At 41.1% G+C, this 144179-nt stretch overlaps 2 protein-coding genes and 2 long non-coding RNA genes across 8 annotated transcripts in view; 1 reads left to right on the top strand and 3 right to left on the bottom strand.

Annotated features, from left to right (window-relative positions):
* The window catches only part of DBX2 (developing brain homeobox 2), a 15587-nt gene extending 2414 nt beyond the window's left edge, over positions 1–13173 (bottom strand). The window contains exons 1-3 of the mRNA XM_015854907.3: positions 12482–13173; positions 5441–5536; positions 583–770 (exon numbers count right to left, since the gene is read on the bottom strand). Of these exons, the coding sequence (XP_015710393.1) occupies positions 583–770; positions 5441–5536; positions 12482–12980 (783 nt within the window). The 5' untranslated portion in view covers positions 12981–13173. The remainder of the gene's footprint in view (positions 1–582; positions 771–5440; positions 5537–12481) is intronic.
* A 27460-nt stretch (positions 13174–40633) lies between these two features.
* LOC107309806 (uncharacterized) lies at positions 40634–41193 on the bottom strand. Its single transcript, XR_001553337.3, has 2 exons — positions 41100–41193; positions 40634–40999 (listed from the first exon to the last, which is right to left on the bottom strand). It is a non-coding gene; the product is annotated as an uncharacterized LOC107309806 (long non-coding RNA).
* An 8496-nt stretch (positions 41194–49689) lies between these two features.
* ANO6 (anoctamin 6) lies at positions 49690–113098 on the top strand. Of its 3 annotated transcripts, XM_015854917.3 has the most exons (20): positions 49690–49876; positions 71653–71729; positions 79425–79550; positions 85852–85917; positions 86032–86310; positions 86687–86797; positions 88273–88388; positions 88629–88763; positions 89437–89542; positions 90897–90957; positions 94726–94871; positions 96014–96091; positions 97536–97761; positions 98655–98824; positions 99958–100055; positions 101414–101544; positions 102255–102460; positions 107424–107623; positions 108020–108125; positions 109046–113098. In XM_015854917.3, the coding sequence occupies exons 1-20, from the start codon at positions 49777–49779 to the stop codon at positions 109250–109252; spliced, it is 2745 nt and encodes a 914-aa protein (XP_015710403.1). In that variant the 5' UTR covers positions 49690–49776; the 3' UTR covers positions 109253–113098. The 3 variants fall into 3 exon arrangements, with proteins under 3 accessions (XP_015710403.1, XP_085392561.1, XP_085392566.1); XM_085536435.1 differs by lacking the exon at positions 71653–71729 and having other exon boundaries at positions 49696–49876; XM_085536440.1 differs by lacking the exons at positions 49690–49876; positions 71653–71729 and having other exon boundaries at positions 79424–79550; positions 85822–85917.
* Positions 56422–115230, bottom strand: LOC107309827 (uncharacterized). Of its 3 annotated transcripts, XR_014942233.1 has the most exons (4): positions 115131–115230; positions 104406–104515; positions 91881–92036; positions 91105–91791 (listed from the first exon to the last, which is right to left on the bottom strand). It is a non-coding gene; the product is annotated as an uncharacterized LOC107309827 (long non-coding RNA). The 3 variants fall into 3 exon arrangements; XR_014942235.1 differs by lacking the exons at positions 91105–91791; positions 91881–92036 and adding an exon at positions 56422–56512; XR_014942231.1 differs by lacking the exons at positions 91105–91791; positions 91881–92036 and adding an exon at positions 59100–59238.
* Positions 115231–144179: the final 28949 nt, after the last annotated feature.

Below are 144179 nucleotides of genomic sequence, written 5' to 3' on the forward strand. Positions count from 1 at the left end.
AATCTGAGTATACTGTCAACTCTCACTCTCTTGCAGCTACACTCCAGAAATTGGTGTCTACTCAAACACTTTCAGAATCCACTGGATGGGCTCTGATACCAACCCCTGAGGAACACCACTTGTGACCAGTAGCTATCTGGATTTAAGTCCATTCACCACTAATCTCTGAATCTGGCCATCAGGCCAGTTTTTTAACCAGTGAAGAGTGTATCTATCCAGGCCAAGGGCTGCCAGCTTCTCCAGAGTACAGTGACAGACAGCATCAAAGGCTTTGCCGAAGTCCAGGTAGATAACATCAACAATCCTTCTCGCATCCACCAAGGAGACCACTCAAGGAGATGAGGCTGGTCAGGCAGGAGCTGCCTTTCATAAACACACGCTGCCTGGGCTTGATCCCTCAGTTGTTCTGCACCTACCATGTGACTGCACTCAAGATGATCTGTTCTATTTTGTTCCCTAGTACTGAGGTCAGGTTGAAGCAGCTCAGGGCTCACTCTATGCTGTACAATTTCCATTCTTCAAGACCACTTTAAAGATTTTTCTTCAAAAGGATGGAGCTACAGATTTTCTGTGATTCCTTACCTGAGACTCCTTTAGGCCCAGGTTAATGGCCAGTTTCTTCCTGTCTGTTTTACTGATATACTTCTGCTTCTGAAACATTTTCTCCAAAGCCTTCCTCTGGTCTTCAGAAAAGACAGCTCTTCTTAATATACCTCTCCGGGCTTTGGAGTTAGATTCCTGGGTCAGAAGAGGCAGGACACTTTCCTCTCCTAGTAGAAATAAATGAGAGTTTCACATAATAACTAACATATATTAGAGAAATATTAAGTGCTGTTCATTATAATGCTAGCAGACCACTGTCCCACTTTTGATTTGTTGCTGTTAGAAGTGTGTCGTAATGCTTCAGTCATGTTCATTAAGGGCTAAACCCTCACTTGGATCTAGAGGTGTTGTCAGTGGCAATGAGTCTCTCCTTGACATGGTAAAGAGTAAATCAGATGAGTTCATAGAGGAACATTAACACTGGACCCATACTACTGTAAAATTCAAATACAGTCAGGGAGAAACTACTCTGCTTTCTTTTGCACGTTACTATCGAGTAAACCACAGTAAGATTTCCTAGTAGTTTATTTTCTTGTGTGAGATGCAGAACCAGATAAAAAGTGGTCTCTAACACTGATTCAGAGAATCTAAATAGGCTTCCTTTAGTTTTGTTTACTAATGAAAGGCTTTCAGAGTGAACTATGTCTCAGAAAATCCATGTCCATTCACTTACTTATTCTGGAAACCATAGCAATTTCTTTATTACAGGATTTGGGGAGTACTTGAGCTTATTTCTTTCACTCTAGTTTCTAATCCTTTGACATCCCATAGCAAGTCCTTAGTAAGGCACATTTCAATGAATTCAATCATACCTACTTGATCTACACCTAGAGGGGAGCCTATCATGGAATACAGCCTTAAATGTGTGTGACAGAACTGAAGTGGAAAAGTGGGAAGTACTCACATTGTCTCTTCATTGGGCTCACAAAGAGCATACAATAAATACATCTGGATAAATGTTTTGCCTTCCTCATGCCCAGTAAAGCCCAAAGATCTAGTGCTTTCCTGTGCTCCCTCTCCTACAGACATGGTGTAATGGGAGTGGTCCTAGTAAAGCCTGGTATGCCTCCAGCAGTCCCAGGTTTCCCCATATGCTCACTTAGGGAGCAATACCTGAGATTAGTTGAACAGGGCTTGTCACTAAGGATCAGAGGTAAAATTGAATGGAACACTTACAAAGAGCAGTCCTTTGATTCATGCCATGCCATATGGTCGGACACCTACGACCTTCCTGTGAGAGGGCAGCCACAAAGGTGGCTTTGGTTTGCGTCACTTGTAATTTGGACTTTAAAGGTGTGAGCTGTCCTGTTGATGACACCTTTCCACATGCGCATTGCAAGACTGATGTCCTAGTTTAGAATTACAGCAGCTGCAAAGGTGTGCTGCTGTTCAATTTCTGCCAAGGATTTAATCATTCCCATATCAAAGCCAATGGCAAAACTCTTATCTAAACCAGATTTTTGAAAACACTGTGTATGTCTTTCATGAAAAGGTCTATTCTAGTCAACTGTGAAAGTAGTGAGGAGGAATTAAATACATTCGTTAAATAAATACAGTGCTCTTGAAAACACTAATCAAATCCAGATGCAGCTTTCACAAACTGTTCCTTGCGGCTACACCACATTTCAAATTCTGTATACTATACATAAATACACAGGAGTACAAGTATCTTTAAACACCAGTAGAGGAAAAAAACCACACATACACAGAGTGTACTGTAGAACTGTGTACGTACAACAATGAAAAATTAAAGTGTGTATATGTATGTCTTGCAGAGTTGACTTGTGGTGCTTCCATAGCACACATTCTACTTGTTTGATATTACATACATTACACACATATACTGCCTTGAAGTGAGACCAGTACAGGATAAATATTAATAGCTGAGCAAGTATACAGTAATCTTTCCCTAAAGATCACTGTCAAACACTAGTGTTTAGGAACATCTGCTTTTAGAAGCTTCTACTAGACATGCCTTTTACAATCTTTTCCACATCTTAAGAAACCTTCTTTATATTTGTCCCTTATAACAGTATCTGGCCAAAAGTAATTATTTTGATTTAAAATGTTACACAGTAGAGAGAAGTCTAAATTTATATGGATGTTTTTCAGTTTTCAAAATGATATCTGGAACCAGATATAAAAAAATCATAACCTACTGGTTACTGTCCTGATATTTATCACACAGTGACTCTCCATCCAAATGAAAACAAACTATCTGCAGAACAAAAGTCAAAATATCACAGCAGAGGTTTCTGTAAAGGGCAACTGGGTTCGTATTTCTCTGAGGAGCACACAGTTCCCTCAAGCCCCCCCCCCCACACACCTCGATCTGATCCTGCTTACAAAGCCGGTTGCAAACACCAGCCCTTCTTCCTTACTTGTTTGGGGAATTTAGGTTCCTTTTTCCAGAGAGCCTCCAAGTCATTTCTGATGAATCATCATCAGTTCTCAAGTGTGCTGGAAGGTACAGTATGACAGTGGAAGAGCTGATACTTTCTCTCATAGAATGAGAGATACCAGTGAGCTTCACAGGGCTAGCCCTTGACACCCAGGATGAATTCCACAATGGAGCTGTCAACTCAGAACACAGAATGCCAGGTTACGTGACCCCTTAAAATTTGTCTTGCCTGGATGGTTGTTCACAGTCAATCAGCAAAGAAACAACCTCCTGCCTGCCTCCTGAGGTGCCAATTAATCCCTTTAGAGGCAGCATGCAGGGTACAGCTTAATGCTTGCATTAGAGTAATGTAGTAGTGAAGCATCTACAAACTCTAAGGCACAATACGTGACTGATTCTAAAAGCCTAACTGAACAAAATTTACTCAGAAACAGAACAATCACAAGCAGCAGTAAGCAACCATTGGGTCACTCATTACTGAGTCAAAAAATTTAAGACTCCTGTTTGAGATAACAAATACTCATCCCCAGTTGAGTAGCCCAGATTTCTTTTAAGAGCACCCCATATTCCAGGATGTATTCTGACTCTGCACTCAAAAACTGCATTTCAGTTGGTGGGGTAAAGGATTTTTCAGTAAGCCAAGAAACGCAGTCATTCATTCACTACAACTCTATCAAAATGAAGTAAGTTAGCTTGAGGGCTGTCAGCGTGAACGTGCATCAAAAGACTTCATGTTCTACTGATATAAATGTGAATCTATTACCAACATTTCCCTATGTTACCAGTTTAATTTCTGTGGGCTTTTTTTGTTGTTGTTGTTGTTGTTGTTTGTTTGTTTGTTTTAAGACTTTTGTTTGTATCCTAGTATATAGTGATAAATGTCCCCCCTAATCTGTGCAACTAGTCTTCATTTGCCTTGATGACAGAGACCACCTTGAAGGAGCAAGTAAAAGCTTTAGTCATGGTTTCCATTTTTTCATTTGAACTCAATACATTCTAGTTAAATGGACAATTAATAGGTCACTTCCAAAATAGTAGTGTATCAGTCCTGGTTAATAAACAATCCCCACAGTTGATAATAGGCCTATGTATTCAGCAAGTCCCTGTATACACTCAGCTCATCCACTAAATCCCTTTTCAGGTAGACAGGGTTATATGGGAAGATGAGCTAGAATGAGTCTATAAAAGTCAGTTTCATTCACTGCTTTATTTTTCAGTCAAGTGCTTTAAATGGTGTCCCGAAAATCTCTTGGAATGTGAGACAGGAGAAAAGACTGGCACATAGAGTATTGCTTTATGGCCATACAAAAGGGCAACTGACCCCTGCCCAGGCCTTTTCAATGTGAAATGGTTCCTAAAGTTCATCTGCACAGTGAAAAATTGTGGTGAGGTCGCGTGTGGATGAGTAAAGTGAAAGTGGTGATTGGTCATGGTGCTGTCAGCCATTGTGGGAGAGCCAGGGCCATGTAAAATGCTCTGTGGGAAAGTGTCAGCCCCCTAAAGAGGTGCTCAGAAACTTGCAGCTCATTAAACTGCCAGCATTTGCTGCCTCACTTGTCAAGAATCATTCAACTTAGCAACTGCTCTTCTGAAACATTCATAAAACACATGCACGTAGTCAGGAAGGGTCTGAATGCAACTGTGATAAAACAGTATATGCTACAGCACGCACGAACTCCAGTTTCCATTTGGATTTGAAAAAGGATTTGAGCTTTTCCTTCTTTCCTCCTGAAAGATGATGAGCAGATGAGTCTTCTGTATGTTTCTGAGCCACAAATGTGTAAAATCAAGAATATATGTTCTTACAACAGGATATGCAAACTTCGCAATCAAGGTTAAATTCAGATTTGAATGGAAACGCATTCCAGCTTTTAATCCTGGGTGCAAAGGGTATGTGGGCAAAAATTCTCAACATATGTCTTCACATTTTTACATTATAATTAAAAAACAAAAAAAAAACAAAAAAAAAAAAACAAAACAACAAATTAAATACATGCATTTGACTGCTCCAAAAAGAATGACTACTTTATTTAAATAATGCTAGAGCTTCCTGAATCATAATGTATCCTTGACAGACATTAAAACGCAGCATCCACTTTAAGATCTTTCAGCTCTTTTCTTATTTGCAAACATTTATTGACAGATATTAAAGAGTTACTGATTTTTAATAGAATCCTTTCTAGTAAACTGCAAACAAGGAGATTTCCTAGGTTAGCTCTGTCTGGGTGTCTCAATGTCATTAGAAATCTCTCACAATTGCCCAGTGTACTTAAGTTTGATAAATCTTTGGAAACCTTCTGAATAGGATTGCTGTGATTTTACTAAGGAATTAGCTGCTGCCATTGCATCACCAATTAGCTTTCCAGAACACATTAAATCCTGCTGCTTTGGTTTACAGAATAACTCAAGCATTACTGATGAAGCATAAAAACTTACTTGGAAAAGCAGTGGGGGATGCAGGGTGCTGACAGGACCCACCGCAGCATGCTGAGTAGAATGGCGGGGCTCGGAGAAAAAAGTGTTTGGAAAGAGCTGCAAAGAAAGCATAGATCTAATTGATTACCCATTGAGCATGGGCGATATTCATAACAACAGTCGTCCAAAAAGTCAGTGTGTAAAGTCCTGCCCCACAAGTTCTTTTTCCTTTTTTTTTTCAAGGTGGTGATATTTTTTAAGGCAAACAGTGATAAACCAAGTAATCGCTCTTTAATTTTAACAAGGTTAGTTTATATCTATTGCTTAAATATAACATGCAAAACTCTCACAATATATCTCTTACAAGAACAAAACTCTACTCTAAGTGAAATTTACTTTTCTAATTGCTGTAATGCTAAATATTAGGATTGAACATGTTGTTTCAATAATGCAGTCAAAATAATTAGTATAATGCATCTCATATAGTTACATTAAATAACTCTAGAAGGTGTAACATCCCAGGGGGAAAAAAAAAAAAAAAAAAGAAGAAGAAGAAAAAGAAGATGGATTCTCAAAATGAATCCCCAGCTCTCCTGCTTATACTGTATTTAAACCAATAAAGACTTTGATAACTAAGGAAAATGAGACAACCCAGGTGAAAACAACAGCGCCTGATTCTGTCTTCCTAATATTGAGCTCAATCTTTCTGGAGAGTGTTCTAAATCTAAATAAGCCACCTGCTGAAGGCAGCTCTGCTTAATACAATAAAAACTGCAAAACTATCCCACAGAATTAGGTAAAACTTGGTAATGTTTCTATAGAATTTTTCAAAACAACGAACCACAGAAACCTTATGTTTAAAAAGTAGCTCCAAATCCAGATAAAAAATTAAGAAATCAGAAGCAAGGAAGGAAGAAAGATGAATATATATAAGCAGCATTCTTTATTGTTGAAAGTTTCTCAACCAAATTTAAAAGGAAAGATCACTGAGAATTAGGTTTTTGAGTACATCTGCTATCTTCCAAAGCAAAGAAAGATTTTTGTAGAAGCCCAGTTCCAAACATTTTGAAAATACTTACTTCTTTTCTTTTGTTTTCATCTAAATTCATACAAGCTTAGATGAAAATGTCTTTATAATGATTAAGTATTTTCTTACTGCAGCTTTTCATCAACACTGCTGCTTCTAATGAACTAAAACTATATTCCACGATGAACTAATTGCCTATAGTTTAGGTGCATGCTTGCACACGAAGTAACAGTTTATGCCAAGTGCTAGCAGTCTAAAGTTTCTCTTTTACATGAGACCATCAAATATGGAACAGTGTCCCACAGAGCTTTAAAGAGTGTTTAAAGAATGTGCAGCCATATTTTATCTGTCTATGTATCTAAGGGGCTTCAGTGCAGCCGGAGAGGTACATAAGGTGAACTGTAACTGAAGAAGCAAGAAGATGGGGAAGGAAAAGACCTACCAGATAATCTCAGCCTTCCTTCTGAACATGAGAGTTTGCTCTTAGGAACACTTTCTATCTGCTGCTAACGCTTTATCTGCAATAGTTTTGAAACTCCCACATGTATCAAATATTCCTTAACTGCTATACTGTCTTATTCATTAATCAAAGCTTAAGCATCTTATTCATGTCATATGATTTTTGTCATGTCAGCCTGTCCTTGATTTTCCCTTTTATGGGCCCTTAATTCTCTCCAGTTCCTTGCTCTTTTTTGATAATGTGGTATCACAATATAGATGAGTACCAGGAGAAAGCTGGATAAATAAGGATTAAATGATCTACTGCTTCAGAAAGATACCTGCAAATAAAGATAGAGAAATACGAAAAGGTATGTTTTCTCCATTCAGTAAATTTCTCAACAAATGAGCTACAAGCATAAGGGCAGGAGATGGATCACTATCAAAACTTAAGATGTGCAACTTGCTTAACAAAACCTCAAACCAGCCACACACTTCTACTATGTTGTGGCACAGTAAGCAGCAAAGAGCTCTAAGCAGAGATCTGCTCAAGATTATGGAAATCATTCTTTTGTCTTACTTGGTCATTTTACTTTATCTCCTCAGCCAAGTCCTGGCACATATTCCTCCAAGGGAAGATGTTTGACTAAGTAGTAAGATGAAAATGAAATCCTCATACAACACTGAACCAAGTGGTTACTGAGACTGTTTCTCCAGGTTGATTCATTCTAGATCCTGTGGAATAGCCAATGACATTCTATCTCCTAAACCTGTAGCCGATAGGTTTTTTAATTGATAAACTTCTTTAATGTGCCTCAACCACAGTGTTCCATGAGTAAATTATAAGTTAGGTCTATCTAACCACATTTCCAGGTCATGTCTTCTGAAGCAGCTGCACTCAGAGCAAAGTCGAGGAGTTACAAAGTTACATCAGTAAAGAATGCGGCACAGTACGATGATACTCAACTTTACTTCAGGAGCTCTATGTGGAGAGAAACATTAATGCATCACCTTAATACATATGGAAAGCATTGCCTATGTTTTCATTTTGTGGTCACATGTATCGTATCATGGCCACTTTACCAATACTTGTGGATCAAGCAACTTGAAGCAAACATTATTTGGCTGAAAATTGCTGAAACGTCAGAATATTAATTCTGTATTTACTGGCCAGATTGAAGCATACAGTAACAAAACTGTAGCTTTTGCTTCAAGTCACATCAATTAAACATGAGCCATGGGCTAAATCCTAACAATTCATTTGCAAGATACCCAATTCCTGGTATTACCTGCACAGGTCTCCCTCACTACACGTTTTTTTTTCCCTCACATTTAGCTGGTAAAAACACAGTATAATCTTGTGACAAGGGTAGAACCATCTCGGAAGGGTGATTCACAGAGCAGCACAGAGCCAGCCACAAGTAGTGCTGAGAACAAGAATGAAATCAGAGCTCAAACTGTGTGAACCCAGCCCTGTCACTCTCCAACTTCTACTAAGCCATCTCCAATTACTGCTAAGCCATCATGGACTGCTTTCCCTTGTGGATCTAGTCCTGGCAGGAAAATTTAATATGTAAGCATTAAAATGATTCTATTTCACCTGAGAAACCTGGAGAGTTTCTGCCTATTAAGTGGGTAAAAGTAAACTGCAGTTTCCCTCATACATTTATTCCTGGCAATGACTAAAGTAGGCTCTGCAGAGCAGCAAGAAGCTGTATGTCCTGAGAAGCTCCATGTAGCCAGTACAGCAGTGACTGGGCAGGTCAGAGGTCCAGCTGAGCCACACAGCACCACCTGCTCTATAACACAAGCAACATCCACAGCCCACACCAAAGCCTGCACGGACCTCTCAGAGTAAGCAATAAAGGCTCCTTCTTTCTTCTCTATGCTTTGTACATGCCTTTGCTGTTGAGAAAATGCGAATCTGGTGGAAGGCTTCATCTCCTGCTTTGCTCAGCTCCTGTCAGGCACTCAAAGGCTTGCACAGCCCTGGCACTGTTAGCTTACCTGTTCTCTTTTCTCAGTTAAACATTTTTAAGGGCATTATTGTCACTACTCTGTCTAAAAATTTGGCGTGCTAAGCTCCTTGCCTAGGCCTCCTGTACAATCAATGAGAAAAGCTGCTCCATACAAAGACTTGGCACCTCAAAATAAATGTCTAAGAAGATATATTGTGTCATTCTGAGGAGGTGTCTCTCTGTATCAACTATGGACTAGACACCATATATGGACAACTAGATTAGACAAGACCCCTTGATTTTTAAGCAGTTGAAATAAGATGGCATTCTTAGCTTGTCAAAATAATACCATCCTCTCTACAGACTGGAAAAAATGATAAACTTCAGCCATAAAGAATTATTATCTTTGATCATCAACACATTTAGGAAATAATTTCCTCAAACAAGGTAAAATTAGGCTCACATGCTGCAAAAGGGCAGTTCACTCATTTTCATCATTGCAGCCCCAACTCAAAATCTTACCACTGTAAAATGCATCATTGACTCCAGCAGTATGCACTGAAGAGCTGCAATTCTTACCTGAGCCTCCTCCTGCTTTACACACTTGAACTCATTTTCATTCTGAAAAGACTTCATTCCCAGCTCCGTTATAGGTTTGACTGATCACAAAGATAGAAATATTAAAGTACAAATTGGTTTGCAAAACCGAATTAAACAAGAATGACGCTCTGTGAAACACTTTCAGTGGTAAATGGAAAGAGAAGATTTCCATTCCAACACTGCCCCACCACAGCTGTCACTGTGCCCAGACTGCCCAGCTGTGCAGGGCGGGAGTAAGGCTGGCAACCTTACACAAAGGGAAGAGGCAGCTTTAAGAGCCACAGTGCAGCCATTCTTTTAAGGCACGCTGGGCACCTCAAACCAATTCTATCAAATGGATCAAGAAGTTTTTTGGAAGCAGGAAAAGATGCTATGATTTAAATTATCTCCCGGTTTTCATAAAGAAACAGGAGATTTTACTAAAAGCAGGAAATAAAGCAAAATTATTATTATAGGACAGATTTACTGTCATCACATCAAGGAGAAAAAACTGACACTGGCCCAAAGAGCCAGTCTGCAGATGATGACTCAGTTTAACTTCCCTGCACTGTTACCAGTTTCCTGTATTACCTTAGGCAAGTTACTTCCTTTGCCCCAGCTGCTCCTCTAAGCAGTAGAGGTCTCTCCTATCTCACTGGCACCTCTTTAAAGTCTAGGGTACATTATCTGTATCTCATCGCACTCCAGATAATTTCCCTATGCCAGAAAATGCTGAGAGAAACCCTCAAGTCTTCCATTTTATCCAGAAGGTGACAATAGCACTGGACCACAAGGAGAAGGGCCAAATCAAAGATTAGCTAGCAAAAAACTGCAGACTTCCTTCCTACTCAGAGTGCACTAGACTGCTCAGAATTTCTACTTTAGTCTTCCCTCATCTCTTCACGGTTGAAGTATAAGCTGCACAGCCGTAATACATTTCAATGGGAAAAGCTGGTTTACAACAGTGTAATTTTAAATGTTTCTACCTAGGAAGAACACTTTTCTGGTTCCAGGGCTTAAAAGCAGAACCAGGTTCTGCGCTGTGTGTACAGCTGTGGTTACAGAGCATGCAAAGTTCTCACAAAGCTCAAAGTAGGATTGAATTTCTATTTTATTAAGGCAAAAGGTCCTAAACAAGAAGAACCAGGCCCACAGGAAGAACCTCTCCCACTGACACTGGGAGAAATTCAGTCCTGTTAGGCAGGAATGGTGCTTCATGTGCGCTGAAACTGGTGGGCCCAGTTCAACATTCTATCACCAACACTGGCCTGAGAGTAAGGCACGAAGCAGCGTGCAGGAATTCAGAATAACTATTAGCCAAAAACCTGAATTTGGAACTACAAAAGCAATACAAATTATTGATCCCAATAATTTTGATACTTTTCAGGGTGTTTTTTTCCCCCCTTCACTTTAAACCTTGAATTGTGCAAATCTAATTTGTTAGAGCACTTTCAATCCCCCTGTAACGTGTAAATACTACTAGCTCAGAAAGACTGTTTTAAAGCTATTTGCTTTATTCTGTTCTGTAGTCTTTACTAAGAGCTCAGACTAAACTACATTTGGAAGTCCAAACTGAAAAGTGTTTACTCCTCCAAACAAGTATTTAGTACACATAAAAATCCCTACATTAAAAAACCCCCTTGCCTGCTGTCAGGAAGTTGCTTTAGCAAGACTCAATGATGTCTAAAGTTCCCTTCCAACTCCTACAGTTCTGTGATTTACCTAATAAAAACTCCTTAGTTAATACACCCTCTGTAAACCCTGAATATCCATGCTCTGACAGAAGAGCCTTTTCCCCTACCAGAATACAAGCAAGGAACTACAGCCTGACCATGCGAGCGTTACTCAGAATTACCATTGACCAGTGTGTGAACAGTTCCTGTAGAGCACGCCAACGCTAGAGAGAAGAGACTCCTTAGAAACTACAAAATCTGGCTCAGTAGAGCTGTTCTGATTTAAGCTACATTTACAAGAACTCAGAATCCTAAGATTGCTCATCACCCTAAAAGATGTCAGTCAGACCAGTACCTATTACCCTTACCAGACCCTATGCATTCCTGTTGTACATCTACATTAGCAAATTTTCTTAATGAGTGCATAATGCATGAGGAAATCTAGTATTTCTCACTGCTCAAATGTAAGGTTTTTTACCCCAAAGTTCCCTATGAAACCAGTTGTGGGCTAGAAAGAAATGTAGGGTCATTACTAGAAAGGCTTGACCATGCAGCGCTTCACAGGTACCCAAGTAGGTCAGTGAAAGAAAACTAACTCTGGAAGAAAGCAATTGAAACATTCAACATTAAGTAACGTGTGAGAGTTAGAAAAAGGCTACTGATAGCTGTGAGTGCTGGAGGATCTGCTGTCCTGCTTCTACGTGTGCTTTGTGCATAGAAAAGAAGCGTCGGCTCTACAACTTAAAAAAACAAACAAATAAAAATAGAAATGAAGAGAAGAATGTGCAGCTAATTGCAGAAAGATGGTGTTTGTCCTCTATCCTGCCTTGGGAAACATCAACATGTGTTTAAATAGAGGAAACACGTTTAAGACACGCTGACATCACCGAGGTCTGGAAATACTGAAGGCACGAAAAATGTTTCGGATTTTGCAGAACAGTTCGTAGGATTTAATTAAAATAAAAGTATATTCGGAAAGAAAATAACTATTAACAGTTCCGGTTCCACAGGGAACCACTCGTTAAACACCCGAAAGCCTCAGCTCAATATATTGTCAGGCTTCTGTCTTATTTTAAGCGCATGAAAGACTGAATGATCACATAGAAAGATTCTGAACACCCCACAGAATGCTGAAATAAACTGATCCATTAGAACATAAAGGGAAAATACAACATCCATAGCTGAATTTTAGAGACTTTGTAATCCAGCCTCAACCAGCTTAACGACTGACAGAAACGCTTGTTCCTAAATACGCTTTATAGTAGTTCTGTTCAGGCAAAACACACGTGGCACATTAAGAAATAAACTTCGCTTCGTAAAATCGAGCCTCCAGCGGCCCGGCCGCCCCGCCCGCTCCCCGTCCCCGTTCCCCGCGGCCGGCGCTCACCTGTGGCCGCCGTCGGGAAGACGCCGCATCTATCCGCAGCCGGAGCCCGTGCTGCCAGGCGGCCGCCGTCCGCCGCCGAGGGGTTAAGCACTTGGAAAGCCCATCTGGTCGGATAGGGACCCCCCGAGGGGCTGATTTGTTCCGCCGCGGGGCACAGCTTGAGGGGGACGGGGCTGGCGGGGAGGGGACGGAGCTGGGCAGGGCTCTGCGGAGCGCCGGCTCGCAGCAAGTTCTCGATGAGGAAACTTTTGCCCAGGCTGCCGAAGCCCGGCGCCGCCGGCAGGTTGAGCAGCGCCGAGGAGCCCACCAGGTCCCAGTACAGAGCGCTGGGCAGCATAGCGAGGGCAGCCCGCCCCGGCCCGCCCCGGCCCGGCCGCGGCCCCTCACTGGGCTGGGACGGGGCGCCGGGCAGTGGGGCCGGGAGGGCTGCGGGGAGCGGAGCGCTCGGGGGAGGCACGCCGCGCCTCTCCGCCGGGCTGGAAGGTGTGTCCAAGCGCATTCATTATGTCAGCCGGGCCGGGGAGTGATGGACGCGGCCAACAATGCCGCCTGGCCCGGCAGCCCCTCGGGAAGGGGGGGTAGGGCGGGGAGCGAGGAGCGGGGCGGCCGCGTCCTCCTGCGGGGGTGGCTGCCCCCTGCTACCCGCCGCCATGTCACCCCTGAGGGCGACCCCGGCGTCCCGACATGGCGGCGGGTCCGCGGCTGCCGGCCAACCTGTGCCGAGGGGACGGGAGGGAGCGGAGCCCCGGGCTCGAGCCGCGGTGGCCGCGGTGCTGACCGCAGCGCTGCGGCCCATCGGCCGACCTTCTGATCTCATGAGGTAATAGGAAGATGGTCATTAGCTCAATCCCTCTGGGCATTTCGATTTGCTTTTTCAATATATTTTTAATGCCCCCCCTCCCCCCCCCCAGCCCCCCAGCCCTGCTGGATTTTTAACATTTGGCTCAATAAATCTAATTGAGATCAACACAGCGCTGTTAATCATATTTTCCTGAAGATGTGGGAAGATGGTATCTGTAGGCATAAACATCCTTTGGCAGGAGCAACTCTGTTTCTACTTGTGTATCATCTTCCTTTTATTTATTTACCTAAAAAAACATGTAACGTGGAAGAGATGTATCATTTTCCAGTGAAAACACGCATGTGGGAAGTTAAAATTGGATGCTATTCCCAAAGGCTTGGAGGTGTCTTCCTGTTTTGCAGAGAAATCCTTTTATTTCAAGCAGGTGCTAACTGGCTTCATCTCGGATATTCCCTGTAGAGCCTTCTGGAGCAGGTCCGTCCCTTATTACTGTATAGCAGTAGCCTTGGACATTGTAACTGGGTGGTTATCATGGCTACAGCCAACTGAAGAAGTGAAACTGTTTTTAGACAGCAGATGGGAAGGATGGTTCAACTCTGTTGAGACTTCACCTACAGTGCTGCATCCAGGTGTGGCATTCTCAGTGTGGGAGAGATGTGAACCCTTTGCACAGAAGAAGGCCATAGAAGAAGGCCTGATAGCAGGTCTGTATGGAAGTTGGGGACAGACTCTTTAACAGGGTCTGTTGTGATAGGACAAGGGTTTCAAACTAAAAGAGGGGAGACTTAGATTGGATATGAGGAAGAAGTTTTTTTACAATAACAGTGGTGTGGCACTGGAACAGGTTGTCCAGAGAGGTGGTGGATGCCCCATCCTTGGAGACATTCAAGGTCAGGCTGGATGTGGCTCTGAGCAACCTGGTCGAGCTGTGAGTGTCCCTGTTCATTGTAGTGGAGTTGGATTAGATGACCTGTAAGAGTCCCAACTCAAACAGTTATTCTATGATTCACAGATTCAATCACAGATTGAACTATTGTGATGCCAGGCGATAACTTCGGAGCTGTGAATTAATCACTCAGCCCAGGCCTTCCCTCATGTCCTCAGGTAGCTTGGTCCACCATGGTGGTAATATCTGTGGAGTTGCTTCATGCCAGAGGTTCATGGAGTGCAATCTTCTTTTTTTAGCAGTAGCTGTAAGTACAAGGAAAAATAAGAACAAAATGAACATATCTGTTAGTTTCCCTATAATATACTCCCTTTCTGTGAATGTTCACAGCTCAAGTTTAAGCACTTACATTTGCAGATCTGAAGGTCGTCATCTTTGTGAGGTCCGGATGTTAATGCAAGTACTTTACCTGTGTGTACTTTGAGACTGGAGTTGCCTCTTGCTATGGAAAAGGACAGAATCTAGCCTAGTGCAAGCAACAGCATATTCAAAGCAAATATGTGACATTGTAATACTAAGATACAGGAATATGTATTTACCATGTTACTAAGGGAAAGAATCGAGTCCTTGCAGGAGAGCACCTGTTTTAGAACTTTGCAAGTAGCTGCATTTTTAATTACATCTCATAAATTTATTCACAGTTAAGGATTTTTTCTGTCTTTCCTTTCACTGACCAAATTCTCACAGAGTTCCCAAGGGCCTGAGTTACTGAGAACCATAATTCAGCACTTGGGAAAGTGCAGTTAGTCCATCCAGCTGTGCTGCATGAATAAAAGGTATTCACCAAGCAAAAGATGGTTGTTAATGACAGAAGCCTTCAATGACAGGCTCAGGGTTTGGTTTCCTCCAAAGCCATTTCTCATGCCAGAGTGACTACTGTTGTGTTAATCTCAGCTGCGTAGTTTGGCATGATTAACAAGTTGCACATTTCTGTGAAATAGAAGGACAACACTTGTAGGATTTGACAACTGCTCTGCTTGGTGGAAGAGAGCGATCAATTGCTACACAATCAGTTAATAATTCATGTCAGGTTCTGGCTGACTTCAAGGTGCAACTGAGTCATTGTGATGAGTTTAAGCAGTTCCCTTCTTCACTCCCATCTCTTATTCTGGCTCCACAACTGTTGTACAACAGAACACTGTGAAATAGCCCTTGCATGTTGTAAATAAGATAGTGAAATAAAAATGATTTTTTCAAGAGATTTATAAGGGAAAGCTAAAGCCACCTGAGACAGTTAAGTAAGAGTGGTAGCATAGAACTGGCTGAATGAACTCTTTAAACAACAGTAGCCTCTCAGCAGTTTGTCCTGGGGCACAGCTCTGTAGCCCTGCTGAGCAGCACTCCTGAATTCTCTATCCTCCAGGTATGTGAGAACAAGATACAGTCAGGCCCAAGAGCTATTATCTGTCCAAAGCTGGAGAGAACAGTGCAAAAAAAAAAAAAAAAAAAGTATGGATTACTCATTCAAACCTGAAGTATGAACTAATTTGAGTGTAAAAAAACAGGTGGTATCCTTAAACCGAGGTCCTTTTCAGTGAACACAGCCTGGTTATGTGTGACATAGAGATCCTTTGCCAGGGAGCTGGAAAGTGGATGCTTTTTGCCTGGATACATTTAACAAGTAGAGGTGGTGTTCCCATTTCTTTTCAGTTGGTTCAGCAAATTTGGAAGGTATTTAGGCTATTTGAATTTTGCCAATCTATTAAATTACTTTGGCTTTAACCAGATTGAATCAGAAGAAAGTTTTCCTTAACTGGATAGCCTGGCTTGTTCTGAGGTGGCTGGAAAACATTAAGATATACTTCTCAGGTTGCAGAGCTTAAGGAATGAGGTATACGAACATGGGTGAAATGCCCAGCACTCTGTTATGCCTTTCCCACTGCAAGTCCAGGGTACAGCCAAACCATAGTATTTAATGCATTGAGCACAAAGTCCATGCAACCGAATCAAAGTTTCCCCCATGACAGTTTTTCTGCCCCTTCTCAGGTGACATGTCCAGCCTTGAGCTGGACGTTGCGTCTCCTTCTCAGCCCCAATTCATGTTAAGCTGAGCTCTGCCTTTAGTTCATACTGTTCTTAAAGATTTTCCCATTGCTTAACTGGATGCATGTATATTAGCGATCAGATGCTCCTTTTAACTTTCTTTCCAGTAATTTCTTACTGGTTTGCTGGCATGTTTGACTTGCTTCTAAAACTGCCACATATATGACTAGTCAATAAGCTGCAGCAATCAACCTCAAAATCCAAAGAAACAATTCTTTATTCATTTTCTTATTTTACACTCTACCAGATTCAGTCAACATTTACTATTTTTTCTTTTTTTTTTCTTTTTTTTTTCATATTTACATACATTTAATTTTCTTGCAAGCCCTATTTAACAAGGAGAATGTTCTTGGCTAAGACAACTGCTGAAGGCTTAAGCTGCTGAGGCGTAGGTCTCAGTGCCAGTGACTTACTCCAAGGTACTCAAAGGATAATGGGATGCTCTTTTATTTTACTACTTAAACTACATCGTAAACATGCAGCGTGGTTATCACAGGAGAAGATGCACTTTCCAGGACCTTGTAGCAGTAGCAGCTGAGAAGCCTTGGAATTCAAAAGAATCATGCAAATAGGGAAAATCCTACCTACTCTAAGACAAACACAGGCAGAGCACTTAAAATATCTGAGGTTGACTTAAGAAGAGAAATAAGTCACTCAAGTGTTCTTTACATTCTGTTAAATTCAGATAAACTTTAGCACACCTGCTACTTGTAGGTTTGAAGACTTCATGTGGTGTGAGCCGTCTGCCTCTATGCTTCCAATGTTCCTCTTTGGCAGCCTGAGATGCTCCAATTGTATTAGTGCCATTTCATTCCATGTAGCCAAGAACAGGGATCTTGATACAGAAACAGACACACGCTTGCAGGAGACAGAGATGAGGTAATTCTAATGCTCTGTTTGCTTGAGCGTGCCAAAGGCAGCTCTACACAGTCATAATTTTACTGGATTCTTTATATGCCACTTTAGAGACATCTATTTTAAACCAGTTGTTAACAATTTCCAACTTAGCTTTTCCAGTAAAAATACTGTCATATGCTCTCTACTTTTCTGCTTGTAAGCTTTGGAGTGACATATTCCAGCCAGAGGAAAAATGTGTGAATCCTACAAGAGAATACACAGGCTTCTTGGGATTGATTCTGAGATTCTTACTAAATGCCTTGGGCTTAAGGATCAGAATTCATTTCTCGTAACATAATTATCTGCTGTTTTCTAAGTGAGATGTATTTTCCACACTTAGAAATAGATGTCCCATATTGTTTTGTCTAACCTAAGCATGGTAGACATCAACATGGAAAAGAACATTTTGCAAAACAGTACCAAGCTTTCCAAGCACGGGCTAGTGTGCACTGTGACATCAGTGCAGAGCTGCTATCAGCTCTTAGACATTATGGCTTGAAATTTCCCCTCCCTGCTCAAAAATCACTCCATTGACATTCCAGTGATAACGGTATTTGGGTAGGCTGAATGTCCTGGACTGGGACGGACTCTCAGTGTCTTGTTATGCTAACCTGGGTGCAAATCACTCTGAGGACCTCCAGCCTGGAGACACCACAGAAGAGCTGGGACAGAAGTAGAGCAGACATAGGTGCTGCTCTGCAGGAGGAGTTTAAGTTCGGACCCTGAGTTTATTTCTACATAGACTAAACTGTCTAGTTTGCACCTGCTGCTTTTTGTAGAATGAAGCTGAGGACATATTTCAAATGCAGAGTTTGGCAGCTACATGGTTTGAAGCATTAACCTGGCAGAAGCTGACCTCTTCAGCACATCTCACATCAAAAAATGCTACTGTGACTTGAACTGTGCAGGCTTTGCTGGAGGAGTCTCACCTGCATTGCATGCTGATGTGCTGTCCCACAGACAGCCTTCAGAATCTCTTCCCAGAAAATTCAGGGTGTAGAAGGAGAGGATAATTCTGTTTGCACGCTCCGGTCCTATCACAGGCCACTGTTTCCTCCATTTGTCATAGAATATTTTCAGTACATTTGGAGGCACAGACAGTGCTCAGAAAAGAGTAAGAAATTCCACTGCCGTCTTGCTGTGTGAGCAGCAGCGAGGGGCAGCCTACAAGAGAGCCTGGGTGGGCTGGTATTCTGCACGGTTTCCTCTTTAGCTGCCCACACACACCACTTGTGAGGCTCCCAGAGCTTGCCAGCCAGTGCTGCTTTTCAAGGGAGGAGCAGAATTGGCATCCAGCCCACAACATTACAAGATTTGGGGCACCCTGTTGCTGCTGTTTTAATTTCTGAGGAGGCAGTTCTCCTTGACACTTGCTTCTCTTCCTACCTCCTGCTGTGATTTTTTTTTACAGCCCTGATATCCTGAAAGCAATATAAACTTTGCCAGGTTAGTCAGGCCTTTGAGAAGTCTAGATTTAGCTAAAGCGTTTCACAGCAATCCCAGCTGAACTTAACTGTTCACCAGGAAACTCTGCTGTTCTCAGGAATCACCGTCGTTCTTTACAAACACAGATGGAATTAGCATTCTTTCAATCCAGTTCCATAAAAAGCTTCAAGAGCTCAGTTTCAAATGACTGAAGTCATTTCCGTCAAATCTGCCTTGCCATTAGATCTCAGCAAGCTGCAAAAAAACACATAGAAGTGAAATACTGAAGTGTGAAAAGGAACTGAATCCCTGTCAAGCTATGTTGCAGATGTGCACCAATTCTTACTGCAGCATGCACCCTGACTTCCATGCATGATTTTAGCACATGCTGAGAACTAGTTATAAGGATGGGATCAAAACTTTATAGCTATGCTTCTTCTTGCAGAATCCACACATGGAAAACTGCAGTCCTAAAGGATTTTAATTGGAAATTTTATTTTCACAGTTTGGATTTATTTAATTTTTTTTTTAGCTTTGTGACATACCAGGAGTAAGTTGGAGTGTGTGAAAGATAGCTTATGTAGTAAAATGTATGTAATTCACATTAAATTAGACATTAGCAGGACCTACTGCTCACAGTCTGACCCAAAGGATCCAAAAGAAGGTGTATAAAATACACGTTGAGTTCTTGAAAGATAAGTTATATTCCTGAGAATAAATTGTATTTACAACTCTGCTGATGTGAAATACAGAGCTTATCCAGTTATCTGTCCAGCATCATCTTCTGTACCTAGGTGTGATTTAATCTCCACACAGCTGTGTTGGTACTTCACGCATCTGGTGATACGAAAAGCAGAGTGTTTCTGAATGTCTTACGTATTCCATACAACTTCTGTTGTGTACCTTTGTCATCTTAGGAAAGTGGTGCAGTTAGAGACTCGTGTAATCATTTCAGGGAATGGTTTCCAATATTGGATTTACCATAAGAAGGATACAGAATGCTACTGAAAAAGAAATCAGATACCATAATGTTAAGAAGTGTCGTAATGTAAGATAACGTAAGAAGTGTGCACCCTCTTTGTGCTTGGTTTGAACAGAACAAATTCAGTATTTTTTTAAATATTAGAAGTGATTGTTAACACAGAAATGGCAGATAATTAGTGTGCTTATGTACATTTACCATTTAGTTTCATTGACATCATCAGTTTCTTTTAAAGTTTGTAACAACGCAGAGGAGTGTATGAACACAAGCTACCGCATTCTGAAGTGTTTTACCCTCAGAAGTGAGGGTTCATGGTTTGGTGAGGTCCCATGTGGCTGACTTGAATGATTCTGGCACTTTCTAACAGAAGTGTTAGGTCACATAATGATGTTTCAAGGCAAAGAAAAGCACCACATCGTTTCTGCAGTTGTGAATGAAGGAAAATGTTGACAGCAAGGTTTCGATCAAACATTTGCAAAGCAATTTTGCTGTCAGTCAAGCAAAAATTTCATTCAGGTACCACTGCATAATAACTGCTGGGCTGTTTCTCTTTACCATTCTCCTTTTTACTTGTTACCAGAATAATATAGAAAAGATACCTAACCTCACAGCAAAGTGAAGACTATGAATCATAGAATCATAGTCTATATCCCAAGTTGGAAGGGACCCATAAGCATCACTGAGTCCAACTGGTCTGAGCTGGACATGCTTTGTAAAGGATGTACAAGAAACAAAGGGTTACCTCCATTTTGCTAAGTAACAAGAAATTCAATAAAACCGTATTTGTTGTTTAATCATTTACCCATGGGCAAACTCTCTACATAGCTATCAGAATTTTGCTGTGTTGTGGCATTTCTTCTCCTCACTTCATTATCAAGGAAAACAACAGCAGACTGAAGCAACTCACCCCAACATCATCCTTTTTCAGAAACAAGCATAAGTGCTTCATGAACAATTTGGGGATGGGGGGAAAAGAGAAGGACTGTGAGGCTGCCTGGGGGTTCTGGTCCAGCAGGAGAGCAGGTGGGAGTCTTGTAGAACTGCTGGACAAAGTGTGTATTGCTATGAGCAGCTTAGGGACTAGGCAGCCTGACCAAGACACTAACCCAAAGGAAAAGAAGACTTCTTCAGACAGAGATAACAGAGCTCAAATCTAGCCACTGTAATTTTTTCCCTTTTCTTCAGTAGGGCAAATTGACAGAGAGAGGCAAGGGCCCTACTAAATAATCTCTAGAATGATATTTTGCATTTCAGTAGTAGCTCCTGGGACAGATTTTGTCTTAGAAACCCATTTTGTTGTTCTGTTTTACCTTTTCTTGTTTCCTCAGCCATAACTCTTTGATACGCACAGGGCAGCATTCCATCTTTGCTGTTATAATCTATGAGCCTCTAAAATTCCCCTGTTTTTCACTTGAAATAATCCAGTAAAAGCAGCATTGGAAAAATCTGTAAGACTAAATGCTCTTTTATTTAAAATCAAGTAGCTTTATTTCTGGATTTTTTAAATGATTGAGAGCTACCACAGAACACTCTCAGTTTATTGAATTTCCTCTAAAAATGTTATATTTACCAGACTATGGAAAAATATATACATATATTTGATTGCTATCAAAACAAAGAACAGCAAAGATACATTTCTTTGTGTATACCAACCTCTCACCCACAACGCTCTCTCTGCCATTCCCAGTGCCTCGGATACCTGAATGTTGAAGCACTTATCTATATGAATTCAGTCTTGTCTCATGTGAACGTCTGCCAGGCAGGAACTGGGCTGTCAGCTTCATCCCATCAAAAAGACTTTCAGTGCCATGAGCTGAAGGCAGGTTCCAATTGTTAAGTCATTCTGGCCTGGGCTGAATTTAAAGGCAGGCTCCTGGAGCTAACGGAAGTTGCTGGAGGCAACGGCTCAGCAAAAGGCACTAAAATCATATGTCTAATACCGATTCTTTTGACTCAATTACCCACTGACTCTTTATTTTTATATCCAGTGGAACCTAAGGGCGGCAAATGCTGTGTGAGGGGAACAAATCCGGTGTAATAGTTCTTGTTTTGGTACATTCAGTTGGTAGTGATTTATTAAGGGCTGCTGAATAAGCCTGATTAAAATGCATAAACAGTTCTGAACAGTAAACAACCATGTCTAAGGATGAAAAAATGGGACCCACATGCTGTGCATGGAAATTGCCCTTAACAACATGGCCTATTGTTGAACAGATAGGAAGCCAAAGGTTGCTTGTAATCAAATTTGAAGTTTCCCATCACTTATAAAAGCAACACTTCCTTGTGTAAACGTTTCAATTTGTTGTTGTTAAAAACTGCTTCCTGACTTAATCCCTACAGGAACACAGCATTCCTTTGATTGCCAGGTAGGAAGACAATTTCAGATAAAGTAATTTAGGGAGTTAAACAAAGTAAAATAAATATTCAGAGCCCAATCATGCCTGCAGCAGTAAAATCTATGTGGTCTGTTAAGATTAGTTAGAAAAAATGACCAGTTGCATCAATTTTAAGTTAATCTCTCCCTAGAATTTAATCTGCTCTTGCAGTTAAGTAATGCAAAATATCAGAGATAAAAAGCAAACACAGTTAGAGCAGCACTGGCCCTCATAAAGGGAGGGCAGATGGAAGCTGCCTGCAGATTATGGGTTTTTCCCTCCAATAACATGGCTAATTAATTACAGACATTTGCATATTAAATATCTGATCTAAAAAACTGTAGTCTTTCCATGAATGCCAGGGGGCTTTGAGTTGCACTTAGAGCAAACACAGCTACATTTCCAAATAATAAAGGCTGCTTTTGACTGCTTTGACAAATACAGCTTCATTTTACCGAGACACTTCAAAGCAAGGAAACCTCAATTCCTAACAGAACTATTAATGCTGTTACGTTTCTCTCCACACACAGAATGGCCATTGGCTTCCAGAGCCACAGTTTCACCCTCTGCATTTGAGGTGTCTGAACAAAGTGATGTCTTTCTAACATTGTTATAACTTTTTTCTTTTTCCCCTATAGCAAATAGGAACAAATTGTGTTTAACTGTGTCCTCATGTATAAAACATGATTCTCTATTATCTATCCCCTTTGAAAGATCCTACAGACTTAGAAGCCCCTAACAACTAGAAAAAGGCAAATGTCGCATCCATCCTCAGGAAAGGCCAAAAGGACAAGCTAGGGAATGACAGGAACTAAAGGAACCACATGAGATTCAGAGAGGACAAGTGCCCAGTGCTGAACCAGAGCACCAGCCCCCTGCAGTAGCCCAGATGTGGGGTCAATTGGGAATAGTTTCGTGTTGATGGCTCAGTGGGCAGCCAGGTATGGGCCAACCATGTGCCCTGGCAGCAGGGACAGTCAGCATCAGGAACACAGCCTTTAGACTGAGGGAAGGAATTATTCTTCATTTCTCGACTCTTGGTACTGCATTCAACTTTGGGCACAGCAGTGCAAGAAGGAGTGACAACCTGGAGTGAGTTCAGCAGAACTGGGAGGAGAGGCACTTCACAGTGAGAGAGCAGGAGATAAAAGGCTTAAATTGACATGAGGCATTCTGACTACTTATAAGGGTGAATTTTTTGCCTATGAAGACAGTTAGTCAGTGGAAGAGACTACCCAGAGAAGCTGTGCTCCATCCTTGCAGATGTTGAAGACCCAGCTGGTTAAAGCACTGAACAACCTGATCTTTGCCCAGAGGTGACCCAGCTCTGCAAGATCAAACTAGCTTTTTGTAATGCAATTGGGACTATTTCATGTAACAGGCTTTAGAGTGTGGAAAGAATGTGGTGAAGAAAGGCTATTCCTAGATCTTTCTGGAGAACATCTAGAGCCCTAACTTAGGGATCCTTGGACTGGGGTAAGACTGGGATCCACAGTCCTTCTGTATTTAAGCATCTTCTGGTTAAAAACTTCTGGAACCTGTATCTGCAGATAACAAAATACAGCAAACACACCAAAATACAGTTTTTTGATCTAATGTTTCACAGTCCACATCTCTTATACTGAGCTCAATGAAAAAATAGGTGGTATTTGAGAAGGAAAGATGGCATTGGAAGAGCTTTATTTTGAGACCTGGGGGTGGGTCTGCACATTCTCCTGCAGGGTCACTTCTAAATTTTGCACCAGCCTAAGGCTACCAATCTATATTCTTGACTGAAGCATAAAAAAAAAGGGGGGGGGGGGGGGGGGGGGGGGTAATCTTTGCTATTTCATGTATTTTGGCTCAGAGTGGCTTCTTTAGTGATTGTATTTTAAACTCAAGGTTGTCCATCCATTGTACGCTCAGATTCAGGTTTGGTAGTTGCCCAAAAGTTGACAAGAAGTTTAGTGGATGACTTCTGTAGACAATGGGGGCCTTCTCTACATTTTGAAGGTTAGGTTTGATAAGGATCTGGCTGAAAGCATAGGGTTAAAATTCTTTTGGAACGAATCACAGCTAGAATGACTGCAGTCAGCATGAGGGTACTCTCTTTGGAAATGAACTATTTTATAAGCACCATGAACCAATGTCAGTATTCTTCATCCTAACCACACAGCTCTACACAGGTGTTATGAAGTCAAATCTAAAAAAAATAAAGTTCTGTCTCATCTTTGCCTTGGATCCTACCCGGTTTGGGTATTTTTCTGGGAAAATTCATAGCCAAAACTAGTTCAAAGATCATAATTTATTTTGAGACTGTTTCTTTTATAATTGGAACAGAGTCTTTGTTTTGATGTATAGATGACTTTCTCCTGACATGAAACATTATTTCAAGCGCGTGTCAGTACTGTTAAGGCATCATTAAAGATTATTGTTATACCTTATTTATCTTTAGACTGATGGGACTCATAGCATCACAGTGTGCAAGGCTCTGAGGTGCACTCTGTTATTTCCTGCACTCAATGACTTTAGCATTCAAGTGTCTGCTTTTAATGTGATGCCAAATCAACATTTAAAGCTGTAGATATTTGGTTACATCTTCCTCTGCACATAAACAGCAAAAAAAAAAGCTATTTACTTTCCTAATTTTCACAAGTGACATTCAGCACTGAGCTTCTGCTGTTACTCAAAAAAATATATATATATTTTTCTGTTTATTTTTGCAGAAATAGGAGAGTAAATTCTGACAGTTACTTTAAACTAACTTTCTTTTCCAACACATTCAACCATTCATTTTCTTTCTCTTCAATCAATCAAGCCTTATCAGTTTTCCCTACTTTGCACAAATGCATGTCTGTTACGGAGTGCTTATAACTTACAGCAAATGTTCTGTATCTAATTATAATTCCTATAATGTCCTTCAATTTATATCCACTTAATACTGCTCTCTTATTTCATTTAAGGAACCATTTTTCCCCAGTGTAAAATGTCACCATCGATACCATATTTGATGATGTTACATATCAATCTTTTATGTGATGCTAAATTAAAAAACCTCTTTGTAGTCAACTTAGGATGTCTCCTACTTCACACCTGTCAGTTTTCATTGACTTTCCCATGAAGAAGCTAATTACATTAGTTAAACACCATTTTCCTGTTATATATCCGTGCTGTCTAGTGTATACCTTTCATACATTTCCCAATTATCTTCCCAAATAATTACTGAAAGAATTTAAGTTTCTGGGTTTATGTTGGTTTTATTTTTGGCTGGTTTATTTTTTAAAATATAACAATTTATACCTGGATTGCATGTAATAGAGTAGAGATAAGTCAACCGAGACTTGGGATTCAACAGGGAGAAATTACTTTGGACGCACCCTTATGTTAGGAAGCAAACAGCCTTCTATCATGTCTACTGTGTGTTACATAAGTTGTCTCTCTTTGTAAGTCTATCCTGTGCATACTAACTGATTCTGCTTTGCCTATCTAAAGCACATCACTGTGCCCAGTAACCCCTATTTAACCCCTGTTTCCAGCTGATTAAAATAGAAGTCAGAAGGATGTGATCAATTACTTAATTAAGGTAGACTGAAATCTATCCAGGTGTTTGCATAGCACCTACCCCTGTATACAATTACTTCATCTATTCTTTCTTCCACACACGCTCACGTGATTCAATAATTTATTTATTTTACTCTGCAGAAGAATGAGCATCTCAGTGGTGCCATGTAAGAAGCATTCAGTTTTTCAGTATTAAAGTACAGCTGGATAAACACTTCCTAACAAAATGGTTAGGGTTGGAAAATACTCATTTGATAATACTAAAATAATAAGTTAATTAGCAAAACTGAAAACATGCTTTGCTAGTAAAGGCAATTGGTTCCAAAAGGCACTCACGTGCTAACTTGTATGATGTAATCACTGTCATCAAAATGAAACATTTCAGTAAAATCATCTCCTTGTTCCAGGGGCAACATTTGCCTGAATTTCACTTTGGGGTAAATGAGAATTTCCTATTATTGTTCCAGTTGGGAATGTGAAAGGCCAGAACTGCTCATCAGATAGATTTTTTGCGGGGTATATAGATATGTTGTTTGCTGACTGTCCTCATGCCATCCTTAGTAGAAGGGCCATTTTTCACTCTTTCAAGCAACTTGAAATAGAATATTGATGATTATATGACAGGATCTTCTCTTTCACAGTTGCAGGCAATAGCTCAGCAGCTGTTGACAGTGTGGAGCTTTTCCTGCTTTTATCTCAGTATCTTACAAAAATGGTTTTCTGCTTTTATTCAAAGTCCAGTCACCTCTTTGGTATTTTTGTAGAAAGCAGATCCATGCCCATGCTTCAGAATACTTTCTTATCTCTGCTTGAAGAGACATTCTTAATATCCTAGCATCATCTGCCCTTATTAGCGCCTCTGCCCAACCTCTTGTGCCTCATGCAGTAAATCTCTCCTTCTTTTCAGATGTGATGCTGTCATCCTTTCCTTGGGCATTAGTTAAACATGCCTTTATGATTTTTTGCTATTTGGTACTGCTTTTTTTCTTTAAGTGGCCTACTACTCTTGCAATGCTCATCTCGTGTCTTTGATTACCAAATGTTTTTCTACCATTGTATGGAATTTCATTCATTTTCACATATGGTCCTTCTTTGGTTCTCTGCATACTGTTTATTTTTTTATCAGGGTAACACTGAAACCTCCTTATTTATATTACACCTATTCTAGTTGCTCCATTCATTTTCATAATCACTATTACACTATGACACTTAATATATTGTTTACATTATTAGCCATAATATAATTAAAGTTTATATTATATAATTAACTTCTATAATATGAAGTCTATATTAATATAATTATAATCTATAATTAATATAATTAAAGTCTAGAGATCACCTACACGGTGTCCGTTGTGCCATGAGCTGCATATACAGGTAGGAAAATCAGTATGAGTTTTATTTAGCGCTGGGTATATTCTGTCTGTAGAGTGGTAGCACTTAGAAACTTTGATTTCTATTTCAAGTAAGTTTGAAGAAATCTTCGAAGTTCAGCAGTATTCTCAGAGCATGGACCCTGGAAACACAGCAGTGAAGGTCCTGTCCTCTATGATTTTAATATATTCTTACTATTATTGTTTTACCAGGTACCCGTTTTTAGCTTCTGACTCACAAAAGGTTCATCTATGGTTATCTCAGAGGGAATTCTGATGATCACCACAGAACTTGGGGTAAAGATGTGGCTTATTGTGAATAACAATTAAATCAAATGTAAAAATGCTACTCTGAAATGTGTTAATAGAATAATGCTCAGGCTCTGTGTGTCCAAGAGTGCCAAAAAAAATCCATACAGGAAACATTAAAATTGTCAATGACCTACTAGTAGTGATTTTTATGCTATATTTTATACAGTGAGCCTTCAAGCCGTATAATTTTGTTACTGAAAAGCATTGAGTTAAATTAGATTCAGTTCAATTAACTGCTGACCTAGCTTTATTTCTGCATTGTAATTAAAACAACAGCTGAAAGAACAGTTTCTGCATTTGTTGTTCGCACCACTTCTGAGAGAACAAAGTAAAAATCTGATGTTACTGATGTGAAAGCTCGAGGAGCCTTTGTGGTTACAGTGGTGTGACCATATTTTTGATTAAATAGATTTGGAAGCCAAAGGCCAAATCCTACACCACAACCTGGCATTCGCTGCAGAAGTAGCAGTGCTTGCTAAAAGTGCTTCTTTTCACTCTGCCCTCTTCCTCTGCAACCTCAAAGTAGAGATGCCAAAGTAGATTGTGTACATGCTCTGCGTCTTTCCCAATCCAACTGTCAGCAATACCAGGTTAACATCATCTGCCGTGAAAAGCTCTGCCACATAAACCCCATGACATCACATGATAAAACAAGTCCTCAAGGGGGAAATTTTGGACCTGCTGCTGTTTGGGGCTGCTTTGAAATTGCTGTAGCAAATCTTATTTGGCTTCTTGGCCCTCCTCCTTGCGTTAGATGCCATGAAGCTGTAGGTGGCTGTTGTCTTCAGAACTTCCCATTCATCCTGACTGTGGCCCAGTCAACCAGTGGTTTATTCCCTCTTCTATCAACTCACTTCACTGTACCTTTCTTAGCACTTCTCTTCACTCTTCTAATTGCCTCTGGGTGAAGCATGTAATTTTTCCTTTAGCCTATAATTTTCTTCCCCCCGTAATTCCTTTCAAAGTTATCTTAAATACTTTGGCTTAGCAAACATAAGCTGAGATTAAACAATTGGGATTGGTTCTGGGAATTCTGAGAGTTGCTGTCTGTGAGAGGAGGCAGTTATATGCAAGTGGTGATTAAATGGAGATGGCACAGTAGCTAGAAAATTACCAATCAGTAGCTATGGAGGCCCCAGGATTTTGGTTTTCAGTGATTCTCAGACAGCTTTTTGTATGTTTTACAATGACCATCAAGAAATCATACCTGGATTTCCAGGCAGGGTTCACTGACCAATAGCTGATTATGAATGTATATGTCAGCAAACATGCAACATCCCTGTTTTCTGCTAGTGACCCCAAACTCACTTTGAAGGACCTGGAGAGAAATGTCATTTTCTCCACATACTTCTTTGTTTGTATTTATTTTACATGCTTTACTGGGACCAAATTAACTCACATACTGTCACTTTAGAGAAGGAACCTTCCAACTGACCAACAGAACTGGTTTTGCTCACTGTGAAGATCCACAGCTGTAGTGCAGGGCTGTTTGTGTGTCACAGATATATTAAAACAGAGTAATAAATGTGTTTCTCTACTGATTTCATAGTATAATGTACTCAGCATCAGGGAATGGGAGGAATACTCCACCCAGATGCCATCTCTGTACAATTCCCTTACTTTGGTTTCCCACATCTGGCCAGCAGCAAATTTGTAAGCTATCTTAGTGCCAACTGTCCTTTTCTTACACCCTGAATATGGGCAGTCACCAGGAATCCAAAGTTCTCCTGATGGAAAGATGCCTTATGACAAAGTATTAAAACCAATATATGCCAGGCAAAATTACCTACAGAACTTTCCCATTTCCATGAAATATAAAAATCCCATTGGATTTGATGCAGAGTGAGTCTCTGGCTTTTTATAACTCTCTTTAAAAAAGTATCTACATTCTAAATATGATGCTAAAGGCTGCCACCCACTGAGCTGCCTGCTACTGCCCAAGGCCATGAGCACTGGCTTTCAAAGAAAACACCATGATTCAAAAATCATTTCAAAATATGATTGAATCACTACATATATTGTTATGCTCAGAGGCTGAGTACTGCAAAAGCCTTAGCAACCCAGTGTCTTATAGAGGGAGATGTTTTATTCTGAACTCGAACCCATGATGAGCTGTTATTGTCCTGTAAGGATTCCTGGGGCCTTTTCCAGGATGCTGAAACTTTGTAGAGACAGGTAGAGTAACAGATGGACTGTGGCCCAAGCAGAGAAAATTTCTTGATCAATGGTGGGAGCGCAGTTTATTCTTACAGTAGTTAGGGTTGGATTCCGACAGCCTTACACATCTTTTGTAGTATCCTGTTCCTTCAGCAACTCAGCTGAAATTCAGGAAGCAGTATTCAAGGCAGGTATGCAGCGCAAAGCCTGGCCCTTAGTCAATAAGGGATTTGCAGAGAAGCCTTTTAAGAGCATCCTCTGAATTACTGTTTACTTGCCTTGAAATAGCAACGACAAACAATGACAGCCTCCGAATGTTGCTATAGTGTTTTGTAAGTGCCATCCTACCCGATGGATTTCAGTGCTTTCAAAAGTACCATTCTGAGTGGAAATGGAATTTCAAGGAAGCAAAGTTAAAAGATGCTGGCAAATGAATCTCTCCTACAAAGACTGAAATGCTGGATTACAAATGAGCGATCCCTTTAGCTAGCTTGCTAAATTGGTGTGCAGGCCTGGAAAAAGAGAACAATGAGCTCCTCCTGACACCAGGCTGTTTGTCTGGTGAGTATCCCTCAGTGCAAATGTTGGTACTGTGTGAGTATTTTTTGTGTTTCTATAAAGTCCTAATGAGCTCCTTGGGTGAGAGTGAAACCTTTTGCTTTTTCACACTGTGCTCAAGACCCTTAAACTTCATGGGGTCAGGCCTAAAGAAAGGGTAATGGACCATGAGGTCCAGCTTAATAGACCCGATATTAACACAGCAGCAAGAATGTCACCAAATGCAAAGTTTAGGGCAGGCAATGAATGAAGTATTTGTTACACTTAAATAATATACAAAGATTATAACAGAGTAGTAGCACTATATCAATGTCATCATGTGGGACTTTGAAAATCCCCCATGTATGAAATAACTTTGCAATGCGTCCTTGTGTTATAATCACCATAATTTACCTACATGCCCTAAATGATCAATTACATTAATGTGTGTTAAATGTCATAGCTAGCCAATAATATTAATCAGAATTTCTCATTAATCTTGGACCTTGAAAAACCTACATGTAGAGAGCCTCTCTTAATCTCTCAGATCAAGCAAGAGAATATTTGCATATGAGAAGCAAACAGTTTATGCATTCAGTGGCTGTGATTCCAGCACTGGCAGATCAGTTCATGACAGTCTTATTGGAAGGTGAATGAGATTTCTCACTTCCAGTTTTGCCCTGAGATGCTTGTTTTTGCAAATGATGTTACATCTGATTCCTGAAGCTAAGTGATAACACATGCTAAACCATGAACCGGTGTGAGACTGAGCCTTCTTGACTCCAACATTCCTTTTAATATGAAAGCTCTAAGGAAAGTAAGTGCATAAATATTGTTTAGGAGCAACAGAGATCAGCAGCTCAATAGCTTATTTAATATTTATTCAACTTCTTTTTGTGGTTATACAAGTGTAAGCCCAGAAGTGCTTAACACTCTATTTGAAATTGCCCTGTATTGGATTCTATTTCTGGATAAGGATCTTATGTTATCATCTCCATTTTGTATTGTTAGGAGAAGTAAAACGTAGATGCACATAGTGATTTGGTGAGCTTTCTGAAAGAAGCAAAGGGACACTCCTAAAATAAAACTTTTTTTTGAGCAGTAATAATGTGCAACAGGACAAAGATTAAAAAAAAAACCTTTGGCTATGGAGCAAAAGCCTATGCCCCATGTCTGGCTGCCTGCCCTAGCCCTAAGCTGACCACCATCACCACTCACTGCTGCTGCTGCTTATGGTGAGGGAGACTGCCCCAGCATGCACAAGGGCTGCAGAGGGACAGGAGGGGTAAGGTGGAGACCTCCCTGTCCAGCACAAAAAGCAACATTGCACGGAGCTCATGGCAGTTGTGTTTCTAAGGATGAGCAGTGAACTTGTCCACATTTCATGGCCTGCCAGGCCTGGACAACTGGTAACCGCTATAGAATGAAAAAGGGTGAACGTTCCTGACTTTCTTATTTTCTGCCTATGAAAGAAGACTTCTGTGATCGTTCTCCATTTTTTAAAGTTAGAAATAGAACATTTCATTTAATCATTAATCATTAAAATATCATAAAATATAATAACATTTTAAATATAAACTATTAATGTTAAATGATTTTTTTCTTTTCTTTTTGGTTCTCTGTGTTTTAAATCTTCAGTGTTCATTAGTAGAGAAGGAAAGCTCATAAAACTCAAATACTCTGATTTCCCAGTCTGGTGTTGCTCACAGCTTTGCACAGAGAATCCCTGCATGTCTGAACCTGGCATGTTCCAGTACCAGTGCACCAGCAGGCTGCCTCAACACATCCACCAGGGCTATGAAGCTAGCAAGGAGAGGCTCTGCTAAACCACCTTCTTGGGCAGAAATGTAGATCTATTGCAGGAACAAAATCTGGGGAAATATATGCCTGACTTCAGAGAGTTTATTTTGTCAGCACTGAGTGAAAGGAATGTAATATTTTCAGAACAGATTCCCTGACTTAGGAATGTGTTCCACTTTTTAATTTGACTCAGGTGCTTGGAAGACCAACTTCCTTCATCTGTGAAAGAGGACAATGCTCTGACAGCCAGGACAGGTGCCTGTTTCCCACCACAGTGTGAGCCAAGTGCCCAGCAACAACCAGATCTGAAGAAAAACAGGACTTTCAAGTTCATCATCAGAGATTCTTTCAGGTCATCCATAGCTGGTGAACGAATGTTGTAACCATGAAAGGAAACAATACTGTAGGATTTGAGTCTTTTTATTGAACATTATTAAGCCAGCAGTTCAAAATCATTTAAAATCTGAATGAAATAAATCCAACTTTAGGCAAACTAACTACAATGAAACAGTCCATCCATGAATCAAGCTTAATGAAAATCAAAGCAATTATTGTATAAATAAAATGCTTAGAAGTCACAAGTAATTTTGATCAACAAGTGAAATAATCAAGGAAACACTGTGCATTAAATCATGAATTGGTTTAACATAAACTAAAAGGAAGACCTGAAACCTTCTCTCAGTTCTTAAATGAGTGGTATATGAGATTATGAGATACTGAACAAAATATGTATGCCTTATTTCAAGAGGCAAGTAAAGGGCTGTCTTTTCCATGTTTTTCACCAATTAGTCTTAGACTGCTTTATGCTTCATCACTGAACTTTTCTAGATCACTTTTCAGGTGTGATTTCAGGTAACAGATTTGAGATACATCAATTCAATAGGAATCTGTGCTCTCATTTTTGGCCGTCTGGATCAGACTGCATATCTCCTGATGCTTAGTGCAAATCATGCAGTAGTTATAGGAAAAGATAACATCTTCAGGTTATTCTGAAAATGATGAATCTTTGGATCCTCTGAATATGATGGATAGAGCTCTGATCAGCCAACTTCATTTCTTATTGTGTGTTTTCTCTCTCTGGAAATGAATAACTCCTGGATGTGTTTATACTGCTACTACTGCTAATAAAACTCACCTAGCTGGATGTTATTCTATCTTGCTTTACTGTAAATCCCAAAAACATAGCTTACCTGGATTTACACTGATGCAAATAAGTGAGAGAGATCTAGCAAAGTGTGCAACCAGAGCACACTCTGGAGAACATACATTACTGTATATCTTGGATCTTGAAGCTTTTACTCTGTGAATATTAATACCAAGAATGTATTACTTCATGTATCACTCAGCTTTTAGCTGAAATGTTTCTCAGTCGCTGCAGTCAAAGCAGTACTGTCACTGCTCTCAAAGTCCAAAACAGATCTGATCAGAGGTGGCGTGTCTCACTTCTGGTGATATAGAGAACTGAAAAGGGATGCAAAAGCCAGAAGCACACAAAAGCCCGGCTCTGTAGGAAGCCTTCTTTGTGAATGATGTAGTGTCTAATGTACATTTTCATAGTACTATACTTAGATTAATAACACATGCCATTTTACAATAGTTCAACAGCAGACATGGTACTATCTTCTACCTGACAAAGATGACAGAAGAAAAATAGACTGATAACCCATTATCCTGTTACATACTTTTGCAATGACAGAGCACAGTAAATGTGTTTCCAGCAATAGCCTTCGCACAAGGCTGCAAACTGGTGCCAACAGACAAGTCAGCTGGCAAGGAACCATTCGAGGTTGCAGCCAGGTTTGTCTCCCAGCTGCCACCGAAATCCTGGGCTGCATTCGTTGATTGGTGAAGAGTGGGTACTGCAAGGCTGTCTCAACTTAAACTTGACTCTTAATAATCAAAGATACAAGTGTGACCCAAACCTTGCATCCGCCAAAGGATACAAGTGTAACCCAAACCTTGTGTCTGCAGAAGGTTACAGTGTAATTGATGAAATCACCAATGCCCTCCTTGTCTTCTAATAGCTTGATTTGTTACAGGAAGAAGGTGATTTCTCAAAAATAGTGCATGGGCATCCTTACTAACAGCAGTTTTTCAATACAGCAGTGTTAGCAAGAGCTCTGCCCACAAATGTTACCAAGAATAGAGGCGACCAAGAGTTATTTGTTTGGATAGAACTGAAGTAAAAGCAATGGAAAGGTGAAGAATAAATACTCCAGCATCAGGCCTGTAAAGATCCTCAGAACTTTACTCTAGAATGATTGGAAATTGATCTTCTATTCCTAGTGTGAAATATGTAACAATAGATACCTTCCCATCTGGTTAAGTGCAAGGAGGGTGCCTTACTTCCACACTCTAAGCAAAATCATGCCAATATCTAATCTGTTTTTTACTGTGTTCAAGGGAAGCCTTACTTGGGTTCTGAAGGACAACATGAGAAAGTGGAACATCACTAACTCTTCTTTTATAGCTCTTGAAACATAATTTCCCCTGTAGACATAAACAAAGATCTGAATTGCTCCTGCATAATGCTTGCATGCTGTCTGAATTCATTTTATTTACAAACGGATTTGCAGACAAGTGAGTCAGATTAAGTGCCAGTCTGTCCCAGTGAAGACAGAGATAACATTTCTTCGTGTAGCTGAGGAGGAAGACTGTGAAATATAAAACACTGAATATGGTTACTTCACTTCAGCACTCAGGACTCTTGGAGATTATTTCCAAAGTGCTATGATCGGCAACATGGACCCTATATCTTCTCCTAATTAAGGTAACTGCTTGTACTGAGGTGTTTGGTAAGCACAAAGAACATCAACCTAGACACTGGATTCATGGTCAAAACTCAGCTTTTGCATTTGGAAGCAAACAAATGAGTAAAGTCTCCAAATGCTATTGCTTAGACCTACTTCCCTTGCCTCTGCTGAGGGTAAGTTTCTACAGCGGTTCATCTCATTACATCAACTTGGTGACTATGCTCTGGAAGTTCCCTGTGGCTCTGTGAAATCCACCTACACTGCCTACCTACCTACCTACCTACCTACCTACCTACCTACCTACCTACCAGCACTGCAAGCAGCCACTTTTCTGTCTGAACCTGAGGTCTCACAGAATCACAGAATGACCTGGATTGGGAGGGTCCTCAAGTATCATGAAGCTCCAACCCCTCCTTCCTAAAGGGGCAAAAACTGGCGTGGCAGAGAACAGGAGGGAGACTTCCAGGGACTGGTGGTGGTGGGTATGGCAAACTGAGGCTTCATGGCTTCTGTTTTTCTGCCCAGAGGAATGCAGAAAGACTTTGCTTCAGCAGGATGCCTGTGTCGGAATGGGGGTTTCTAACAGTGAATGAAACTCAAGAAATTACCATACGCTCCCTGGCAGCCTCTTCTTTACCCACCTGTTCCTCCTCAGCTGTACTGAAATTCACAGTGGCCCAACAGTCCACAGCACCAGGCCAGCTTCTCCTTGTGGTAAGTCTGCTTCCAGCACACATGTCAGGAGAGGATTCCCCATGTCCTATTTAGGGACAATTCTCCACGAATCTGTTTGTCAGATACTCAGGAGGTGGACAACACTATTGCTGAGTGTGTCACCCCACCAGCTGGCTCAGCAAACCTGTATTTTCTGTACTGTAAGATCATTTGTGCCAGTGAATGCTTTCCTTTCCTTTGAAAATCACGTACGAAGCACTGGAATAATATTTGGGAGCCAAAATGTGACTGGCACTTTTGTGTTCCATTCTTGTTCTTCACGGGGGAAAAAATATCATTTTTCATTCTGAGTTCAATGTTATTTCCAGAAAAAAGACTTACATACAAGAGATCTAAATCAGTATGTTCCAGTACAGCATGCATGCATGAGGTTGTAAACCATATAAGATGTTTGATGCTGTGTGGTCAAATTTACATCAGTGCCAACAGATGTGTGATGTTGCTGAACTGTCAAAAAGCCCCCGGAGTTTTAAAACGGAGATTAAATATATATTTTCCTAGAGAAAGACCGCACGGCCGGCTGCGTTCCGTAGCGTTTCCAAGAGCAGCCCGTTAGTATCACAAGCTCTCGGTGCTTTCGCCTGCCTGCTTTATCAGCCCGAGCCCGTGCTGCCACCCGCCGGCTGAGCCCTTCGTTCTGCCTTGCTCGAACTCTACTTCCAGGTAGCTGGAAACAATCCCCAGATCTTTCACTGAGCTGCTGTGTGTATAAATAGCAGTGAGAGAGAACTAATGAGCTACCCTAGGGCTACCTATAAATTACGGCTAAAAGTGACTTTAGTTAAGTGGCTATTAGTGCCTGTGCTGGGCACGCATGAGTGACTGTGTGTTTAATGGAACTAGCATGACAGCCACGTATTGCTAAATACAGCAGTGAAAATCAGGCCCTGCTAGCCTGGCTCCTGCACAACAGAACCAGGAAACTAAGAAGTGCCAGACAAAATAACAGCGCACTCTTTCTTGTATTGTGTTCAAGTCAACTTGGTACTATTAATTTTATTGCTAAAACGTTATATTTGTATTAGGTTGGTCTTTTTAGTTACTCACAGTAGCAATTTAAGTTTATTCCTAGATTACAGATACATGTGTACATACTGAGCAGCTGTAACTTTCCCAACAAATCCAGAGATAGGGCAGCTACCTCCATGTATGTCAGGTGAGCAGGGGTAGGGAGGTGAATGTCCCTCTCTACTCGGCTCTTGTGAGGCCCCATCTGGAGTGCTGTGTCCAGGTATGGAGCCCTCAGTACAAGAAAGACAAAGAGCTGTTGGAAAGGGTACAGAGGAGGGCCACGAAGATGGTCAGGGGGCTGGAGCACCTGCCCTACGAGGACAGGCTGAGGGAGCTGGGCTTGTTCAGCCTGGAGAAAAGAAGACTGTGGGGTGACCTCATTGCAGCCTTTCAGTACCTGAAGGGTACCAATAATCAGGAGGGGAGTAAACACTTTGAAAGGGCTGATAATAGCAGGACAAGGGGAAATGGTTTTAAGTTGAAAGAGGGAAGATTTAGGTCGGATGTTAGGGGGAAGTTCTTTACTAGGAGAGTGGTTAGGCCCTGGAACAGGCTGCCCAGGGAAGTTGTGGGTGCCCCGTCCCTGGAGGTGTTCAAGGCCAGGTTGGATGGGGCCCTGGGCAACCTGATCTAGTAAACGTGGAAGTTCGGTGGCCCTACCGGGCAGGGGGCTTGGAGCTTTGTGATCCTTGAGGTCCCTTCCAACCTGGGTCATTATGTGATCTGTGATTTACTAAGCTCTTATCTTTCTATTCACAAGAAGTAGGATCTCTCCTCTGAATTTCTGAGGGTGTCCTACCACTGGCCCGAACTAAAGCAGCCAGAACCATCTGGTAATTCATTCTTAATGAAAACATATGTTTAGAAAATTATCTTTTTGCTTTGCTTTCCATCTGTACCCTGCGGTGTCAGCATCTTCTTTCCATTTTCTGTACTCCAGATACAACAAATACATTTAAAATACTAAGTCCAGCCTGAATTTCCAGGCATGGATGCAACTACAGAATATTTCAAAGAGCTCTAGGAAATGGAAATTCACTGAAGAACTAACCAGTCCCACAACGATCAGGCTAATGAATGCACAAACAAACTTCACAGGAGCTGCTGGTCTCTGCTTCCAGGCTTAAGCTTCCTACCTTCTTTTACTTTAATATACACTTTCCCCTGGTGACTCATTTTATCTGCACAAATGGCTGAAGGCCTTCTGCTGCAATTGCTGTTTCCTTTCTTATTCATTGCAGTGTGCAGAATCTCTGTAAACTTTGACCAGTGCAGCCAAAAGGCTGCTCCACAGATGCTGGCCCCTTGACCTCTCAGGAAAAGAAGATTTTTCTCATCTAGGGAAAACAGAAGGAAGCTTTGCAGAATATACAGGAAGATGCTTTCCTCAGGGGAGCTTGAGATGCTGTACAGGAATGAAATCTAGCAGTCTAAAAGGAGAATCTAACCTTGGACTGACTGGCCTACCATGATGCTTCCATGGCCCACCCAACCCACCGGGGTTACAACAGGCTTCTGCCAAGAGCAGTGTTTTCTTTTGGGATACAAACTGTTATTCAGTGTTTGGGGCCTTATTGGAATTTTCAATTCCAATAATTGCTTCCAACCAAGCAGAAAAATCGATGCTGAAGTCATCTTTGTTTTCTGACTTCCATACTATTAGCATTCAAGGACTAAATAAAGAAGCCATCAGATAAATGCAAACACTTTCGGTTTCAAAATTGTTTCACCAGAGATTACACAGAAAGACATCTCTATCTGTGGGCTTCCTATAAGACCACATGCCTCATGCTTAGTCTGGTTATCCCTTTGCTTTCTCTGTTAACCAGTGATGGTTTCACTGCTTTTCTTCCAGCCTGGGCTCACCACACTGCCCACGCCTTTGTAATCAGCCCAAATAAAGCATTCTCTTTTATCTTGGAGTGTTATAATGGTGTCTATTACTATGTTCCTGGCAATGGCTGGTTCTGTTTCAGCTATCTAATTCCATGAAGGAGCTTTTCTGTTTCTTACATTTAACTTCAAATGAAAGACAGCTGTTATGGCCAGCAGCTACAAGGATATTTTGTACAAGCCCTGGGCTAATGCAACCTAACCCCTGCTGAATCCTTCTTTTACAGAATGAAATTCTGACTTCAAGATTTGATCTTTACAAAGGTCTGAGGTTCCTAGAGAAAACTTCTTGTACTGACTGAATATATCAAAGTTGAAAGGTCAAACGACAAAGCCAGAAATATTCTCCTTCAACAAAAAGAAATGTAAAACCAGAACAAAATATTATATCATGTTACTGAAAGGCAGAAATTACAGCCAGCTTGGGAATGCCAGGCGTGGAGCTGGACGTGGCTCTGCAAGTCAGTTAGTTCCCTTTCTGACCAGAGGAGACCTTTATCTGATACGAGGCTCTTCCCCATTTACCAGATAGGACTGTTCCCAAGTGGGAAGTGGAGCAAGACATCAGTTTTCAGTGGCTGAGAATAGAAGTGGTTACAGTGTATTCTGTGGTATTCCAGCAAGTGAGATCCATCACTCACAGAAACAGGGAAATTCTTTTGTAGAATCACAGAACATTCTGAGTTAGAAGGGACTCATAACTATCATCAAGTCTAACTCCTTATAGAAGTCTCCTTCTGTATTGTAAATGATGTGAATGCTGTATGGATAATCAAAACTGGTTTGTATAATAGACACAAAAGGGTAACTGTTGAAAAAAAGACTTATAAATGGTAAGGTCAGGGATCTCAAGATTGAAAAGTCCTTTGCAGCTCATTATGGCCCAACCTACTGTCATGTTATAAAATCCCATTTTCTCCAAGGGTCTCTCCCTTCCTTCACCAAACAGAATGAAAGAGTTACTCAGATAAGAAACTTCTCAGTGCTCTGCTGTAGCTCTGCTGTCCTGCGTGTACCATGACTGTTGTGCAGGAATGGTTTTACCCAAGGTTCTTTTGGGTTCAACTCTAACACTCCTCCAAAGAAGCTCTGTCACAAGCACTTATTCATAAGGTTTCCTTTATGGAGATTTAGAGTTCTCTTGTAGCTAGCTAAGGCTTGATTCCTGACCAAATGTGGATTGGATACAATCAATGGGGAAAAAAAGTAATGTAATGCTGTTCCATGTGAAACTAAGGTATCTGTACCAGGTAAACCCATCAAAAATGTGCAGACAGCCAACCTTCTGGCATCTCCTAAGTTCTTCTTAATCAGTATTGCATGCATTTCTAGTTGTTCAATTATTTTTAATGTCTTTTTACAAAGAGTAACAAATAGTTTAATAGGGCACAGTACTACAGCCAAGCCAAGTTCCTCCACCAGAAAATAGAGGATTATTAGAAAGAAATTTAGCAGAAATTTACTTCTTTAACAGAATGAATATTAGTCTTGTCTAGTTAAGAGAAACAGATGTTTGCAGCATAGGGCTGTATAATTAGAAAGAAGTTAATCTCCCAGCAAAGTAAATAAAGGAGCCTGGCCCAGTATCAAACTTTGCTGGGATATTTAATGCATAGGGCAATCAGAGTGCATCACTCCTCAAAATAAAATCACTATGAGCGACACAAACTCTTGGAAGTCCAGAGGCACATCCAGCCCTTACTGCAAACATGGTAGGATGAAGGCTATGCCATTATGTCCATAGAGTTGACTGTATCAGTAACTAAACTTCATAATTTATATAGTACTGAGCTATGCTGGTGGCATTGCAAAAAAATGCAGGTTATGAAGGTGTAGACAGAAGGTTCTGAAGGGAGCCTGTATTTCAATGTAAGCAAAGTTGATTTTCCCCTTGCCTGTTAACAGTAAAATGCTGTAACTCTATCCAAAGCTCTGTGGGGTACACACAAAAGTGATCAATGCAGAAGTGAGCACTTCACTTGAGCTGTAGTTACTGAGCACCATCATCTGCTTTCAAGAGAAAGAAAGCCCCTGATGGCAGTAAGAAGATTGTAAAATTACCTTAGGTGCTCTGTAAGGGTATCATGTAATGGGAAACTGACTAATCAAGGAACGTCAACTTCCATGAATGCACTGCTGTAAGACTTAGCACGTTTAATGGGCTGTCCAGCATGAATAGAGCATACCCCCAAACAATCTGAATGTTATTGCCTGAGTGCTATGATTTAGAATGTTTTTGAAGTGGCCAAGGAATTATACAACTTAGTTTCTGTATGCATCAGAAAAATGGGAAAAAATAGCTCAAATCTGTTCATAGCCTTCTGTGCTTTGGCAGTGGCCTGGCTCCATTCACATCCCACTACTGAAACACCAAATCTGTTGGAAAATGTTCTTGTGGTATTTGACTTTGGATCTACTGTTCCTCTAAGAATTTTGCTTCAGAATGGAAGGTTAAGAAAAGTAGAAATGAGGAAGAAAGAGCTGTAGTGATTTGGTGTAAAAGATTCACTTATGACTGGTCTCACCTGTAAATGAAATAGATTTTCTGATACTTTGCAGGATCACGGTATGTCCTCGATCATTTTATGATGTATTGGTTCATCAGTATCTTGGGTTAGTTACCTTGTTTCTGTAACAAACTTTGTGAGTATGGCACTTTCGAGAAAGACAGTAGCTTTGAGATGGAAGGGAAAAGGTGATAACCTTCATCTGGAAAAGATCGATCTACTTAAAAGCTTTATGGATGTGCTATATTCCTCCCAGACTGAATACAATATCTGACATGAAGATGCTTTGGTTGCAGTGTTTACAATGGTAAATAGAAGGAACTTCAGGTCTTCACATATCTCTCTGGAACATTTTTTTGCCTCTCAGAGGAAGTCAGCTGGCTCCCCATCCAGATGATTGGCCTTTGATCCCCCACTGGCCATCAGGAACCTGACAGCCAGGAATAATAACGCACATTATTGCCTATACTTTTTCCACAGCCATCTCCAAGCCACCTCTAAATACAAGATGCTGATGCAGTCATACTTACCATTTAACCTGCTGTCGCTGCTTTTGTGTTCCAGTGTGTGCTTTTCACATCAAACACCAGGTGAATGCTTTCTTGCTCATCAATTCTTATGCACCTGGGTTGGGGAGAGAACAGGATTCCATTGATTCCATTTTATTCTTGTTTAGCTCACTCTTGAGTTTCTCTGGGTCGGTAGTATAGCAAAAGCAATGCATTTGTAGGTGTCATTTCATCATTCTGGTGTGAGCATATTCATGGAAAGCCACATCCTGCCCTTGTTCACACTCTGCAGCTCCAGTGATCTCACTGGGGATTTCAGAGATGAAGAAAGGTCAGAATTCAGCTCTTTGAGTCTCATCATACTTAACTTACTCAGGCAAAAAGCTTGTGTGTTTCCTGGTACCAATACGCTATGCAATAGAAGTGACCATGGAAACTGATACTTGGGTTTCCTAGGTGATTTTCTGGAAAGTGGCCAAAGGAGGAAACTGTAACAAAATCAGATCCCAGGCGCCAAAAGCGCTGAGTTCCTGCCTGTGCTGAGGAACCCGAAGTGACAAGATGCAGAAAGAAACATATCCAAATCCTTGCTTTAAAATCAGAGTACTTGTCAAACACAAGGAAAAAGGAAGGTTAATTAAGTCTGTGGTCCTATCTTACCTTGAGAAATTAGTAAACTGGGTACGTTCCTACTTGTGTCTGATATGAAAGAGAGCCAGTCAGGTGCCCCTGCTGCACAGGAGGATGACGATGACTTGGGCTGCACAAGGAAAGCATCAGCAGCAGGTCAAGGGAGATCACCCTTCCCTTGTACCATGAGGCTGTCAGTGGAGAGCTGGACCCAGTTCTGGGACCTTCCAGCATGAGAAACCTGGACACAGTGGGGAGAGTCCAAGTCAGAGCCAAAATGACAAAGGACAGGAGGAAAAAGGAAAGGAGAGGCTGAGAGAGCTTGTTGCTCAGCCTAGAGAAAAGGAGGCTCAGAGGGATCTCATCAGTGTTCATAAATACATGAAGGGCAGATACAGAGAGGGAAATGAGCTCTTGTCAGTAGTGCTCAATGCCAGGACAGGAGGCACTGGGCACAAACAGGAATGAGGGACGATCCCTCTGAGCACCAGGGACTGTGCTGTGCAGGTGACAGAGCACTGGCACAGGTTGCCCAGAGATGTTTTGGAGTCTCTTGCAGAAATCTTTAGCAGCTGCCTGGATGTGGGCCTGGACACCCTGCTCTGGGTATCCCTGCTGAGCAGAGGATGTGCTCATGGACCTTGAGGTCCCTGCCATTCTGTGATTCTGTGGTATCAATCCTACCTAACATCTTAAGGCTCACAGAATCTACTTTTTGATGGAAAATAAATTACAAAAGAGACACAAAGAAAACAGAAAACAGCTCCTTAAAGCTGACTGATACCTTGATGTTAAGAAAATCTCACTCTGTATATATGTATATACAGAGAGTATTTACATGAGTGTACTTAGATATTTTTGAAATGCTTCACAGTACTAAGAAAGAATGTTTATCTATTTTACATTTTCTAGGGCATGGAAGATACATAAAAAAGGATCAATTTCTCTTTCAAGTGGAATACAGAGGCTTTGCTGAGCATATCTCTACTAGGGCTCAAAGCCAGCATTTCCAGAAGTACCCCTCCTTCCATCTCTTTCAGGTCTCTCCTCACCTGCCTGTCAAAATCACTTCTGGAATAAAGGGGAAGAGCACTGGGGTTCAACCACAGCAGAGTGGAAGAGGAAGGACTGACAAGATCGTTTATTTTGCAGAACAGAGGAAGGAGAGTTCATACAGACACATGCTCCTGCAGGTCTTGGACAAGCATTTAAACCCAGCTGTCACAGAATACTCTCGTATCATGAACTGTGGAGTCTACTGATGTACGCGGTTACATGATCACAGGCAAGGAGCACCTAACAGCAGAACAACCCAGTGATGTGGATGTTGCTGCAGGTTAGATTAAGAACCACTGCAAATTAAGAGCAGCTGCAGCAGAACCCCCCAGAAATAGCAGAAAGAGCCAAAGGAGCTTGGAGCCCCTCTCTACAAAAGGCCACCTACAGCACCTGACGGGAGGAACTACTGAGCATCAGCATCACAAACACGAATCAAACTGTTACTAAGCATTCACTTGTGCATTTATATTCATGCTTCCAGCTACAAGTAAAGACATAGGAAGCTTGATTGCCAGGTTTTTCATTAAAGCCAGAAGGTCCTATTCTATCTCTGCAGGATACCATTGTTGACAAGTAATTTTAAGATTGTTTCATGGCCACAGCATAGAGCCAAATTATCCTTAAAAGTACTGTGAACTATTTTGAAATTGGCTCTTCCTTTATCTAACTGAAGGGGCTGATTTCAGAATTCTTCTTCCTTCCCCTCCCTTCAGTTTTTAATGGAATATCTGTACTTGCACACCACCCACCTGTAGTGAAGTTTATGGTGTAGTGAAGGCTCGTGGGGTAAGCCAGGATAATGGAGAATGTGTTCTCTTCTGATTGATGAGTAAGATTTACTGGAGTCACTTCTTATAACTTTGGGATATCTACGCAGACATGGGACTAACCTGTGTTTTGTAAGTGCCATTAAAATGCTATAAAACTAGTACAGTAAATTGCAAACAAAATGGATGTATTTAATTGTTCATAATTCACTTGGTTAAACAACCTCATGAACTCCATGAAGCTTAAATATCCTGAACTGTTGGAGTTCAGACATTTCTTTGTAAAAATACAACTATCTGAACTCTCGGTCTGTTATTCCAAGATACACATTGGTCATGGATAGATGTTTCCTAAGAACTAAAAGCTTTGTATTAAACACGTCAAAAACATCAGACTGTTTTCCATATAATTACCATTCTGTGGACAGCCTGTGAAAGAAGGTAGCATGAACACATAGGTAGGAGCCAGCAGAAGATTTGGCAACACTTACGAGCCTTCCATATAAAGTAATTACACACATCAGTGGGCTGAGATCAATTATTTATATCCTCTTATATGCATTACAGCTCACATTTTATTGGCAACTGTTATTACCAATTCACTTCAATAGAGGGCAAGAGAGACTGAAGTTGTCATCTCAGACTGAAGGCTGTGTGCAAGAGAGTGAAATAAGAAGATTGGTGGGATTACATACAATTGGAAACATGACCAAATTAAAGAGAAAACCTGCAGCTGTACAGGGCCTGGATAAGTTTAATTTCCCGTAATGCCTCATTGCTCTGCCTATCTTTGAATCACAACGAAACAAACACAAGGACCTGATGAAACAAGATGAACTCAGAGCTCTCCACAGTACCTCTTTTTTGAGGCTGGAAAACGTTGTCAGCACCAACTGAACAGTACTGGGAAACACAGGGGTTGGTGAACTGAAAGTACGTGCTCCTTTAACTGGCTTTTAATGCAGAAAATTCCTGAAAAACTTCCTGTACCCATGGGGATTTCTTGCAGTGAATGGATGCTTTATTTTATATTGTTTTGTTCTGTGTTATTTCTCTTTGATTTTATTTCTACCGCAGAGCAGAGGCTTTGCAAGCTGTCCAAGAACACATTTCAAACACTTCCTTTTCTGTTTCTGAGTTGCAAACTGTTTCAGCAATGCTTTAAAATGCACCCACTGCCAGGCACAAAAGTACCATATCCCAGCAGTTATTGAAAAGTGCCATGTTTGATTAAATACAAAATAATCATTTGTTTGGTCTCTAGGATAATTACTTCTTCCATTCTACCTCAGAATACAAAATGGGAAGACCACTACATTCTCCATTCTGTGATGAACCCCACAGTGATGGACTACTGGGATCTTCATCTCTTAAAAGAACAACTCATGCAACAATATTTGTCTGCTGCTTTTTTTCCTATACTTTGCCTGCTCTGTTATGATTTCACAGAATCACAGAATCACAAAATTGTAGGGGTTGGAAGGGACCTCTAGAGATCATCGAGTCCAACTCCCCTGCCAAAGCAGGCTCCCTACGCCAGGTCGCACAGGTAGGCATCCTGGCAGGTCTCAAATATCTGGGCATCCTGTTTCAGTGTTCCATCACCCTCACTGTAAAGAAGTTCTTGCGCACATTCGTGTGGAACTTCCTATGCTCCAGTTTCTGGCCATTTCCCCTTGTCCTGTCTCTACAGACTACTGAAAAGAGCCTGGCCTTGCCACTTTGCCCCCCACACCTCAGATATTTATAGACCTGGATCAGGTCCCCTCTCAGTCTTTTCTCAAGGCTAAACAGACCCAGTTCACTTAGCCTTTCTTCTCAGGGGAGATGCTCCAGGCCCTTTGCCATCTTCATGGCTCTCTGACGGACTCTTCCCAAGAGATCCCTGTCTTTTTTGTACTGCTGAGCCCAGAACTGGACACAGTACTCCAGATAAGACCTTACAGGGATTTGCTGTAGTGGCTTTAATAAAATATATTTCAATCATTGATATCTTTCCAAGTTTTTTCTTAAGTATAATTAACTTTCCAGTCCTCCAAATTTGCTGCCTGTATGCCTTCCTATTGCTCCTGGCCTTTATTCTGCTATGGCTGTGGTTGAAGCAGAGTGCATTTTGTCCCTCAGCATTTTGCAGGCACAGTGAAAGGCAACATCTGAATTCCATGTTATCCTCGCAGATGAGAAAGAGTTGATCAAAGGAAGTACAGCAAAAGTAAGGGCAACAAGTGTCGACTCAGGAGCAAATCAAATGCCAAAGTACAAACAGGGAAATAACCTGACAACTGCACTGTAGAATTCAGTCTAAAACTTGATGTGGAGAGCAATATAAAGATGAGTTGATGAGGTGATACAGCTGCAAAACCATTGTCACTCTGTGATATATTAGAAGGAGCACCACATTGAAAATGGTACGATTGTATTCTCTGTGTATGAGTTCTTACCTGGTCTGCAATTGCTGCTGGGCACTGTACCTTATGGGAAAGGGCTAGGCAACAGATGAGGTACAGAGATACGAGCTTGTAACAGGAATATTAAGATGATAGAAATGTGAGTGGGTACAGCTGTGTGAGCGCAAAAAGGAATGGAAGAACAATGTGAAAAAGGGCTATATTCATAAAGAAGGGCATATTCCACAGCAGTAAAATTGAGGAATGCTGTCTGTGTTAAGCCCAGAAGGCCCACACTACTGTAAAATCAAAGCAAAGGGCACTTCTCAGCAGGAGACCCTGCACTCTGATAACAGGAAGATAGAAACAAGGTTACAGCACATGATGTATGCCATTCCTGTTCCTTTCAGCCCTGTCAGCCTGTGGCCATTAGGCAGAATCTGTGGAGAAGCAAGTCAGCAAATTTCAGATGCAAAATAACTTTTGGCACTTGGAGAGTATGAGACCTGTGTGAAAACCAGTTTGTCATTGCCCAAGAGATGTGACGAGCGCTTGATATCTCGTATCCCTTTCCAGAATGGTTGAGATGGGACTTCTGGGTCCACCAGTCCCAAACTCTGCTCAGCAGGGATGCCCAGAGCAGGGCACCCAGGCCCACACCCACTCACAGAATCATAGAATTGTAGGGGTTGGAAGGGACCTCTAGAGATCATCAAGTCCAACCCCCCTGCCAAAGCAGGTTCCCTACACCACGTTGCACAGGTCGGCGTCCAGGTGGGTCTTGAATATCTCCAGAGAAGGAGACTCCACCACCCCCCTGGGCAGCCTGTTCCAGTGTTCTGTCACTCAGCAGCTGAAGATTTCCAAGGAGGGGACTCCACAACCACCTTGTCCTCTGTTACACGTAAGTGACTGCAAACAGACTGCCTGAACACATCTTGGCTCCTGAGAGCATGCGGGAGTGGGAGTGTAAGGGAATGAAATCACGGTGACATTGATTGTGAGGGATAAAGCCAATGTACTCAGAGATGTTTTAAACTAACGTCACCTTCTCCTTTCATAAAGACTCATACGAGACATTTACAGCAACTTTCTTACAGAGAGTAAAGCACATGCATCAGTGTTTTGTAACCTACATGAGAAAAGCTACAGGGGAATTAAGGTGATAGTTTCCCATATGGAATATGTTATCACTAGGAGGACAACAACCAGCTGTTCTTGATGGATGCTGGGAGAAGGAAAAAAGAAAAGAGCTTCAACTGCAGCAAAAGGACTTTGGCAGAGTATGGACAGGAGTGAAACCCTGGTAACAGCTCGTCTGAGGCTGTTACAGGATCCTCACCGGGACTGTGCAGAGCGTGACGGCAAGTATTTGTCACCAGATGTTTGCATGCATTCAGACTGGCCTGGGGACCAAGGATGTATTTTTGGTGCTTAGTGCCAAATTTATTGCCATTGTGACTCAGAGGTCCCGGTGCCAGACCAAATCTGTCAGTTACAGACCTGGTGGCTGTGCCAAGGTTTTGTCATCACTGGGCTGAACAATCTCTCCAAGTCCCTCCTGACCTTGTTTGGACAGTTGCCATGAGACAAACCATCACTTGTGGAAGCGATTTTTCCACTGGCTCCACAGACTCCAGTTCTGTATCTCACTATCAGGAATGTTAAAGCATTCTTATTGTTCTCCCCATTCTTTTTCAACAAAACTGAAAAGAGCCATCCTTGAACCAAAGGCAAAAGAAGAACAACGTGCTTTATCCTATTTTCCTTCATTTCTGCTCACTTTTGGAACAAACCTATTAGTTGGCTGGAGGTTTTGTAAGTGCATCTCTCTGAGCAATCTTTGGTTGTTATACGATTGGCAAGGAGGTGGCAGCAGGGTGGTGCTGTTGCTTTTTCCTCTTCATTTGCTTTTCTTTTTTTCCTATATATATATATATATATCCCTATTTTTCAGGAGTATCAAAAACAAGTTTCTGAAGCACTGAGACTTTGCCAGAAGGACACATGGAAATATTCGCATTGGTTATGAAGTTTAAAAAGAGAAACAAACAGCTCTGTGTTTGCAAAAACTTGTATGGAAATGTCAGGCACACTGCTCCCATTGTCCTTCCCAATAACAGCAATGCTCTGCCTTAGAGCTGTCTATGAAATGCAGCACCATGGACTGAGAGCTGGGTGAAACCTGCACCATCTTTATGTTCTGTAGCTGCTGGGAGATGCTTTGCACTCTACCTGTATATTTGGCAGGGCTGAGTTAAAAATTCACCTTGTAGCCTGGTTTTGAAATGTTCCTTTTTTCTGTGCATCTTTATGCATCTTGCAGCCTTAAATTCCATTTCTATTCATGAAATACAAAAATAGTAGGCATGTAATTGATACAACAGTGGTGTCTTTACCATGTATCTGAGTGCTAAATCCCACATCAGTTCTAAGACAAGCTGTGTCTTCTGTCACAGACCCTGCTCTCCACCCATCACTTATGAAAGAAGATCCTACAAGAGAAACCACCTGGGGAGGGCCCACAGGGAAAGAGAACAGCTTCATATTGCACAGTGCAGGTATAGGAAGATGTTTGTCTTCTCTTTCTCTGACGGTGACCAAAATGAGCAGGGCATGCTGAAGAATTCTATATTGTATCTGCAGACCATGATGGGGATGAGGATAACCTCACGTCTGCAGGTTGAATATGTCCATAATGCACTAGAGGTGGGCATTTCATCCTATGCAGTCCTTGAGCCTTCCTCTTCCAACTTCCACAACCTTCTCCAACTAACTCTGCTAATACACATTGATTTATGCTCCATTTTTTTCCACATGCATGGGCCTCAGTGTTAAGAAGTATCAAGCAATGTTGAGTTCAGTGACTCACCAATCCCAACCCAGTACCACCATGCCCACTATCCATGACACTCAGTGACAAGTTTGCTTGGTTCTGGAACACATCCAGTGACGGTGAGTCCTTCACTCCCCTGGGCAGCTCATTCCAATGCATTATCACTCCTTCTGAGAAGAAATTTTATTAATACCAAACCTGAACCTCACTCGGGGCAACTTAGGGCTGGAGCCAAACAGGAGCGCAGCGGTGACACACAAAGCCTTCCCACAGCGGAACGGCTTCGGGCACTGGGCATGGAAGGGCCGATCCCGCCCAGCGCCGTCGGGAAGGTGTGAACAGTGAAGCAGGAAACAGATGCGCTGTTGGAATTCGGAATAAAGGGGGGCTAAAAGGCTAAAAGGGGGATAGTTAAAGGTAGTTTATAGAAACAAGTAAAGGAAACTTATAGGTAGTTAATAGAAATAAGTAAAGGAAACTTAAAGGTAACAAGTAAAGGAAACAAGGGGCCTGGGAGAGCAGGGAGGATGCAGATAAGGAGTGAGACTTCATGGACGACATCAGGCAAGGAGGAGAATAGATATTGTAAATACCAGAAGAGGAGTTGCATCCCCCTGATAAGAACAAGAAGGGGTCTGCATGCTAAAGACAAGAGGGGGTCTGCATGCTAAAGAACTATTGACTATGTATTAGAATTCCGAGAAATCATTGACTATGTATTAGAATTCCGAGAAATCATTGACTATGTATTAGATGTACCTATATCTGTGTCACGATTTTACAAGTCGGGGTGCAAGTTTGGAGGAGCTATCCCCCTTACACCCGGCGCTGGAATAAACATACTTGCTTTATAACCCATCTCTGGATTATAGAGTTTTATTCCGCAAGTCAGGTGCCGAGCCGCCCCCGCCGCCCCGCCCCGCCCCGTAGCCGGGGCCGCGCCGCCGCCTGGCTCCGTGCGGGGCTCCCGGGGCAGAAGGGGAGCGCTCGGGGCGGCGGCGGGAGGGGGGTACGGAGCGATGCAGGCGGACAACCCCGACGTGCTCCTGGATCTGGAAGAGGAGGGGGAGGGGGACGAAGAGGTGGACGAAGAGGTGGACGAGGAGGATGGGGAGAGCGGTGAGTACGGGGCTCTCCATGGGGCGCGAAGGGAAAAGTTGCGGGGCGGGGGTGGGAGACTCGGTGGGGTCCGTGCTGCTCCGTCCCTCCGCACGGCATCGGCAGCCGGCAGCCTGCAGGGCGCTGACGGTGCGTACCTGTCGGCTTCTCTCCCGCGGGGGGAGGGCTCGGCAGCGGCGCTTTCTGGATGCAGAATGTCGCTTTCGCTGCCGCCCCCGGCACTCGGCATCCCCCGAGCCTGACCCCGCTGCTGGAAGCAGCTCCTGAGCAGCGCGACTCCGCTGCAGCGTCAGTGACGGGAAAAAAAGAGATAATGACTGGGGGTAAGTGGGAAAGCAAGGGAAGACGGTCATTTCGCTGAGGGATGCAGGCAATAAAATGACCGCAGAGTTTTATACTCCAAGGCCGGGTGTTAGTCTGGTCCTGACAGCAGCAGCCGAGGACAATTACTTTTGTAATTGCTGTGGGAATGAATTCTATTAAAGTAGTGCAGCAAACAGCCCCCAGAGGGGCAGGATCTCAGCAGTTCAGACCGGAGGGCTGTTTGTTTCGTGCTGACTGACCTCAGTTCAGAAGCTGTTCTCAGCTGCAGTACCCGACGTATTCTGAAGTGTTTTCTTTCCGCTCGTTGAAATAGGTCCAGCAGAGAAGGAATGCGGGCAAATGTCAGATGAGCACACAGGCGATAGATTTGTATGTAGAAATGTTATCACAAACGAAGGGCTCCTTCGTGCTGTTCTCCAAACTGTTGTGGTTATTTTTTTCTGACAAGTGCCCGATTCTGATAATGTTTGACTACTGAACCGAGTTTCTTCATTTGTACAAAGCTGTACTGACGCCAACTCTGACGCTCCTGCTGCCTCCACGTACTGATCCTCAGCAATGGCCAATGCTGTTTGCCTCAGTGATTCGATCAGCTCGGGCCAGCATTGTGCAGAGCTGGAGCCTCACCCGGGGTCTCTGGAAATCAGGGCTATGCCTGTTCAGCACTGTTTGCCTCTGCTCCAGATGCTGTGGGAGGAGTATCCTCTGCTGTATAGTAACAGTCCAAAGACAGATGTAGTTTTCCATGTGAAGTGCAGCAGAGGGATTGTTTGCCTCCACTTCTCTAGAAAGGGTGGATCAGCACCATAATGCGTGAATCAACGTGTGCCTTTTCCTTTCCATTCTTCACCCCAGAGAACAACAAAATTGTTTCCTACTCATGACTCAAGCGTGGGGTTAGTTCAGCTCCCAGAGCCAGCAAGTGTGAGCTGCTCGCTCTGCTTGCAGGATGTGGCAGTTTGGAGCAATGCAACGTGTGATAAAATCAAATACAAAAGGAGTGGGACAATTTCATCTGTTGCTATGCAAAGAAATTCCAATGCATGGCTCAGTTGCTATTCTTCCTTGCAAAATGTATGGATAATAGTCCTGAGGGTTTTATGTTAGGTATAATCAAAGGAGAGCTGGTTTATAAGGCTGAGAAGCTCACTGATCGCCCCTTAGTCTCCAGTTGTACAGTACTGCCTGCATCTTTACCAAGGAAGTCAGCCTTGCCTTGGTAGGATGCAGGACTTCTGAGTCCTTTCCAGTTCATTCATGATCAGCCCAAAGCACGCATTGCTCATCATGTGAGCATTATCAAGTCCTGGCACATAAAGGAGCTCTCTGGCTGGTGCTGAAATGCAGCTAGTTTGGACTCTGCGTGCAGATGACGAGCAGAGCACTCCTGCCAGAGCAGATGTGGGCGGGAGCCCAGAGTTGGAGCAGAACTCAAGAGCCTGAATCCGCTGCAGAGCACTGTGACCACGCTGTCTGCACATGTTGCATTGGAACCCATTGTTCAGGTACCTTTTTGTTTAGGGAAGGAAGTCTTGTCTCAAAAGTGGGCTTTTCTGACAAGCTGAAAAGCTTTTTTTTCCTCAGTGCTTAAACTTTTTGTCTTGGAGGCAGTCTGTTTTCAAGGGGAGTGCTACATTATTGACATCCACTTGTTTCTGAGATCTCCTCTTATGGGTGGGAATGGTGGGAAGGACATGGAGCTGTGGTTGCCACAGAATTAGTGTTCCCCAAGCCCATTATTTTCTGCCTAGAAACTGTCAGCCAGTTTCATAAGCTGTGAAGTTTGTCTTTCCCCGGTGCCAAACTTCATGCAATGTCTAGATGAGTTTCTTTGTGTTTGGGGATTTATAGAATAACTGAGTGTGCTTTCCAGAAAACCAACTTCTGGGACAATACCAGGGGTGTTCACTCCATCCGACCATTCTGTGCAAAATACTTTCCTCTCTGTTCTGTTACATGAGCATCTTCCTCGCTCTTTTTCATCTTTTTTTCCCCACAAATAACTCCTAGCAGTTCCTTGAACCTTGTGTGTATGACTTTTCCTGCCTTTTGAAGCTGCTACAGTACTCAAGACACGTTTTATAGCTGGCCAAGAAACCTTTTCCTGGTCACGCAGCCTGGATATGCTGCTGATGAGGATTCCAGTTCTTTATGAAACGTATTTCATGCCAATGTTCAGAACAAGATTTTATCATCTACAATAGAGATGCATAGCATTTGGCTGATCCCATTTGTGGAATTACAGCTTCAAATCATCCATAAGGAGGCATTCTTTTGCAGCCTGTTTCCTTCCAGTTTTGTACAGCTGCTGTACAATGGAAATCCCATCCTAGTGGAGGGTGTCTAACACAAATAGTGAAGAGTAGACACAGCTACTCTTTACCCCATTGCTTCCACTCACTGTTCTCTTCTCAGCTTAGTTCCTCATGGTGTAAACTGAGTTTTATCATAGATGGAATGGGATGGAAAGGACTCTTAAAGGTCATTTAGTCCAACACCCCTAAAATGAACAGGAACATCTACAGCTAGATCAGGATGCCCGGAGCCTGGCCCAGCCTGATTCTGAATGCCTCCATAGGTGGAGCATCTACCACATCTTTGGATAACATGTTCCAGTGTTTCATTACCATCACTGTAAAAAACTTCTTCCTTACATCCTATCTGAAATTCCCCTCTTTTAGTTTGAAATCATCTCTCCTTCTCCTAACATAATGGATCCTACTAATGAGTCTGTCCCCTTCTTTCTTTTATTGTTGGCTTTCTGGGCTGTGAGGGCACACTGATGCTAATGTCCAGCTTCCCATCCACCTCTACCCCCAAGTCCTTTTTGGCAGGGCTGTGCTGTATCCTTACATCCCCCAGCTTGCATTGATAGTGGGTGTTGCTGTGGCCCAGGTGCAAGACCTTGCACCTAATGAAGCTCATGAGGCTCTCCTGGGCCCCACTGCTCAAATCTGTCTAGGTCTCTCTGGATGGCATCCCCTCCCTTGAGCTTTTCAACAGCACCACACAGCTTTGTGTCATCCGTAAACTTGCTGAGGCTCACTCAATCCCATCGTTGATGTAGCTGATGAAGATATTAAATAACAGGGATTCCAGTACTGACCCCTGAGGGACACCACTTGTTACTGATTATTTGGACATTGAGCCATTGACCACCACTCTCTGGGTATGATCCCACAGCCACTTTCTCATCCACTGAACAGTCCACTAATCAAATCCACATTGCCTGCTTAGACCCTCTAAATTTTCCTACTCAGTAGTTTCATTAACTTGACCCGCTTCTCATTTCCACCTTGCAAATATTATTGATACTTCAAAATGAACATACTCCACACTAAGTAACTCCAATATTTGCCTTCCTTTTCTGAAAAGTGGTCAATTAGGTACAGAAGTGTCCTAAAGGCAACAGAAAGTCTGTTGAATTTGTCGACTGAAATAAGTGGCTTCATTGTGCAATTTACTGATTGTAATTCTCACATAGTTGGAAATCTGTGTACCCAGGAGTAGGTGCAGGAGTCAGATCTGATAACAACATGCTAAGTTTTTTGAGTAGATTCCTTTTAAAAAGAAATGGGCAGTATTCTCCCCTTCATTCTACTTACTGCTTTAAGTAGGCCTGCCCCTCTCTACCCTTTCACACTTGTCTTTCTTCTCTGTTTTGTAACCAAACTAAGAGTTACTGGGGCATCATTCAGTCTTCCACCCTCCTGAAGAAGGCAGTGGAAAGAATATGTCTGATGAGTGGAGAATCTGGGATTTCTGCTCCCCGGTTCTGTGCTCTGATTATGGCTCTACTCTGGTAGACATGTGAAGGTGAGCAACTCTGTGCACACAAGTTTGATTTCACTTTTCCCTTCTTGTACATGCGCATCCAGCAGGTGAAGAACATGAGTAAGCAGGAACCTCATCCCCATGGGGTGCAGGCTCTTGAATGTTTGATCTCAGTTGCTGTGATTCAGTATTGAGGCAGCAAAAGGATCTTCATCATGAACTGGGGCACAGTTCTACCAGATTGTAATACTGGCCACAATGTAAACTGCTTTTCATGCTTCCCTTCCCTCTCATCTATCATCTGTTACCCAATGGTTTACACTTTTAAATTTTGATGTAATGATTTTTCTACAAAACTACTGAAAAAAACACAGTAAGAGTATAAATATTTAACTACAATATAATTACTGTTTTGTACCTATTTATAATTCATAAACTCTGGAGGAGATTAAAATATTTTGAGATAAAGACAGGAAATTAGGAGTCTGATAAGATTAACATGTTCACCAGATACACTCCTTTTCAAGTTTATTCTGCCATAACAGAATTCCCAGTTGTCCATTAGAAACTTCCTGTATGTTGAGAGTATTTTTAAGAGATCCCACATTTCAGTTTTGAGTGCAGCTGATGGATAAGTCTGATGAATAAGTCTGCAGTCAGGAAGTAGGACAAACTTGCTGTCTGCCATTGCGCCAGCTTGGGCCATTCACACAACTGGGATAGTAACAGTTGTGCTTTCCTGCTCATTAAGTCATTAACTTTGCCAGATATGTATCACAGGTGATATAAGCTTTTATTCACGCAGCTGTTCATGAGCTTTTTAGAAGTAAAAACAACTTGTGCATACTTATGCTAAACACATTAGGTATTTAATTTTAATTTTTTCAAACGTTATCGTTTATGCAAAAAAAGAAAACATTATTAAACTTATTACAGCTTATTAAACTGATAAAATACACTTTTTGTGATGGGCTTGTGTTACATGGTACAGGATTGTGGTTAGCAGTTCCACAGTGCTATGGTTATTGGAAGCAACGCAATCTGATACTCATGAGGAATGTCCATGTGTCAAATGATTTGCCACTTGTGCAGTCTATCAGATTCCGTGTAGAGATCTTGAGTTTCAGGAGACCAGAGACATGAAGGGGTGATCTATCTGTGGTGTAACAGACATCATGTCAGTCTATGGGTCACACAGATAGGTGTTTTCAATGTGATTAAATGTGGATTATGAAGTTGAACTTCTATTATATGCATGGAAATTTCAACACAATTGTTATCATTTAAATAATTTCATCTTAGTATTTCTTAGTACCTGTCACTTCCTTGGAAAGGATGGCTTGCATGCTGAGGGATTAAGGTCTGCTTTGCCACGAGTCATGTGGTGAGACCCAAGGGGAACTGGTGCTAGAACTGGTGTTTTCTGCTATGGTAAGGGGGGAAAAAAAAGCCCACAAGGGTGATTTTGTCTAAGAAAAACAGCTTGTAGTGTGACAGAATATCCTCTTCTTGTCATGAGAAGAGCTTTGGAAAAGGTGCTGCAGGCATGAAACACGTACAGCCCCTGTAGGTGTACACATAGCAAGTGTTTAACAGAGAGTAACTATCAAGGTGGAGAGGCAGAAAAGAATGGGGCCATAGGTTTGGACTATTTGTAGTATTTATATTCAGAAAACAAAAGTGGGGAAGGAAATGAAATAGAATGCAAGTGCTGAGCTCTGTATCCTATTGAATAGAAAAGAAGCGCCTTCCTACTGCTGATCTATCATACGGCTTTAGTGCATGCCTCTGGCACAGTCCTCCCTAGAAATCTGAAGTATTGCTCTGCAGAATTGATGTTAATTGACTGATATTTGATTTATATTTTTAATTTGAAATTAAAAACAAAAAACAAACACCAACACTGCAATTCATGGGCTTAATATCACTTGTGACTTTTTATTGGACTTCTGATTAAAATCCAGGCCTTGCTGAGAACAAAGGTAGAGCAGTTTTGCCACTGGATGGAGTATGTTTCCATGCACTGAACAAGCTAAGATGAAAGCCCACAATGACACAGTTAACATTTTGTGTTAGAATGCGGGGTTCATTATTTTTCATCAGTCTGGAGTTGAAATTAAAGCCTTAGGATGTGACATCATAAACATGTCAAGCCAGCATACATTGGCTTGGTGTCATAGTATCCTTCCTAGCCACCTCAAATTAATAACTGCAGTGTTTGCGACCTTTTGGCCTTCTTATTCACTGGGGTACATTATTGGCAGCACAGTGGAAACTGGAGACTGCAGAGAGCTACACAGTACCCTTTAACTTCCTATTGCTCACCTATGCTGTGAGATCTCTCATCTACAGTGACTGTTAGTTTATCAGGGATGGGCTGCTGAATGGCAAGGGGCAGGGAAAGGAGAAGACTTACTTCTTCCACTAGCATCAAGCAGCCTCGTACCTGCTTTGTCAGAGCAGCTTCCTCTTCACAAGTCTTCCAGTTCCAAACCATATCAGAATAGATGGCCTATTTCCTACGCAGTGATTGACCTGCTGAAGATCATAACAGCCAGAGTCTTGTTAGTTTTGTCAGTGCAAATAGACATACTATTGAATTGTATGTTGTATGCTTGTAACATGATAAGATTCAGACCAGTACAGGCGCTGCTCACAGGAAGAACCAGGAAGACCACATGATTTTGGAAAGAGATACATTTAAACATTTTTAATTAATACAAGATTCAGACTGGAAAATTAACAAAGACATATTAAAACACAAGGCATCTGAACTTTAAGCAGTGCAGTTACAAATCTGCTGGAGCATAAACATTCTTCTTTAATTGATTTCATGCCTCATGTAGTAGAAGTTGCAGCTTAGTTACAAAGTGTTGGATAGAAGCTAAATAAGACCTGATCCCTTCAATTCAGTATTTACAATATATAACTTCCAACTAAGCCACTAATCATCAGTATTCCTTAGGCACAGCCAAAAATCAACATTTTGTGGTAGCTGCTACCACTTTTTGCTTTTCTTTTAGAGTAACCCTCCTTCCTGATTTTTGTTCGTGGATTCCCCCTGGTCCCCTTAATCTGGACAGTCAGGTCCTTCAGCATTTTTTCAGTGTGGTTTCTCACAGGTCATTAAATATTTGCACAGGAGAGTGCTCACTGTAGTCAGAAGGAACTGCTACGCAAGTGCTTTTGTGTCCAGGTGCCAACTGGGAGCTGCTGCTGCAGCAGGTTATGTGACTGAGAAGAGCAGTGTCCTGCGGGCTCATAGCTTGCGTGGGTCCTTAGCAGAAGTGAAGAAATAGAAGAACCATTCCCTGCCCACAGAGAAGCTGGGCTGTGTTGTGTCAGTGGAAGGGGCCTCCTCTAAGCACCAAAAACCAGGGTTAGTATCAGTGGTAAAAATACTGGAGCACAGCCAGGTCCTTTGCTGAAGAGTCTGGTAAAATAAGGAGTATCAAAGAGATGGAAAAAGGTAGTTCTGACTAAGGAGGAGGAAGTAAAGGCTACTCATCCACTGAGACCCGAGTACAGACTGGCCATAAATAAATAAATAAATAATTGAAAAGAAAATGTGAGACAGGAAAAACAATGTATTAATAAGAGTAAAACCTACTAATGCAACCGTTCATGTATGTATATGACAAGCAATGACGTAAAGATTGCTCCAGGTCAGTTCATCAGGAAAACAAGCTACAGCATGGGGCTAAGGTGATATAACTGTGAACTGAAATAATTCATTTGTGGCATGTTTTTAATATATATTATACATATACTAAAAATAATAATGTGTCTGTAGGTAATTTATCCAGTAGTGAAAATACTATGTTTATACAATTTATTATTTGCAAATATATATATATACATATATCTGCTGCTGTAGGTTTAGCAGTTGGAGATCATCACATTTCACAAAATAAGGATGAGTTGATGATCCAGAGGGCTCTATTGTTTCCAGAGAGTTGTATTAATTTGCACATAATGTTGCTAAATTGCTTTGATCTCTCCATCTGTATGTTTTTTCTTAAGTTGTGTAATGGAGTTTGTATAGGCATCAATGAACAGAGATCAGGTCAAACAATGCACTCTTTACCCTTGTGAGCTGTCCCATTGACAAGAGTGTGAATAGCATCATTTTTGTAAATGCTGTTCTTAGCAGAGAATGCAGAACTAGTCCCTAATGAAGGAGATATCCTTATTAAATATTTCATCGTTTCAGCATATACTGATCCATTCTAGGGAAAATGGTTAAATTCATCCACTTCATCTGTTTTAAAAGACAAGCAAGAATTTACACAATGGACAGTTTAAAAACTGATGTCAACGTTTAAGAAAATAAAAGGGCAAGCAAAGATTGGATTGCTTAAACATGCAATGTATTTAAAAATAGAAGCAAAATCAGTATGACCGAAGGAGGGAGTGAATGCTGAATTTTTACATATAAGCTTCAAAGGCAGCACGGTCCAGCCAAATGAAGCTTCATTAGACCTCTCCTTTGCTGAAGGTTTTGGATAGAAGATGGTTATTAAGCATGCAGAAACTGGTTAGAAATAAAATCGGAAGACTCCCTCAATTGCTGAAACTACAAAGTATTTCTTGATTAGGAAACCAAAGTATGCAGTTTCTTTCCAAGCTCCATTTCCACCACTGGGAGTGCTTATGGATATGAGTCTTTGCACCTACACATGCAAAGCTCAAAAATTCACATAGGTTCAGACTTTCAACTTACTATTTTCACAGTCAAAGTCATTAAAAGTATCTTTTGGGCACCCTCGTAGTGTATAACAGCTGACTGTAAGAAAAAAATTAAAGCAAACATTCTGACAAACTCATTACTGAAATTCAATTATATCTCTTTTTAGGCATGTAAATTTGAGAGCGAGAGGTATAATTTTATAAACATACCTCAAACTTCAAATGTCACATAAAGCAAATCATTGGTCCACAGGCACTGAACTCTAACCAAACAGCCATTTGCAATTACAGTTTGGTTAATCATCGCCGTTCCTCCTGAGGAGATCCCACAGCTGCCTGGAGGCTTCACATTCCTGATGAGCACCATGGGATCAGCTCTGCTGCTAAAAACAGCTGTATTTGTAGCTCAGGGCATCTCCTGTAGAACACGCTGAAGGCAACATGCACTGCTTTTCCATGTCACTGTGCAGTTGCTTTGATAGGAAGCTTGAGATTGATCTTGGCAAGCTTGTTGGATGGCAGAAGTGTCTTGTCTTCTTTATGTTTCCTGCCTAAGGACAACTGGTTTGGTTGCTCTGGGATTAACAAAAAGAAAAAAGAAAGTATTCACATTATTTCAGGCAATGAAGAAAAAGCCTTCAGCTGACGAAGGTATGCTGGCAGAAATGCTGGTGTGTTTGTGGAAGAATGTACTTCAGCTCTGGAGCAGGTGAAAAACAGCTTATAATACGGTTGACCAGAGGGTTAATTATATGGTTACTGCTGAAGTACCAAACCACAATCCTTCAGCAGATCAGCATTCAGGAATATACAGGTTTCTTAGACTAGGTCCTGGGCATGCATGTGGTCTAGAGAGGGGCAGGCAGCATGCTCACGTCAAAATGGTGAATAGCTTTCACTTCTTGCTTTTATCCTTTGTACTTCTTAAAATTGATCTATTTTGTGTTTACCTATTTAATCCTATCAGGAACAACTGAAGGAACTGGAGGAACTGGGACTGTTTAGCCTGGGGAGATGTTATTGCTCTCTTCCAATATCTGAAAGGTGCTTACAGCGAGAGTAGGGTTGGTCTCTTCTCACTGGTGACAGGACGAGGGGAAATGGCCTCAAGTTGTGCCACAGTAAATTTAGGTTGGACATTAGGAAACACTGTTTTACAGAAAGGGTAGTTAAGCACTGGAATAGGCTCCCCAGGGAGGTGGTTGAGTCACCATCCCTGGATGTGTTTAAGAGCCATTTGGATGTGGTGCTCAGAGATATGATTTAGCAGAGGGTTGTTAGAGTTCGGGTACTATGGTTAGACTGAGGTTGGACTTGATGATCTTTGAGGTCTTTTCCAATCTGAGTGATTCAGTGATTCTATGATTCTACGATTGCTTTGGCATGAATACCAATGTTTTTGTTTAACTTAGCTGAGTTAAGTTAGATCTCACAAATAGCCAATCTGAAATTTCTCGGGGAAAGAAAACACAGGTGATCACTGATATGGTCTTTCATGGTGTTTGGAGCCAAGCAGTGCTACTGATAGCTGTTTCATTGCCAAAATTTCCCTTGCTTGGTCCATGGAAGGAATCCTGATTTTTACAGGGTTACCTGAAGTTTGCTCACACAGCAGCAAGAAGTTCTGGAGGAGTGGGCTGCTGTTATGCCTGCATGTCCGCCTGTTTAGAGACCTGCTGCATGGCTGTTACACAGCATGAGAAAAACACTTTTGAGTTAAGTGGCATTGTGAACATCCATAAAATTATTTAAGTATGTAAGTGCCGCAGGCTCAGGCCCCAGAGACTGTGCACTGCTGTGCAGAGTGGTGGGGGTTTGGTGGGGGCTCGGTTTTGTTTTCTGTTTTTCCACACATATTCATGATAGAAGGATAAATATTTGTCTAAACAACGGTACTCCGTGTTTTAGTTGTGGTCACTGGATCTGGGAGTGCTCGTTTCCTCTGAATGGATGATAATTTAGTTAAACGTTTTAGGGATAAATGTTTATCCTTCAACATAGGACCGAATGTGTCCATCAGAGGTGTTTCCATATCTGTCATTGTGTGTCACTGAACAAACCTAGTGACCCTTCTGCTCAATTAGATTTTCTTGAGCAACTTTCTGCATACAGAAATAAACTCCAGAGAAATCCTTTTTCCTTTCAGGAAGTCTCACAGTTCCCTTTCATCCCCTGCACTATTCTTTTTCACCTCTATCTTCTGGCAGCTTAGCACCGGTGATTCTCTTGGCTTTGGAGTGCCAAGTGCAACTCCAAAGGAGCAGATCTCGCAGAACAGATATGTCACTCAGCCATAGGTCAGAAGTGACAGGAGATGCTCCCAGCATCCAGCCTGCAAAGCGCCAGCCTGCAGCAAACAGACAGGAGAGTTAATTTATTGGATCCTAATTTGCTGTCAGTTTCTAGAGATCTTCTTCCTGATATCAGACCGCAATTCATTGAATTTCTGGAATGGAGAAGTTTATTTTCCTTCAGCCAGAATTTGAAGTTGACACAAGAGATAGGAGATGCAATCCTCTGGCTTGTGTTATAGGGGTCAGGATGGATGACCTCACTGCTGCCTCACTGCCTGTTTGTCTATGAGCTGCATTCTTGCACTTCAAAAGTTCATTCGCATTTCTCTTCATACAGAAAGTAGAATCTGCAGTAAATCCACTGTGGTTTCTTCTTAAAACAATACTTATCATAGCCAGTATAGAGGGATTATGACCATCCTCTTCACAGCCCACCACACTCGCTTTAAGCCTGTTGGTACGTTGCGATACATAGCCAACCTAAGTGTAAATGAAAGGTAACTCTGTAGGACGATGCTTTGTTTTTAATTTATTTTATTTTTTTCATCCTCTCACCTCCACAGTTCTAAATAAGTGGATTAAAGTCTTTGTAGAACTGCATTTGTTGTCTGGATCTCTCAGCACTGGTTGTAGGTTCATGAAAGTCTCTAATGCCATATAGAAAGAGCAAGCCCAATGGTTCCTAGACCATGCGCTCTGTAGACACCAAAGTAAATTGTCTTTCCATGCTCTGCAAAGAAAAGGCTTCATCCCCTCCCTCCCCCTCATTGTTAAAAAAAATATATTTTAAAAGATTTTGTGAAATTACACAGTGGTACAGGTGAGCCTGGGGGGAAAGGAAAGCATTTCTCTTTGGCATTTTACTCCTTCTTAGCTTTACTTCTTGGCTTTGTTACTGCTGAATGGCATGTAAGATTCAAAGCCACTCATTTTTCATCACTGTCATTAGTGTATAGTGTGACTTCTTTCTGCTTCCTCCTGAGATAAGTTATCAAAATACGTACTTTCCATGTTTTTATGCTACCTGCCAATCTAAAGGAAATTTGAGCTTTTAAATTCATCTGCTTTCATTCCTGATGAGTTCTAAAATTGAATTTAATCACTGGCTGGTCTTCTGGGAAGGTGCAACAGTTGTTAGAAAAAGTATACAAAAAGCACTTTACATCACATAATATCACATGCTTACTTTGGTTTGGTCTAAAGCTGCCTCCACTGTTCCAGCTCTGAAAGACCTTTTCAGGAAGGTCCATGCTGAAATCTGATATATGACACTACCCAGGAAATGATTTACTATATGTATTTATTATATGTGTCAATGTAAAATCTCTGCAGCTACCTGAAGGGTAAAGGGAAGGGTGAGGTGGGAGTCAACCCCTTCTCCATGTAACTAGTGATAGGACTAGAGGGAATGGCCTCAAGTTGTGCCAAGGGAGATTCAGGTTGGACATTAGGAAATATTACTTCTCCAAGACAGAAGCTGGAACAAGCTGCCCAGTGAGGTGGTGGAGTCACCATCCCTGTAAGTGTTCAAGAAGTGTTCAGATGTTGTACAGAGGGACGTGGTTTAGTGGGAAATATTGGTAATAGGTGAATGGTTGGAGTGGATGACCTTAGAGGTCTGTTCCAACCTTTGTGATTCTATGGTCCTTATAATGTGTATATACTCCATACATGAATAACATCACTGCACACCAAGCCCTCAAAAAGTGCTCGCCAAGCATTGGGAAGCATTGATGATCCTTTCCTATGGCATCTGCTTCAGAGGGTGTAGCAGTAGGTAATACATGTGAGAACATTGCTGTGCCACCTTATGAACTGGGGAGGAATCAAAAGTTACTTGTCCTCACTCTTCCTATTGCCAACAAGTGTAAGAATCAGTTGCAGGTTTAACAGATACAACTACATGAGTTAAAAAGCCACATTTAAAACAGAACGATACTGCTGCTCTCTGATATGTCTTCTGGGAGTTTGACTATCTCAGCTGCCACACTTTGTGCTTTGGCACAAAGGATGGCTGTTTTGACCCAGAGACCCTCTGGCCAGTCTTGTGGACAGGAGACTGGGCTAGATACCTTTAGGTGGATCAGTAAGTACCTTCTTGTGTTCCTTTGTACTCTTGATACCCTTTTGTTGCACATACACATTGTTTCTTAAAAAGCACTGGCCTTGCGCAAAGCTGGTGGACAGCCTTATAGCCAAAATGCCACACAAGAATGCGAACAGGCTCAGGATAAGACCTGCAGCTGAACACCCACCAGCAAGTAGCAAATTACCTTTTTATGTAGCAAACGCCGATCAGGTTCACAAGCAGTCCCAATAAGGGCTGATGATGTTACCAGTCTTTCAAGGTTATGTGACCATCAGGCATCCTTCCTGTTAACGCCTCTTTTCTCAGTAATTTATAAACCTCGGTGTCTTGGAAGCTGCAGCTGTTCAGCACAGAGCTGTCAGCACTTGCCTGGCTGTAGTTGGTGGGCATCACACACAGAATTGTCATCAGAATCCAGAGTTTTGTATCGATAGTGACTGCAATAAGCTACAACACACAGTTTTGTTTTTCCATTATGGCACTGAATTCACATTAATTACATTATTCTGAACTGACTTTTAAAACTCAATAAATTTGATAGATGAGTTGCTAAGGAAAAGAGTCCATCGTTATTATGATTACTTTTCTTACAGTACACTTTGAAATTACTCATCAGCAGTGCAGAGTGCTCCTACATGAGGACCACTAATCAAATTGTCTGATTAGGTGAAATTCTAGTCATTCAGCAGTTTCCTCGTGCCAATTTGCAATAATAATTTTTCCATCACTTCTGCTCAAGGAATCTCTCAACTGCTTCAGATATAATTTCATTTCTAAACTGACTGTGTAATTAAATAATACAGTATAGCCAGCAGTAATCTTTCCTCAAATTTAAATGTAAATGTTACCAGTTAACAACAGGAGCCATAGAATAATTGGCTGTGGCTAATTATGTATTATGTTGAAAAAATGTTAACATTATGGTTGTGAACTCAAGCACTTACAACTTGGGCAATGTCAGAATGAACGTTGCCCAGGCAACTTCCATTTTCCATCCATTTGCTTGCATGTGTGTTACACTTTTTAATTGCACAATCATGCTGGTTTTTTTTCTTCTTAAGTCCACTGCCTCATTCAGTAAACTAGTAATAAGCAAAGATTTCTTTTTATCTTCCTCATTAGGAGCATGCCTCTGAGCCTTGTTTAATTCAGATTATTCCAGCCTTACATAGGATTCATTTTTATTCATCTCTTCCTCTGTGTTTCTATGATGCTCTGTCTGTATCTGAGCACTATATCCAAAAGGGGTGTGTGTGTGAGTGTCAAGTTGCCTAACTTCCCATTGAGACAGGGCTGGAGTTTAACAACCCAGACTCCTGTGATAAGAATGCAGGCTACTTAAGTGATAAGAACCAAGGAATGCTAAGCATTTTTTAACTGGATCTGTGAAGGAGTTATTGGACTGAAATGCTTGTACCATCATCAGGCTTCTCTGAAACACATGTGTGCAGGTCCACAAGAAAAGAATTCATTCTCAAGCACTTCTGTACAACCTAATAGCATCATCATTCTGTGTCTTAGTTGTTCAATGGCTGTGTGTGTGTTTTTTCATATGAAGCTGCCAATCACTTGTTAAATCATTGATTTTTATGAAGTAGCATTTCCCAGGGTTGCTGTTACAAGTATTCCTGCTCCATACCTCTCTGATGTACTTAGGCACAAATGCTCAGCTCTCCTGTAAAGGTGCTGAACTTTGTAAAGGTGCTGAGGTGTTGTAGAAGCCAGGCCAGTTAGCTTGAACATTTTGCTGAGAAAAGCTAGGCAAACCCCAGCTTAAGTAGCTTGCTCCACATGCTTAAGCCAGGACGTAGGATGCATGCAGATTCTTTGTCAATCTGATGATATTTCTGCCTTCCAACTGTCTCTATACCCCAACCAACTTCTGAAAAAAGGTATATGGTTTAGTGCACAGTTGGTTTTTTAATTTGCTGTTAAATAACTTTTTCCTTATCTTTTAGATAATTACTGTTTACTCACAATATTCATTAAGATATGTTTTGTCGGCAAGTAGAGTTAATAAACCACAGAGAAAAGCAACATTGAAACATGCTAATTCATTGTCCCAAATATGCTGTGTACATTAAAAAAAAAAAAAAAAGTGCATCTGCAAAACATGTTGCATTTGAAGTAGTTTATTAAGCAAGAGAAATATTAATGGTGGTTAATTAAATTGAAGGATTAATTAATGAAATTGATTGATTGATTCTGCTGAGAGCCACATGCTGCATTCTGTAATGTGATTAATGCATCAGGCATGAAACCTGCCATTGCACTTGGACACTCTTGAATCTCTCTCCAGGAATTTATCTGGAGCTTTACATGCCAGCACCTACTGTAAACCTCTCCTAATGCTCTTTGCATTATTAGAATTAGTAGATCTCATTGTCCACCAACTGGATTCCATTCTCATTTTCAGCCTTAAAGAGGTTATTCCAAGTAAAGAAAAAGCACTCTCAGAACTTAATGAATGCAACTGAAAACCAGAAATGTCTGTAAGGTGGAGCTGGTGTGCTCTGTGACCTGGGTGATCCCTTGTGCGCTGTGTTCCTAATGGAGCTGAGGTCGTCGTTTTTCTTAACCCTAGAGACTGGAAGAGTCTGCAGTACTGACAACTAGAGTCACAGTGTTCGCACTGTTATTAAGAAAATAAGGAAATAAAGCTTGTGTGTATGGGTGTCTTGGTATATGACAGCATGACATAGCAGGAATCCAGCATGAAATGGGTTCATTTGACAGTCAGCACTGCAGCAGCTTCCTACCCAATTCCCTATATCATTAAAACAAAGCAGCTGCTAACTGGGAAAAAAAAAAAAAAAAAAAAAAAAAAAAAGGAATAATTTATTGCATCATTTTAATATACTTGAGTTAGTTAATAGAAGAAAGAAATGGAGAAGAAAAGATGATCCAAGCCCATGTTCCAACCTGAGAGTAATTCCTGAAAAGATTATCACTCTGCAGCTGTCTGACCATTACTTTATACCATGACAATATTAGCTGTGTGACATCTACATCCAGTACACAGGGAATGTATAGCAAATGTTTAAAATTATAGCAGGCGAGGTGTATTTGCACGTTCTACAAGCACAAAGAATTTCTTTTCCTATACTGATAGATGACAGCCAAAATAATTCTCATGGACAGACATTTCAGCTGAAAGTGGATGAATGGAAATTGCTTAGCCTCAAACAAATACTCTTATGAGCAACGCTCCAGCACTGATTTACAGTCAGCTGCTGTCTGCTGTACAGGTGACAGAGGAACGCTCCAAGCATCTGCTTTCTGAACTGAAGCTGGGGCCCATCCTGGTCTCATGGAAATAAAGTAGGATATTTTTTGTCACAGATTTGGGGCAAGTGACCCACTTTTGGTGGAATCTTTTTGTTCCTTTGAGCTCTGGACACACAAGAGCTGTTTTAACATTACTGAGCCCTTAAACATTCCAACTATGTGCCTGCTAAATGTTTAGGTATTGCTATCAGCGGAATCATTTCCACAGAGTCCAATATTTGGTTCTGTAAGTGCTTGCTAATTACACAGATTTTTAGTGAGATACCTCAGCTATGTGCTAGCAGTTTCAGGAAGTGGGCTGTTCCATTCGCAGTTCTCTTCCTATTATATTAGCTGGGGAACATGCTCTCTGTTTAGGGCTAGTCATGGAAGAGTATTTGTTTTTGAAAGTTATACCACATGTTCCTAATGCTTTGTTTGCACAGCTGTAAGAAAAGATAATTTAATGGGAAGAATAGTCTCTCAAACAAGAAAGAACTGTCTTCCAAGATGGCCATTTCACTTCCTTTGTAGCACAATAGTGTGGGTGTAGGTTCATATTGGACATGCTTGTGTGTCAGAAATTAAAATCAATGTTTTTCTTATTATGCAGCATAGAAAAGGTTTGACATTGACAACACCTGCAGATCTGCTCTGTGTGACTGCACAAAAATGTAATTTAGTGACAGCTTGAAAAGCCATTTTGGTGTTACTTATTGTCATAAGTTTTCTGTAGGCAACCGTAGGAGGAGAACAAGAATTTCACATTGAAGGCAGCTGTGTAGATCTCTTATCATCTCTAAACAATAGGATGTATAGTTTGTAATAAAAATTATTCAGTTGTACTTTAAAAACATATATTTGTCTGAAGTGAAGAACAAGAGTTTAGTAGCATGTTTTCTTCAAATAAGGCCTATGGGTATGAAGTAGAGCTGATTTAAACATATTCCAGTGAATTATCTGAAGTTTAAAGAATAGATACTACTGATTGCAAGCCAGGAGTGGGATGAAATGAAACCATTTTAATAGGTGATGACAGCTCTGCCCTTGTGTGTGAGGGGGAAAGGCAGCATTCCAGAGAACAGCCCATCTGCAGCAGTCACTTGAACCCAGGTACAGCTCTGACTGTCAACCAGATCCTGGCAGTAAGGTCTCCTCTTGGCAAGGAGTATCATTCAAAGATCAGATCTACATTTTGGAAGGATAACCTAGGAAATTATTTTCTTTATTATTTCTGTTTACCCAGCTAAGCTGTGAGATGAAGGAAATGAGATTAGCATATTATCCTTGCTAAGGAGGGCTTGATGGTTGGGAGATTTTTTGTTTGAAGTTGTCTGGGTGATCAAACTGTATGCATGGGTTGGCATTAAGGATTAAGACCATCAAGAATAGCTGTTTAAAACTGATTCCTTCCAGAGCAATTTCGTTTGTGCAATGGTTTTACTTCACATAAAAATTCAGCAAGTATTTCATATGGCTTCAATATTTTACACTCATCTGCAAAAACAATTTATGCAGGTTGTGATCAGTTCTGAGAGGCTTTTTTTTTTAATAACAGCTATTAGATTAATTTATATGGGGAGAGATATAAAATCTGATATAAATTGAGAGGAGGGAAGGCAGGTTTGTCTACTATGAATAGCACATTTCAGACCTTGTTTTGTCCATAGCTTAGGAGCTCATAGTCGTGTCACAGAATACCTTCACTTTCTGAGTAAATGTTAACATGTGGAAAAGCAAAATCTTTCTTCACTGGGGAAAATCTTTGGTAGTGGTGTCAATTTTCCTCTTCCTGATCTTCCAGGACATTTAAAACAGCATGGCATAAATTTGTCTCTCCTTTTTCTTCCCTTTGTCCCCTCAAAAGCTAAGGCAGGAGCTTCTACTTCAGCATAATCATTTTATAGTGTCAGGACCAAGAGACAGAGAGCTGGATGTTCTCCTGAAGAAAGCTGACATCCACATCAAGTCCCTTGAAGGGTGGTGGCTTCACTTCAGTCCCCACTTGGGAGTCAGGGACTACTCTGACAGTTTGGCAGCCTTAGGCATGTTTGGTAATGTCCTTGCTTACAAAGCTAAGCCCAGTGGTCTTTATCAAACACCATCTTATCCAATATCTTTGAGGTTTTCTTGTCATTTCTGTTTTGCATTTCTATTTTTGTTTGTTGGTTTTTTTTTTTCTGACATCTTTCTTTTCTCTCTGGATATTGTTTTTCCCCCCATTTTCAGGCCTCATAGTTTAAAATTCCATAAAGCCATTTCACCCCCATTGCCTGTACCTTGCATTGCTCCTATTAGTTCACTATTCAGACTCTAAGGAAAGTTTTAATTCTTCTTTACATTTATTTCAAAGGGAGAGCAGCTTCCATGCCTATCTGTGTGCCATAGAGTCTCACTTGTGCCAGAGCAATGGGTGGAAATTACTAGTAGTAATGTTTGTGAAAGCTTTGGAAATTACATCATTAAACAGGAAGGTCACTGAACTTCCTGAACAATTCACAGTCAAAATCAATTAACTAATTAACTAGACTTTTTACTCTGCCTCTCAAAGAATTTTAGGATCTTTATTCAATCCAGTCACAAATGTTGGCTAACTGTGTTTTACATGACTACGTGTTAAAAATTCATAAGCATCTGCACTTGATGTGCTCTGACCCAAACATTAACAGAAGTGACAATGTTTCTGATGAAGAAAAGATCAGCAGAAATACTATTTTAATATAAAGTCTCAACAGAACAGTCTTTGTTGACCATGACCACGAGAACACTATGGGGTCTGGAAAGGACCTAAAAAGCTGATCCAGGCCATCCTCCTAAGATGTGTGCCAGATTCAACTTGGCTTAGATTGTTCCAGCATATTTAATTAATCTGTGATGAAAAATCTGATATTATAGACCTCGCATGACCTCATCAGCTTCCCCAGGCAGTCTGTTCCTCTATTCTCACAGCTAGAAAGTCCCGGACTTTCTTTGTGCAATTGTTTTTCATGTCCTCTATTCTTCAAACTGATTCTATTATAAGAGGGAAGGTTGAAGAAATATATGAAGTTATTTTGGTGGTAGAAAAAAAACACTTTGTTTGGTTGAGGCCCTTTCTGGCAAAGCCGAGTTTTTGCAGCTACCACTTCAGTCTGAGAGACTGGAATCATCTCTTCCAGCCAAAAGCACAAGTGTCCAAATTGGCATAGCTGTCTCAGCAAAACACCATTAGAAAATATCTGACCTAAGCACATGCTCATGTAATGTCAAGGCGCTACATTCTTTGCTCCACACAGACATTAACATGCATTTAATTTCAGAGAAGTTCTGGGTTAATGTCCCAGAACAAGTGAGAGTGGCAGATTCCTTTTGCTTGACTCCTTTGATTGTACCAATGCCCGAGGAATTTACTGGATGATATTTCAAGTAAATATGTGTTCATATGATAAATATTGGAAAAATGATAAAGTGTGCATGACATTGCTGGCCACAGGCAATGAGGCAGAAGTAAATTGTACTCACATATAAATTTCTCAAGAGGATATTCCTGGCCAGGCCCAGATCCATCAGTATTTAGGAGATCTGGAGTTATTCTTCCTACTGTGAATGCCATGTTTCCTTCTCTTCAGCTCTGGCTGAAGGGATTCTTAGACAGCATTTTTGAAGGATGTGTGGTTACACACCATGAAGATGTCAGCAATAAGGCTTTTCACTGCACAATTCTTGTCACTGTAGTTCAGTGGCTGCCATAAATCTTCACGTCTGGATATACTGGTGTACACATCTGTTTGCCTTGTGTAATAACACAAAGGGTTTCAGAACACATGCTTGTGTTTCAAAACAGCATGCTTATCTTACTCCTTCACCATGCCCGTTATGTATGAGAAGAAGCATCCCTCTTTGTGGGTTTTCTGAAGCACTTTGTATCTGGATATCTTCATGTCAGAAAACCAGTACCCAAGGAAAATACGGTGATGCTCTTTACACTGACATCAGGGGTACATATTTGTCTTTCTCACATTAGACTAAGTTGAACTCATTAAACTGTGGTAATGTCCATGTTCTCCTACTACAGTCTTAGCATGTATACTACACTACTCCACATTTTCCTGTTCTCTTTTTTAAAGCTGGGAAACATTTATAAAGATGTTAATGCTTTTAAGAGCTCCTGGTCATTGGATAGTCAACTGGGCCAGCCTTGAGGTTGTGATTCAGATGATTCTGAAGATATGTTGATGGAAAAAAACATGGATCTCTTCCCTAGAGTATACATTATCACCACAGTAGAGATCTGGAAACTGACAGTTCAACATCTGGAACAATATCCCTACCACACTCCAGGAAACTGTATTTAAACCACATTTAGCCACTTAGAAACCATGAGAGAGTTCTGTTGACTTGTAGAGCTCAACAACAGCGATCTTGCAATGCTCTATTTTTAAGTGTTTTGACATATCTTCAGATGGTTTAAGTGAGCATCGTCAATGAAAAAAAGCTTTTTAAAAATGCTAGAGAATTTGGATACTTATCAATGAAGTTTTTAAGCCAAAACCAAAAAGAAATTCAGGCATATCAGTTTTGTTGGTCCTAACACTGTAACTAATGAGCATTTAGTTATCCTTCTAAATGTACTGTAGATTTGATTTTTTTTTTTTTTAGAGTATTTTTTATTTACTTATGTTTTAGAGTTTTGAGCTGTTCTTGATAAGTGGAGGTTAACCTTTCCAGGCAATACTGTCATCATGGTACCATTTACATCCAGCACCTCTGTGTAGGGCAGAATTTGCTAAAATACTTCACTATATTAGGGCAGAAAGCAGCCTTCTCCATCACCCTCTTTATCTTCAGCTTCAGGATGTGAGCTGACTTCTTAAGACACCCCCAAAACACTTAAACTAAAATAAAAATATTGTAGACATTCTCATAATTCATTTCTGAGAGCTATTTGTGTATGAATTTGTGGGTTATTGACAGGGTTATCTAGTGGCCAGCTTTCACGGTGTGCTTGATAATGGTATCACAAAGTACCATACTTCACAGGATCATTTCTACATTTTACTGTATTTTCAAGAAGGCAAATTAGTTTGCATGTTTTTTTGTTTGTTTGTTTTTTGGTTTTTTTTTCCTACTAACAGTTGTTACTGGGGAAACAGGTGAGAATTCATCAGGGCATCAGTACACAGTGAACCCGCAGGTGTGATATTAGGTTATGTGAAAATCATTCCTGTTATTTAGTAAATGTCACGGCATCACTACCTGTATTATACCCATTCCAGGATTTCAGAAGAGGAGGAAGAATTGATAATACACAAAATGCTAAAGTATTTCATTTTTTGTTTCTTTGTTCTGATTATTTTCAGTCTTGGAATTGAACCAAGTGATTATTCCCACTTACGGAACTGTGCCAGATCAGCAAAACCTTCATACTCCAGAATGGGTGGGTACTTCTTTACTTTAACTATAACTACCAATCACTTTCCTCTTGTGTAGGTCTTCAACAACAGATTCCAACAGAATAGCATGCCATTGCATTTGCAGCACTGACTTCATTTGTGTGACTATGCTATATCTCTGTTTCCCTAAAGATACCTGAAGTCTTTGGCTCAGGTGTAAGAGTGCAGGTTGAGACAGTCACTAATCACAACTGAAAGTGACTAAATCAGTTACACATATATATTCACTATAAACTAGTAGACACACACGCACTTCCTTTCTGTATATGGTTTTGTGTCTGCATGTACAGGATTTCTGTGTGCTTGTACAAGGATAAATACATGCATACACCCTACGTATAAACACACCTACCCTGTAAATTCAGACACACCCAGATATTAGCTGGCCAGTGTGAGTTCAGGGTTTTTATCAGAGAAAGTTGGAAAGCAGCAGAGACTGAGCTGTCAAAAAAAGGAGAAAGAACTGGAGGTCACTCTTCCCTTTAACCAAAGTTCAATTTCCCCAACAAATCTAAGGTTTTCTACAGTTATCAGGCTTCTGGCCCCAGCTGAAGATCTCCTGCTTCAGTTCCCATTTATCTTTAAGGTCTTGCCTACTGACCCTAACAAGCTCTACCAATTAATTTTGAGCACCTAAAAGCTGGTCATGGTTTTCACATCCATTCAAGAAATTGCAGTAATGATGCCATAAAGTAACGACATCTAGAGCTGGTTCTCAGTCAGCTTTTCCACAGTGTCCACTCCATGTTAGAACATCCAGGGTACTTTCAGTGGCCAAAATGGTTGAATAAAATTCAGTTCTACCTAGCCTGCCCATGAAGTAGATATGCACTGCTTCACACAGGTGTAGCTAGAAATGGAAACTAAATAAGAAGCCTAGCCTTAAGGTATTGCGTAGAAGGAAGTGCTCTACCAATTGTCTAAATTTAGATTATGCTGTCTAGCTGGGTGTGCTTTGAGAAACTGATTCAGCAAGGTTGTACATGTGGCAGAAAATTGCAGGAAAAGTATTAGAGGTCTTATGCAGAGAAACTGAATGTAGTCCCAAGTGACTGGATTTTAACTTGTTTGTACTATAGAGCTTCTGTGCAAGACTTATGAGATTGTATACATCCAGCTTTTTGTCTATTTGCAGTGTCAAAGGGGAGTGCCTACGTCCTGTTTGCATTAGCACAATGTAGTTATATATGGGCCCTAGGGTATTGCTCTCCTAAGAGAGAGCCTTTGCCAAGCACTCCAGAAAACCCAGTGTCTTAGACTAGAATTCCAGATTTGGGAGCCAGGCAACAGTTTTGACTAAGATTCCTCAGTGATCCATGTAATCACTGTTGAATTCAGATTATAATTTAACTGTTGCTTTCTCTCCAGGGAGATCTTGTGAAATTTAATTTCTTTACATTTGTATGAGTAGAATATTGAGATTATACAAGGAGAATGCCATAGAAATAGAAGGAAATCCTCATTGTAGGTGTTCAGACTACTTAACAAAATGGGCATTGAATAAAGAAGACAAAAAATGTTGTAATATATGGCTGTGCAACCAAACCATGCATCATGCACAGCATATAAGGACAACAGAGTTACATAGACAGCCTTCATCCAAGCACTTCCCAGCTCTTGGATGTTTTGCTAGTCATCCTTAGCTGCTCCATCAGTGGATAGCTTGAATTTGGATTTGATAGTAAACACAGTTCTGAGATTCAGCATCTGCAGAGGAAATTCTTTGCCATTAACTGGCTTCCAGTTGTGTTAATGCTGTTCCTCAGACATGATTTCTGCAGCAGAAAGGCTTCAGAGAATTCTGAAGCTCTGGATGCTTCTGCATTTGGAAAAGAAGGAAAGGTGCTGAAAAATGTGTTTTCGGGGAGTACTGTCTTCGCCTTAATTGAGAAATGAGGGCATGTGGTCTGTTTGCAGGCAGGACGAGCTGGGATTCCTCCCGCAGCCAGCAGCTGTATGTGGGCTCAGGCAGGAAGTCCAGTGGGTGTCTTATCTAAAATTAGATCTAGGGGTGAGGCTCCCCAGTGCCTGCCCAGTTACCAGCTGGTAGAAATACATGGCAGTAGTGATGCCGTGTGTATTTTTACTTGTAAAAAATCTTTACTCTCAGCTTGTTTCAATTTATTAGATGCCAAAAATGTCTTTATACATAAAGGCACTGAGAAAAGTATCTTCTGATTCAGAACTTGCTAATAATCTCATTGTTGCTAAGAACAGAACTGAAACAGTCCTTTGTTGTTATTAGCAAATATGAGTCATGAGGGAGAATGCTGAGTGCACAGCAGTTATTGCCCTATGAAGGCACACACCAATATTAGTTTCTCATGGCATGCAAATGAACTTATAACCTGCAGAAGCAAATGCTTACATTGGTCCTGGTGTCAGAGCAGATGTCTCTAGTGGTCACTCAGAATAGAAAGTAATTAAACATCATATTATGTAGCAGTAATAATAATTAAGACTTCACATTTCTGTAACATTTTCACCAGAGGAGCTCAAAGCACTGTACAAATAATGATGTTTCACAATATCCTCGTCATATTCTGTGTTATCTTTTTAAATACATGATTGGAAGAGAAGTATCCTGAGGCCTGCAGGGAGAAATAATCATGCCATTGAGTAGCACCATGACATTCCCACCAAGGCCAAACCCGCTGCTACCATGCAGCCTGTGGTGCTGTGCCAGGTAGGTTGTGTGCTGCAGGGCTCTGTGCTGGGACTGGATCCCCATAGATGCCTGTTAGTGAAGGCCCTGTTAGAAAGCCATCCTGGTAACATGCGAGGAATCCTGAGGAGCTCAGGGGCTTAGTGTTGGTTCCACCACCAGGGTTTGGTCCCTCGGACTGAAGCACCAAGCTGCTGGGAGCCAGGGGCGAGGAGTTCTGGGCCAAGCACACGCGTGTGCCAGGGCTGGCTGGGCTGGGCCTGTGCCTTCATGGCCCTTGCACATTAGTCTGTGTGGTGCCTCACACCCTGCATCCCCCTGTGCTGGTTGGGAACACCAAGGCACCATGGCTGTGGAACAGCACTTTTGATGTTAAAAGCAGTGCCTTCACTATACACATTTCTGTGCTTTTTGTTGCTGCACTCATTATCCACTGATCCATATCCTGATGTGACCTGAAGCACAGAAATGCATTTCCCTCACTTTGCAGGCCTCACTGCCTCTAGGTGAGCTCCCACAGAGGTACCCAAAGTGTTTCAGCTTCCTCCTGCTAATAAAGCAGCAAGTGGCTCCCTGTCTCTCTGGTGGCAATGATTGTACAGCACTCTGCAAAGTACTAAATATAATTAGTACTTTACAGCTAAAGGTATTTTTTGTGTATTTATTAATGTTGTTAATCAATATTAACCTGCTATCCACTTGGGTATCATTATAACATTAAGGTGCACAACCAGTTGTCTCCCTCAGTACTTAAAATGATTAGACTGAGGCTAAGAAAATTAGAAAGTGCTGTAAATAGACCCCATGTTTGCTTCTTCCAGAACAAAGAGGTATCAATGGACCTGTTCATTATTTTCAGAGATAATGTGCTGCTGATACTTAAGGAAAATTATGGATTGGAATTTCAGCCTCCATTAACTTGTGTGTGTGTGTGCACAAAGTTGTGTATTCACCTGATAATAACATTTGTAAGGTTGTCAAATAATATTACATATTTGAGAAAAGAAAACACAACCCACTGTCTCCAAGGAATTATTAACTTCAGTGTATAGCACATCTTTTTAGTTTCCAGCCCTGTTTTTCCCCCAGTAATCACGTTGAATAATATATGATTTTTCATTACAAACTATCCAGTAGGGATTATAAGACATACCACACATCTGAGTTAATGTAACTGTCAGAACTTTAACCATTGCATTCCCTTTCGTGTTTTACTTCTTACTTTTAATTGCAGCACATTAAATTTTATGTTACAATTGATTTGTATGGGTCTTAATCTTATCTCTTAAGTATTCAGACTTAATGAGTCAATTCTTTATTACTTTGTTGTTATATGAAGCATTTATTGATAGGCTGATGGGACAGTGGAAATTACATCTAAGAAGTTAGTTTCATGGGTATGAACCCAAGTCTGTCCAGGTTTGTGCAGTCCAGTATTGAGTAATCTTTCAGCTCTATTCAATAATATATACCTGTAGTTTGATATATGTAGAAAAGTACATATATGGAAACATGTATAAACTTATGTCCACAAAAACACATATGTAAGCCAATTCATGGGTCAGGATACTGATTAATGGGAATTCTCTGCAGCTGGTTATTGCCATTCCAGTTAAGCCAGTTATTGCTGAGTTACAAACTGGCTGTAAATGCCTGAAAGTGACTAGGTGTAAGGGAAAAACACTCGGTGAGGTTACATAATCACAAATTAGGAAAAGCTTGATCTTACATTTGCTATTTGCTGTTTTGTTCTTTTCTATCCTGAGCACAGGTCATATAGGAAGAATGACCTAAAGATGTAACAAAAGAACTTAAAATCTCTTACTACTTCTGTGCTTTAAAGTGCTTAAATTTCACAGCTAGACTCTTTCTCTTTAGACAAAAGTTAGAAGATGTCTGTTTCTAAAATTTACTCGGACCTCTTCCTCTTTTGAATATCTTTCTGGTTTAGTAGCTGGTAATGCTTCCTCTTCTTAGTCACTGTCATAAGTCTGGGCTCTGTATTTACAGCATTGCAACACAGGGCAGTTTCAGCCAGGAACAGAGCCTTCTGGGTTCCCAGCAGAGCATGGGGGATGTAGGGGATGTGTTTGGGGGCCAGCTGGCTTCAGCCCTTGTGCCTTTTTACCTTGTGATTTTTTTACCCCAGTTCATACCACATTCAGACAGTGATGCCTGGGCTCTGTGTGCTCACAGTGCAGCACATAGGTTTATCTCGGGCTTATCAGTGTCCAGCTCCATTTTCAGCCCTGAAGCTAATGAGAAGCATCAGCCCTGCAGCCAAGCAGGTCAGCAGCTCTGTGTGTAACAGGGCATCAGGACATCACATTTTTCCTGACTGCATCTCTTCTGAGCACAGCGTGTGATGCTCATGCTCAGACTACTAGGAGTGGGAGGTAACTCCAGATGGGAGACATACAGAAGTGCCCACCTGGGAGCTACATGTCTTAAGCTCTCACTGCAGACAGATCTAGAGTGTCCAAGCACTGGTATGTAGTGCAGCTTTACACTGCCTTTACATTAGCCTGTAGTCACCAGAGTCTAGGGCATAATAATTCTAATCAAATATAATCATCTGTATTGTCCCATTACTATGAATTATTTGTAGATACTGGGTACTGAGTTAACTGTTCTGTAATTTCCCAGTTGTAATTTTTTTTTTCGTGCTTTGGACATGGTCTGGTCTTTTTGTCAGCCCTAGCAGATAAACATAAAGAAAGTTCATAGAATTATTGAAGCTGGAAGAGACCTCTAAGATCATCTAGTCCAACCATCCACCTACCACCAATATTGCCCAGTAAATCATAGTCATAAGTACTACATCTCCCCTTACCTTAAACACCTCCAGGCACAGTGATGCCACCATTTCTCCAGGCAGTCTCTTCCAATGCCTAACCACTCTTTCATCTTGGTTGTGTTTTAAATGAGACTGAAAACGGTAGCAGCAAGCTAAATGTTACACCTTTCGCTAGTCCTTAGTTGGAAGAAGTCTCATGAGAATCAAGCCTGCTTATTCAGTGGGACTGCTGCAGTTCTACTTCTAGTGAATAGAAAAATCTGCATCTGTGATTTGCTTTGGGCAGTAGAGATGCTCAGTGCCGTTGTGGTCCATCAATGCCATCTGACAGTTTAAACCATTCCTCCTAACCCATTACAGTGTGCATCTGTCTGTTGATTTGGTGGCTCTGTATGGATGCTTCCTGAGTGCTAGGCCAGGCTGTGAAACTAATTCGTGATGTATCTGTGTGCAGTCTCAAACCTCTTAGCAGATGTAGGATTCAAAGGGAACTGTTGGAACCAAGAATCTGTTCAAACTGATGAAGCAAATAAGTTAACAGAACGTCTTTGTATATACAACAAGAAAAACTGAGTCTAAACTCCCCTCAGTTCATTTGAAATACATAATTTTTGTTTTAATTATGGAGAGATGCATTTTGGTCAACTGTTTTGACAGAGCCAATAAAGAGTAACAAAATAGTCTACAGAGAGAGGTCTAGAATAAAACTCATAGGGAAAATTTGTTTTGGAAAAACTGTTATATTGTTGCTAAAATGCCATTTGCCCCTTGGAACTGGGATGCTCCTGACAGACTGTTACCATTCTTGTTCATTTTACCAGCATCAAAGAGAAAACAATTCAAGCTGCAGGTGGGAGCCTCTGAGACCTCAACCACATTTCCCTGATTTTTATCTGTGGACCAGGCAACCCAGAGTTCCCCAAACTGTATGCTGGGTGGCTGATATGCCTGGCACCCCTAATACAGTTTGGTCTTCATTGGTACAGAGATTTCAGGGAGATTAAATCTAGGAATCTTTTCAGTGAACCCAAAGGCACAGTATGTTCTTGAAATTATTTTGGGGCATTTTGCTCGTCTGAACTTATTGAAGGCCACTGTGCTTGTCCAGCCATCTGAAAGGGCTTCTCAACAGTTCTGCATAGAAGTCAGCTTTTGAATTTTACCACCTCTAATGCAATGTTGAGTCCACTTTCAGACATATGACATCCACTAACATTAGTGGCACTACCCATAGTAATATAACGTAAGGATCTGGCCAGGTATCTTGGAGTTTGCTACTCAGTGCACAACATGACAAATACTAATAACATTACAATTATATATTAACTGAGAGGAGGGGTTGTAACATGTGATAGTGCCCACAGAGTATTCCAATAAACTCCAAAACCATTACTACAAAAACATTCTTGAACAGTCAAGTTACGCCATCATCAATGTGTCTGTATCATTACACACATTAAGATGTTTTTAGTGGATATGACAATCTTTTCTACTTGTCTCTGAGGACCAGATAATGGCTTATAGATATATTAGTACTTTTGAATTGGGCATATATTTTAACATGATGGATGTGTGGTATTCAACAATATTTTCTACTTGCTGAGATTTTGTTAACAAAAAGGGGAAAATAAATTCACAGAGGAGGTGTCCATTTTGAGAGCACATCTGCAGCCTGACCATGTTCTTTATTCTCAGGGTAATTATTGTTTTGAACATTAGCATGCATTAAGTGACTGTTTTTTGTTGCTGTTGTTGGTTTTTTAATTGCAGAGATGCTTAAACTTCCAGCAGGTACAGGGACAGATGGGAACATGCTAATTCTGAGACTCCCATCAGGAGACAACATATCTTGTAGACAGAATATTGTATCATGACAGCATGCAAATTACTTGACAGATGCGTTATTCAGATGTAGTGCTACATCCCAATGCTCCTCCCATTGCCAAAAGCTTTTATGCTATTTTAAAGAAAAAAATTAGGTTAAAGTTTTGCTGTCTTTATGTCATGAAGAGATCTGCCAAATTCGTCAGGATGATTTTTTTTCTCCAATTTACACCATACTAATTGTGATTCACTTTGGACTTCTTACTATGCGTGCCTTAATACATAATAATGAATAAAGAATTTCTCTTTTTACTGAAATACTGTGTAACAGGAAGGAAGGAAGGAAGCAATGAATAAAATTCTTTGAATTAACCTAACCTATCTGCCTTACAGGCTGATTTTGATAATAAGCCTGACTCCTTGTTCTTCAGCGATGGGCAGCGAAGAATTGACTTTGTTTTGGTGTATGAAGATGAAACAAAAATGACTCATAAGAGGAGTAATCATAAAAAGCAAAAGGTAAGTTATTTTTTGTATAAATTTGATCATCTGTTGGGTGCTAGAGCAGTGAACATAAAGGACAGTGCCCTTAACCAGAATGGCAGTTGCATTGTCCTGTTGTGGGAGTACTCCTGAGAGCTGTAAGACAGGCTCACAAACCAAGCACCGTGTCCATCAGCATGTGCTGAGGGACATCCAAGCATGCTCCTTGGAGGGAACCCTTCCAGAGGTGTGAGCAGAAAAATACTGGAACCAGGATCATAGTTAGAGATAGACGCAAAAACCTTCAGACTATGGCAACTTTCTTTATCTACAGTGCTTGAATTAGGCCCCCAATGGACTTTGGTATTAAAACCAAAGAGTATTCAGGATAAGCATGGAAGAGCCAGCTGACTGATTTGCCACTGGGGAAGAGTAAGAGTGAAAAGGCCATAGCTAAGCTGGTTGATACTCCTTACACAGTGCTGTCATTGGCACTGTGAGGGCAGCTGTAAGAAATGTGGTTAGTAGGGCTCTAGAGAGTCCTGCAGTGGGTGGATGTTGAATTACACACGTTCACAAGTAAAATGATAAAAATGAATTGAAAGAGGTAATTAGCAACAAAATCTGCCCCCTTGGAAACAACTATTTTTTATCAATAAGCATTTTAAATTTGTATGTAATATTTAGCCATTACCCAGATGTATGCTGAAATGTGAATGTATTTTCTAAACAGTAATGGAAATTAAATGTGAACAGTGGATAAATATTTTTAGTGCTGTATGAATGTTAGAACAGTAGCCGAATGAAAACTGTGAAAAATTAGACCAGAAGATTGTGGGCAAATGCACTGAGTGCATGCAGAAAGAGGCTGCTTTCAAAGGTCTAGGGCAAGTTCAGTGGTGGGAAGTCACAGTGGTTAGGAGCTGGAGCACTCGTCTTGTGAGAAGAGGCTGAGGAAGCTGTGCTTATTCAGCCTGGAGAGCAGAGGATTTCAGAAGGATCTAACAGCAGCTATCTGGTATCTGCGGAGCTATCCAGGAAGACAGAGTCAATTCTCTACAGTGGTGCATAGGTGAAGGACAAAAGACAGCAGGCATAGACTGAAGCAAGAGAGGTTCACACTGGATGAACTATGAAGATGGTAGAACAAGTTGTGCAGTCCCCATCCTCTGAGCTTTTCAACACCTGACCACATGTTCCTAAGCAATGTTGTCTGAGCTCAGAATCAGCCCTGCTTAGATTAATAGGCTGGGCTGGTGACTTCCTGAGGTCACTTCCAGCCTGACTTTCTGTGTGATCGTCTGACCCTAAGGTACAGCCAACACATAACCAAGGCTGCTCTCTATTTTCATCATGTCTCTTGGTAACAGGACTCTTCATTTGATTGTGCTTTTGTTTACATTTTGGTGATACCGAAGTCTATTTTCATTTACTTACAACTCTGCCATTGTGAGTCTGTGATATTGCAAGGGATGGTGAAAATGTGTCGGAAGACAAACAGAGAGGTGATAGCAATTGTTGCAGCTGGGATAGACATGAACAGTGAGAACCTGAAGTCAGAGGGGAAATGAGGAAGGCATGGGCAAGAATTTTGATACTGGAAACACATATAAGTGATGAAAGCTCAACTGGGATGAAGACATGGCAATCATAGAGGGTTTCCTAAAAGAATAGATACAAGTATGATGACACCAAGCTGGAGAACTAATGAAGGAATCCAAAGCTGATCACGGAACAGATAAAACAGTACACAAATTCAGGTACCTGAGGCCACTTAAAGGAAAAAGGAAGTAAATAAATGATTTTGTTCGTTAACCCTATAAAGATTGAAATGAGTCACCTAGTCGTGACTAAATGCTTGTGATACAGATCAGAAACACTGACTCCTTCTCACCCTCCAGTGCTTCACATACAAGTGTCATTAGTTTAGAAAGCATTTCAATTATCCATTGTTGAAGGAACAATCTTTAAAGTCTTAAATAAGTAGAGATTTCCTAAATTCTCAGCATGGACAGGTGCAAGACAGCTCCAACCATGCAAGTACGTCAGAAATACAGAGGTATTTATTCTCACTTGAAGTCTATTGCTGTGCAAGTGGAGAAAACTGTATTCCCTTGAGAGAATAAACATTTTGGCCTATGACAGTTCCCAGAAAGTTGTAGAGGTGATGTTGCTCAAGATATGTACAGGTTTCATCCACATAAGCATAAAAGCAATTTGATGGCTTATGTCCGCTGACAATATTATTTGCTTGTGTGTTTTTGTATTTTGGGGTAAGCGAGTGGTGGTGTGATTCCCTCCTACTCATGTGCTTCTGAAAAGGAGGCAAAACTGAACTACTGAAATCACGTCTTCATGGAAGCTTCTAACATAATCTACAGATTCAAAGGTTAGCAGATGAGGTTCATATATGCAGCTCAATTTAAACTCCAAATCCTTTTATATTATTTTACAATTACTTTAGCAAGCACAAGAAAAGCAAACTATCAGGAGTAGATTCCAGAAACTCTGCCTAGCAAGCGATTAAGATTCCAGCCCAAAGCATGTTTTTTAAACCTCACAATTTTATGTACTCTATTTGTCAAGATAGGTTGCCATCAGAAGAGAAATTAAATATCAATAGTCTCTTTCAGAATGCTCCAAAATACCACTTTTATCTGTCGGGATCCTGAAGTAACTCACGGTGAAAGTTAAGAGGTCAATCCAGACAGACAAACTCAAAATAAATTGGTGTGGAATGTCATTCTAGTCCATCTGCTTTCCCCTAGCAGAAATAAACTGAAAAGCTGTCAGTAACTTAAGTAGGAATGTAGACAGTGTGGGCAAGGCTGGATAAGTTTGTCTTCTTAAGCAAACAATAAGCAGTTCCTACCTCACAATCTGTTTGGATTAGATAGCCAGAAACAAAAGGCATGAATAACTTTCAGAAAACCAATTGCACTTCTCCCTGTTGTCTGGCGTGTGTCACACCCATGGAGAAAGAACAATGTTTGGGGTTACACAAAGAGCAGTAGCTCGAAGCTGTTTTATGTTGTAATTTGATGCAGTGAAGGATGGCAGGCTGTATACACCTGTGGTGTGCCCAGCCAGCCTACCCAGGAAGTTTGATAGCAAAGGTGAAAAAGACCTTTGAACACTGATATTGTTATAGGAAACTTTGCTCAAAATAAATTGAAGAAAAATATGAGGTGACACTGTTCTATCACTGAAGTCAAAGCAAGTGCTCCCTACAGTTCACAAAACAGAGAAAGCCCCCTTAGTGGTCTATTACTAATTTCCAGACTCTCCATCTTGCTAGTCTCTGCAGCTTGGAAAGACAATGGTCAGACATTGAAAACACCGTGGTGAGAAAGCAGCTCCCAATTGCTGATATGCATTTACACTACGCTTTCCCTTCCTTAAAATTATGTCTGATTATATATCCCATATTGTATCTGTCGTCTTGCCATTCAATCATCAAAATCTATGTCAGTTTTATGTTGGCAGCACTACCACAGTTATGTTGTTATTACAGCTTAATCTTGCAAGTAGCTGAGCAAAATACCAGAAACCAAAATAAAGTTGGAATAGTCTCCATAATGTAGCCAAATAAGATATTATATCTTTACACTGCATTCCCCAGTCAGTGTAAAACCACTGTAGACTCCTTTGGGTAAAAGTCTAGTTTCTCCATAGATAATCACACACATAATTCAATCATTTATATAAAATAGCAAAGCCCCTAATTAGCAGAAGTTCCCAGGGGCTTTATTTCCTGCTGCTTACATTAATGCATTATTAGAAATCTTAATATTGTCAACATTCCTCTAAGATTTTGAGGGCAAAATTAATTTGGGGGACTCCTCACCGTAATCAATTATTAAAGCAACCTCAGTGGTAAGATTTAAAAAGAAAAAAAGAAGAAAGCATTAGATTTATACAAATGTAAATCACTCAGCATCTCTTTGTTTTGGAAGATGTGAAATAAGTAGCTTGCCCTGTGCCTTCTTTATCAGTAAAAATGAAGCAGAACTCAGGTTGAAATGCTTTCATGATTCGGTATTATTCACTTTAAAAAGAACAATGTCAATAAGGAAGATACAAAAAGGTAGAATTAAATGAATAATTTTCAGCATGGTGGAAGAGTTAATAATAGAATGACAAATAACTCCGCTGTGGTACATATTTCAGTGATCAGGCAAAAGGACTGAGAGGAAATCATTATGTAGTTTGCTCAGAAGCCAAGATGACATGAACCTTTAGCTTTGAGGAAGAATGGAGAACACTATTACCCATGAAATGTTGACAAATGCAAAGACTGCTGTGAGGAAAAGCCTCATTCTTATTTAATTGAGCACGCTTAATAGAAGAAAAAAGACTTAGACTTCATGGGAAACATATATGTTAAGGTACACTGATACTATTTTATATATTTACATATGTATAATGAACTATAAATATGCACTGTGTATATACAATATTAGATACGTAGGAAAAAAGCATAAAGATCATTATGTCATTAATAAAGAAGCAAATGAATAGGATATGGAGAAATACTTCTGTGGAAAGCGTGGATTGAAAGATTTGGCTCTCACTGTTCCTAATGCACGAAGAAATGAATAAAAATGCAGAAAAAAAAATCTAAAACATGAAAGAAGTACCTTCTTATAAAATGTACTATTAGTAGTATTAGTCCATTATAGCCACTGCTACAGGCAGATGCTGCAGTTGAGAACAAACAAGATATAGATTATTAATTTCAATAATTGTTAGAGTTTAGGGAAAATGTTGTTTGTTTGTTTTTTCCTTCAAAGATTTTCAACAGTCTTTAAACATTAAAGAACAGGATGAAAATTATGTGGAGATAAAACCAACCCATTCCTGTGGAACTCCTGAAGACTTTTGCCCTTTTGCTGAAGTGTCTCATTTTTGCCCCCTGTATTAGATGGGTCTTCATCCTGGCCCTGAAGACCAGTTTGCACATAGCTATCACAGTTTCAAAGACTCTAACTGATTATTTATTGACTGTGGTCCTTTGCAACAAGACTGAATTTAAGCACAGATCTTAAAGCTGCTATTGTGGATGTAGAGAACCAGGTTATAGAAGCCATTGGACCATTCTGTCTTCAAGAAAATCAAAGTTGCTGTAATGGGAGCATTGAATCCCTTAAGCACAGAGCATATTAGCAATCAAAAAAATATTGTCCAGTGGCATGAGGACATCTATGGAGCAAAGGAGTAACATATGGAAGTTACTTTGAGGACTGCATTGCATACCTGCCATTGCCCAATTCAAGAATAAAGCATTGAGTCCCAGTCTGTAAATGTTATCAACTTCTGCTGAAGCGCTCAGATGCCTCTCATCTCTAGCAGCTGTCTACAGCCCCACCCTTTTATCAACACTGATACTTAGATAGGCAGTGTGTAGGCCAAGAAGGGCTGGCCACCCTTAACTTTGTAAACAAGTAGCTCACTAGGGAACTGCCTGGTTGATACAGAGTCTTCAAAGTGGAATGCTCTACATGAATTTTCAATTTTTTTTCCTATATCACTTTATGGAGTTCTGTATTTTTTATTCTGGGGGAGAGAGGCTGATTTGGGCTTTTTGAGGGAGGGGAGTTGTGTTTGTGAATAATCAAATTCATTTCAGGTTTGAAATATCAGCCATTTGGGATTGCTCCTAACTACCAGCCAAGTGCTGGTGCTGTGAGTTGAAATTAAAATGATCTACATATTTCAACATTACTGGGGGAAACTTGTCATATCCTTCAAGGGACACTGAGTGCTCATAAGAAAGCACCACTGATTCCATAAGTGCAATTAGTTTCTTCCTTTAGGGCTGCTTATCTATAGGCTAGTGTAGAGGGATCCTACAGTTTGAACTACTCTGTGAGCACATACGATTACTGTGAAAGAAGAATAGGAAGAGATATAATGAGAAGGAAAGTGGTTATTGATTTTCATGGGACATCCTTGAGAGAAAAAAAAATTGTTTAACATGCAGATTAATGGGGGAAGGGAGGCTGCCCTCAGTAGTTCACTTAGTGCATAAAGGTAGATGAGGTCACATGTTTCAGTGGGAATTGTTGACTGTCAAAATTTGGGTCAGGTTTTACCTCTATAAAGTACTATAGACTAAGAGTGTGAATTCTCCACAGTCGCACTGGAGTGCAGTATTACTCATCAGACAGAAAAATCCCTGATCTAGATTAGTAGGGAAAGCTGCACCTACCACAGTAGCTGCCAAGTGGGTTATGGAGATAATGACCCAACAAGTCTTCATTTTGGGATGAAATTCTGATATTTTATGCATACACTTTTGGAACAGATGCTTTACAATTTCAATGCCTTTTAACAGAGGAAGAGACAAGTATATGAGTCGAACCTGATAAACAACGGCCTACAACTTGAAGCAACACGATCGGTGAGTGCTCTTTCCTTTTTGTGCTGTGCCTGAGAGCAGAAGCTGCCCCTGTGTGGATAAGGAACTGGATATATGAACTGACTGTTACATTTTTCTCCTCTTCTTCAATTCTAGGTTTTGGATGAGAAAACTATTTTTGTGAAAGTGCATGCACCTTGGGAAGTGCTATGCACATATGCTGAGGTCATGCACATCAAATTGCCTCTGCAGCCCAATGATCTGAAAACTCGGGAGTCAGCTTTCAACTGGTTTACCAGACTCTTCAGGGTGAATGAAAATATCATCAAACCCGAGCAAGAGTTTTTCACTGCTCCTTTTAAAAGGGAACATTTATCCAACTTTTATATTCAGGACAAAGACACATTTTTCAATCCAGCGACAAGAAGCCGAATTGTAAGTCCCTGGAGTATTTCTAGCCTTTAGTCTTAAAAGGGAAAAAAAAACAAAAAAACCACCATTTAAATCAAATCAGTTCAATTGCATTCATGGAAGCATCTTGAAAAACTGTTAAACATTTGGGATTCAACAGTTCTGTGTCATTTAGGAAAGAGACTGGGGAATCTCAAAGGACAACAGTGCATATCTGTCCCATTTCTGTTTCACTAGAATTTAAAGGGGGGGTGGGGGTGTCAGTGGTTCCTATGCCCTATGCAATTAAATTCTTCTGCGCTGCTTACCTTTTCATAACTCATCAGTATGTTGAAACAGGTACAGCCACTTATGATTACTTTCAGGTTGCAAGAAACACAAAATATTTTGTAAATTTTAGGTTCATTTTATCCTGTCCCGTGTGAAATACGCAACCAAGAATGTAAAGAAGTTTGGCATTAACAAGTTACTGGACACTGGAATCTACAAAGCAGCATTTCCCCTTCATGACGTAAGTCCTGAATTTGCAGTAACAGCATATTTAGAAATAGAAGCCTGCAGATCAAGAGTGTGTAGAAGATAGTAAAATTTACAAGCCTTATTTACTGGTGTTTTTATCCACATGGTAGCCCATGACATAGTCTGGCTTAAGAGGATTATCTCTAAAATGGTGTTTGTTAAAAATGTAGCTCCAAGACTGAAACATGATATATTTGATTTAGGATATGTTAATCTTGTATTCTCTGGGAGATGTGGGTCAGTAAAGTGCCTGGCTAACAGAGGAACCTGAGAGCATGAGAGTGATGGTTCCCATGATGCACTCTATCGTCATTTCTAAATAAGTGTTCATGTTTTTGCACTACTTCATTTTTCAGTATAAAAATCCATACCAAATGTCAGCAATTTAATCGAGATGTAGAACACAAGTCTCATCTTGTGAGCAAAGACAAAGATACGATTGTATCTACACCCACACACCTCCTCCCCCATCCAAACCACTCTTCTATGTCTGAGGTGTGTTCTGCTGAGAAGAAATTGAGACAATAGGAGGTCAGGAATGGTAACTACGTGAGATGGTTGGACTCCGCTGAATATATTTGAGAGGTCTCCAAGGATTTAAAGAAAATTTTTAAGTCAGAATCAAGACAAATCATGTTTCTTGGAAGTAACTCAAAGCTTTATAGGATAGAATTAATATCATTCGTGAATATCTATTTTTAAGGTTGTCTTTTAAAGATTTAAAACCTGCCTTGCAGACTATTTCTGACATTGCATGGGGAATCTGGGCTCAGCATGCCTAATAATTAATGACAGTCTTTTTATGCAATCAAAATTATATATCAGAGCTACTCTGAAAATCAGAAGTAGCCTATTGATTTCTGCAAAAGTGATTTTTCTTGTCATATTACAGATACAGAATGAAAAATTCCATCAAAGAAAGCAGGCTTTACTGAAATAGGTCTTCAAATAACTTGGTAAAAAACATAAGGATTACCTCCAAGTCAACTGTCTTTTAAATATAAATACAAAACAGAGACTAGACTCCCTGGATTCATCCCTTGGACTTTCCGATCCTCATTCCAGAACAATATTGCTTTAGAACAAAGAGTGTTACCATGTGAAAGCTGCTTACAATCCATATTAAAGCAGTCCTGTTATCAAATCAGAATGGATCCTTTTCTGTTTTGTTTTTCTAAGTGCCAAGACGCTGACATGGGCTGAGGATTTAAGTTCATGGGGAGGGTCGGTTACTCACGCATGTAAAGTGTTTGCTTTAGTATTCAGAGTCTTTCTGACAGCCTTCCAGCATGAATCCTGATGCAATTTCAGAGCTACTTCCCAGGTGTTTTCCTGGATTGTGGTGGCAAAAAAGCTATTCCACTGTCTGGATTCATGCCCCAAGATCTGTGGAGATGAGAGTTGACTCATGCTGGTTACATTAATGGTTACACTAATTACCTTCTTTCCACCCTTTCTGTTTTGCAGTCTAGTTTTAGGCACCTGTCAACTGATCCTGAGTGCCCAAGTGAACGTTATCTTCTCTACAGAGAATGGGCTCATCCGAAAAACATTTTGAAACTGCAACCCCTGGATTTCATCAGGTTGGTGGATGTGAATGAGCAGCATTGGGCTGTGTCAGGGGAGGGTCTGGATGAATCAATTCATGAAAAACATCCTCTTAATTTTTTTTCCTTGCTAGGTATAATCTATCTTTTTTCATTTTCTTTTCCTTCCCAGTGTTCAAAATAGAGGAATCTGGCAATGGAAGCTGCCATATTTGAAAGAGAAATTTGAATATACTTGCATTTCATTAAAATAAAAAAATACATTCCTCCCCACAGGAAATACTACGGAGAGAAAATTGGAATCTATTTTGCGTGGCTGGGCTTTTATACTAATATGCTGATTGTGGCTGCAGTTGTTGGAGTTGGTTGCTTTCTGTATGGATTCTTCATGAAGGATAACTGCACTTGGAGGTACCTGATCAGGTCTATTTTAATATTACATAGCATTGTAGGAGGCAAAATGAAAGAGTGCAACTTCTGGGTTTGAAAGAGATGGTATAAAATATAGGATAGATAAGTAATAGATGTCCCTGTGCCATTGGAGCACTAGACATGTGAGCCTGTTACCACAGTATTGTCTTCATACATCACACTACGTCACCACATGTTGTGTAGAAATAAAAAGAACAATAATCAGAAGTCAGTATAAATTTCTGTAACATCATTTTCAGAGTGGTAATCTTTAGAGGATGTATCCAAAGGCCCTGATGCAAGAGCACATGGGGCCTCAGCTGCCCAGGATACACTGGGAAGAGCATAGCAGTGACACATATTGTCTCATCAGAGCATGGTCAGATTGAACCATGACACAAGGACTAAGGAAAGGACACCTGGGTGCCAGATCACCTGCAAGACATCACACTGTACAGCCCCAGTCAGGGAGGGAACATTTTCTCTCCAGATCATCCATTTTAGAGATGAGAGCTAAAAAATGTCACTGGGGATGTTTTGAGGGAGGAGGGAGGATACTTAAGAGCAGACCACTGGTGAATTACTTCTCATTTCCCTGACATGACTGCACCCTTTGTGCACATAAGGACTAAGAATTTAGTGTTGGTGAGTGACTGACTAGTTTTGTTTTTAGCCAAGAAGTATGTGATCCCAGCATAGGAGGTAATATCATAATGTGCCCTCAGTGTGATAAAGTATGTACCTACTGGAACCTCAACATCACTTGTGAATCATCCAAGGTAACTACACTTACACTTATACTATACTTATATATACTTATATATACATACATATATATATATATATACTTATATACTTATATACTAACTATACTTACACTTACACTTACACTTATAGACATGCTATTAACTTTTAGTTGCACTTTACCTAGGACTGCATATAAAACAATGCTGTTCTCCACTAACATCCTGCATAATTGCTAGAGCTGTGCAAATAGTTGTGCATTTTGATACAATGACTGAACTATGTAAAATTAACAATTAAAAATGTTTCATTTTGACCTAAAAAGAAAACAAAATAAGACTTTTTAATTTGACATAGCCCCAAGAGACTAAAAGATTTTCTGATTGAAAATGGAACATTGTGGTTTCATTTTGGGGTATTCCTTTCCTTTTTGGTAAACAAAGCAAAACAAAACAAACATTCAATTACTAAAGACTTGATTGAGTAACTCTGAGTCAGTTTTGCTTAGGAAACGTTTAAAGCATGTTATGACATTTCTAAATACTCCCCCCTGCCTCCCCAAAGAAATTAGCTGAGCCTGTGCCTTGAATTTGACATGACCTGTCAAGGAGCGATGGGTACATGGGGAGGCCAATATTAGCCATGACAGGTGCTGTGGTTTGTTTGTGTCCCGTTAACCACGGCATGGCATGGCCACACTCTTGCACTCAATCCATGTCCAGAAGAATCTATCTTTCTTTCTCCATTAACTTTTGCCACTAGTCTAGTGCTAGCCTTTTGTTATTCCTTTCCATAGATTCAGTCACTGCAAAATTACAATTATTTAGCTATTAATTAAAAGTGTTTTGCCCTGCTTTAATGAATATTCTTGCTTGAGTGAACTTAACATGTAACGCACAAGAAAGAAGAAAGGGAAAATGATATTATGGAAAGAAGAGGCAAATACCAGAGAGGTATTTCCTCAGAATGCATGTTACTAACTACCTTGATTTGTTGTCATTTCACTTATGAGAAGCAGAAATGTTCATTGACTTTTTGTGACTGTATTAAAAATACATAGTTTTATACCCAGCTCCCAGGTGAGAAGCACTGCTTTTCCTCTTCCTGTGCAACAAGTGGAAGGAAGTTTAACAGCACACAACTCTATTATCTTTTTTGCTGCATATTTCATTTACACTTCTAATGCCAAGCCTTGCAGTTAATTTCCTTAGTTTACTGGAAGGTGTCATTGACAGAAGTTGAGAAAACTCTAACAATAATGATTGCTTATTAAATAACACAAAAGCTAAAAATCAACTTGTCCAGTGAGCAGCTTCAGTTCTGTTTCAGTGTAGAAGAATGTACTGTTTGATTGTGTTTTAAGGCCTTTTTTCTGTTCATTTTTTCCAGAAACTCTGTATATTTGATAGCTTTGGAACACTGGTGTTTGCAGTGTTTATGGGAATATGGGGTAAGTCAGTTTCAATGGCTGTGGTTTGTTGTTGTCACAAGTTACCTAGATCTACCTGTGCCCGTGACAGGGGGCAGCCACCCTGTAGGGTCCCCGGCCCAAAAGGGAAGGGAAAAGGGGAATGGAAAAAGAGAACAGTGGTGGCAATTTAAGGAGGAAAACTTCTTTTACTAAATATGATACTGGAATACAAGGTAATACAATATGATTGAGGCTAATAAATCGAGCAAAACAGAGAGAGAGAGTCCCCGAAAACTGAGAGGCCTACTGTGAACTCTAGGCAACACGGCTGGAATGCTTCTCACTCCCCGAGAGTCCGAGAGAGAGAGAGCTCCAGCCTGGGAGCAAGATTATACATATGTCCTCCTCCTGTGACTTTGACCACGAAGTCCTCTGGGATACATAGTTTTCTTCTGAAAGCTGAGTATTTGGGACGTTGTTATTCCACAGAACTGATGATCCACATTGCACATGATGTTATAATGTGGAATATTGATAGCAACATTACAAAACCATGATAGTGGTGTAATTTTGTCCAAGCATACAGCATTAGCCAAAAAAGTGGATAAATTTACAACTGCTTAATTTTCTAGCATTCAGCAGTTTAGCAGTAGGTAGTTCCATAAAAGATACACACATTCATAATAGATCTTTTTAGTAGCATAGAATCATAGAGCAGTTTGGATTGGAAAGGTCCTTAAGGATCATCTAGTTCCAATTCCCTTGCCATGGGCAAGGACATCTTCCACTAGATCAGGCTGTCCAAAGCCCCATCCAACCTGGCATATACTAAGGTTGACAGATGTCTGTTCATCCATTTTTCCCCTTATTGCACTGTTAAGGATAGAAAGGCAGGTAGGCAATAAGAGCTTATTGTGTAAGAGAACAAAAAGCTGTAGAACTTAAATGTTGGTCATCCCTACCTGTGCTTATTTTAACTTCGAGAAAAGTCTGAGAGAAGTGATGAGAGCTGCCTCATGTTCATCCAGCAGGAGCCACATGCTTAATTACATCCAGCAAAGGAGCTGATTTTTCCCCAAAATCCTTGCAGCTGCCTGTGCCTATTAACAACCATGTGACTGTGCAAAGTGATCGAAAAAAAAAGTCATTTATTGTATTTCCCAGTCATTTTTTCCTCCTGTCTTTATTTAAGAAAGAGTTTTTTGTAAAAAATGTAGAAGTTACAAGCAGTAGAGATATTTTTTATCAGAGAAAATATATCTGAAACCAGGATATTTCCTTTGGGTGAAACCACTTTGCTTCAGTGGATTAGGCAAGGTTTATTTCCACAGAAACAGTTTTATTTGTTCATATTAGCAACTTTCTTAACTGCTTTTTATTGCACTGCCTTATCCAGAAATTGTCAAAATAATTTACACTCGAGGTATAAAGGGTACTGCAGAGAAAATAACTCACTTGACACTTACAGTTCATATGCAGGCTGACAAGAATGCATAGTTTTCTTTGTAAAACACACTGTATTCTTATTTTCCTAATGAGACCTAAAGTGCTTTAGAATAACTACTTCTTTAAAGAATTTTAAAATGAGCAGCCATTTCAAAATGAATATTTCTTTCAAAACACTTGTTAAATTCAAAATGCCAGCAGGAAATTAAATAAAAATAAAATAAAAGAATTAGAAGCTTGACACTGATGTAATCTTCCACCATTTAAATACCTAATTTACCTGTAATTTGCTTTATAATTAAAAACTCTGCTTCCTGTTTTGAAGAAGAATCCAAGAGTAATAACTAGAAAGTTAAGCTGCATGGTTGTAATGATGGCTGCGAGGTCTATTAGTCTTCTCATTGTAAGTCCACTACAGAAAGAGGTGAATTGTATTACAACAATTTGGACAGAATTGTACTGAATCCAAGTGACCCAGGGTCCTGGTACAATTCCAGCTGTAATTTCTATCTTGCTCTGTTACTTTGGTAGACATCCTGGTCCAAAGTAATTAAAAGACTGATTTTAACATACTTTACCACATCATTATCATAAATATATTTTTAATAGATTTTTTTTTTAACTATTCCATTCAAGGATCTCAAAGCACCATAAAACATCAGGGAAATTGGCCTCAGGAATGAACCCCCTGTACATTAGTGCTCTGGATGAGGGCTTTTGCCAGTTCTCCCCTGATGGCATGAGCAGGTTGCCAAAGCTCCTGAACAAGGAGCAGCTTCCAGTTCTCTCGCTGCCATTGCAGCAGCTCCTTCCCAGTTCAGAAAGAGCAACTTGGCTGCTGAATTACCTACCAGTAGAAGTTTTCTTTGCCCTGGGACTGTGCATGCTGCCCTGTGCTGTGAGCCCTACTTTTGCTGTTTGCATAGAGGGCAGCACAGACGTGGGCCCTACACTTCTGGCCTCCCCAGCAGCAGCTGGATTTGCAGCTGGAGCTAATCAGGATTGCCTGCAGTTTCCCTCATTTGGGCTGGGGCTGCAGCATGCAGTTAGAGGCTGATTTCCTGGCTCTGCAGGCAGAGGCAGATGTGATTCCCTGGCCCACTGCTTGGAGTGGCCTTAATGCTAGTGAGCCTGAGGTAGTGGAGAAATCCCACTGAAAGAGGCCCTTGAGCAATCGGAGAGGAGGATTTCCAGGGGTTCTGCCTGCATGCAGATGCCAAGGTCATCTCACAGCCCAGCCCTTGGAGTTTATTCACTTATAAATGCTTCAGTATGAGGTTTATTGACCACACCTGAATTTGGAAATAACCTTTAATGTTTGGACTTATAACTGCATGCCATCAGTGCTTCATCATTCAGGATGAGGTGCCAAAATAATAAACCTTGGGGGGTTAATTACTCCCAGACAATGGGAGCTGTGAGAGAAGTACAGAGAAGGTGCACACTCACTCCTCTTGGAGGCAGTGCTGCAGAGCCATGCCACTCATGGACATGCAGCTACTATCAGTACAGCATCCCCTGCACTCACACCCACGTCCTGAGCTCCTCCAACCTTCCCAGCTGAGCCACACACTGCCTGTGCTGTCAGACCTACCTGCATCACACCTCAGGTCAAGATCATGAGCTTGGTTAGACTGGAGTCTTTCAAGCACCGTGTAGGCATGTATGTGCCTGCTTCCCTTAGTGTTCCCAGCTCTAGTAGCACAGTCCAGAGAAACTGCTGACTCGGCCCAGAGGGTCTCAAAGCTCCTTGCCATGCAAAAAGAGCTGCAGTGACTTCAGATTTGTGCCAGAAGAGGAGGAAAGGCAGCTGTGGTTAAGCAGTTTTGCCTGAGCTAGCATCATCAGCTCACGTACTCTGCAAACAGATCATTTTTCCACACAAAAACTGCAGATTGAATGAACACAAGCTTTACCCTGTGGCAATTTTTTGCTTACTGAGATTTTCTTCGCGAGAAATCCTGTGCTCTCCAACATTTTTCTTCATCTATCCAAACAACTCGCTGTCATATGTATCCCATGGTAAACTTTTTCAAAAGCAGTCCAGAGTATGAAATCCAAAGTGATTATATTCCAGCCTTGGACGGAAAGCAGATAAATGCGTGTGTATTCTTCAGGATGTGCAAATGATACCACTTAGCCCAGGTTTCTCTTTATTAAAGTACCTAAATGTCCAAAGCAGTAATTCCTTAAAGAAGTAGATCAGTTATTTTCTTCTACATGGGCACCTGACATTGTCCTATTTGCTAGTAAGGGTTTTGTTCCATGCCTGTGGAAAGTTGTATGGAATAGAAGCCGTGTGTTATACAGCCCAGCAGTTCAGTGCCCAACTGTTGCTCCTTCTGTTTGTCTTCTGGACAGTTACACTGTTTTTGGAGTTTTGGAAGAGAAGGCAGGCTGAGCTGGAGTACGAATGGGACACAGTGGAGTACTTAGAGCAAGAAGAACAAATTCGCCCAGAGTATGAAGCTCAGTGCACTCACGTGGTAGTGAATGAAATCACACAGGTAAGGACTATTTTGGTAACTGGTCAGAGCTGCTGCAAAAGGCATGTTATGGGAGCGCTGTGAAAATGATGAATCTGGAGTGGAGCAGAATAAATTGGCAGTGCTTCAAGGAGAGCTGATAAGCTGGCCGGAGGATAGCAAGCTTATAAATTCCAGATGTGTAGGAGGGAAATTGTAGTAACCACAGGCATCTCTTAGTTGCCTGTTGGAGGAGCTACTGAAGCTTCTGTGTCATTAAGGCACAGAAATAGACATTGTGCCTAGCTTAGGAGAGAGGCTAAGTCTGCATTATTAAATCCCCCAATAAATGATCCTGTGCTGCTGCCAGAGGCCGAGATCACAGAGCATTTGCTATCTTTCCCTAAAAAGATGTCAGGCAAGAAAAAAAGAAAAGAAGAAAAAGAAAAAAAAAAAAGAAAAAAAAAAAAAGGTGAAACAGAAGGAAGGATGTTGCATTATGTATAATGGCAAGATATGTTTTCTAACCTTTTTGAACTGTATAAATAGGTATTGTTGCCAAGTGAACCTAGATGCAATTGCAATTAACAACAGCAAACTCACAGGGACAAGGATAATCCTCATGTTAATGAAATGGGATTCATATTTATGAGGATCTTAGTTTCGATTTCTACTCATATATTTTGAGTAGCTTCAGCTTCTGTAGATCACTCTAGTCCATCTTCAGTTTTTAGTATTCACTGTCAATATATTACTCTAGCATTTATCAGATTATTTGCATTGCTTTCACATTGCATCCACATTATACTGATGCTTATTAGAGGATACTTGAAATGATTCCAGATAAACTGGTTTGAAAGGCAGTGATCTTGGACACTATGATCAGCCAAGAACGATGGGTCCAATCAAAAAGACTATGCACCTTATTGTAGTGGAAGTTAATAAAAGCTGAAGACATGCAGCCTCTGTGGAAGTCATTTTTGTCTTAGAATAGGTAGTAAAAAGAGGCAACTGTAATCAGGTAAGTAAGTCTTCTGAAATCATGAATAAATGTGAGTTTCCAGGATAAAAAAGGAAGAAGACATTCAGTGTCCTGTCATGTCACAGAGGTTTAACTGGTGCACACAAAAATGGATGAAGAAAAGACAGGGTGCATCTTTGATCTGTTTCTGAATCTTTTACAGCAAGAAGAACACGTGCCATACACTGCCTGTGGGAAATGCATGCGGATAACTTTATGTACAAGTGCGGTCTTATTCTGGGTAAAGTTCTCCTTTTATTCTTTCACCTCATCAAATTACTTCTTCACTAAACGTCTAAAGAAAGATTCTCCTGTCCTGATCAAGAGATATCAAAAGAATAAGTTCAGTTAGATTTCCATCTGATGCATTAACCAAGCCCCTGAAGTATGGATCTACATGGACAAGGTCGCTGTAGCCACCAGATAACTCATTAGCATTCAAGCAGGAGAATATATGCATTGAAATATCCCACAGCTGTAGCTTTGCAAATGTAATCCACTGTTTTTTCCCTCATTATTTAAAGATCTTTACTTTCATGAAGAGAGCAGGGAAGAGGGTTGTGGGTTATTTTATGCGCTGTCCTCCCTGCCAGTTCCTGGCCTACTCATTCCAGCTGTTTGGTTCAATATCATGTCTCACAGCTCTGGACTTCTGTCAGGTTTTTTGTTTCACTTAGAAGAGCAAAGCTGAGTGCTCTTTAATCTTCCAGAGCTGCTGCTTTAAGTAAAACTTAAACTTGAAAGAAATCCAACCACCAATGAAAGCATATCACATGGTAAGCATACCCTGAGATGTTGCCTTAAAAAGCTCAGTGTTTCAGCATGCTGTATGTTCTCCTTACATGTAGCATGAGCAGCAGCTGGGAAAGAACTCAAGAACTCATCCTAGATAATAGGAGACACAACAACACCGAGACAGAATGGTGGCTGGCAGTCCAGAAGCATCTCTTAACAGCTGAAACACAAAGAAGAGAAGACTGGCTTGCTGCTGGATTTAGATAGGCATGCTTCAGGTTGAAAGGAGGAGATTTGATCTAGTTTTGTCATCATGTTGCTCTCATATTCTGTGCTGGGAGTGTGGAGGGAGGTGAATGTATGGCATTTTGCAGAGATAGTAAAGAAATAATGCACAGCTCTGAGGATCTGAGTCTGAATAATAGGTGGAGAACTAGCAAGAAAGCAGAAAGAGATGGAGAATAATGTGAGGTGCCCAGAGCATGAGTACAGCTCATCCTGCAGATCACATGACATGGCTTTAAATGTGTCTGTAATGCCATCATGTGAAAGAGAAGCGACAGCCCCCTTCAGGGTCAGCATGGACCTGCTAGCACATTTGCCACCCTGCTACTCGCCCAGCATCCTCCTGGAACCGTCACATGCCTTCAGGCGTGAGATTTGATTACGCATCTTATTATCTTAGCTCACATGGCAACAAGGCTTGTTATTAGTCATAAAACAGATCATCTTTTATTGTTCCTGCAGATTCACTATGATACATGAAAAATGCTTCTTAAATGGATTCTAGATTTATTGCCTTCTATCCCATTTGCGCATCCTCATGTACTCGTGGGATGGAATAAAAGGCACACAACCAATTTCCTTTTGCCTATTGTAAAATGAATTTCAAACTTTCTTCCCAAATCCAGTAGTTCACCATTAATATATTTCCTATGTTCTCCTGGCAGATTCTTTTGATTATTGCTTCAGTTATTGGAATCATTGTCTACAGACTCTCGGTTTTCCTGGTGTTTTCTGCCACATTGCCACGGCACGTTAATGGCACGCAAGCAATCCGCAAGTACCTGACTCCACAGACAGCCACCTCAGTAACTGCTTCAATCATCAGCTTTATAGTCATTATGGTTCTGAACATCATTTATGAAAAAGTAGCGATCCTCATTACTGACTTCGGTATGTCATCGCTGTGCCTCAGACTGAAACTTTGGCTAAAACAACAAGCAAAAATAGCATTTGTATTTATAACCAGAACTCCAGTAAATGATTATCTGTACCGTGCTCTTCAGAACTTTCCCACCAAATCATATGATACCATCTAGAATTTTTCAAATACGGATTTTCTGAGTATCAGAGGAATGTGATATTCAGCTCTTTGCCTGGAAACTCCTTGTACAGCCAGCATCAAAGATGAATTGTTTACAATTTTGTGCTTGTAAAACAGGCAAAGCAAAGAAAATTACTATAATAACCAAGCTTTATGAAAACAGATCAGTAATGCATAACGCATTCAATTACATTAGCTTTTGTTTATGGGGAGAATAGCGATTTTCTTGTAAATAAATGAAATAGGGTCACTGTTCCAAAGCTAGATGCCATTTCCTTGTTATTAAATAGATAAACAGTCACAGATATTATTATTCTTTATATTCGGGCCATCAGCTCTAAAGTAGCTATTTACTTTAGATGTGTGAAGTAGTGTTGTGTTTTAATATAGTTTCATTTAATACCATTTCATCAGTTCAAAGCATTACATTTGCATCTTTCCTGAGTGTGCTAGATTTGGGAGATTTTTTTTTTTCCCAAGTTATTAGATTTTTTTGCTTGCTCTTTTTCTTTATTGTCAGAAAACAAATTCTTTCCTTTTTTACTACCCATACAGATTCAGAATTAGCATAGTGGCTACCATATACATAGGGATTATGTACACTCTAATTTATAACACCCTCAGTCACATTAAGGAATACAAGTCATATGCATACTTTTCCAGCTCAGGCTCCAAAGCAGCTTTTAGGTACTTGCTGGTTGGCCTTTTCCTTATTTTTTTTTTTTTTTTTCTGTAATTGCAGAGCTCCCAAGGACACAAACCGAATACGAAAACAGTTTGACCACAAAGATGTTCTTGTTCCAGTTCGTCAACTACTATTCTTCATGCTTCTACATAGCCTTCTTTAAGGGTAAATTTGTAGGTTACCCCGGAAATCCAGTTTATTGGCTAGGAAAGTATCGCAATGAAGAGGTAAGAATAAACCATAGTTCTTGTTTTTAAAATGCAAGAGCCATTAGTCCAGGTATCCTGCTGCATTTAGGGTTGTACAACATGGTGATACCATGGAGTTTGGAGATATGGTGGAACCATTGTAGTTTGGAGTTTGGAAAGTGACTGCCTCCCAAGCTACTTGCCTGCTTGTTAATCCATTGCATAAATGAGTATGACACAAGACTAGTTGATCTTAGAAATGCTTTTTATGTACCCAAAAAAGCTAATTTTGCTATGGTCCAACACACAGGAAGGGCAGTAGATGCAGAAACATCCCACTCTGCTCTGCGCTGGTGCATCCTCACCTCAAGCACAGTATGCAGATTGTTACCACACTATAAGGGCACACTATAATAACCACACTATAACTATATGTTACAGGGATTCTAGAGGAGGACTACAAAGATGGTGAAGGTTCTGGAAGGCAAGGGGTATGGGTTTGCTCAGCACAGAGCAGAGGAGCTGAGAGGAGGCCTCATGGTGGCTGCAGCTCCTCAAAGGAGTGGAGAGGCAGTGCTTGAGCTCTGCTCTGTGTGACACCAACAGGACCCAAGGGAACAGCATGGAGCTGTGTCAGAGGAGGGGCAGGGGCGTAAGAAAAGGTTCTTCACCAGAGGGCACTGGGCATGGAACAGGCTGCCCAGGGCAGTGGGAATGACACTGAGCTGCTGGAGTTTAAGGAGTGTTTGGACAGTACTCTCACATGAAGGGTTTGAATTTTGGGTGGTCCTGTGTGGAGAAAGGAGTTGGACTCAAGGATCCTTCTGGATCCCTTCCAACTTGGGATATTCAGCGATTCTATGAACATGAGTAGATGCCTTCCTGTTCTGCTGGGTGATCCTCATGTGGTGACACTACAGTACAAAGCTGCAAGACTTCACTTGGTATTCTGTGCTTTCAGTAGTGCCCTGTCAACCTATTGTATGTGAACTTGTTTGGCCTAGAGTTGACCTTTGCATAAGTGAGCATAAAGGTTTGCCTGAATTGTCTTCTTCTGATGCTTAAAGAAGTGTTATTAATAATAAATCAGGAATTTGTTATTTTAAATGCTTCATTCGTGCTTGAAAAGTTTCTCAACTTCAAAAATTTTTCGTGTCTCTCCCAATCTGTAGTGTGATCCAGGAGGATGTCTCCTTGAACTCACAACCCAGCTTGCCATCATAGTAGGAGGTAAAGCAATATGGAATAACATTCAAGAAGTGCTTCTTCCGTAAGTTCAACGTATTAAGTAATGTGTCCTTTTGTATTGGAAAGATGCTACTTTTGCTTGATTCAACCAGGTGTTTGGTCACTAAATTTCATTGGCGCATTTTGCATTCTAAAAGAACACGACTAGTCTTTTAAAGTGCTAACAGTGAATACTCTCAATGTAATTGTGATGAAATTACTGTCTAGGACTCTGTTCCAGCTCTCAGAGCTTGTTCTTTGTTTTAAACTGATCAATAACTGCTTACACTACTTGGAGTAGGAGACTCCCAGCTCGCTTATGCCCTCCAGACTGCCAGAAGCACCAGTCCACCACATTGGTTGTGATTCTTCCAAATCCACAAATTGTGCAGCAAAGCAATTTCAAGTCATGTCACAAATGCTTTGTAGCTAGTGTGCTCTGCTGAGTTATGGTTTCTCCAGACCCAAACGATGCCAGTTGCAGGATGGAACTGTAAAGCTATCCCTCTTTTCAAGCATCTTTTAGCTGGTTAAAGTGTCCCCTAGAGTGAGCATGCCTGCAGATGGCAGTCACATCCATAAACAACAGATTCCTACCATCTGTATATAGGTAACGTATTCACCTAACCAGAATTTTGAATTCACTTTCGTACATGACAGGTAACTTTTAGGTCCTGAAATGCTGAAAATCATTTCTGGATATAAGTCTTAATTGACCTCTCATACTTCATTACTGCAAGTAAAAGAGAAGTGTTTCATTTTCATTCTCTGTTGATAGGCATTCCTCCACCTTCCTTTTTTGAACATAGCCCTTTGACCACTGAAAATGGCTACAACTGGTTTTCTTAAATTTGTGTGCAGCTCTTTTAGACACAAATTACAGCTGCACCCCAGTCCTTGTAGCAGCTAATCCAGGCACAAAAAAGTCATCAAGAGTAGTCAGCGTGCATTCACTCAGGGGGAAGCCGTGCTTAACCAACTATTCTATGATGGCTTGGTAGATGAGGGGAGAGCTATATTGTCTGCTTTGGCTTCAGTAAGGTCTTTGACATTGTTCCCCATAAGACCGCCACAGACAAACTGTAGACAGTAAGGTGGATCAGCTATGTTCAGAGAGTAGTGGACAGCTGGAGCGCAAAGTCTAGTTCGGGGCCAGTAATTAGCAGTGTAACTCAAGGATCAATACTAGATCCAGTCCTATTTAACATCTTCGTTAATGATCTGGATAAAGAGGGAGAGTGCACCCTCAGAAAGTCTGCAGAAAATTGGGAGAAATGGCAGATACACCTGAGGGTTGTGCTGCCATCCAAAGGGACTTTCTGAGGTTGGAGGAAAAGGCTGACAGGAACCTTTGCGGGCTGTTTTACCAATTTTTGTGGTCTTTTTCTCTCTGACTGACAGTTGGGTAAAGAATCTAATTGGAAGGTACTGTGCAGATGCTAGATCAGAAAAGATCGTTCCACGCTGGGAACAGGACTATCATCTGCAGCCCATTGGAAAACTTGGATTATTTTATGAGTATCTTGAAATGGGTGAGTAGCCATTTAGTTCCAATTTCTTGTCTGTGCTGGATACAAATATGCTCTAAGGAAAAATGTTATACAAGTAATATTTAATTTGTTTAGAAACAGGAGATATATGAAATTTTTAGAAATCCCATACAGGTTTTGATGAACGATTATAGCTTTGTGAGCTTTTATTAAGCAGTGTGTACCTCACTTCAATTTCTAGCTAAGAAACAGAGTAAGTGGTTGTGGGTGTACTTCTGCTTCTTTACCCCATCCTCCCAGAAACATACCCAGAAGCAAGAACACTGGGTGTGCAGTCACTTATGCCTTGCTGGTTTCCTGGTCTCTAAGAACTCTGGCTTGTTTGCCACCATCTGTTCTGCAATAGAATTGCAACATACTTGTCACAGCACTATTGTTAGTTGAGGCTTTGCAACACAGCACTGAGACATAGTCATTAGATTTTCTAGTCTACATGGTGAAGAAATGAGGAATAAATGAATGTTTAAATATTTTAACTGTTCCTTGTGATGTGTTGTTTGAACATTGTCCCGTCCCCTCCACCTGGAGGGTATTTCCAGGACTGTTATGCCTATATATTCTCATGCTCATAAGATTCTCTAGGAACTCTGCTACTCTTTCTTGCCTCTCTTTCTCACAGTTTGAGTATACAAAGTCTATGCTTATCCCCAGTAAAAGAAAGCATCAAGGCATGTGACCTCTCCCTTTGCCAGTTATACAGTTCGGCTTTGTCACCCTGTTTGTGGCGTCATTCCCCCTGGCTCCTCTTCTGGCTCTTATCAACAACATGTTGGAAATCAGGCTGGATGCATGGAAGCTGACAACCCAGTTCAGGCGCATGGTTCCACAGAAGGCACAAGACATCGGTGCATGGCAGCCCATCATGCAAGGCATAGCCATCCTGGCTGTGGTGACCAATGTAAGTACTGTACCAACCACTATAAAAGGTAAAATGCCTTCACTGCAAGTGTTGCATCTAAATGTGGAATGCTGTGTGTATCAGTGTTTGTCACACCAGACTGGCTACATGAAGCACGCAGATGATCCCAAATTAATTTAGGAGTTTCAGTCCCTTAAGATGTTAACCCCTGTGGTGTAGGCTTTGAGATACTTTTCAGATGGTTTAGAAATATGGCTACAATCTAAAATATTGAATCTCAATAAAAGAAACTGTAGTTAGAAAGACAGAGTTACTACAGCCTTCATAAGAAGTTATGCATATAAGGACACACATCTTTTTTCTGGTTAGATTTCAGCTGTAAGTCTTAATTCATTGTCATTCACAACTGTTGAACTGTATAACTGTATGTCTTACGGTCATACCTTCATATCTAAGTTTGTCTGAGCAATTTTGCGCTTAAAGCAGCAATTCAGCTTCTTTATGTATTTAAAATTGCGATACATGCTCAAGATTACAGTATTTACCTCTTGAGGTAGGAATGAATTTCTGAGGATACGCAAATGAATCCATTTGCCAGTTGAAGTTAAAATTAATTTCGAAGTGGATTTATTTAACATATTTAGAAAACTTCATTCTTTCTTCGTGAATCTATCTTTAACAATGAAATACAGGCTGCACAGTGGGAAAAAAAATACTCCATATACTGGACTTTACCATTCTGAGTTGTTTGAGTTATTCTTAAGCAGTAACTCATATGTATATTACGTTTCTAAATTTCCGGTGTTTCCTTTTCTCAAAGGAGCAGTGGCCACAGGTTTCCCCTGCAGTGGCAGCAGCTGTCCATATCTGCAGCCTTTTTCAACAATGTCACCATTTCCTACTCTTACCACTGAGATTAGGGATTCATTCTGACACACTCAGAGGTGGCCACTTCCTCCAGGACCTCCTCCTTGCAGTAACAGTGCCTTGTTGCACTCACTGGGAGTTTCTGGAGAAGCCTTTGAAGTCTGAAGTTCACCTCAGCCTAAGCTGCCATAGGAGTCTCTGCCCATTTTGAGGATGGTGGAATTTGGGTAAGAGGAGAGAGATGAGAATGAGCACTCTACCATAAGTACTAAAGGGGACTTATTTCAATGAACAAAGCAATTCATATCTAAACCAGGACGCTAACTTACTTTCCTGTGTCTCAGGCACCTTCTACAGTCAGTGGGTGCTCAAGGACCTGTATGGGGTCTCCACCACAGGGATTCTGCTTTTCAGAAATCACAAGACAGATACGTGTACCTTCCCTCTCCACACCCAGACAAGTGCCCATGCATATCACTCTCTTTTTCCCCACTATAAAATGCCTTTATTTTGCCCTGGAAAGAAGTGGATATTTTCAAGGAATGGGAAAGATGAGATCCCATGACCTGTCAGCCTATTAATGTTAATGAAGTTGGGAGTTGTGACCATACAGAAATAGGAGTGTAGGATGGATTTCAATGATTAGGAATATTTTATGTGTCAGCTTCAGCTATCAGATATATTTTCAGGTATTTGCCTATAATTCCTTTCTGGAACTTTATCTCAAACTGTAGACATTTAACAGTCCTGGTAAACATAGATAGGATGTAGAGAAGAGACTTAGGAGAACATAAAAGCAGAAAAATAAAAATACAAAACCTATAAAACACAAGACAAAGTTTCTGGTGTCCTAGAAGGAAGAAATAGGTAGATATATTGATAGATAACATGTATTTATTGTGTATATTATACATATTGTATTAAATATATACTATATACTTTTTACCTACATTAGAAAATAACATATATATATTATGTTATTGGGTAACCTGTCTTTCCTCATCAATCCACCTAGGACTTGCACTACAACTATGAGACAGAATATATCTTAAGATTATTAATTATTAAGATTATTAAGAATATATCTTAAGATTATTATAAACATTGTTACGAGTACCTTAATCGAAGACCTTATGATATTCAGTGCAGAGTTAAAGTTGGCGACCTTATGGTGACTCAGGTGTGCCGGCTTCTGTTGGGAGTGTGTACATGACCCTGCTTCAGCTCCTGCAGAAAAGTGACCCAACAATAGTTTTAGGTGTCTGTCACTACCCATTCACAGCCCATCTGAGGCTGCTGCAAGCTCTACAGTGTTTCCATTCCAAATTCCTCATGTGCTCCATCCCTGAAGTGACATCTCTGAAAACTCAGAGTACTCAGTGTGCACAAGTGCATTTACAGTTCAGTTTTGCTCCCTGTCCTCCTTGCCAAGCACTCAATCCCGGTGCTTATGTGACTGCTAATGGCAGGCGTGTTTCTTTTCATAACCCTGTTCAGAGATCTCATGTGTCAGATGCAGTTAATCTTAGTATGAGCATAGTGCCTTGGCCGCTGACACCAGGCAGGCTGTTAGCATGCAAGGGGCACAACAGTAGAGGCCACACTCAGAAGTCCCTGTTGCAGGTGTTGCAAGGAGCTCAGAGATCCATATTTCTTCCCAGTGAAGTGTGGTCTATAAAGCCATATACTAGAGATCAGCAAATACTGAAAACAGTTTTCTTCCGTTGTCTTCTGTATTTTTCTTGTTTGACATCCAGGATCTAGATCTAGCATAGGCCATTAATCTTGCCTTTGCCACCCAATTGCCATCACTATCGTTCATTAGAACACAGAAACTGTGTTTTTACTATGTGAATCCTACAGCTGATTGACTTGGGTAGAGCATCATCCTCTCCTTCCCGCACTGGCTTTGTAACACCTACAATTATCAAGTACTTATACAAGTATAAGCAACTTTTGCCAAAATATGCCCATTCTGAGACTTGCCACTCAGGCAGTGGACTTGCTACAGTGTGATATCAAAGCATCTGTTGTTGATTTAAAGGCTGATTTTAATTAGTTATGGTATAAATGGAAATCTGTGCATGGTATAACTTGGGAAGTAGAGAGCGTGCTGTTTGTTTGTAGTTCCCCAGTACAATACTCTAAAACACAGCCCATAATTCAAAAGGAAGAAAAGCTTTTCCTTTGAGAGGATGCCGTAGGATTAGCTTTCATTTTTCTGTCCTTGTAGCCCTCTGGAGCACATCTGGAGATCATTCAGGGAGGGGGAGGAGAGTGAGACAGGGCTCGGATTTATGGTGATGAGAGACCTGGGGCCTTGCAAAGAAAATCATACAGAGCAAACATTAGGTTGTATAAATGCTGTATTTTAGCATCTTGCTGAATGATACATAGAAGCAGCATCAAACCAAATTGGTACAAAGGGAGAAGGATGTTTTTCGCCTTACCGTTCAGTTGCTTTTAGTTCTTTTATGGTCTGACTTGATGCAAAACTTATGGGCTAATAAGCAGTAAGAAATTATATTTAACTAAAACTTTCTGTGCTTATACTTCAGTTAAAAACAGTGTAATTTAGGTGTGAGGTCTTCTTCCTGAAACTACAAGGCGCAGTAATATATATTTCTTGTCAGCCAAAAACACCTACACTGCATGTAAATATAAACAACACATAATTTTCACTTCATTCCTCACTGGCATGTATTGCTTAAAAACAGTTTTTAGAAGTGCATGCCACCTACTTTTTACTTAAGCCAGAATAAGGTACCAAAAAAAATCTTTTTGAAGTGTTGATCCATGAAACTTCTAAACACTTTTAGTGGTAGGATGCCTCTCTTTTCTTTCTCAGCGGCCAAATTAACATTCTCTCAATTGAACTAAATTGTAGAATCATAGAATCACCAAGGTTGGAAAAGACCTAAAAGATCATCCAGCCCAACCATTCACCTGTTACCAATAGCTCCCACTAAACCATGTCCCTCAACACAACATCACTCTGGAGAATGAAAGGATTTTGACCCACAGCCTCATGCTTAAGTCCTATTTCTGCAACTTTGTCTTAACGGTGTAGCAGATCAGGGGTGGTCCCAGCTGGGAGCCCACTCCACAGGGGCTGTTGTCATTCATGTCATCAGGATTGGAGAGTTCTCCTCCAGCCATGGCATGCAAATAACCCGTAGTTCCTGGGCCCTGTGTAGTGTTGACTTGGCTGGGCAGTCTCATGCTGGGCACGCAACTGCAGTGGAAAGTCTTCCTCACGGGGAAACCTTTTGAATTTGCAGTAGCGGGGGAGGGTACTGTATTAAACATAGTAAATAGAATAGGATGTTTTGGGAAGTTCGTGTATTTAGGAAAGACTTCCTACGACAAACCCACAGATCCAATTTCCTGCCCAGTTTGTGACTAGCAGACTGAGTAGGACAGGGCCTCTCCTGGGAGCTCGATAAAAACAAGTGGTCACGTCATATGTAAAGCAGCACTATGCAGCTGCTTCTAAAAAAGTGATCTTGGCATCAGGAGCAGTTTCCACATGTACTGACACTGAAACTCATGAGGCAACAACTGCCAGGACTAATTTGGACTGGCTGTCACCTCAGAAAGAGTGCCATGTTTCTCGGGTCAGAGCCGGATCAGCTATATATGTCATTTATTTAGTTCCTGGATGCAAACCTCAGGCTTCCTGGTGGAATTTAATTTTCTGTTGCTGAAGAACTCTGCTGTGGTTTCCATAAGTTACACCAGGCAGAATTTCTTCAAGCATCTCACGCGTACCTCTGCTAGCAAGCGTGTTTGCTGAAGGTTATCCTAGCACGGTGCAAGGTGAGTTTGGTTGCTGACCTACCCCCGTGCCCAGGAGCATAAAAGTGGATCATAGCACAACTTGTTTGAGGCACCCAGCAGAGCCAGTGTAATTTAAAAACTAGATGGACTGCATATTCCAGAAGGAGACTGTTTCTGCCTGTGAGAGCCTCGCTCACAGAGGGAACCGCTGACTGGAAAAGCACATACTTGCTGTTTTTAGCTCATACTGTAAATTTTGAGATACTAAATATATGGCAAGGCTATGTTTCTTAAATGTAAGGCTTGTTTCTTAAATGCTACTCTTGCTTTTTTGTCCCCTCTTTCTAAAATGCAGGCCATGATAATTGCTTTTACATCTGACATGATTCCTCGTCTGGTTTATTACTGGTCCTTTTCAGTCCCTCCTTATGGGAGCCACAGCAGTTACACCATGAAGGGGTATATAAACAATACACTCTCTGTCTTCAATATATCAGACTTCAAGGATGTAAGCAAGCCACTTTCCCCCTTGTTTGGGAACTACACGACATGCAGGCAAGTGTCAAATTACCATCTTTTCCCAGTGACAAGGGTAAATATCACTGTTTTAATATCTAAATAATCCAGATCCGTTAAAAATACCCAGTAAGAAATGTTATAACGCAGTGCAAGTAGCGTACGTTGAATGGCAGAACTGAGTGAAATATCCACCTAGAAGTAATACTCACTTCATTTTGTTTTCCTCATAACTTACGCAGTCTAAAAAATAAAGTAAAATAAAAGCCTTACAACACTTTAGAAGTGACTTAAGAAGGTTTATCACTGCAGCAGTTGCATTCAGCAGTCTGTTCAGGCTGCACTAAGCCGGGGCACGGCTTGCTCCATCCTCTGGCCACAGAGCCGTACTGCAGATTGCTGACACTGGCTCCTGACTTTCTGCCTCGCCTTCAGGTACCGTGATTTCCGCTACCCTCCTGGGCACCAGCATCAGTATGAACATAACATATACTACTGGCACGTCATCGCAGCCAAGCTGGCTTTCATCATTGTCATGGAGGTAAGCCTGGAGGGGTTTTCAGCATAAGTGATTTAGACTCCTCTTTCCTCCCTGCAGAAAATCCTTGGAAGACATTCTGTTCAGGCACAGCTGTCAGAGCTTTTAGTGTGCAGTGGTGCTGGCGTGGGCTCAGGAGAGGTAAATTAAGTGTAGCACTGTTAGAAAAAGTCTCTGAAGTGATGGCATCCATTGAGGATTGCCCCACTGTTTGCAGTTTCTCTTCTCAAAAACTGTCGGTATCAGAAATAGAAGGGATAGTTGCACCAAACATATCTATGTTTTTAGAGGTTTGTGCCTTGCCTTGTGAATACATACAGCACAGCACATGTGCACTGAGTGACCTGTGTAAGACACTGCAAGAGGTGAGCCTGCAGATGAGACTCTGGTTAAAGGGCAACTGCTCTCTCCCGTGCAGCAACAATGTGATGTTAGGAAAGATGGGAGCCAGCCCAAGATCAAAGGAAAGGAATACCAGATATTCTTTCATTATAAAATGCTCTTAGTGCCTGATCCAGGGACTTCTGAAGTCACCAGAAATGTGCATCTTGCTAGAGCACAGTTCCATAGCAGAGGAATGTCTGCAGCCCTGGAGGCATTTGGACAAACGTGAAACAATTTAAGAAGATCTGTAACCAATATTTCCACAGTAGGGTGGGGGGAAAGGAAGCACTGGGCACCAGGGTTCCCCCAGAGCAAGCAGAGAAGTCATTAGTAGCATCGGGATTAGAAAATCAGAAAGTTTTGTTTATCAGGCAGTTATTCTATTCATCTCTGCTTTTTAGGATGCTGCTCCACTGTGGTAGATACTGGTACAAAGCCCGCTCACAGCCTTAAGAAATAGGGAGGCATTTCAATATACTAGTTATAATAACATCCTGTTCAACCCAAGTGACATTTCTTTTCATTTGCACCTTCCCCAGCATGTCATATACTTTGTGAAGTTTATTATTTCCTACATCATCCCGGATGTGTCACAAGAGATCAAGAGCAAGGTCAAACGAGAGAAGTACCTGACACAGAAAATCCTGCATGAGAACGACCTCAAAGTTGTGAAAAAAACCATAGGGAAAATTGCTGACAAAATAATCGAAGGAGTGGACAGCACTTTCCGGCCTAAAACTGAATAAGGACTTTTTTATACGGAGGAGCAGTTTTTAACCAGCTAGTACCTGCCCAGGCATTACCAATAGCTGATCAAATGTGTTGGATGAATTTGCCTTACTAGACGCGGTTTCTTGCAGCTGTCACCTGCTCTGTTGCCTGTTTCCCTTAGGCAAAAGCAACCACTGAGACTCAGTTTACAGTCACCCATTTTTTTAAGCCAGCTTTATTAGCTTTTGAACATCTGAAAGTAAGAATTATCATCTTAAAACAATGTAGATCAACTCTGAAATGTACAGAGTGCTTCCCTCTTTATTTAGGTACAAGCCAGTAAATCTGAACTTGAAAAAAAAAAAAACTGTAATAGCAAGAATTACTTGTTGTAAGAACACCACCACTTTCTCTGAAGGAGCTTTGATTATTTGGTGATGCAAACCCCATCTAAAAGAAGAAAAAGCCAAAACGTGAAGGAAAGAGAAGGAAAATGCAACTTGCAGCCATACTGTTAAGCTGTTGCAATTGACTTACTGAACAGTCTTGTGTGCTTTGCTGACTTAGAAGTGCATACTGAGACTTAAATGGATAACAAGATATTTCAGTTAATCATGGGCTTGGATCACAAGAAACAGCAGGACTGTAAGCCTGTCTTGTTTGTCTTCCTCTGCGTTAACAGGAGAATTAAAATCAGTGCATAAAAACTGACTTTACTGTACTCGGAGCAAGTGGAAAACTCAGTTATTTTATCTTCTCCCAGTGTACCTTCACTAGCTCACTTGGCCATTCTGTTCTGAATAAGCACAGACTCTTAAGGTCTCTCAGCTGTAAAAGTAATGACTGTTAAAATTATTTTCATAAACTAAATGAATAATTGTAGTGGTTTTGCCTGTGCCACAGTCATTGTCTTCCCTGATTTTAACACAGAAAGAATGCACAGCCGGACCTGTTCTGGTGCAACGCTATATGATAAATTAAATTTGGAAAAGACCATGAATCTATTGAAGCTGCAGATTGGAATAAACCATTTAATATGCACTTACTGTGTTACAAAACTTTAAATAATCAGGAAGATGCTACAAGTGTGGATGAACTTGCCAGAGCCATCAATCATCTTCACATTATGCTGCGGATCTGCTTGGCTGTCTTGGATTCAGTTGCATCCTAGGAGTTCAGGAATTACAGGGTAAACGTGTATGTAGAGCTCCTGTAGCAATGATGTTCCAGATTATTAACCTGCTTTCCTTTTAAATGGTTCTACTGCACCAATCCCTATGAATTGTGAAAACCAAGACCTTGAAAGAATGGCCAAAGTACGTCTGCAGTCTGTAAGCCAGATGATTACTGCTGGGTTTGTAGTTTTGTACTCTTAAATGTAATTCATATGCACAATACTTAGGCAGATATTTGCGTAGCTTTTTTACATATTAAGAAGTTTGTTTGCAGAAACAAAGTAGCATTGGTAAGTTGTATTTTATCCCATTAATAAACAGAAGGAGCCAAACATCTGAATTTTGTAGAAGAACTAAGAAATACTGCTCTGTGTACCTCAGGCCCAGCCTTTGAAATGGCAACATATGAACCAGAAGAGGCAACACATGAAGGGAATTATTTCAGCAGATGTGATACACAAGCTTTCACTAAGCACAACTTTGCAAAATGATTGCACAGAAGAAAATGGGAGGAAAGCGTGCTTCAAAAATCAGACAAAGGTTGAAAGATGAAGGGCAGAAACTTGGAGGTTCCATGGAAGACTTACATTTCTGACAGTGAAGAAGTGAAGTTTGCTTTCAAAACTGCCCAGAAAACCCACTGCTGGATATTACCTGAAGATGAAAAGATGCAGGACAGAAAAACAAGATTATAACCGTAAACAACTACTGACAAGAGCCATGATAAACTGGTGCTCCTTTCCACTCATTGACATTTATTTTTGTTGCCAAAAATCATAACAAGTCTTTACATTTATGAGGAACCAAGTATAAATTTGGCAGATGGATGGACAAACACTCAGTAGTTTCTAAACAAGACAGGACTTCTTGTTGAAATATATCACTCCAATACTGGTATGACCTTGTTCCATAATGACAAGGAGGGCACCCCACAGATCTGGGCAGCCTGTGCCAGCGCTCTGTCACCCTCATAGATACAGAAAGATTTTTTCTTATGCTCAGATGGAATTTCTTGTGTCTCAGTTAGTGCTTGTTGCCTGTCTGTCACTGGGCAGTATACCAAGCTTTGCTTTGTACCAAAATTTTGTCCAGAAAACCATTTCATGGAATAGCTTTGATGAAGTACTCAGCTCCATGCAAGCTCAGAGCTTCTGATTTTGGCTTCAAGTTGGCATTTCCTCATATATAAACTAGTGTTTTCCAATTAGCAGCAGTGTTCAGCTGGGAAGTGCCATTTCCATCTCCCCGTAGGGAATCACGGTGCCAAAGTGCCTTAAACACACTCTTAGGTGCCGTTTGGGAGGGCTGGTGCTTGCAAAGAGGTTTCGTGTGATGAAGGCAAAAAATAACGATCACGAAATGGGCCATCTCAGGTAATTGTTTGGTCTTACGGAAACTTTGATTGCCCTCTTTGACAAGAAAAAAAGAAACAAAGGAATTAAATGCCTTGCCTAGGGATACAATGTGAACAGCAGCAGAGCTTAAAACAGACTTTCAGGAGTGCCCGGTATTCTGAGCCTTTTTTTCTTCCTGTGCCTCCCATTTGCGCCTTATAACAAGCGCTGCTTGAAGGGGAGGTGGCCCGGAAAAAACAAAGTAAATAAAAACACGCTATAACAGCAAGGTGTATTTATCTACGGCTTAGTCTCCTGCAATAGACTCCTAACCACCTAGAATCGTGGAATGTCCTGAGTTGGAAGGATCTTATCAATTCCAGCACCTGTCCCCCCACACGACCCCCCAGAATTCAAACCCTGTGTCTGAGAGTATGGTTCAAACACCTCTTGAACTCTATCAGACTTGGTGCCACGACCTGGGGAATGCTGGTGAGTTTCTATATTACCATTTTGTTTAGATCAGGAGTGTGCTCGAAACTGGTCTTCCACCTGTCCCCCACTTTCTGGGTGGTGGCTCATGCTTGGTCTCAGAGCTCATGAACTGGATTCTTAATGTCTTGAGCCAAACCAGGCGATAGACTCGAGGTATGCACATGATGGTATACCTTTCTCTGGCAAACATTTTAGTGCACAGCTCTAAAACCAGAGCTAGTGTGCAGAGAGCAGTGAGTACTCATGGACATCAGCTTCTCAGCATCAACATTTTGCTCAGTTATTTGCTTCCCAAGTGCCATGCTACTTGCTAATGTAGCCATAACACCTAATGTCAAAAAACACCGCATCAGGAATTCAGTTCATTTTGCCATATACGCAGTGCTTTTGACAGCACAAAGTGCCTAAACCTCTTAATCTGTGCAATGTAAATAAGCCTCTACCTCCAGCTGCTGAAACCTCCGACAGTGAGCTCTGCGGAGGCATAGGAACAAAGTGCAAATGTGGGGTGGGGGCAATTGCCAACATACTGGTGTTTTTTTCAGGACTAGGTCACCTTAATAATGTTTAAAGATCTGCTTGAAGGGAAAATTAATGTTGATTTTAAACTTTAGATCAGTTTTACTATTTTTACATTGTGTACAGGTCCGATGAAGTCAGGATGAATTTGAGTCAGTCACCATTTCATTACCTTAAAGTAAGATATGAGCAACATAAATGGCAGGCCATTGCCACTGTTTTAGATGCTGTGTATGCTGATAAAATTCAGAATGTAAGAATGTATTTTTTTGTATTTTTTTCTAAGAATGTTTGCTATTAGTTTCTGAACGTTGCAATTTATATTTATTGTCATTAAATAAAATCTATTTTAAAATAATAATGCATTTGTTGTTGATTATCCTTGTTTGTTTTTGTACAAATGATACTGCTGCTGCCAAAGCCACATTTAAATTCTTAGAACATCATCACTGTCTAATTTCCATATTCTCCCTCTTTTTCAATCTTTTGCCATTAAACTGTTACTGCTGCTGTAATTTATCTCCCATTTTTTCTCCATCCTCTGGATGGAAGTCATTCCTTTCAACCCCAAGTCGATGACAAGGACCATTATGTTCTCATACAAATAAACAGTTTAGGCCTTTATACCTTTTCACTCCTGTCAAGATAAGCCCTGTGTTGTGTTTCAGAGTCTTCATTTATTCCTTCATCTGAATCAAGTATGTGAGATGTTCCCACCTCCAGGCAGGTCAGATGCTGCGCTCCTTATGCAGCCTTGGAAGGAAGCGGTGGTACAGGACAGCGCAGCCTCCAGCGTGGCAGCCACTTCATTTGGTCTGAAACAGAGGCGACCAGCACAGTGCAACTAAACCAACTTCCAAATCTCACTCTCTGTGTCTCATCTGTCCAGACTGTCATCACGTCTCTTCTGCTTCCACTCCAGTTCTTCCTCTTTGCTATGCCAGTGTCCGAGCCATTCCACTCCTCCTCTTCCACAGAGACACCCCTGCATCAATTAGGTTTTAAATCAGACCAAAACCAAAAGCTGCTTCATCACGACTGATAATAAAGAGTTATTTTTCTACAGGAAGAAGGATATAGCATAATCACAGGCTAAATCTGTATGATGACAGTGTGTTTTGAAATCCTTATTGACATACATTTAAAACCCTTCAAAGAACAAGCTTAGAATTTTGCTGATAGCTAGACAGATAGCCAAAGTAGCGCATTACTTCTGATGTTGCCTGCTTAGTTTCAGTTGTTTCTGTCCCAGAATAGATGAACTGCTTTTATTGTGGATAAGCGTACGTGCCAGATCAAAGCACACTGTGCTCTGCCCCACCTGGTACACCCTGCCTGTTCACTATGCACAGCTCAGGAGAGTTCAGCAAAGGTATCAGCAAGGCAGGTTCACCATCTACACCGAGCACTGTTGGCTTTTTTCCCCCTTTTACATTTCCATTTGTACTGTGCATCAATAACAGATTTAAAAAAGCATTGTAAAGATACAGATGTAGTTAGTCCTCCACATGGCTTGGGACAATATTTTTGACACAAGAAAATAATGTATCTTAATAGGCTGGTAAAAGTTATGAACATTTGCCAGGAAAGGTGACAAATTCATTCATACTTACAACCTGGAAGTGCATCAAAAGAAGAGCCTTTAAAAGTTCTTTTGTTTTACATCCTCTGATAGTCATCCTGTATAAGCAATGCTAAAAACTGGGATTACATTTACATTTTATCAGTCAGCAATGATGCAAAGAAATTAAATCTCTTCTCTTGCTTTTAGAACATATTAATCGATTCTGTACTTATCCCAAGCTGCTCTAGCACTGTAACTATGTAGGGTTACAGAAGTGCATGTGTGAGCACATACCTTCTGCCCTCTTTCCAAAACACACACGCACACACTGACGGGTGTTCTGCCAGCTGTGAAGCACATAACTCATGACCTGCCTCGTTATGAAAGACATTCATTTCCAGTAACAACAAAGAAACTCTCCCATCCAGCAATATGAAGGTAGACCATTCTCTGTAAACATGTTAAGACACACCGATCTCCTAATGCTGTAGAGGACTAAAAAGCACACAACACAGACCATCAGACCACAGAGAAAATCCCACTAAGTTCATTGTTACAGCAAGCAGAGGGGAGGGCACCAAAAATCCACCTCTGGCACGTGAAGAGAAAACAGGGAGGGAAAAAGGCAAATTCTTAAGTTGTGCAACAATAAGTAAATCACATCCAACGATGACAGCATTACAACACAATATCAAGGATTTATATATATATCTAATGTTCATGTAAGCCTCCCAAACAATTTCTGTGCTCCTGGGCAGACATTGCAGGACAAGTGGATAAAAAAGCTGTGCTTCCAGCCACATGCACCTGCCAGCTATCGTCTTACCTTCCTGTTCTTGTGTGATCTCATTTGGACCCAAGTAAGAAGTCTCCCCTTACAGCCGCACTGTGCTCATTCATGCAGTCATTCTCTAAACCAGTCTGCCTACTCTGAACGAGCACAATTACACTTAAGCCTCTGTGACCAGGGCCCTGCAGGGTCCTTGCTTTTGGTCCGTTCTCTGCTGGAGTGGGAAGTGGTGACTGATCCCTCCCACTCAATGGGAAGCCCAAATGTCCATCTACAGCACCAAGGATCCGTGGCTTTTAGAGTTTGTCAGATTCTTGCAGTTTATACAGCTGAAAGCTCACCAAGTGGTGAGCCAGGGGTTAAAGTTATTTGCCTCGTGATAGATCTTCTCTTCAGGTTAGCTGGAATGGGCCACACTGTGCCTTTAAGAGTGCTCTGTATGACTTCAGGGCTAGTCTTGGCACCTGGTCTTGGCCTTGTGAATGTCCCTATTCAGGCAGAGCTATTGTGCTTTGACTTTTTGCTTCACCTTGATCCAAATGAGTTTTCAAGTTCAGACAAGCCCTCTGGTTGTTCATAACTTTAACTACACAGGACATCACACAGGCAGCTACAAACTGGCAGAATCGGGCCCTTCACTATTGTCTATTAAGCATGGTTTCGAAGAGAATATGGCACTGTTACTTACGGGTTTGCCAAAGCAAACTGTGACCTGGCATCTGAAAAAAGCAAGGAGACTGGGACGCGTGGCAACAACAGATGTCTGCCGTGCAGCTGGGACGGGAACAAAGTCAGAGGGAGGATCTGCAGGAGGCTGTGGTAGGAGGCTGAGGCCGCAGGGCAAGGGCAGCTCCTTCCCCAGCCACAGAGACCCCATTTCAGTGCTGTCAAATGCTTCAGAGCAACAGCTAAGAAATTCTTTCCATATCTGCTGTTAATTAGTAACTGCTTGTTTACATCCAGGAATGGCAAACACTGGTCTGCCTCTCCTCTGCCATGCTTCAGAATTAGCAACAGACGGACCTTCTGCAGCTCACAACACTTACCTACTGTATTCTCTTTAACAGGTATGTATGCTAAAGCACACTGCATATTATAAAACTCTTTTCACACCCTACTACATATTAATAATAAAGAAGAAAAGGCCTGCACTTGTTAAAACCTTGTGCTTTAACTAAAAATAATTAAAGAAATTAATAAATAAAATCCAATTTCTTTCCTTGTCATCCTTGTCAGTCTGTTCCCAATTTGTTCCCCCAGTGGTCAGTAAGGGGGGGGGAAAAAATGTCACCACCCTCAAGAGGAGCCATTAACAAATCCTTTATTACCTTGCAGCCCTAAGTAATGACATCTTATTGACAGCACAGCAGAGCAAACAATGTCTTACTGAAAGCTGGATTTGGGCTGTCCTAAGGACCTGAGACCAAGAAAAGTAAACAGGTTTTGCTACTGAATGAAAGACAATGACTGCTCTAGTTCCCCAGTGGCCTTTAGCGCTCTTAGATACAAAAGCAGGTATGCACAGCTCACTGAGATATCATTTGCTGATTTTGTATTAAACCCAAGGAATTAGACAAGCTACAGATATTTTTGAGGACTGAACTGAGTTGGTGATTTGGGTTGTTGTTTTTCATTACTGTGTAAGGCTTTACTAAAGTCATTAATGTACCCTTATTCTTTAGGTAGTGTCTCCCTTTAGCAAACTCCTCTCAGCATCCTGTGGGTAAAACGAGATCTTTGCAAAACCAGTTATCCAAATGGAGTCTGTTGTATACATTTGTGTGTTCTGAAGTTGATGCAGCTCACCAACCTGGCTAAAAATTACTTCTGTTTTCATATATTCAGTCTTATTCAGGATCAGTGAGTCAAAGTGCCTCATTACAGACCCAACCAGCACCAGCAGCAGTACCAGGGGATGGTACATGCAGGCAGAAGGTAGGGCTTGTGAAGACCATTTCCACTCTCCAGGTATCCCTCTTCAGTGAAAGCTGAATTCTCAGAGAAAGGAAATATTAATCAATACTTAAGTTGATTATTATTATTATTATTTTAATAGAGAAATATCAGGACATTCCCAGTTGTTCTCTTCCCTGTAGCTCCTACGCAGACATTAGAGGCTCTGTACAACACCCTCCGAAAGGATCATTCCTCATCTGATGAGCAAGAGACCAACTGTGGATTCAGACAGATAGATCCAAAGAGACAGGCTTCAGCACAATGTAAAGCAGGATCTCCAGTTTCCACATACTTCACCCAGAAAGGAGATACAAGTATGCCTGAGCTCTGAGGTGGATTGTTTTTCCTTCCTCCAGACTCAGCACTGCCTGACTTGTGCATATGATCTAATAAACCTACTCTGATTTGTCTTGCTTTTACAAGAATCAGAACCACCTGCTTCATCCACTTCTAAATCCCTGAATGAGACAATTTGGCAAAAATTCCCAAACCTTTACTTTCTCTTTTGCTTCTGGTTTTTACTTGGTATTGCAAAGAAAGAGGGCCAACTATACTTTTACTCTATAGCTATTGCACACAATAGCATCACAGCAGCTGTTCTTTACCACCCCACTCTGGTGGTTTCCCTCAGGCATGACATCCTATAGACGTGTAAGAATACAGCACCACTACATCAACATGTGGCCCTGGTCAGCCTCAGATGTAGGCCTAGGCACTTTCTGAAGTATCATTCTGAAGAGGAAATAGAGAAGATCAGAGAATCATAGAATCCTTAGATTCTAAGGGACCTTTAAAGGTCATCTAGTCCAACTCCCCTGCAATGAGCAGGAACACCACAGCTAGATCAGGCTGCCAAGGTTGCTAAACAGATCCAGCCCGACCATGAATGTCTCCAGGGATGGGACATCCACAACATCTCTGGACAACTTGTTCCAGTGCTTCATTCACATTACTATAAAAAAACTTCTTTATATCCAACCCAAACCTCCCCTCCTTATGTCTGAGGCCATTTCCCCTTGTCCTACCACCACAGACCCTGCTGAAGAACCAGTCCCCTCCTGTCTCACAGCCCCTTCAGGCACCGACAGGTCTCCCCACAGTCTTCTCCTCAGGAGGAAGGAGCAGCGGGGGCCGAGGGAGAGCAACAGGGCCGGGTTTCACCTAAATCAGCATGATAATCACATTGCTTTGCACAACATTGTCCTTAACAGAGGTTGTTCTTAGCCTGATCCTTAATAAAGGGGATAATAGTTCGTGAGAACAACGGTCACAGGAGATATTTCTAGTCAGCTTTTGTTCTTGTACTTGGCCAGTTTGTGTGCTGCCTAAGGGTATAAATAGAGGGACTATAGAGGGGATTAGCAGACTTTCTTTCCAGCCGGTCTCATGTGCCAAAGCGATGACTCTATTAGCATTGTTTCCCCTGAAAGGTTTGTTTCACTCCGGCTTTCAGAAAGCAGCACAAAGGAACCAAGCCCTTCCTGAGGCCCCATTTTCTCCTCCGAAGAGGAGCAGCGCAGATCTTAATACCAGGAGCTTCTCCTTCCACCTGGGACAACCCAAGCGCTCTCCACCTCCCCTTAGCGCCAGGACCAAGGCTGCTCTGATGCTTATACACCTCTGCACACCTCAGCACCGCACAGCCACTTTTTGAGGATAGAGTTTAACACTCAGTATCTGTAGATGAAGTGGAAGTTAGTGATGGCTTTGGCCTTTCACATGCCCCAAAGATAGAGCACATAAAATGTCTGCTATATACGGTCACCCCAACACCGCACATTAGAGGGCAGAGAAACCTGGTATTTAAAGGCTAGGCCTCATCTCCCTGAGCTTTAGAGCACGGACAGCAATGTCTGAGAAATTCATACTGGGATCCCTTTGTAATTAACAAATAGGCACCTTTCAGGACTGATCCTTCTGATCCATTTTGACTGATGTTGGTATGCAGTGAATCACCTGGGGGTAAACAAACACATGTTCTGTTGTCTGCAGATGACTAAGCAAGATTGCATTTCTGCTTCAGTTCTCTATCACGTGGGCAATTTACTGAGCCCCCAGATTCTCAATTTTCTTTCCCTCTTTCTTATTCTTTCTTCCTCCTTCCCCTTCTCTCCTCTCTCTCCCTCCCTCCCTCATTCCCTCTTTCCTTCCTCCATTCCTCCCTTCCTTCCAACAATCTTATTTTTCACAAATGTACTTTTCATTGATAGAGCTCGCACAAACACAAATGTCACCGAAACACTGGACAGGCACATGAGAGAGAAAGGTGACTTCCCAGTGGAGCAAGCACATGGAAAAATGACAAAGTGACCATATCCATCACAGGAGGAGCTGCCAGATCTAACTCCATGCTGAATACTTCATAGGATCCACCAGAATGTCTGCACATGTGTTTAAATACATGTAAACACCTTTCTGGACCAGCCTATCATGGCAGAGGACTAAGCTCTTTCAGTCCATGACCACCAGCATTCCCAGAGCTGTCACTGACCGATCTGAAAAATCAATTGCTTTGATTGCATCCATCCATGAGGTGTGCAAAGCTTTACTGGCATGCTATAATCATCTCTGTGATCCAGTCCAATATGCACAGTGCTAAATTTCAGCAACTAGAAACAACAATCCCAATTCCAACATAATCATTCATACCAGGTGCATAATGGAACACCAGGATGAAGGCTGAGATCCATCTAAATAGCTAAGCGTGAATTACTGCACCATAACTCAAAGTCATTGGTAACTTTTATTAATAATTTATAGAGCTGCATATTATTAATATATGCAGAAACAGCTGTCTCTCTCTCCAGTGGAAGTTGCTTTTGTGAGCGATTTAGGGGAGGCCAAGGAGATTAAGAAGCAGAAACCCAGCAGAGCTTTCCTGAACAACGAAGAGGAGAGCTGCAGAAGTAGGTCACAAAACCTTTCAGTAGGTGGATGGGTCCTTCCCTCATTAGTCTATTTTTAAATACGCACGACCAAATCCTTAGCTGGTATAAAAGAACTTAGTCCCATTGACTCATATGCAGCCAGCCTGACATATTGACACACTTTGAAAATCTGACCTGTGCTTGTATGAGTGTAAAGAAATACCCTGACACGCACCAATTACAAGCCTGGGTGATATTTTGAGTGTGCAGTAACACAAAGCAGGACATGCAATACGCTGCGATAACAGTGAAATTTGAATATCCTTCAAGACAGGGGGCCAAAGTGCTGCTGTGTGAGTGCCATACCGCTGCATGGTGAATGCATTACAGACATACAGCTGTCTCTATGTATTTGTAAAACAGATATTGCCTTCTTATTCACCAGCCCATGTGCTTTACTTACTGACTCATTAGAGCTGCCCTCTAGGATTTCTTCCACTTGAGGACTGAATCTCCGATCTACTCTGGAAGATTAAAAAGCACTCATGGTTTTGCAGAAATCAGTTCCTCTTATTTAAACACATAATTAATTTCATGGCAGGCATTTCCCAGCTTTTTTTTTTCTTTCCAGTCTATTTACAGTTCTGCTGTCTGCAGCAGAGTTTGTTTAATGTGCTAACATTTGTACATCAATTACTCCATGAGAAGACAACCTTCAGGAATGAATTATCTAACTCTTAGCTGCACTTAAAATTGAGCAAAATAGTAATAATAATAATAATAATAATAATAATAATAATAATAATAATAATAATAATAATAATTTCCAAGGCTGAATGGAAAATATTCTCTCTCTCCAGGTTTAGGAGTTCAGGATGTTTGATTTTGCACAATCAGGGAAACACGAGACCTTGAGAAGTTTCCCACAAATAGATTTAAAAGCCTGAGAAAAGCTGGAGGAAAAACATTTTCACCTGAGACTCAGAAAAAGCGGAGTGAGATACTTACGTCAATGTATAATTATCTAAAATGGCAATATAAAATGATTTTATTAGGGGAAATTCAAGGAGTCCTTCTCAGCCAGTGTCCAGTAGTTGGATGCACTCTTGCTGAGTTAGAAAGTAGGAAGGTCTGATCTGCGTCAAGATCTTCAGCATCCCAGGATGGGTAATGGACACTCACCCACTGCAAGAGGAAGAGGAGAGTCATTCTCCCTTCTCCTCCTCCTGTTTCCTTCCAGCTTGGAGCAGAAATACAATAGTTTAGCCAGGAACATTTCTGCAAGAATTTCAGTGTGATAATAACAAAAAAAATATTATGAACAAACTCAGTGTAAATTAATGCATTTATTGATGAAAAAGACAGATGAAAAGAATCTGAATAGGTAAGATTGTTCCTTCCATATAAATACATGAACAAATAAATACATGTTCATATCAATCTATGGATTTTAACAGAGTGAAAATTTGCATTAATCTACAAGACCCTGCTGCTGAAGTATTGCTGCTGAAGAATATATAAGTCCATAACATACAAGAGGTAGCACCAGAAGCCATAGTTTCACAGTTTCATAGTTTGGCTGAAATCTAAAAGTAAAGTAGTAAAAATACAGATGTCCTGTGACCCTTTCCCATTAGTGACACTATCACGTGGTTTGAATCCTAGAATGGCCTGCATTGAAATGATCATCCATTTTCAACCCCTTTGCTATGTGCAGGGTCACCAACCACCAGACCAGGCTGCCCAGAGCCACATCCAGCCTGGCCTTGAATGCCTCCAGGGATGGGGCATCCACAACCTCCTTGGGCAACCTGTGCCAGTGCATCACCACTGTCTGACTGAAAATCTGAGTCTATTCATAGTCCAGAAGTGGGTTACCATCTGAGATTAACAACTTTAACCATCAAAGAGAGTTGATTTTAAGATTTTTGTTTCCCTTTTAGCTGGTTTTTGTGTTGATATCTTCCAAGAGTGTGGGTTCGTTTTTATCCTTGCTGCTCTGGAGCTTTGAGGAAAACCTGGTCAGCACTTTATATGACTGTTTTTGTTTTTAGTAATTTATAGAAGGCTGGAAAGATTCGTTGCTTTTGTATCAATCAGTAAAAAAAGCCTATGTAGGCACCAAGTGGTTTCTTTGTTTTGCACTTGTAAATTTAAGTGTTTAGAGGGATTTTGAGGTCATCACAGGTGTGTGCTTTTGGATCTAATTCTTAAGTATGTACCAGATGTGACTTAACACATTTTCAAGATTGTAAACTGGAGAAAAGCACATTCTGTAATGTGTTGCCTTAAACACGAACAGACAATGCTTGAGTACTTACTTTGGATACTTACTTTGGATATTTACTTCACTTGCAAGGTCTGCAAAGTTTTCTGATATGCATTTCACGTTTGTTAGTGATGATTTCAGACTACAGATACGAGCAGAAGGTGCTGCATGAGTCAAAGCACTAACTCTCACTGCTTTGGATTTCTTCTCAAAGCTCCTTTTCTCATTGTAAAACCAGACCGGTTTTAATCACTCCAGCACAAGTGTGCAGTGCCTCAGGAAACCCCGGGGTGAGCTGTGCTCCTGCTGCAGGAATTGCTGTGCACTGCCCGCTCCTGGCACCGTGGGAGCCCTGCAGCATCATCTGGCCTCTGAAAGCATCTTCCAGTCATGGAGGGTTTTGTGACCCCATGCTGTGCTGCCAGCAGAGCTGTCTCTTTTGGAAGTTTTTAAATGACCCCGGGTATCGCTGACTGGAAAGTTTTCAACAGCACGTATTCTTTTCAGCAAAAAAATAAAATGCCAGAAAAAGGGAACTTAGAACAGAAATCTGTCGAGAGCAAAATGAGAGAGACGAGACAAGGAAAAAAAGATTATCTTCCTTCAAGAAAGTGGAATTTCTGCTCTAGTCCAGAGAGACTGAAAGCCCCAGCCCTGCAGAGCAGCATCCTTACCTGCAATAACCATTACCTCCACATCTGTGCAACTCATCTGGCAGAAACAGCCCGGGGTTGAGTCCCCAACACACAGAATCCAAATGAGATCTGTTATTTCTACAGCCAGATAAGAACGCGATGCTGCTACAATGGCCCGCCACACCATCAATCTCAGTGCTGCAGTTTCCCCAGTCACACCTGTATTCCTGCATTGAACCACCACAGCACTACAAGATCTGTCTTTGCTCCACATTTTCTCATATATTAATATGTTGAATGCAATTATCCAGGGGAAAACTGGCTGTTTGCAAGAGCTCAATTTCAGTAGTAGCCTTTCAAGAATTTTCTGGTGGTACAACCTCAAAATCATACCATCAATAGCATTTCTTATTAAATGGTTGCCACCAGCCCACAAACGCCCTCTGTGATGGCCATTTGGAAACATGAGGAGGTCACAGCCACCATGAGATACCCTTGCAGAGCTGAGGTGTGCACTGAAAATTGGCTGCAAAATAATGTTGTTAATGAGAATGTTGAAGAGCAGTTATTAGCAGTCTTTCAGTTGAGAGCTAAACTGTACTGAACAGAATAAGGACAAGAGCATTTCATAACTGAGTCAGTGCAAGTTACATTATAAATTTCAATGTCATACTACACAGTTACATTAAATTATTTTCCTTGTATTTTAACTTTTGGGTTGTCTCCTCTTTTCCTTAAATAAGGCATTCTCCTATGCAAAATCATTAAAAGCCTATTAGCATTAAATAGGCAAGTTCTATGAATATTAATAGAGTATGAATGCATACTGTTACACTTGTCTTCCTTCCTTTGTTTGGGCCAGACCCACTTCCAGAGGTGGGCTGATAGTGCAGGAGTGGAGCATGGCTGACGCTCCTCGCTCTTAGCAGTGTGGGTATCTTTTTAGTCTGTCCCCTTCTTTCCAGTAGCTCCCCTTTAGATACTGAAAGGCTGCTATCAGGTCACCTCAGAGCCTTCTCCAGACTGAACAGCCCCAGCTCTCAGCCTGTACTCATAGGGGAGCTGTTCCTTCCATGGATCATTTTGTGGCCCTTCCCTGGACGACTTCAACAGTTCTATATCTCTCCTGTACTGAGGACTCGAGATCTGGACACATCTTTACTCTATTTACTATTTCATTATTTTGTTCACTCACATAGTCAGTTTTCATGTGAGCATCCCAAAATGCTGTCAGGCTCCCATAAAATGGGATGTATGTGGCTGCCTGGGATCCTCAGATGAACTCACCTGCAGACCTCTGAGAACATGAGAGCAGAAGGCCATCCCATAAAACCACCTCAACACCCACTTTGCAGGTTTCTCTCTCCAGATCTCCTCTAACAGCTGTACAAACCATTTCAAGTGAAGTGACATTAATTGGGTGAGAAACATGAGAAGAAAAAATAGAATAAAAAGATAGCAGAAGGCATGGTAAGGGGAATTTAAAACCCAATGAAAGGAGCTGTGTTTGCAGATCGTGTCCCATCCAGCTGCTTCCCTTTGAACTTGGGGTGCCCCAGTTTCTTTGGAGGCCTCAGCATTGCTGGGGCCAGGGAAGCGGTCAGGGAATCGCTGCTGCCGGGTCCTTTGATATGAAAAGTGAAGGCTCTGCAGGAGGAGGGAAGGGAGCGCCTCGCACACCTCCAGCCTGTTCTTTCTGGTGGGGAGGTTGTTTATTTCTTGTTTGAAGTGATAAGCACTGAAAGCTCTGTGTCTGGGTCTCCATGCTACACACATCAGCTACAAATAATCTTACAAAGCTCATCAGAGAGAGTAGTTCTGCATCAGCCAGGCAGTGCAGAGGCTACTCTGGTAGGTTTTCTTCCTGTGATTGCTTACAAGTTTGAGTTTGCTTTGGAAACTAAATGGTACTTCAAAACACAGGAAGTTTAAGAATAAAGTTCCCATTAGCAGCTGTTATCAAGAATTATCAGGGCAAACCCCTTCACATTAAGACAAGAACAAGCTTCTAAAATTCAAATGCCCTCATAAGAAGGAAAAGAAGGAAAAGCCTTATGAGCCCCCCCTGCAGCACACATGCTCGTCTGCAGGGCTCAGTCCCCACCAGCAGGGGCTGCAGTATCTCACTATCATGCACCAAGTGACCAAATACCAACTGAACTGCAGTAACACGTAGTGCGTGTGCGTTGCCAACCCTCTGCAAAGGTGTGATGAAATGTGTTTGCTCTGACTCATTTTCACTACTTTGCAAGATGCTGTTTCTCATGCTGGCCACTGGGTAGGAACACAGGGTGCTCAGTTCAGGTGGTGTGTGCTGAGGGCTCCACTCGTGCAGCTGGCTCCCTGCAGTGGTTGAAGCATGGTACCCGATCCTGGCCTTTCCCAGGGATGCACATTTGCTCTCTCCCCTTGTGCTGTTGTCTCCCTTCTTAATCAGTGAATCTATGATCAAATCTCTTAGCCAAAAAGAAGTGGCCTGCATAATACTAAAACACTGGCACAGGAACTGTAGCCAGTGCCCCAGCCCTGCTGGTACAGCCAACCTGCACCAGGATACTTACAGACCTTTAGGACCAATGCGTATTTAAAAAAGAGAAATAGGACTCATTTCAGCTGGAAAAGCTTCATCTCACACTGTCCTATCACCTGCCTTCTTAGCAAAGCCATTGTTAAAGACAGGTATATGAGTGATATTTTTTATTATATCAAGCAGGGAAAAAAATAAAAAAGATGAAAGAGAAAGAAATTAAGCTGAGTGTCTCGTATCCAAAAGTGGAACCCAGTTGTCGCTTCCTGCAGTGACAGTCAGTTGGCTCAGGTCACCATCCAAGCAGATGACTGTTCCTGTTTCTTTGTCATGTTATGTTTCTGACCACAGTGTGGCCACATCAGCAGAGCCCAAGGCAAATACCAGTGGTAGGAATGGCAGAGTGCAAAGTGCTTCTTCATTCAGTGGCAGCAATGAGCTGCTAGGACAGCTCAAGACATGTAATGTATTTTAGCCTGCTTAACCCAACTGTTAAAAGAGGCTCAAGCTGAGAGCCCAGCAGTGCAGCCAGCCAGAGGGGAGAGGAGACAGGTAGCAGGGCCTGAATTTGGTTACATTGCCACGGATCTCTAGAGGCCCTTTAGCTACACACAGTGTGTGGATGAGTCCTCCTAGACTATTTATTATCTCCTCTCTCTCTCTCTCCTTTTTTTTTTTTCTTTCAATGTCTTATTTTTGTCTCATTTCTAAAAGAAACATCTGCAACCTTATCAATCTCCCTTCAGACAAGAGCTTTCTTCTGCTCTAGTCATGTTTGTCACCCTTCCCTGAACCCTTTGGAATTCTCTTGTTATTACTTTGAACAAAGATGGATGGAACAGCATTTCCCCAGCCATACAATTTGCAGAAAAACAGGTCAAGGCTGGCCTGAACTCTGGAGCAGTTCTAGGGAGGTTGGTGGAGTTACCTCAGGAATGAATGTACTCCTCTTCAGTTTGGTTTCTAGCCAAATCCAGTTTCCTTGCTGTTGCTCAGTCTACAAAAAAGAAACATGTTATTAACAACAGTAGTGCATGCAACTGAGGTCTTGTGAAACATACAATGGCTGCTATGGAAGTAATGCCTCCTGTTTTATTATGCTGGCCCATGATGTCTGAGGTGGATGATGGTGGTACGGCAGGAGAGGCTGAACCTTCCCACGAATATTCCATTCCATGCCACTGATGGCGGCAGAGGGGCAGTCTGATGAAACGTTGTCTGATATAGAAGCATGTGTGAAGCAGAGGGGTGTCACTGAATTCCTCCATATGGAAAAAAAATGGCACCCATTGACATTCACTGACACTTGATGAACACATCTTACATTCTTGTTCAGATCATTGTTAAAGTGAAGAGATATGAAACCCACTAGCAGTTAGTTAGGGTCATGTTTTTTGTCATGTGGTGCTGTCAATAGGGTTTAGGTTTTTCTTGTTCTCCATACAAAGACTTTTCTTTACTTTTATTTTTATTAAATCCTTCATTTTGATGCATCGGTTAATATTGTAAATTAATAATGCACCACTCAGGATGTGCTGCTTTCCTCTTCCATTTAAAACTGTTGTTTTGGCATTATGCAGAGGAACAAACAGGAGACCTTGATTTTCTATGACATTCATTATTTTGTGCCTCTTCTGCTCCATATAAACTCTATTCATACATTTACTTTTTCATCTGCTTTCTGTATCAAGCAGCTGTGTTCCCTCCATCTCTACACAGAAGTATTTCCAGGCTTTCAGCTGATGTATGTTTGTGTGGCAGGTCTCTGCTCTGTCCAGCTGCTCAGTGGCAGAAATGAACCCGATTACGATACAGCCAAAGTTCTGTTAAGTAGAACAATCAGTTCTTTCTTTGTATGTTCTTGGGCCTTAGTGGCTTTCAATCAGGGAGACAAATTGAGACCAGTATCTTGTGTGGTGCCATACTTCCTACCACCCCATAGTCATTGCTGTGCTGGACTACGGACCTAGGGCAGCTGGCAATTCCTAGCTCCTAGGACTTTTGTCATCCATTGGCTTAAGGATACTGTGTAGAAAGAGTGAGATGAAGGTATGGTCAGATGAAAAGAGCCGAACCAAGGTGCATTACAGGGGAGCACTGGAATAACTCTTCATTGGTCTGTCACACAGCTACACTTCATGCCCTGGACCTGCAAGACCTTCTTTAGGATAGATGTTTTCAACTTGGCAGTGACTGTAATTGCTTTTTGTCCTAGGGATACGCGGTGCAGTACAGTGATTTGTATTCAGAAGACACCTGCAGAGTCAACATTAATAAAGAACTAACCAGCAAAAGGCAAAACAGATGGCTAGTGGTACATGTGTTAGTGCTGAGCTCAGAGAGGTTCCCACAGTTGTGAATTGCTTCATCAAGAACCAAGCCAAAAAGCTGAGAGTGGCCCTGTTTCATGGAGCAGGATTGTGTTTTAGGAACCACTGTGGACAACCTGCTCTTCATCCTCAGCCCTCTGCACCTTTACATGCACCACCTGTACTGGAGTACCCTCATCTTCCTCACCTCAGAGCTGGGCTGGGCTCACAGTCACCACTCTGAGTGCTGCCCTCCTTCTCCACCACAGTAGAGCGCAGAGGGCTGTGCAGTCATGGCTGGCTCTCAGCTGTACCGTGCTGATCTGTGCACCACAGATCTCTGCAAGACTTGCAGTCATGTCCAGCAAAAGAGATATTCATGAATTCTCACTTTAAATCCTGTTCCATTTCAAAATGCTGTCCCCTTGAGGGCTTTCTTTTTTTTTTTCAGTGCCTGCAAGCCTGTTAGGTTTCTTTTTTAACATATAGATAGGAGCATTTAGTTAAAATAAAAAATAAAAAATAGGGACATTTCCTATTTTTGAAATACATCTAATAGAAATACATCTCTCTATCAAAATACATCTAATAGAAAGAGCTTTTAGAGAAAAGAACTGAAAAGATTCACTGCTTTTAAGGAACAGTTGAAACCTATCTTTAATTACAGCAAGACTTAGGGGTGGCTTTGATCTCTCAATATTATCGGACCAGAGCCAGTTAATACCTAGAGTAGCAGCATTAGCTTTTGTACAGAATTCTTTCAATGACTTCTAGGGCCATTAGAGTCAATTGTAAAACACCACTGCGTTTACCTAACCAGAATTTCCCCAGCAGATCAGTCCACAAAAAGCTTTAGATGTTGCAATAGCAAATGTTGCAGTTTTGAACTTTTAGCACTTTTATCCAGCTACATCCCACTGACTTTGGGAACCTTAGCCAGGAGCATAACCTTGCTCTGCTCCTCTGAAGTCACTGGAGTTCTCTGGAGAACGAGTCGGGCTGGCTGTCACATGGGATGAAGCCACAATCTTGGCAGTTGCTGAAATGCCCAGCCCTGGGTTGTGTACCTGGGCTCCCTGTTGAACACATGAACCCATACGCCTTTGAATGGGATCTGGGGAAGCCACCAGAGGAGCCCTCTTGCCTTACAGATACGAAAGGGGTGGAGATGAAAGTCCCTTCCCAGCCCTAAGAGGCTGCAGATGCCTTCTTGCTTTCCTCCCTTTCTAGGAGTATCAAGGACACATCAGGTGCTGAGGTAACCTTGCTTCTACCCTCTTCTCCAGCCAAGGTAATTTTAACCTAGATCCTTACGTGGTCAAATGCCTGTAACTGGGTGGTGTTGTTGGTTTCTCCAGATAAATTGTTGGTACTACTTCCAGCTCTCTGTACAGCATGAATCTTGCAGGAAAGTCCAGTGGCTGCAAATAGAGGACATCCTGGTCTCCTTTAGTCCTGATCTCTCCCTCACACATAAATGGAGGTATGCATGAAGTCTGTTTTCATGAATAGTTGAAAAAAGAGGCGAATAACCGTGTCATTTTTTAATGACTCCAGAAGCAAGTTGATCTGCTATCCACATAGTGCTCACCATGAAATATTGGCATCATGTGTTTGACAGAATAAATAAATAAGTAGGTTTTTACCTGATAGTCTGAGAAACACAGCTCACAATGAGAAGATCTGTTTTAAAAACATAAGCACTCTGTTAAGCGATAACAGTGTACCATTCGTGAGTCTACAAGGGTTTTGTGAAAAACTGGGTATCCAAAATAATATGAGGGTCACATTATATATACATATGAACATATAATAAGGTAGTCCATGTTATGATGTAGAATATTGACAGCAACACCACAAAACCATGACATTTACCTTCATAGTGAAAACAATCTAGCTTTCAGTAATGAAGAGGAGAATCAGATTCAGGTTAATGAGAATATTTCTCTGGTTAACCTTCTCCTTAGTAAATGACTTGTAATGGTCCATCAGCCATCCATGCCTAAGTAGTGTTGCCAAACAAATTCAATTCATATTTAAAAAAAAAAAAAAAAAAAAAAGTATAGAAAAAAAAATCATGGTCCACTAAATAAAATCTGGAATAGTGTAAATGAGCACCAGGAAAACCTCACTGAGAGCACTTGAATATCTCAAGATATGCTCTTCATGACCAAATTAATAGAGTTTACAGTCTTACCGGTATTAAATACTCAAGTGAAAATTGAATCATAGGAGGAAAAAAATTCATGGGCAATTAAAAATCCCATAAGATTAATGAAGACAATTCTGCATAGTAATGACTGAAAATAATGGTGCTTAGCAATTGTCAGATGTCATTTCTGCACATAAAATCAGCTGTTAGTCTTAACCCATTTACTAAAAGTGAGAATGGAGCTGTATCGTTAAACCCTGTTGTGCTCTGGGCCCATTGAATAAGGACTGGAGTTTGAGATGCCAAAATGGGGAGATGAGATGGACTTGACTTAATTCCCTCTTGTCAATCCTGCGGTTAAATTATCTGTATAGATCAGTGTGAGGAAAATCTCTTTTCCCTTCAGGTAAAATCCCTTTTTCCTCTAGTGTGACGAAAATGCCTTTCCAGTATCTGTTACGGAGATAAATACAGGTGTCCTTCTCTTGAAGCAACCAAGTAAATACCTGAAACGCCACTAACTTTTCTTTAGAAAATAAAATCAAAACCAAAAGCACAAGATGTGAGTTTATTCCAAAGCTGGTCTGCAGGCTGTCAAATACTCAAAAGTCAAGATGTGTGAAGACATTTGGGGTTTTCATTGCCCACACTGAAGGCATAAATCAGGTATCAGTTGCTGGAAGTTTAGAAGAGCTACCAACTCTGTGGGTTACTACATCATTTTGTTGATCCTTTCTTTGAAATGTGGTAGTGGCCACTGTGCAAGAAACAGTCATATGCCCATCTGTCTGTCTAGTGTTATGCTAAAATACGGCAATTCTTCTGTTCCTGTGGTACTTGATAGAGCAAAATCAACAGTAATTCACCAGTAATTGATTAGATAACTGTTGATTTTTGTATTTATGAGCTGTCACACACACAGCTCCAAACTTTAAAATATGGCTATTATTCCAAATTAGTTGTGCTTCCCTCTATAAAACCCTCCCAGAGATTAGAGGGTTCATTAAGATAAAGTAAATGGAGAGTGTGCGCTGAATTAGTAGGCTTTATGTTGTTTCAGACTTCAGACAAGCTCATAGCTGCAAATAAATATCAAAGCACATATTGAAAACATTGAGTATTACAAATGAATATGTAATGAAAAACTGATTTTTGAACCAAGGAACACAAAGTATGCTACACAGATGGTGAAGGGTCTTTGAGGGCAAGATGTATGAGCAGCAGCTGAGGTTTGTTCAGGCCAGAGCAGAGGAGGCTGAGGAGGGGCCTCATGGTGGCTGCAGCTCCTCACAAGGGGAGCAAAGGGGAGGCGCAGAGCTCTGCTCTCTGGTGACAGCTCTCTGGGACCCTGGGCCCAAGGAATGGAGCTGCATCAGGGAAGAGTCAGGTTGGCAGTTAGGAAAAGATTCTTTACCAAAAGCTGATGGGCATGGAACAGGCTGCCCAGGGCAGAGGTCACAGCCCCAAGCTACTGGAGTTCAAGGATCCGCTAGACAACACTCTCAGACATATGGTCAGTTTTTTGAGTGCATCTGGGCTCAATGACCCTTATGGGTCCTTTCCAACCTTGGATATTCAGTGATTTTATGATTCTGTGCCTTTTATGCACACTTGTCACACAAAGCTGTGAAAGATCTAATGCTTAAAACCCAAATATAGTACATGTTGAATTTAAAATGTCAGAGATATATGGCCTAGAGATCTTTTTTGCCCAAATTCTGATTTTTCCACAAGCCAAATCAATGCACAAACACTGCCTGTTACCTCCCAGCACTGTGCTCACTAGAGGCAGGTTTCAGCATACGGGATCAGTGATGTCCCCACTTCATCCATAGCTCCCTCCCCTCTAGCAGGGGAAGCATGTGGCCACTAACTTGATTCTTCAGCTGCACTTTCTTAATTATGTTTTGCTAATGATGTTATTGACCTTTCTCCGAGGAAGTTCCTCTCTTGAGAGAACAGAATTAACTCAATTAATTTAAAAATGGAAGGTGTTTCTTACTTTTTTCTTTTTCTTTTTAGTGGAGCAGAGAACAGTCTAAAAATGGCTTAGAAGGGAAGGAGGGGTGACCAAACTGCCTATACTCAACCACTTCAGGCTCATGGAAATTACTCTCTGTGTACTGAACCTAGGTCGTTTGTATGCTTCCTCTAATCCACTGTGAACAGTGTATTGTTCTACTTCTGTGACATAAAAAAGGAAAAATAATATTAAAAAATAATTGATAAAAACATACCGAATGAATCACTGGACAGGCATGTCCAACCTGCAGCCCATGGGCCACATGTGGCCTGGCACACCTCATACTGTAGCCACCCATCACTCAGCAATGACCAAACATCAGTGGGGCACCTTCTACCAGTGCATATTTTTGCAAGCATGGCATGCAGGCGCTTGTTCATCTCTAATAAAAATGCAAAGCTATTGGTAGTGATTATGTTGAAGAATAGCATTGTGTTACTGAGAACTGGCTCTATCAAACAGTGTTACTGTGCTTTTTGTATCTATTATAGTTTCCACAGAAACGAATTGGAGGCATTACTTTCAGAACAACCTACATATATACGCACACCCAACACAATTTTTCTTTGCTCTGTGCAGCCCAGGTGAGTCAAAAGGTTGCACACCCATGCCCTAGGAGGTCTATAAAGAGTACGTTTTTGTGAGGAAACAGTGAAATCATGAGGAAAACAGAAAAACTGTTTGAGAGACTAGTTAAAGGAATAAAAAGAAATCCTCAAACCTTTCCCAAACACACTGGAAACCAGCAGCCTGAAAGATAATCAATAAGGCCCAAGGGGCTTTCAGAAAGGGAAAAACTAAGTGGACTCTAAATACCAAAGAGCATTTCAGGGAGATTCCCATAGCATGGGCTTTCCTGGTGAGAAGCAAATAGGAGTAACTCAAATTTAGTAAAGAAAGATTTAGGACAGATCAATAAAATAAGCAGTAATTAATCAGCAGGACTGTATTGTGTTTCCCCAGGGCTGTAAAAGACCTGCAAGCTGCAGTGCACAACCTACTACTTAACAGGTGTTCAGGGAATAAGATGTGGCAAAAGTGATCCCAGTTTTGGAGAGGAAAATTAGGAGAGGTCCAGAGATGAACAGATCCATAATGATGACTTGGGAACACTAACCTGGGAAATTTTTGATGAAGCTTAACATTAAAAGACACAGGATGAACATGATACAAATGGAAGAAAATACAGTGGCTTCTGTGGAGAGAAAATCTTGCCTCATAAATCCACGGAGCTCCTTTGAAAGAGTCAGTGTGATCACAGGTTGTGGTGGTGTTAGTGCTACAGGATGACTGTGTTTGCAAAAAGGTTTTGACAAGATTGAGAGGGGAGATAAATAAAGACCTCATAGCAAGTCAAGAAGAAAGAGTAGGAATAAAGAATTATTATTTTCCAAAAAGAGTGACTTCCAAGGGGGTCCCACCATCACCTACAAGCAGCATTGCAAAGGTTACTGATGTTGTGAACTGGTTTGGGACAACGTGAACTAAAGCTGACTGCAGAGTATTACAGAAACAGCTTTCAGTCTAACACACAGAATTAATCTCACCTAACTATGGACATCTTCAACGTAGCTGTTAGAGAAACAGACACCTGAGGCTCGTTAGTAATCAGTGGAAACAGGCATTTTGAGGCTGGATTTCTCTTAACTGTAAAAGACAGTTACATTAGAATTTGAGGAATCACAACTCTAGAAATGTCCCTTTCTCTCAGTTTTCACAATGAAATGTGAATGAATGGCTGAGGCCATTCATCTACATTCAGCCCAATGGACCTGCTCTGAATGAGCAGGCAGTTAAATAGCAGACAAAATTCAATGTCAATAAATGTAAAACAGTGAACATAGAGGGAAACAGCCTTAACTACATACATATAATTTGATGGGTTTTAAATTGGCTATTACCACTCAGAAAAGAGAACTAGGAGTCATTGCTGATAATTCTATGTGGAAAGCTCTCAGTTCAGTGTTACCAGTGCTCAAAAAGTTACTAGGGAAGCATTAAAATCAAAACAGAAATTAAATGGTGGCACTGTGAAGATGGTGCATCCCTCCTGTTTCAGTGGGGACAGTTCAGTCCCCATCATTTCAAAAATCATGGTAAAATTGGCACAGGTGTAGGACAAAGGCAAGAGGATTGGAACACCTTTTGAATGGGGAAAAGTACAACAAGGAGGACTCATCATTACTGGGACTGATGCTTTTTAATATCTTCATGGAAGTCATAAACAGTGGATTGAGTGCACCCTCAGTAAGCTGGCAGACAACATCAAGCTTTGCGGTGTTGTCTACACGGCTGAGGAATGGGATGCCATCCAGAGAGACCTAGAAAAGCTCAAGCAGTGGGCCCAGGAGAACATCACCATGTTCAACAAAGCCAAGTGCAAGGTCTTGCATCTAGGTCATAACAACCCTGCCTATCAATACAAGCTGGGGAATGTAAGAATAGAGCACAGCCCTGCCAAAAAGGACCTGGGGGTACAGGAGGATGGCAAGCTGGACATGAGCTAGTAATGTTCCCTCACAGCCCAAAAAGCCTGTATGCTCTGTATGCATCAAAAGAAACATGGCCGGCAGGGTGAGGGAGGTTATACTGCTACTCTGTGCTGGTGAGATCTCACCTGGAGCACTGCATCCAAATGTAGAGTGCTTAGTACAAGAGAGACATAGCCCTGTTGGAGCACATCCGGAAAAGGGCCACAGAAGTGATTCAAGGGACAAAACACCTCTCCTACAAGGATGAGCTGAGAGAGCTGGGGATGTTCAGCCTGGTGAAGAGAAGACTCTAGGGAGACTAGATGGAAGCCTTTCAGTTTGTAAAGAGAGATGTAAGAAAGAAGGGGACAGACTCCTCAGCATGGTCTGTTGTGACAGGGAAAGGGAAAATGGTTTCAGACTAAAAGAGAGAAGATTTCGACTGCATATAAGGAAGTTTTTTGTGGTAAGGATAGTGAAGCACTGGAACAGGTTGCCCAGAAAGGTGTCTTATCCCTGGAGGTCAGTTTAGACCAGGCTCTGAGCAATCTGGTCTAGCTGTAAGGGTCCCTGCTCATTGCAGAGGGGTCGCACTCAGTGACCTTTAAAGGTCCCTTCCAACCTAATCAATTCTATTATTCTATGATTCACATAGGGTCAGTAAAATCATGTGCTGTGTGAAGAGTAACAGAACATTCTTATAATTCTACAGACATAAATGGAAGGTGGAATAATTTAGTCTTGGAACTGACTTGCCACAGGCAAGACAACACCATCAGTCTGAACCTAAGGCAGAGCAGGCACTGAGACGATATTCTTCTGCAGCAAATTTCCATGTAGGGTGGGAAGACCAAAAACGAGATCTACAAGGGCAATCTCTAGAGGAAACCATAGATGGAAGAGCGAACATAGTGCAAAAAGAAAGGCCATCATATACACAGTGCATAGCTGGGGAGACGGGACAGCTCAGAGGGGCTGCGAGGGTGAAGGACGCAGAGGAACAGAAAGCCAGGAGACACCCTCTGCATAGTGGAAGATAAGTCAAATAAACCTGTGGCTTCATAAAACTTTTGTAATCCTCTAACAGCATAGTGTCTAAGTAGAAAAATTGCATATTCACTGCACTGACGGATACAAATCAGAGACAAGATGTTCCCTTTGTTTAGATAGATTATTCAGAGCTGCCCATGTATAGCATAAGGCCAGTAAGTGATGTGTCAGGGATTCCTTTCTTTGGCAAAGTTTAAAAGGGTCCCAATAAGGCACAGCCAGGCAGAACTGTGGAGGTGATAGAACATACTGAAACCCAGGCAGATCCAGCGGATTGACTTGGGACCACAGCAAGGGACTTCAGTGGAACCCTACAAAGCCAACCCATATATCTTTATATTTGATACATAACATACTTGATATAAATACATAATATTTTTGTTTAAGTCTGAATACAGGCATTTGGAAAAACGTCTAAGCTGCTGTTCGAAGATTGATTCTTAAAAACTGCCAAAACTGCAAATCCACTAATGTGCCACAGAAATTGAGCATTAGCAGTTTCTACCTTGGAGAACTTCCAAACACAAAGATAACACTATGAAGAAAGGCAGAAAAGAAATGAAAAAGAACTAGAAATCTTTCATGTCCTTCACAGTGGATATACCACAGCTCCATGCAGGAAGGAGTGTGGATGTGTTTCTGCTTCCCTTGAGTCCCCCCAGTCCCGCAGCACCACTGCTGGCACTGAAACCTTCAGTACATTGTCAGGAACCGGCCCAGATTGCCCATGGGGACACGAGGCACAAAGCCACTGCACCCTTTCAGTTGGGCTCTCCCTTCTTCAAAAACTCATACTAGATGATGTCAACCTTTGTGGTTTACAGCTTATTTAATAAAATATTGATTTTTATTTTTAACTCGTGCTTTAGGAAATAAGACCTTCAAGCATTTTGATGAAATACTTTAGTTTCCTTAAATTCTTTCCAAGGTCTTAACTGAAAGTCGGAATCCTAAACCAAACATTTCCTATTCAATTATGCTCACGTTTCCTGCAAGTCCTACACAGTATGTGCATCAATTTGGCCGATGATGGAGCACACCACAACTTCTTGGATTTCTCCAGAGGTAGAGGTCCACCATCAGCTGTGTCTGGAAAAATGTATGAATGTGATTTTGAGAGGAAAACGCCCTCACAAACAGCAGAGGGGTAAAGCATGGGGAAAAGCATCAACATCTGTAATAGCTTCTCACTAACCAAAACTAAACAAGAAGTGGAAATGAAATGGTTTGTATATCTCAAGCAAGAAGTATATGTAATTTGGATAGTGTAAACTGCAATTAAACAGTGTATGTGAGAAACATACATTATTTGCATCTCATTAATGATTAATAAAATTAGTATTAGAGATGAGGGTGTACTATAAGCTGAGGCACAGAGTTTGGTTTATCCTGAAAACAACAATTTTGAAAAGAGAAACCATTAAATTTTTAAATAATAAATGAAAACTAAAGAGTATCTGTAGGGCTCTGAAACAGTATTTAACAGAAGACCTAATTTGCTAAATTACAGGAAAAAAAGACACTACAAAGACTTTTATTTCAAGAATACACATGGTATTCCTATTAGTGTTCACTATAATGCCGAATTGTACTAAGGACTAACAGTACAGATAGGTACTGTAGCTGTGCTGATAGATTCTGAAATGAAGTAGATTAATCTGAAATACAGAAACCTCATTTCAAAAATGACTTTATCTGCTACATCTGTAATTTACTCTTTCACAAAATAAAATGATTTAAATCAAATTCTACTTACTATTTTTATTTCTTTTTTTTCTGCTTTTTTCCTTATGAGTTCCATGGAATAAATAGAGAATAAATATCCTTGGGGTCCCTTCCAACCCAAGCCGTGCTATGATTCTTGTCCTGGGAACTTCTGGAACATTTCAGTAACATCAAAAAAAAACCCAAAAAACTAAACAAACAACCTGTCATCCAACTTCAGGGTATGCTGGAAACTTGTCTGGGCCAGAAGTTCAGTTTGCCCAGTGAAGACAATCTGCTGCATAACTGTTAGAAGCAGGTTTAACGTTTCTGTCACTCAGGCAGGTCTAAATGGACTCTTGGTTGGAAGAGCTTGTGATCTTCAGCCGTCTTTACACTTTGTTTAAATCTGAGATAAACACGAGTTCAGTGCACGTAGCTGAAACCCTTTAAAAGTGTAGGCTGTGCACTAATGCCAACTTAAATCAGCTGAGGATCAAGTCAGAAATATTATCCAGAGCACTCACACAAGCCATGCACAGATTGACTGTCTGCATATTTTCGGCATGCTCTGTAAGAGATTGTGCTGAACAAAGTCATAGGTAAATGCTGTTATTATCTCCTCTGTGTTATCTGTACCTGCAATACATGCTTTATGCTTTTCTTCTTTTAACTTTACACGATTAAGGCTTGCAGCTATTAGCAAAGAAGTCTGGGCAGATAAAAGGTCTAGCACTATAGTATGGTACTAAATAACACTACAACAAGCATGCTGGGTACTTAAACCAAGGAGAGTGAACAATCTTCAGAATAGTAACACTATGGCTGGATGAAGGGCCCATCAGCTTTAATAAGTGCCTCCAGGCTGCTCCTTTTACTGGGATGTGAACATAGAAAAACAACAGTCTGTTCATGTGGTGTGTGCTAGTGGCAGCGCTGATGAAGGACTAAAGGCTTGGGAGAGAAAACATGAACACTGATTTGCTTTACTAAATTCCTAAGGGAAAAAAAAGGTTAAACAAGGCATGACTTCTTTTTCTTTTTTTCTTTTTTAAATGAGAATCCAGAGGCTGCATCTGAGGCAGCTTCCCATCAGTTCCACCCACCCACAAAATACTCACACATGTCTGGCAGCCAGGGTTTCTGCTGAAGTTCAAAACTGCAAAGAAAGGTAATTAGGCATCAAATACAATGGACGCGAGGAAGCCCTCCTAGGTCTTCCAAAGCCTAAACTGAAACCAACTTTCACTAAGTAAATAATGGATAAACCCAGGCTGGATTTGGCTCTGGGCATCCTGATCTGGTGGTTGGCAACCCTGCCCATGGCAGGGGGTTTGAAACTAGACAATCTGTAAGGTCCTTTTCAACCCAGGCCATTCTATGATTCTACGATTCTATGATTCTATGCTTTCCATCTTAATCTTGATCACCATTATTGGCCACTAAAAAGAAAATAAAAGACATTGTCCCATTCCGGCTATATGTAGAACAGTATCTTTGGTGGCTGAGAGGCAGGAGTTTGTTTCATACGGACAACTGACAGCTCTGAACTGAATGACGAAAAGTGCCATTCCCAAAGTGGGGATGACCGCCACAGAGCAGTTGCCTTAGCGTGGGATGCACAGAGCCCTCTGAAAACATAAAATATAAAACTCAAAAGATGACAGTGAAGGCTGCTCCTGACATCTTTCTCCTGCTCCCATTTTTAAATGCAGCATTAGAATCCCTCCTCTGTTTGCAGCTGATGAAATATAGCTGTTGTAAATTGCTAGCTAACCACATTTAGCAAATGGAGATAATCAAATAAAAATGAAGTTCTACTTACCAAAGAAACAGTTTCCAAAACACAGACTTTGGCTGGGGACTGTGTTTTGCTTTGGAGTCTGCCAGGAGATCTGTGGACTATTTTGTAAACAGTTCTCAGGCTGGTGTTTGTGGGAGAGACACATGGGAAGGGGATAAGAGGCAGATGAACATATGAAAGGCATCCCAAGAAAAGTTCATCGGGAAAGAAAATCTTGAGAGCTGCTTTGATGGAGATCTACGAAAACTGCATAAGGTAGAAAGAGGGTGATAGGGAATTACTGTGTGCTGTTTTGTGTTGCACGGGAGCTAGGGGACATCTTAGACTCTGTGCTTAATGCCAACAAAAGGAAGTATTTTTCCCACATACTGCATAATTTATTTACATAATTTATCATTACCAAAGTTGTAAATAACCTCTTTAGGAAATTAGATGGGTGTGTACAGCGTGGTGTTAACAAGACATCAGCAGGATGGATTAGGTGCAATCTGCAGGCCCTGGCAATCCAAAACCTAATCTGCTGAAGTGGTGTCCCTGGGCACCAGAGGGTGTTCCTTCCTAAAGAGGTCTTCCATCTCTACACAGTCTTCTTTCCTGTACTCAGACCACAAGGTTCTTTCCAGTCCAAATTATCCTGTGGGCCTCCCTCCAGATACATCAGAGCTCCCTGTTGTTGAAGCTTATTGCCAAGGCAGGTCACTGCCCAGAGACACAGCAATTTGAGCTGCAGGATCAGTGCAGAGCATCACAAACCCTCTGCACTCAGACATCCCATGTCCCTTCCATGGCTTCTCCATGGTCAGGCACTGTGCACAAAGACACCCTTCCAGGAGTGTTTGGGACAGCAGGGAAGGATGCTTCTCTGGGTGAGATCCATCCCTGCTCAGGCTGGAGAGCAGTGCACACCTTTAAGGGTGTGGAGAGGAACATCCACGAGCTCAGTGCTTCAACTTCCTTATACAAGTCTTTCTCGAGTAAGGAAACATGTAAGCCTTAAGTTATTCATGAAGTTAATTACTTCTCTCATGTTTGCTCAGGCAATTTTATCTTTCTGAATTATATGGAAATAAGAGTAATTAGCTTTTTTACCATTGTCCTTTTCATTTGTTTCAGCTGCCCATTTCCCATTCTTCTTGACAGGGCAGCTAACAGTAGATATTTTGCTCAGACTGCTTTTAAGAACCGGAATTCAAAGAATACAAAATCGTATTGTCACTTTACATTTCTCCATATCTCAGAAGGCTCCCCCCCACCACAGCCCTGTGACCCCACAGCTCTGCCCTTCTCATGGTGCCAAGTGAGGCAGTATCCTGAACACCAGAAAGCTGAGCATTAGGGAGTACAGCCAGGCAGTGCAGGGAGTGTAACAGAAAGCTGTCTTCAGTGTGAAGGATAGCGGAAAAATCATTAACAAATGTCATGTCAACAAATACATGTAACTGCAAATTACGGTTGTATGTGATTCTTCTTGGACCAGAAGGATGGGAAGGAAGATCATTGCAAGATGTTTAAATAAATTAACGCTGTCTTGAAATTAAAAGATCGCTGCTGTGGAATCTGATGCCATTGTCTTGGAACTCATGGGGGTCTTGTATGTAAGGAAAAGCTACTGTACATTTTCCATAGTAAATCTGAATTTATGATGACAAGCATATAAAGATATTGTCACCCTGTCCTATAGAAATGTCTGTAATTGCAGAAGGGTGGGACTGGGGATGATGACTGCTTTGTGCACCTTAATGCACATTCCTCACACTGAACACATTTCTGTGCAAAGCCTGTGGGTGCTTTAGGACAGTCTGAGCAGCAATGCGGCCTTTTGAGATGAGATCCAGACCCAAAGAATGATCACTTTTTTTTCCAGATGCATTCTGTTCACTTTTTCTCCACTTGTTCCCTAAAGCCCAGTGCAACAACCAGACGGTGCTTCCTATTTTGTCTGCTGGGGCTTCCTGATCGTCCAATGGTTGGCCATGGCCTCTTGCTGCACCTGGTGGGAATCTCTGGCCTTCTCTCACCCTATTACTAAGCAAGATTTATGCTGCTTGCCTTGCAAGGAGAAGTCTACCAAACATAGAATCATTTTTGCTAGAAAGCACAATATAATTTTATTATTAGGTTTCGACTACCTTTATGTCAAGAAATAGTAACTTTCTAAGGGAGAACTTCTAGTTCCACTGAAGCCCTTAAGCATTATTTGTACCAGCAGCTTTCTGGGAAACTCCATAAGGGTATTTTTTTTAGTACGTCACAGGGCACACCTTCTGTGTACTGCTAGGTCAAGACCAGAGATATGACTTGTGCTATATGAGATTTCTGAATATATGAAACCCATCATTTTTGTATTTTCTCCTTTTTTTTTAATGCAAAAGAATGGGACTATAGTATCTTGGACACCAATCCAATTATAGGCAATATTTAATAATCTCACCACTTAACCACTCTAAAAGGATAGGGGAGGTAGACTGACGGCTTATTTTTTGCACCTGCTATGAAACCGCTCGTATCTTCTCATTACAAGTAGTTTTTCATAATAATAAGAAAACAGCTTCAGATGTGTTTTAGGAAACGGCACCCAAGGGGTGCAATTACAACTTACTGTATTCAAGCAGAGAAGGTGTTGTACTGAACATACCCTGTGAAAAACAATGATTTTAAATAAACATTGCTTTAATTTTATTTTTTCCAGAGGGTACATATTCACTAAATAACATGAGACATTTTCCTGCATAGGTCACATCCATCTATTTATTGATCCATCCACAGAGTCATAAAAGTATTAAGGTTGGAAAAGACCTCTAAGATCATCTAGTCCAACTGTCAAACCATCACACCATGCCCACTCATAGAGGCTTGAGGAGATCTCCAAGATTCCCATGTCCAACCCCAACCCATACCCACCATGCCCTCTAAACATGTCCCAAAGGGGTCTGAAGGCTTCTGGGTGTTTCCTCCTACAAATAGCAGCTAATCATGAGACTTCACATCCACCTTCCAATGGGAAAAACAAAAGCTTTAAATCAGTCAGTGCAAGCTATGAATAACTTGATTAGAATCAATGTCTTCAGCCCGAGCAGTCTGAGCCCAAACAACTCAGTAATCAGGTCTCAGGATGGTGTTACATGATGAATCATAGCCTTACTGATTTTAGATGGAACACTGATTTTTCACTCACAGTCTGTTGATAGGTTAATGGATATCCTAGTTTCTAGATACCTTTCTTCATGTTAAGAGTTGAAGAAAATGTTCAGGAGGGATGACCAACTGTGTTGCTATTTCATAAAGGTGATACAGGCAATAGGGCATGCAATGTGGGTAAGTACATTGGAACTTCAGTTTGGATCCACAGCTACACATAGCTGTGAAGTGTTGTGAAGGCACAGAAATACACACATGGAAAACAACATTAGAAGGTATCCAGTGAGTTAGATTAAACAGAGCAAACTCAGTTTCTATGAACTGCCAAAGAAAGAGGTCAGGGGAGAAAAGATGACAGAATATAAATACCTTCAAAGGAAGGGGACAATTCACACAACCAGGAAATGACTAAACAAAAAGTAGTGCTTTCAAACTAGGAACACAAATTGTGGTGGAGTAATTATTCTGTGAACAGAGTATGTTGTCAATGAGAAAAGGGCCAGGAGGGAAAAAAGAGGCGAGAAGAAGGGACTCCAGGCATAATTAATGCAGTTTTTGCAATACTGAGGGATTAGCAGTAGGCACAGCAATGTTTTTCCTCTCTGCACAAAAGAGGTCTGGGGTCTGCTGCAGTTGCCCACCTCAGCCCTGGTTTCCAGCAGGCCTCTCTGTGCATGAACTCCTGCTTGGAAGGAACCAAGAGGCAAGATGAGTGCTGGCAGGACCTGTGCAGGTCCTGTGCTCAACTCCCATGCAAGCCTGCATCCACTGAGCTGCTGGAGGGACAGGCGGAGTCCACAGTCTGACCAGGCATCTGATTTGCCCCAGGAAGGCATCAGGAGTCCCTAGTTGCCACTGCAGCTGGAGGTCCTCCAGAGCACTACAGCATCAGGAGCTGGGAGGAAGGCCTAGGCTGTGGATGCATGGCATGCCATATGTCTCATGGATGGCTTGCTCTCCCTCTCCTAAAACCACATATGTATCTCATGGCCTCAGGCAGCAAAAGCCTCCTACTGCACTGAGAGCCCTGAGGCCCAGCAGACACCCGGAGTGCTTCACATACTGTGGTTTTGCTACAGGTTTCTCCTCCATCTGTTCACAGCATGGGTTGCCCTTCCAGGAGACTGTGACTGAGATTTTCCCTTTAACTTTGGTGCTCATCATCTGTGAGCACTAAAGGCTTTTAAAACATGCTACACAGTAGGATTTAGGCAACTGCATTAAAACTAGTTGCCTTCTGCTATTAACATCTCATTACACTTTTAGATTCCTTGTAGTTCCTTTCCCTGCATAGGAAACTCCAGATAGGTAAAAATTAATCTCCTTCTTAAAGAAAGAAGGAAGCATTGGAAAGAAAGAATGAAGACAGAGAACTGAGAGCCTTCTGAGACAGTGTCCAAGCAAGCTGACAACAGTCAGAAATGGCCGCATACCTACAAGTGCAAAGATACCCTTTCTTCCACTGAAGTAACGTCAAAACTAAAGACAAGCTCATTTTACAAATAGTTCTCAACTTGAAATATTTGCTTATGTTTATTGGAAAAGGGCCGTGGTCAAACGATGACACAGCTGAGGCCTATCAGAAGTGGAACCCAGGTTCGAGACAGTGCCTCTGAAATAGACATTTAAATTGGCCTTCTAGTTCAGTATTTTCTTTAAGTCATTCATTCCAAAACATACACGAGTTTAAAATATTGCCATGATTTAAATATACACTCGTGTTTTGACTGAGTAAAGAAAATTATGGAAGATGGCAAATTACCATGCTCCAGCTCTGCTTCCAGAAAAGCTGTGCCTGATTAGTGCATAGTTTAATCAGGTAAACAGAGGGCACCGTCTCTATAAATAATATTGGGTTTTATGTCCATAAAAATTAGCAGGATGAGATCTTTACCATCTCAGTTGTTTTCAGATTAATTGGAATACATAATGAAAGTAATTACACTCTGGTATTTTGTTGCATGTCTCAGTGTATCTTGGAAGGAGTCCAGTAAGCTGTCTGTCTATAACCAACTTACGGAATGGTGATTTGTCATTGAAATTGCTCCTTATGAGCAGTAAGCAGGGAGTATTTGTACAAATAGTAAATGTCTCTTGATTCTTACCAAACTGATTTGCATTTCTGTGCCACCCATAAGATATATCTAGGAATAAATTACTGAAATTACTTGTGATTTAAC

Source organism: Coturnix japonica, chromosome 1, assembly GCF_054131305.1.
Source record: "Coturnix japonica strain WE chromosome 1, WE-NBRP24, whole genome shotgun sequence".
NCBI lineage: Eukaryota > Metazoa > Chordata > Aves > Galliformes > Phasianidae > Coturnix > Coturnix japonica.

Excerpts from the sequence above, each read along its gene's own strand:
- ANO6 (XM_015854917.3), top strand. The coding sequence starts at position 49,777 with ATGCAGGCGGACAACCCCGACGTGCTCCTGGATCTGGAAGAGGAGGGG. Across the intron at positions 88,764-89,436 it reads AAGGATAACTGCACTTGGAG|CCAAGAAGTATGTGATCCCA; the intron begins GTACCTGATCAG and ends TTTTGTTTTTAG. Across the intron at positions 97,762-98,654 it reads GATCCTCATTACTGACTTCG|AGCTCCCAAGGACACAAACC; the intron begins GTATGTCATCGC and ends CTGTAATTGCAG.